The sequence below is a fragment of the Xyrauchen texanus genome, chromosome 6, assembly GCF_025860055.1.
Source record: "Xyrauchen texanus isolate HMW12.3.18 chromosome 6, RBS_HiC_50CHRs, whole genome shotgun sequence".
NCBI classification, from domain to species: domain Eukaryota; kingdom Metazoa; phylum Chordata; class Actinopteri; order Cypriniformes; family Catostomidae; genus Xyrauchen; species Xyrauchen texanus.
In genome coordinates, this window is record NC_068281.1 from 13,458,474 (window position 1) to 13,586,862 (window position 128,389).

Below are 128,389 nucleotides of genomic sequence, written 5' to 3' on the forward strand. Positions count from 1 at the left end.
GACAGATCCATTGTCTGAATTTCAGGAACTTGCAAAGACTAGCGCAAGAGGACCTACCTGTGTTCATCGCCACCCGCATGATGTTATACAAAGAATATAAGTCCATTAGTGTGGCACAGCATTAGTCACATGAGCTTGAGCTGCCTCATAGTATGGATCTTTACAGCCCATTTCCCCTTCAACAGCTATATAATTAGGGTCGTTTTGTGCAAAGTGACTTTTTTGAAGGGCAACAGAAAGTTTCCTTGAAGGGAGATTAGAAAAAGCTTTTTCCTCTCTCCCGCAGGTTGGATATTTATGTTAAAAAGGTAATACATAAAGCATGAAGAGCTAAGAATGGAGAAGAGGGGGATAGAGGACGGCAGAGTACATACTGTAAGTCCTTATAAATAACCATTTCAAAATACCAAAGGATTGTGATCTGCTTCACATGAATATAATTCTCTTTATAGTGAATAGTGAGGGTTCAAAAGGATAATAGTGCTATTAAGATCTTTAAGCATTGAGAATCGATCCCAGAGAGAACTTTAATCATACATAAGAATTTGTAGCTCTGTCAGATAAAGACCTGAACTGTCCATATAATTTGACTTTGAACAAAGTTTTCGTCATTAAATAGCAAAATTAACCTCTTATGATAAAACACAGTGCATGAACAATGGTTTCACGTTACACGTTGACTCATGCAGGCGCCCGTTTTCGCCACTGATGGTCACTGTCACACAATTGGTGGGAACGTTGCTTTTCTGACCTAATGTTTTGCGGAACACAAATAGTGTAGCACAAGGCTAGCGATGTAGCATCTAGCATTTACTTGGAGGAGATCTTTGGATAAGGTAAACACAAAAGCCTCACACGTCTTTATTATGACTTATTTGTTTTATGAACGGAAATAGCCTAAATAAACATGTTTTAAAAACCGTGCTGTCAGTGTCAGTAATCCAAGGGTAAAATGTAACAATGTTTACATGCAACTGTCAAGTTCACCACATCTAGATTACTCAAATATGAGTCATTTTGCTAATTTGTATGTATTGCAATGTTTTTGGAGACATATTCCATGGTAGTAGCATACTATTCTTTGAAGTATCTTGGAGTGCCATGGAAATACCATGGTACATGTGTCATTCAGTCAGTACCATTTCATTTTCTTTAAGGGAATGTACAGCTCTACATTCTTGACTCTCAAGTGTGTCTACAGTGTTATAACTACTAATGATATTTCATCAGTCACAGGGCCAGATTCTTTATATAGACTGCTCGTGCAGCCAATGCCAGTGTACTTAGAAGGCTATTTGTTTTGTCATCTCCTTCTGTTTGATGTGTTACTGTTTGTGTCCATTCACCATACATGTATCCTCTTTGTTTTGTGCCTCTCCTTCACACACACACACACACACACACACTAAAAGTTACATTTAGCCATAAACAAGAGATAAAGAATTCAGGAGAAGATGTGATTGTTGTATATGTCATTAGCTGACCCTGTATTCCACTTAATACCAAGTGTACACAACATGTGACCCTCATTGGATTTCTGTCACCAGTAATGTGCATTCTGAGCAGATTTATGTCCTCAAAAGACCTCTCAGAACTAAAGCTATTAGACTAAATCTGGTCACATTTAAAGATGGAATCTAATGTGTGCAGGGTCTCTAGCATGCTAATGACTTACAGTTAGCGTAATCAAAAATTCTAACACATCAATAAGTCCAACCCCAGCTTGGGGTAGCCTGTTGTAATATTCATTAACACTTAATAAATAGGCTTTTTTAAATAATGAGTCAATAATCATTTAATCAGTCAATTTAACAATTATTCCTATTTTAATAATTGTTATAGAGTGGTTTCTAAAGTGATTTCATCATAAATTAGAGATGCAAAAAATGTGAATATTCACCCATCTCACTGCAAAATGGATCATATTGTAAGTAGGCATATTAGCTGTTGCATTTGTTTCTATAGTTTAGTGCTTTATTTAAGGGATAGTTCAAAGGATAGTTCACAAATAAAAATGTGGTCATGATTTACTTGCCCTAATGTTGTTCCAAACCTGTATGTCTTTCTTTCTTTCATGAAAACAGATTTTAATTCCCATGAAAGTGAATAGTGACTGAGTGATCTTTTGATGAAAATATGTTATATTGTAATATTTATTTATTTTAGTCACTTTTAATCAGACTAAAATGTCATATAATTTAAGGCAATAAAAATACCATATTTTAGTTGAAAATAAAGTGCAAAATGTCAAAAACATGTATGAAACCAAACTTAAACCAAATAGGAACTTTTTAAAATATAAATAAAATACTAAATGTATTTAAATGTATCAAACATGTTAAAGATATATTTACATAAACAGTATTAGAAATTTGTCCTGAAAACCTGAGCTCTTTAAGTAATAAATATTAGCTACTTTTAAGAAGTTACTGTGTTGTGAATTCTTTTGTCTTTTTCTGTAATTCTTTTAAAGGCTGTTACGATATTGCATTACAAGAACAGCATTTTCACAAAGCTGTGCAAGTTGACTAGCGTTTACCTATAGGGGAAAGCCCATATACTATGAGTAGATTTGAGTAGAAATGTAATACATTTTACAGTAAATGTTTTCTTTTAAAAAAACAAAAGCATTGTTAGTGCATTCTTAATCTATTGCCAATCTTGTCAACATTATGTTTTAATTACAATTGTTTGATTGCCATCATAAGGCATCTTTTCATCTCGTCTCGGCTTCGTTATGGTTGACCAAATCAAAAAACTCTTTTGTGGCAGGGCGGAGGGCGGGGCCGGGTCGTGATCCTATGCACCCGGTCCTGTCCTCCGCCCTGCCACATCTTTATCAACAAAAACTTTCCTAATCTCTGCCTAACATCTTTCGTGTTCTATGGAAGAAACAAAGTCCTATAGGTTTATTTTTTTTTATTTTATTTATTTTAAAATTATTTTCATAATTTTCATTTTTGATCAATTATCCCTTTAAGAGTACCTTGGTGTTAGTTGAACACTTCTTGCATCTGTTTAATGTTTCTTTGATTCTCTTAGTTTTGTCCAGTAGATTATAGTGTGATGCAGTGAAATGGCTGGTCGTATTCCTCTGGTTTTGCTGGCCTGTGGCTCCTTTAACCCCATCACCCATCAGCACATGAGGCTGTTCGAGCTGGCCAGGGACCATATGCACCAGACGGGTAAGTGCCACCTGTTCATTAACCACAAATTGGCCATCATCTGTTATCAGGTCAAAACTGTCCTCTTTATTGTGAAGCTATTTTGATGTTTTAAAATGGTATTCTGTTTTATTTTGTGTTTAATTTTAGCCTTAAGTATAAAAAATGTCTAACCTTCTTTTTAAATTGTTGTTTACCTTACATCTTTATTGTGCTGAGGCTTTGCCTTTTATAAGGGGAATGGGGACAAATGTTAAGTGTGAATATTTAAGGCTCTTAGCTGTGCTTTGACATTAGATAAGAAATCAGCTGACCTGTTCTCAGTGAAAATCTGCTTGTGTAAGTGAAGGGTGGCTTAGATCATGAGAGATTTCTGCTCAAACCCAGGCATCACAAGCTCCCCTAAGATATTACTGATCTATTTATGAAAGACTCTTTGTAGCTATTGTAACACTGCATCTGTGCTAAAAGCAAGAGTGGTGGTGGCGTAGTGGGCTAAAACACTGAACTGGTAAACAGAAGGTTGTAGGTTCGAACCCCACACCTACCACCATTGTGTCCTTGAGCAAGGCACTTAACTCCAGGTTGTTCCGGGGGGTTTGCCCCTGTAATAAGTGCACTGTAAGTCGCTTTGGATAAAAGCGTCTGCCAAATGCATAAATGTAAATGTAAATGTAAGTGCGCTTAGTTGGACAGATTTGTTTATTAGCCTATAAAATTTATATTCTAGTTTTGTTGCATTATTTCACTCGCTTGCACTATAAATGTGGTGTAACTCTGTGTGGTTTTGGCCCACTGATATGTTTGATTTAATAATTTGCATTTATTTACTGCACCCAGTATGACACAAAAATAAAATAAAAAGAATTGCCAGCATAGCTTGCATTGCGTATTACCAATAGTATCTAAAGACTTGATTGAGGTGTATTGCTAGTTTTAAGCAATATTAAAATTAACTTTTAAAATCAATTTTATAGACAAATTGTTTTATACTTTTTTGCCTATGCAGGCAGCTAAATAAGTTACTCCAAATAATGACTGCACTAAATTTTGAAGTGATTTCATCTTCACTATGCAAAATTTTAAAAAATTATTTGGCGTAAACATTGAGGATTCAGCAAATCATTACAGTTCTTTTCTGTATGCAATGCTTGTGTTAATTTGTGTGCAGTGACTCAGAAACTTTTTGTAGGACTTTTGTTGCACTCGGAAATGGAATCAGTCAAAGAACCATCCTGTTTAATAAGCCGATAATTATTTGGCTGATTCATTGCTCAAAGGGTTAGTTCACCCAAAAATAAAAATTCTGTCATAATATACCCACGTTCTAAGCTGTTGTTCCAAACATGTAGAACTTTCTTTCTTAATTAAAATAAAAATAAGACTTAATGAATAACTCAAACCATCTATTCAACACAATTGCAGTTGATGGTGACTCATTTTAAAGCTTAAAGGGATAGTTCACCCAAAAATGTTAACTCTCTCAAAAATATCCATAAGTGAATGGTGATTAGACTTTTGCAGCTCCAGAAATCATATAAAGGAAACATAGAAGTAATCCATAAGACTCCAGTGGTTAAATCCATATCTTCAGAAGCAATATAATAGATGTGGGTGAGAAACAGAACAACATTTAAGTTCTTTTTTACTCTAAATCTCCACTTTCACTTTTACATCTGAAAGTCACATGGGCTGCCTGTTTAGTTTCACTTTCACATCTGAAAGTTAAAGTGGAGTTTTGGAGTAAAGAAAAGGACTCACCCACACCTATTGCTTCTGAAAATATGGATTTATACACTGGAGTCATGTGGATTACTTTAACGTTTCTTTTATGTGATCTCTGGAGCTACAAAGGTCTGATCACCATTCATTTGCATTGTATGGACCTACAGATATGAGCTGAGATATGTTTCTAAAAATCTTAATTTGTGTTCTGCTGAAGAAATTAAGTCATACACATCTGGAATGGCACAAGGGTGAGTAAATAAGTGATAATATAATTTTTATTTTTGGGTGAACTATCCCTTTAAAAAAAGCATCCAAAAGTATCATAAAACTAGTCCATGTGACTTTTTTGTCACGTTTTTAACGCATACTACTCTATATGCAATTAAACTAAAATGGAAACAATATCAAGATCGAACAATCCAAAGTAAAAAAAAATACTTGGCAGACCCATGAGGGGTCATAAACCCCCTGTTTAAGACTCCTGTTTTAATCCTTTTAATAAACATACTGTATATCTGACTTTTTCCATCTCACAGGTCTGTATCGTGTGGTGGGTGGCATTGTGTCTCCTGTCAGTGATTGTTATGGTAAACAGGGTCTTGTTGCTTCGAAACACCGGCTCGCTATGGCAAGACTGGCCCTGCAGAGCTCTGACTGGGTTACTGTCAATGACTGGGAGAGCCAGCAGTCTGATTGGACAGAGACTTTGGTGACAATGAGGTGAATATTAAATCTTTCAAGGACAGTTCTTTGGTGACTTCAAGTGACGTCATTGTTCTATGAACATTTCCTGCTTGTCAAAACAGAGACTATTTAGTAGAGACGGGTCACTTCTATTAAAATGTTTGGGAGAAATTGGAATGCCCAACGGCTGCCAACGGTAAATATCACAGGTAAAACAGCCAATTTCACCTTTTAGATACAAAGCTTACCTGTCAGTCAACTTAGATACAGAACTTGCCTGTCAGTCAACTAAAGAACATACATACGCATTAGCTATACAAGACAGTATAATTGCATTTATATAATCTGTGGTAAAGAAACACAATTTATTATATCAGTTGTGACGGAACGACACGCCCTTCCTATGTTACCCTGTTACAGTTCCAAATATGGCCACCGAGTAGACTGACTTACTTGGTAAAAGAGACTATGTTGAAAGGACCCGGAAACACGTCTGGACCATTATAATTCCTTTGTTTTTGATTGCATTCTTGAAATGGTCTATAAAGAAAGCTTTCAGCAAGTATCCGGCTTTGACATCCTGCCATCATTTTATCCAGTCAAAAAGTTTGACAAGACTGGAAACTTTTTGCAGATATTTTTTGTCTTTTAACACAACTGGGACGCTGGCTGTGAAGGAGACATTAAACAGTTTTGACAGATGGGGTGCTAAATACTGATTGCACCTCCATTTTCCAAGGAAGTGCTAAGCAGCTCAAAGATAGAGTTATCTTTGATGATAGAAAAGTAGCCTTTTTTCGTTACTTCAAAAACACATACACACTTGAAATTTTAACCATACTGGCATTATTAATATGAATGACAGGTTTTGGTATGCTGTGCAATTATGTCTGACATCTGCCTTCACATTAATGACACATTTTCACCAAAAGTATGATCTGGTGGTGCCTGCATATCTGGGTTTAAAGAGATAGTTAATTGAATCACCTTCATGTTGTTCCAAACCTGTTCTTTGTGGAATACAAAAGGAGATGTTAGGCAGAATAACAGCCTCAGTCATCATTCACTTTCATTGTAAAGAAAAATGATGTAATGATATAAATGTTACAGAGCCCCTTATTTATGTATTAAGTGTTCCCAATAAGTTTACAATTGTTTTTCTACAATAAACATATTATAACCATGATATTCATAGTGAAACCATATTAAATATAAAGGTAAACAAAATGGTATCCAATAATTGGACTAAAACATAGTAACCACAAGATTAATCTTGGTTAATCTATAGTAAAACCATGGTATATGTATTTAGAGCGATTGCAAAACAAGTAACCAAGTAGTAACCATGTATTTTTTTTTTTTTTTGTGGAAACCATATAGTATTATTGTAGTAAATTTGAAAAGTAACCATGGTTTTAATACACTATACTTTATCTATACCATGGTAAATCTTGTGGTTACTATGATTGTACTCCAAACACCATGGTTAAACTATAGTATTTGTAGTAAAACTGTATTAACCAGAAAATTAGGATTTTTACTACCATTGTTTTCATTTTCCTGTATTATTATGGTACTATGTTTTCACTATCAATGTCATGGTTACAATTTGGTTATTGTTGTAAAACCATGGTAAGGGGCTTTGTAGAATGGTGACTTAGATTAACATATTGGCTTATATTTTTTGGTGTTCCACAGAAGAAAGAAATTCATACAGGTCAGAACAACATGGGGGTGAGTAAATGATGATGAAAATTATTTTTTTTGGGTGAATTATCACTTCCACATTATTGCCTATTAACTGATGGTGACTGCATAATTGGGCTTAAAGTAGGTTTGACCCCACTGAAGAATTTCGGAGAAGTCTAATGTATGTAACACAATATACAGTATCCACCTTATTTTGCAACGCAGAAGTAAGTATCCGGCTGTATTTCCGGAAAGTGTGACAGAATTCCGATGTCATTGACCGCAATGTAAATATTAAGGATAATAAGACCAGAATTTAGTGATATGGGCTTAAAAATGATTACACAACCAGAGGATGTACAGCAGAATAATATGCCAATGTCGGATCATTTTCTAACATCAGCATTTAAAGGAAAAAAGTATGTTGACCATTCTTGCTGTGTGTTGTATTGAAGAGACAATAATAAAATCTGCTTCTTACGTTACAGAAAGCATGATGATGCAATCTTTTAATGTCTCCATGTAAACCTCCATTCATACTAATTATTTATTTCAAAATGCGTTCAGCGCCTGATTTCTCATTCATTCTGCCTGTGCAAAAGTGTGTGATGAAACAATGGCGAAATGTGATAAATGGTAAAACTGTTTGCCCTACAAACAATTGTGTTTATGAAAATAAGAATTCATGATGATAATATGAGGACATATATTGCCATCCTGCAAAATAAAGCAACATAATGTATTTTGTATCACTAAAATAGCTGAAGGCTTATACCGGAAGAGGTCCACATTCAAGGTGGATAATGGCTGTGCCCTGCTCACGCTGAAAAATAAGGTGGATACATAAGAGGAAGCTAAAAGAATGATGCACAATGCCTGAAGGTCTGAGAAGCAGGTATAGAATTAGAGATATTCTTTACTGTAGAAGAAAAGGCCTATTAAACCTGTCTATGTTTCCTTTATATGTGAGAATGCCATTCACCTTGCATTGCCCTCTCTGAAGGTTGATGCTCAAACTCACTCAACTTCGCAAACTCACTGTCATCTTCAAAATATCTGTGCTAAGCTAAAGCCAAAACTTTATAGAAGCAGAATCCTTAAATTTCTTGGGCATGAGACATCAGCCAAATAGCCAAAAGCTGACTTGACTCACTTCAGCCTGCTATCCATCATAGCCTCAGTTTCCATTCTCCTCACATTTTGTCACAGAAAATATGAAATTCCCCATCATCCTTCAGGATTTTGGCTGTTAGTGATGTTCGTCTGCGAGCATGCCAAACTCTTGTCCCCTCTTTCCACCATGATGAACCATTCCTCCTCCTGAATCACTCAAGAGATGGCAAAGTAACAAGAGACTGTTTAAGGACCCCATAGAGCTGGATGCCAATTGCTGGCTATGCCCTTAGGTGGCTAATTAATACTCCGATGCCAGCTTTAAAGGGAGGAGAATGGCTGCTCTTGCTCCAGTGGCCCATGCCAGGGCTTTGTCTTTATAAGTTTGTAATTTACTTTTTGGCAGAAATCACATAATTTCTTATGTGCCCTTGCAAATGCCCAATGTGTTGCATTACTCCCTGGCCAGTGCCCTGACTACTGAACTGGGGGTTGATTGAGATGCACCCATAGTGTGCGGTCAAGGGCGTAGGTTTGTTTTGAAAGTTGGTAGGGACATGTTGTGTGAAGGATAAAATGTATAGGTCTGGTATTAAGAAAATGCAAGAAAGTCAGTTTGGTAAAATAGGCAAAATAACATTATTTCCTCATAACAAGTCCCATTTCCTATTTCTCTGCCCTGCCTGGCACAGCCATTCAAATTCAAAGATGTCTTCCTCAAAAGGATGGTTACCGGCCATAAAAGCAGAATCCTCTTTTGGGTTGCATGAAAAACTCAGGAAGTTTTTTGACTTAAACAGACAACATGTGTACATACTGTAGAAAGTTTGCTTGTTAAAATCTCTTACTTTCAAGAATTGGAAAGGATACAAAAGAAATGTGCCGGTATAATCTCCAGAAAATTATTGGCAATAATCGCACATTAATGTGATTGGTTCAAACAGAATAGTGCAGAAAAATGAGACGATCCATTTATGCACTGCTTTGGAAGATGTTGGAGAATAATTTACATATGAAAAACAATACTGAGGACCTTTAATAGTCATTACATTAATAATAAAAACAAAGTATAAAGTATTTTCTGTGGTAAAATTGCCCAAATAATGGTTGGGACATTTCCGACTTTCTGAAGGTTGGTAGGGACATGTCGCTACCATCCCTACCTAAATCTATGCATAAGTGTGTAGTCAAACCATAGTTCTTTGCTATTGGTTAGTACAGATGTATTGTGTACTTTACCAATTAGTCAAGCAGGATATTACAATTCTTTGATCACTTTTTGTCTCTGTTATAATCCCCTTGTAAGGGGTTCACACTCCAATCTGTCTTTACGCAATACCGAAGCTGCTTATTGCCTCTTGTGAGTGATCAGAGAACTTGAGATGCAGATCTATAGGCTCATGTAACTCTGAATGTAAAGCTTCTCCCACATCCATAAGCTGCTTACCTAAACAGTGTGGCCATTCATGCTGATTCATGTTTCTTATCTTCTGTGTTTGTTTCTTCCTGCCTCACAAAACATCTCACTGTCAGGTACCACTACAGCCACATAGCTGCTCAGCACCAGCAAAAAACAGGAGAGTGCAAGAACCTGTCTACAAATAAGCAGCCAGACTCAAGTAAGCCCAACCCATCTCTCACTATGTCTTTCTAAAGCCAGGTACACACTATAATTTTTTTCATTTTCTTTCCCCAAACTGTGTGACCTTAACAAAACAAAGAAAAACTAAATAGTTGGTGTTTTCATACTGTGCTTCAAATCTTAGCTAAGACTTTGGCCCTGACAGCATTGATTGGCTGTTCTTCTTATAGATTTTTAAATGGATTTTATGCAAATATTGGCATGTTGCATGTCCTGTATGGTCAAGTTACAAACATTATTATCTGAACATACACTGGTCATCAATTGCTGTACTCCCATTGGTTCTTCATTAGATGGCAGTCATATAGGAGCAGTCACACTGTAGGACTGCGACCCAAAATGTCCCTGTCAGAACTTCTTTAGAGGCTCAGCATCAATGCAAAGGCAATTAATCAGCTGTTAGTGAGCATGTCATACTGCAGACTGCCAAGTCTGTCCTACATTGAAAGTCTGAAAATTTAAACTGTGGCCAAAATCGAATGGTGTGCACTAGGTTTAATTTGGCACAGAAACCTCTCATAAAGATTGTTTTCCCTAAGCCTTCTCTCTGAAACAACAGACCCTTTTCTGTCTTTGCTAATCACTTAATATATGTCCAATGCATTTAAAGCAGGTTGTTTTCTTCTATCTGACCAGCATAAGCGCTGTAAGGCCTCTTTTCAAGTGCTTTTATTTGGGGTTGCTGTAGAGTAGCATGCTAATGAAGCCAAAACTCTCCACAGGATGACTGGTTTTAAGAAATGGGTTCACAGACTATTAATGAAGTTGAGATTAATAGCCAGGATCACTTTGAAACAAGACAAGTGCCAAGAAAGATGGAACACAATATAGCACACTCATACAAACATCCACGCTGGGCTCTATGTAAACCCATCGTTCTGCTTGCCTCTTTTGTATTTTCTTTTGTTTGTATTGGGAGATTATGTAAAATAACTAGTACTCATTCTCTTATTGAATTATCACAGAGATTGTTCTTATTTAAAAATATATATATTTTTTTTATATAATTCACACATCATTTTGGGGTATTTGAAGGAATTTGGTGCATATTGAATTGAGCCATTTTATCACTGTCTTTAAATAATATAGTAATGCTGGTATTGAGCATTAATAAAATTGTTTGTTTTTCTATACTGTGTTTTTTCATGAATGTATTTATGATTAGAATAAGCATAAAGGGAGGGGTATTTACTGAGTCCCTCTGTTTAGGGCTATGTTGAGTCACAAAGTGCAGAAATTAAGTTCTGCAGTGGGCCTGCGAGGTTCATTACCTACCCCCTGCAATGCATGTCTGCTCAAACAAAAGCCAGCTTTCATACACACTCATGGCTAGACTATTAGAGTTAAAAGCATGCTATTGATTCCTTCAGATGCTGTTAATGGTGAGGCCGAGCCCTGCTGTAGCTTGCTATGAGAGGGATTCCTGGTGCAGCAATTTTCAGGCAGAAACTCTCAGGAGTGTTTCTGATTTTGTCTGGGATGCTGTTTCAAAGATACCTAACCTGTCAAACCTTAGAGTGCTCCAATCTATTGTGTGCCCAGATATTATACACTTGATGGTCTGTCAGTAGGTTTAAAGGGATAGTTCACCAGAAAATATTTTAGTATACCTCTAGTATCAGGTTTTCCAGCATGTCCTGAAAAACCTGGAATTTTGCAATGCAGTTTTCCAGTCATGGAAAAAATTTTAAATACTTAAATGTCCTGGAAAATAATGATTTTTCAGGACAATGAAGCCCTCAGTCCAGCCTCTCTCAGCCTATTGTGGACAGTCTAAGCACTGATGGAGGGATTGTGCATTCCTGGTGTAACTCTGGTAGTTGTTGTTGCCATCCTGTACCAGTCCTGCAGGTATGATTTTCAGATATACCGATTCTGTGCAGGTGTTGTTACATGTGGTCTGCCACTGTGAGGACAATCAGCTGTCCTTCCTGTCTCCCTGTAGTACTGTATTAGGCGTCTCACAGTATGGACATTGCAATTTATTGCCGTGGCCACATCTGCAGTCCTCATGCCTCCATGCAGCATGCTTAAGGCACGTTCACGCAAATGAGCAGGGACCCTGGGCGTCTTTCTTTTGGTGTTTTTCAGAGTCAGTAGAAAGGTCTCTTTAGTGTCCTAAGTTTTTTTTGTGACTGTGACCTTAATTGCCTACCTTCTGTAAGCTTAATGACTGTTTCACAGGTGTATGTTCATTAATTGTTTATGGTTCATTGAACACGTATACATTGTTTAAACCTTTTACAATAAAGATCTGTAAAGTTATTTGGATTTTTAAAAAATTATCTTTAAAATGCAGTGTCCTGAAAAAGGGATGTTTCTTTTTTTGTTGAGTTTATAATCTGCAAGTGATGCGCACTTTGAATTGAACATGAGAAAACACTTCAAGAGTGTGTGTGAGATGACAGAGCAGAGCATTCTGAAGTGCGCATCATAAACAGACTATGTATTGTCCCATCATTATGGCGCCGCAGATGGCTGCCTCGTGTGGAGCGCTCCTATTCTGTTGTTGTTTTTTTTGTTTGTCCTGTGTTTAGTAATCATCTAGCGAATCTCCACTCTCTTCCTAACAAAACATACAAACTACTTGTCACCCAAAACAAGGACTTTTCAAACTCTGTTGCCTTGTGCTTCACAGAAACCTGGCTGAGTGAAGCCATTCCGGACAGCACATTACATTTGCCGGGCTCTCAGCTGTTCAGAGCGGATTGCATCGCTGATTTAATGGGGAAAACGTGATGCAGTGGAACATGCTTTTACATCAATGAAAGTTGGTGTACAGAGGTATCAACATTAAAGAAGATGTGATGTCCTAATTTGGAAATGCGCTTTATTAACTGTAAGCCGTTCTATGTGCCGCAGGAGTTTTCTTTGTTTATTGTGGTGAGTGTATATCACGGCAAACACGTGCATGAGTGCCATGCTGAGGCTGCAGCCACCAACCTGGATGAGCTCAACAGATACTGTTACATTATATATCAGTTTCTGTGAGGATATATTAATTCCTACTAGGACTTATTTTACGCTCAACAATGACAAACCATGGTTTACAGCAGAACTCTGGCAGCTTCATCAGGCCAAAGTGTATACTTACAGAGGTAGGGATAAAGTCTTGTACAATCAGGCCAGGAACACTGTAAAAAGTGGCTAAAAGAAGCTACTTGCAGAAGCTACACAAGCTTGGACAGGCAGCAGTTTGTGAGACAGGGGGAATTCACTTCCAGCACCTGTACAATCAGCACTGGTGCCCCCCAGGGATGTGTGCTCTCCCCACTACTCTTCTCCCTCTACACCAATTCTGCATCGCCAAGGAACCCTCTGTCAAGCTCCTGAAGTTTGCAGACGACACCACTGTCATCAGCCTCATCCGAGATTACAATAAGTCTGCATACAGAAGGGAGGTTAAACAGCTGGCTGTCTGGTGCAGTTAAAACAACCTGGAGCTGAACACGCTCAAAACGGTGGATTTGATTGTGGACTTTGGGAGGAACAACCCAACACTGTCCCCCCTCACCATTCTAAACAGCACTGTGGCAGCAGTGGAGTCATTCAGGTTCCTGGGCTCTACCATCTCACAGGACCTGAAGTTGGATACCCACATTTACTCCATTGTGAAAAAGGCCCAGCGGAGTTTGTACTTCCATTGAAAGTTGAGGAAGTTCAACCTGCCATAGGCGCTGCTGATCTAGTTCTACTCAGCACTCATTGAGTCTGTCCTCTGCACTTCAATAACTGTCTGGTTTGGGTCAGCTATGAAATCAGACATCAGAAGACTACAAAGGACAGTTCGGATTGCTGAGAGGATTATTAGTTGCCCCCTGCACTATACAAGAACTATACACTTCCAGCGTGAGGAAAAAGGTTGGAAAAATCACTCTGGACCCCACCCTGCCCACTACCTTTTTGAACTGTTGCCTTCTGGCCGACGCTTCAGAGCTCTGAGCACCAGAACCGCCAGGCACAGGAACAGTTTTTTCCCTCAGGCTATCAATCCCATGAACAGTTAAAACTGCCCCATTGTGCAATAATTATGTGCTCAGTCTAGTCTTTTTATATTTATACAAAACATCCAACTTCTTCTGCCATTACATTCCCTTGCACTATATATAACAAATTTGTATTTAGTTTTGTACTACGTTTGTGTATGTGTGAATGTATGTATGTGTGTGTGTGTGTGTGTGTGTGTGTGTGTGTGTGTGTGTGTGTGTGTGTGTGTGTGTGTGTGTGTGTGTATGTATGTATGTATGTATGTACAGTGGATATAAAAAGTCTATTTTGTTATGTAAAAGAATGAGACAAAGATAAATCATGTCAGAACTTTTTCCACTTTTAATGTGAACAATTCAATTGAAAAACAAACTGAAATCTTCGTGGGAGAAAAATTAAAACCCTTACAAAAACCGTGGTTGCCTAAGTGTGCACACCCTCTTATAACTGGGAATGTGTCTGTGTTCAGAATTAACCAATCACATTCAAACTCATGTTAAATAGAAGTCATTACACACCTGCCATCATTTAAAGTGACTCATCACAAATAAAGTTCAGCTGTTCTAGTAGGATGTTCCTGACATTTTCATAGTTGCATCTCAGAGCAAAAGCCATGGTCTGCAGATAGCTTCCAAAGCATCAGAGGGATCTCATTGTTGAAAGATATCAGTCAGGAGACGGGTACAAAAGAATTTCCAAAGCATTAGATATACCATGGAACACAGTGAAGACAGTCATCATCAAGTGGAGAAAATATGGCACAACAGAGACATTACCAAGAACTGGACGTCCCTCCAAAATTGATGAAAAGACGAGAAGAAAACTGGTCAGGGAGGCTTCCAAGAGGCCTACTGGAACATTAAAGGAACTGCAGGAATTTCAGGCAAGTACTGACTGTGTGCTACATGTGACAACAATCTCCTGTATTCTTCATATGAATGGGCTATGGGGTAGGGTGGCAAGACGGAAGCCTTTTCTTACAAAGAAAAACATCCAAGCCCGGCTGAAATTTGCAAAAACAAACATCAAGTCTCCCAAAAGCACGTGGGAAAATGTGTTATGGTCTGATGAAACCAAGGTTGAACTTTTTGGCTATAATTTCAAAAGGTATGTTTGGCACAAAAACAACACTGCACATCACCCAAAGAACAGCATACCCACAGTGAAGCATGGTGGTGGCAGCATCATGCTTTGGGGCTGTTTTTCTTCTGCTGGAACTTAGTCAGGGTGGAGGGAATTCTGAACAGTTCCAAATACCAGGCAATTTTGCACAAAAATGAACCAAAGCACACATCCAAATCCACAAAAGCATGGCTTCACCAGAAGCAGATTAATGTTTTGGAATGGCCCAGCCAGAGCCCAGACCTGAATCTAATTGAACATATCTGTGGTGATCTGAAGAGGGCTGTGCACAAGAGATATCCTCGCAATCTGACAGATTTGGAGCTCTTTTGCAAAGAGGAGTGGGCAAATATTGCCACGTCAAGATGCGCCATGCTAATTGACTCCTACCCAAAAAGACTGAGTGCTGTAATAAAATCAAAAGGTGCTTCAACAAAGTATTAGTTTAAGGGTGTGCACACTTATGCAACCAGGTTATTGTTGTTTTGTATTGTTTTTTCCCCTCAAAGATTTCAGTTTGTTTTTCAATTGAATTGTTCACGTTATAGGTCACATTAAAGGTGGAAATAGTTCTAACATGATTTATCTTTGTCTCATTCTTTTACATCAGAAGAACCTGGCATTTTAACAGGGGTGTGTAGACTTTGTATATCCACTGTGTGTATATATATATATATATATATATATATATATATATATATATATTAACTGTCTTATTGTGTGTTCTATATATATACTTTATTTTATATTCAATGTATTCAATTAAATCTTTAATTATTTTTTATTATTGTCTATGTCTTGTTGCTCCTGTCACCAAGACAAATTCCTTGTATGTATAAGCATACCTGGCAATAAAGCTGATTCTTATACTGAGCTTTACTGGGATTAATAATCACACTGGGCCATGTAGCGAACTGCTTATCTGGAGGTGAGAAACTACCATCAAAAGCATGCAGAAAGGCCAAAATAAAAGCTCAATTTAAATGGATTCACATGTTTTATTTGCTGAAATATTACACTTGGTTGGGCATGTAAAGTGTCCTGGAAAATTGTGCCTTGAATAGAGTAGGAACCATATAATTTTATGGTTGGGAAGATTTTTGGGTTTTAACATTCTTATTCCCTTTGGATGCAAAACAATAAAAAAAAAAGTGAGATCTTTTCACTTTGTGAGGCATTTTCAACAAAAACTTTTTGATTTTTCTTTTTTTAAGAGATGTCCAATATTTTTCCTCTTCTGATTTGTTTATATGTATTTGATGTCTAGTTTGTTAGTTAATATTTGCACTGCAGCTCCCATACAAGATATTATCTTGGCTGTGAGGTTTGTATTTATGGCTGAACTGAAAATTTTAATCTTTAAAATGTGGAAAAAATCCAAAAACAAAATCCTCAAAGTGTCTGGTTAAAGACTGTTTTTGACTCATCAGCTGATCAATATATTTGACTGAAAAGGATCCAACTTATTTCAGATATACTGTATATAATATTGATTCCAATCAGACTTTTGCTTTAAACACACAATAATTCTGACAGCTAAAAGACTCAGTACCATATAAAGGTGAAATAGGTCATTTTATTGGAGCCATGAGTTTATTACTATGATGTATTCTCTTTATTTTTATTTTATTTTTCAGATACAATGTTACAATTATTTCAGATACTCTGTTGCAATTGCTCTCAGTCACTGTAACGGTGCAATTTTAATTCTGACTTATTTTATTAAATATGATTCTGTGATTCAGTCTGTTTAATGGTACAGTCACTTTTAGTACATATACTGTTAATGTTACTCATATATATATATATATATATAAAAAAAGGCAGGTAGATTTAAAGTAGTTTGTGAGCTATGTAAAAAGCTTTTTTGTCCTTTTTGGAGCTTGAAAGACCCTGGTTTCAAAGTCATGGGGATGAGTAGATGATGACAGAATAGTTTTTTTTTTTTTTTTTTTGTCTTAAGCTGACAAAGATTTAAAACTTTGAATAAACAATCACACTGCTATTGTTCAGAAACACTTAGTTAGTATAGACACACATTAATTCATGGTAAATCATGAAAATAATGGAATCGCACCATTGCTTGGTCCTTTCACTAATTTACAGAGATGCTTGAATTATCCATTAGCCTGATCCGTGGTGATTTTTCAAATGTTAAGTAATGGTGTCATTTCCCCCCTAATCCAGGTGGTCCCCAGCTGAAGCTGCTTTGTGGAGCAGATTTCATGAACACATTTAAGGTGCCTGGGCTGTGGAAGGATGATGACATAGAGGAGGTGGTGGGGCGCTTCGGAGTAGTCTGTGTGAGCCGTGGTAGCCTGCAGCCAGACCAGGCTGTACATGAGTCCGACATGCTGTCCAGGCACAGACAGAACATTTTCCTGGTTCGGGAGTGGGTCCACAATGAGATCAGTGCTACAGAGGTCAGACGAGCCTTACGACGGGGCTACAGTGTTAAATACCTCTTACCAGACTTGGTTATTGATTACATAAGAGAGCACAACCTGTACACGCAGGACAGTGAGATAAAGAACAAAGATGCTAAACTGCGACCTCTTACCAAGCAAGCAATACAAGACTGACATATAGGGACTCTTCCTTTTTAAGGTGTGAAAGCAGGTTGCTCTAGAGGCGGTGCATATTTTGTCTAGTGTAAATTAGGCACATCTTCAAGTTAAATTGAGTATTATCCATGACCATCGTTACCTGGCCACCACAGTGTAATGTGTGGAGAGGGATTTAAGAATGTATGCTGTCTCTGCAGGAGATAGATTTGCCAGATCATTACAGAGCTGTATGAATATGTTCTGCAGGTCTGGGATTTGTTGACTTTTGCTGAATGTCACAAGGAAGATAAATAACAGAGACTTTACACTTTGTAGTGCAAACATCACTTCTTGAATTTCCATTTGCACAGAAAGCACCGTTCATAGTGTCAGATCTCACAAGACGTTTCATCAAGCGTTTCTGACATGATAAAATGAAATAATGTATTTTAAGTTGAAGTCTGATTCTGAATCTAGTAGTCTTTTTCATTGCATTACTGACTGTAAAGTTTTGGCTCAAACACTAGTTGCTTTAAGGGTGTTTTCGAAATGTTGGAGCTCAATGCCCACAGCCTTTTGTGTGGAGTTTGTGTTGGTTTAAAAGAATGCCTTTATTCTTGCTGTCTCAAAAGAGAAGCTTGAGAAATTGGCTGATTGAGACTAATTCAAAAGGCACTTTAAGGGTGACAGTTGAAAGGAGTGATGATTCAATCAGAATCGGAGTCAGAATTAGAATGAGCTTACACATACAAGGAGTTTGTCTTCGTGACAGGAGCATCCAGTGCACAACAATACAAAACAGCAACAAGACAGATAATACAAAATGTAATAAAAAAAAAATTGCATAGAAAGTAAAGTATATATAGAATACACAATAAGACAATACCTTCTTCGGTTGTCTATCGAAATCGGATGATGACGTCCACTCATTTAACAGTGAGATCTTTGATGGCTGACCTTGATGTAGCTGGCCATATATCACTCTCTCTCTCTCTCTCTCTCTCTCTCTCTCTCTATATATATATATATATACACACACATACGTAGTGCAAATCTAAATACAAATATGTTATATAGAGTGCAAGGGAATGTAATGGCAGTAAAAGTTGGATATGTTGGATAAATATAAAAAGACTAGGCTGTGAATTGCACATAACTATTGCTCAATGTGGGTCTCCCACTTCAGGTCCTGAAAGACTCCACTGCTGCCACAATGCTGTTCAGAATGGTCAGGGGGGACAGTGTTGGGGTGTTCCTATATCAAGCACAATACATACTTTGAAGAAAACAGTTTTTATATGAAGAATTTTAATGGTATAACATTTTGAACTTCCCTTGTAAATACATGTTTAATCATGTAGCACATGACATACAGAAATATTCCACAGATTACATAGCTCAATGCATGTTATGTAGTCTATTAAACAACATCACCTTGCATCACTGGTGACAGAAACAAGATTCAGTGTTTATATCACCTCAACACTTGGTGCACAGAAAAATTATTGTAACAATTAATAGATATTTATTTTCCGATCATAAATGGTCATAAATAACTTCAGACTTCACAAAAAAAAAAAAAAGAAGTTAAAAAACATAACAAAATCAACCATAAACACAGGGGGTGAGTTTAGAAATGACCCATACTGCTCCTATTACTACTACTGACATGTCTGTCTATGTAGTCTGCTCTAAAAGTAGAATGCCATTCTGAACTCGGCCAGTGTACAAACCGATCAGCCACAACATTAAAACCACCTGCCTAATATTGTGTAGGTCCCCCTCATGTAGCCAAAACAGTGCCAATCCATATCTCAGAATAGCATTCTGAGATGCTAATCTTCTCACCACAATTGTACAGAGTGGTAATTTGAGTTACGTAGACTTTGTCAGTTCGAACCAGTCTGGCAATTCTCTGTTGGCCTCTCTCATCAACAAGGCATTTCCATCCACAGAACTACCACTCACTGGATGATTAGATAACCGCTCTGTATAATTGTGATGAGAAGAATAGCATCTCAGAATGCTATTCTAAGATGCTGGTTAGCGCTGTTTTGGCGACACGATGGGGATCCGCACAATATTATGCAGGTGGTTTTAATGTTGTGGTTGATCGATGTACACTTGCAAACAGTGAAATCATGCAAACTTATTAATTATTCAAGCATGGTGCATACTTGGAACACCATACATGGTGCATACTTAAAATAAGCAGTACTTATTTTATTTTCCTGTGAAGTTTACTCAAATATGAGGTTTTCTTCTTTAGGGTTGATACATGTCAGCACATTGTAATTAAACAGTCATAAGTAATATTTACTTATAAGCAAGAGCATTCATTTTTACATGTTTGCATTTGGTACAAATGTAGAATTTACTTAATATTTTCAAGTTCACATTGTAACATATTAAATGCAGAAAGTACTTTTTTTGGTTGTTGCTATATTTACTTCACCACAACATAATTTTGTTTGTCATAATTTTAGTTTTCACAACATAATTTTAGTTTGGGGTGGGAAGTACTAGCTCTGAATCTAGCAGATGGCAGGGGAAAAGCTTTTCTCAAATCTCAACCACTCTGTGCCCCATGATGATGCACCACAAATAGCACAATGCTGACAAACTGGGTACTTTGGTGCAGTTGAACTTGGTTTAAATAATTAGAATGGGTGTCCAACACCATCATTATGACTTGATAGGATTTTTTGAATGAATTTGATGGGCGCGGCTAATAACAACAGATGTTTGACTTCAGTGATGTGTCTGATCATGCAAATCAAGCAAAACACCCTTCCTGCCTGTGCTGCCTTACCATTACCAATGAACTGGACATCTGAAAGCTGGTTATATGTAATATACATTTTCCTTTTGTGCTTAATTATAATTTTAGGGCCAAAATTCTTTTACAAGCATAAGGTGGTTAGCTAGTCTTCCCGTATTGCCAAGCTGGTCTGTATTTATAGTTCTAGAGGGCACTTTTCAGCTAGGTTGGAGAAGGCTTGGAGAAGTTAGAGCAGCAAAAACCAGCAAACTATCTTAAAGGAGCAATTCACCCAAAAATAAAAATCCTCTCATAATTTACTTACCCTCATGACATCCCAGATGTTTATGACTTTATTTCATCTGCAGAACACAAATTAAGATAATTTAAATAATTAGGAATATTTAAATAATTTAAATGAAGGAATATCTCAGCTCTTTTTGCCCATACAAGGTAAGTGAATGGTGATACAATTTGCAGCTCCAAAAAGCACATAAATTCAGCATTAAAAGTAATCCATAAGACTCCAGTGGTTGAATTCATGTCTCCAGAAGCAATATGATAGGTGTGGGTGAGAGACAGATCAATATTTAAGTCCTTTTTTTACTACAAATCGCCCTGATCAGTAGGTGGTGATATGCACGAAGAATTCAAGCAGTGAAAGAGAAGATTTATTGTAAAAAAGGGTCGTATGGGTTACATTGATGCTGCCTTTATATGCCTTTTGGAGCTTCAAAGTTTTGGCCACCATTCACTTGCATTGTGTGGACCTACAGAGCTGAAATATTCTGCTAAAAAATACTTGTTTCTGTTCTGTAGAAGAAAGAAAGTCATACACATCAGGGAGAAAAGTGTGAGAAAATGAGAGAATTTTCAACCATCTGCAATTGTGGTTTCATATGCCTTTATCTCTGCTACTATGAAATAGACAAACTTGTGATTGTTTGTTGCAATCCATGAGTGTTTGTTCAAAGGCTTCATGAGGAACATCTCCAGTGACTATGCTTCATAGATGTTATTTACATCAGTGAACACCTTGATAAGCTACTATGTAATTAAACCATAAAACAACAGGTGCATCAAGATATTATCATGGACACAACAAGCAAGAGTTTTCACTCAAGACTGGGAGCTTCTGTGTATATAAAAGTAATTAGACTCCAGAGGGGTTGTGCAGAAGGAAAAATGATGTGACGAATGCGAATGCCACCCGGCTGCTGTCGCTCTGATCGAAGAGCCTGACAGTCTCTTGGGTTCTGAGCATGGCAGGGTTTTGCTTTCCCTCCCATCATGCCTCTGAGTGTATCCACAAAAGAATATGTAAATATGTGAAATAAAGAGAAATGAATTGAGTTTTGCTGTTCATATGTGTGTGCATATGTTTTGTTGTACTGTCTATCAAAATATAATGCCATTATCAGCAAGAACTCAGACCAAACATTGCAGCGATATTGCATATGCTTTGAACAATTCAGGGTGCCGTGTTCACTTTTCATTATTGCTATGATATGCTTTAGCGATTCTGAAGTATTACATGAATATTAAAGAGAGAGTTCACCCAAAAATGAAAATTCTCTCATTTACTCAGGGTCACGTTGTTCCAAACCTGTACGAGCATCTTTCTTCTGTGGAACACAAAATCAGACATTAGGCAGAATGACAGCCTCAGTCACCATTCACTTTCAGTGCTTTTATACTTTTATTTTTACTATTATTGTCACACATTATACATTTGCATATATATAGTGAAATTATTTTTTCACATGTCCCAGCTGGGGTCAGAGTGCAGGGTCAGCCATGATACGTCACCCCGAAAGAAGTCATACCGGTTTGGAACAACATAAGTGAGTTAATGATCACAGAAATGTTCTTTTTGGGGTGAACTATCCCTTTAATAAGTTAATCAAGCCACATCCGTACAGGACATTAAAATGAATGGAACATAATTGGAAGTTGTGAATGAACAACTTTATTTTCAATTTTGGTGTTGCCTTTGCTGAAAATAGTGGTCTTTTTGCAATATACCCATGCTCCTCTCACACCCTGCAAAAATACAAAAGTTAACCTACCCACTAAAAAAAGAAAGCATAGCAAGGGAGAAGATCCGAGAGCATTCGGTGCAGCAGACAAACATTTGAACAGGCTTTGAAATGACTAAGCTGTATGTTGAGCTGGCTAGAAAAGGGCACATTGACAGTTAAAAATAGCCCAAAATGACACTGCAATCATTTTGCCGCATCAATAACCTGGTTCATCTTCAGCATTGCTTGTGCAGTCTGTCACCTTCAAACATTTGGCAGACTGTACAAGCAAAACAATCTCTTCTATATCTTTTATACCTGATTTACCATCAATTCACATGAAAAATACAACCCACGTCTATCCATAAATCTGTGATCAAACAAGCTGAAACAGAGCTTGGTTACACCATTAGAGGAAGTGTTTAAAGACTTATTGCTTGATAACACATGTCATTTTATCCTTAAATCTAAGGCGAAGTTCACTTTAGTGTGTAGGGTGCAATTTCTCAGAATCTTGCAAGTATGATGATACATACTCTGTGAACATACTGGCATTCCATTGCAGGAAAACAGCAGCATTGGGCCTCTGGTACCCAAGCAACTTTCACTGGTGTCAAGAAATGTTACACGTTAATTGAAAATGCCAGCTGATAACAATGAGTTTCGAAAAATGATCACAAATGAAAACTGTAATGAGCACCTGAACGCTCTCTGTGAGTCAATTATAGACTTGAAAAAACTGTGAAGCTTTTGAGGTCTTAATTAACATTATCACTGTGCAGCACTATAAGTCACTGTATAATCCCACTAATATTTAACTATGAAGATAATTAAAATGTAACAGATCTCACTTTATCTTTTTACATATACAGCAAACGCAGGCCTATATACACAGTATACACATATTGACATGCACACTGTTCTGATAAACTCAGTGCCATATAAATTACCAATTAGTTTTCAAAGAGTCTTTGAAATGTAAATTCACACCCTTGAAGTAACAGAACATACACATGCACTGTAAGTAATCTCACTTTGGTTTTGGCTCCTGTTCCTGGCAAACATAAATGTTTCTATCAGGAATATTGCCACCTTGATGAAGCCAACAACAACATCACCCAGAATGGAGATAACTTTATCAACAAGACAATCAGCACCTTCAAGAACTATGACATTGATTTTGTTGGGGGTCATAGGATGATGACAGTATGGTGATTATATAATCCTGTATTTTCTTATTCTTTCCGCAATTAATTAATACGCACTTCTGTCTTTAACAGGTTACAATGGTTCCCTTGTTTTCACTCTTTATTGACATGCTGTGTATGTTCCTGCCTTGAAATATAAATTATAATATGACTGAACTGTCCAACTCAGCTCATGTCATTTTCATTTATGAATTTATGCAAGTTAACATGATATACTGTTTATAACCCATTTTTACTTCCTACTTTAATCTGATGTGTTTCCTAGTGAAGCAAGAAATTCAACATAAAAAAGGGTAGGGTGGGACTTTTTCCATTGGAAATGGATTGGATCATGAAAAGTGTCCCATTACCTACATCACACAATAGACCCAGGTGGTTGGAGGGGAGGGGTCGAAAAGTAAGAGATCAGATGAAAAAGAAAGATGTTTCAGGGAAGAGACCAAGTTATTACATTTTCATAAAAGATTACAAAGACTTACTTTTCTTTTCTTGGCATAATGTGCACTGATGAATTATGCACAATGAGACCAGGAATGTGCATTAAGAAACTAAATAGGGTTAATTTTTATGTCAAGTTGACTTTAATGTATATATCCATCAAATTGGCCCAAATGGGATGAAGACAATCCAAATATTCAATGTTGCGTATTACAGTGAATAAAGCAGCATTCAGCACCATCTGACCAAAAATTGGTTGAGAGATTGATTTAAACCATGTTAAAATTGAACATAGTTAAGTTTACATTTACAAGAGCATTCACTCTTTTCCAAAGCAACTTCGAGTGCACAAACCATACACATTAGTATGTGAATTCCATGGGAATCAAAGCCGTGTCCTTGGTATTGCTAGCGCCATTCTCTGCAAGTCGAGCTACTGAAACAATAAGAAGCAATAATCTGCATTGGTACTTTACTTATCCCACTTATTTGATCTGCAATTTGACAATGAAATACGTAGCATTTTACACTTTAACTGTAATTATGGGCTTTAGGCTCCATCATTGTCATCATTAAGCTGAGACGATTAACAAGATGTGTTAAATGATAACAGCAGATGGTTGCCGTAGTCTTGTTTATCTCTTGTTACAGGAATTGAGAGTTTCTAACTTAGTGCGATGCATGTCTTCTAGAAATCTTTATCTTGTTGAGCTCTGAACTGCCAGCCACCACTTAACTTAACAACTGTACCTGTAACACAACTGTCTGTCAATTCATCAAACTCAGTTTTCCCTCATTCCCTTAGTGCTGTATGCCACTTGTTCACCTGAGTCTGCTTATCTATAGTAGGAAAATGATGAAACCATAAAATTATGAATGTACATAATTATGAATGGACTGTGATTTAGGAGTCCTTTCATTTCGTAGACCACATAATGTATGCATAGATATGTGCCTGTTTGGTGTACGACATATTGCATTTAGGGTCTACCATAGCTACAGCTGGAAAGTCATTTAACAAGAAGACAGGGAGATGTGTGCAACAAGAAATGTGGGTTAGATGTATCGGACTCTTCCTTTGACAGGCAAGACGAGAACAGACAGCAAGAAAGATGATGTGATGACTGTAGTGTGGCTCCTGCAGCTTTCATGAAAAAGTGATGGACTCTTGCGTACTCAGTGTGTTGGCTCTATATACAGTATATGCTCCCTTGTGCACTAAAAGGATGGCTACAAAATGAAAATGGAGAAACAATTAAATAAATAAAGATGCAGTGTATGGATGTGATCTGTTTTATGTAGTACTTGGAGACAACAATCTTTTTCTGGCTAAGAACATTTATAAATATTATATATTTATATAAGTTTTTACCAGGATTATGAGGAAATTCAGGTATGACTTTCAAAGGAATAATTGCAAAACAAGCCACTGATCTAAGTCCATTCATGACGAAGTACAGAAAAAAATTAATGTTTATGATTCAGATTTTTCTGATTCTGCAAATTTGTGACACTGACCATTTTGACTCTTGCTATATATTTAATTGCTTTCATTGAAGCACAGAAGAGGCTCTTTGGAACATTCTCAAATCATACTGGGATCCGGATAATTAAAAGGGGAGACAGTACAAAACACCAAGAAATTAATGTACATTTTGTTCAAATTTTAATGCTGAAAATATTATTTGTAATGGAAAACAATATATTACATTAGAAAAATAAAAAAAACAGAAGCAACATTTGGACTCAACATTTGAATCCCAATGTATATTCAAATAGTTATACAGTACTGAGCAAAATTCTCAGGCACATAAGATGCTTCACAAAAGCATTTGTCTTAAGAATGTTATTTATATCTTCAGCTTTAGTGTGTCAATAGGAAATATAAATGTTAGACTCCAAAACATTACTTTTGCAAATAGGAAAGATTAGAATAGAAGAACAGGGAGCCCTGCAATAGATGTCATGGCCCCCAGAAAGCCCCCCACTTAACATTGTGTCAGTCTGAGATTACATAAAGAGACAGAAGCAATTGAGACATCCTAAATAGATAGAAGACTGTGGCGAATTCTCCAAGAAGCTTGGAACATTCTATCTGCCAAAAAACAAGAAAAACTGTGTCCAGGACTACCTAGGAGAAAACCTAGTGGTCACATTGAATATTGATTCAGCTTTTTTAAGTTTATTGGACTTTGAATGACATTAAGTGATAAATGAAAACTATTTATGTCGTAATTTTTTGAAGACATCCTCACTATGCAAAATGTTTCACAAATGCCTAAAAAAAAGTGCACAGTACTGTACATCTAAAAACAACATCTACACATGCAACAACGGTGTAAGGAATATTCCAGGTTCAATAAAAGTTAAGCTCAGTTGACAGCATTTGTGGCATAAAAAAAATTAAAAAATAACTTAAACTCAACCATACTTTTCTTTGAAATAAAAAAAAATAAATAATCAATTTAAAAACACTAAGGTGAGACAATTTTTGAAGGGTTAAATTTTATAATTGAATTCTTCTAACATTTATTCTTCTGTTAAATCTTTGTAATATTTGAGCTGTAAAGTGGTTCAAATCATAATTTTAGGGTAAACAAGAGGGTAAACATCTTCATAGCAACAAAGTTTAAAATTACAATTAACTTTACATTGAAAAGGTTAGAAAGTGATTTTTATCACACTAAAATCATGTTCACATGCATAGCCTATTGTTCACATCTTGGCTATACTTTTAAAAAAATGATTTTAGCATTTACGGATTGGACCCATTCGTGCCTCACAGTAACCCAGATTTCTTGTTTTTATCCTTTCTTTTAAAGAAAAGGAGGGACAAGTTTAAATGATATTTTGTGGTAATTAACGTTATGTCACAAATTGTCGATTGAACTAAATTTGTAGTGAACACAGAATATTTCCTTACAAAAAGCACTTTCAGTTCAAAAGCGCACCTCATCATCAGCATCTGCAGCATCTCATTCGACCTGTTCTGACTGACACTCCAATGTTGTACTGAAAGAAAAGGTTACATCACATACACACAGGGTTGGGAGGGTTAGTTTTGAAATGTATTCCACAACAGATTACAGAATACAGGTAAAATGTAATTTGTAACATGTTCCGTTAGATTACTCAAGGTCAGTAGTGTATTCTAAATAATTTTTTCAATTGGTTTGACTATAAAAACTCGGTAAGACAAAATACACACGTTAAAAATACATTCTCTATATAAATATAAATAAGCCCACGCAGTATCAATTAAAAGTAAGTATAAAATAAAAGAGAGCAGAGTAGTGCAGTGCAGTGTAGAACCAGAGGTGGAGTGTGGAGAGTGTCAGGGTGGGTACCGGGCATTGTTGATAAGGCAAGTGGCGGATGGGAAGAAACTGTTCTTGTGGCATGAGGTTTTTGTCCTGATGGACCTCAGCCTTCTGCCAGAGGGGAGTGACTCAAAGAGATTGTGGCCATGGTGGGAGAGATCAGCCACAATCTTTCCAGCACGCTTCAGGGTCCTGGAGTCGTACAGGTCCTGGAGCGGTGGCAGATTGCAGCCAATCACCTTCTCTGCAGACCGGATGACACACTGCAGTCTGCCCTTGTCCTTGGCAGTAGTAGCAGTGTACCAGATAGTGATGGAGGAAGTGAGGATGGACTCGATGATGGCTGTGTAGAAGTGCACCATCATTGACTTTGGCAGGTTGAATTTCTTCAGCTGCCACAGGAAGTACATCATCTGTTGTGCTTTCTTGATGAGGGTGCTGATGTTCAGCTCCCACTTGAGGTCCTGGGAGATGATAGTTCCCAGGAAGCGGAAAGACTCCACAGTGTCAATTGCAGGTGAGGCTGAGTTCTTCCTGAAGTCCACAACCATCTCCACTGTCTTTAGAGCGTTGAGCTCTAGGTTGTTTTGGTTGCACCAGGTCACCAGGTGGTCGACCTCCCACCTGTAGGCGGACTCGTCACCATCAGAGATGAGTCCGATGAGGGAGGTGTCGTCCGCAAACTTCAGAAGCTTGACGGACTGGTGTTAGTGTACAGGGAGAAGAGCAGGGGAGAAAGAACGCAGCCCTGGGGGGATCCAGTGCTAATGGTCTGTGAGTCGGAGACGTGTTTCCCCAGCCTCACATGCTGCTTCCTGTCAGACAGGAAGTCAGTGATCCACCTGCAGGTGGAGTCAGGCACACTTAGCTGGGAGAGCTTCTCCTGGAGCAGAGCCGGGATGATGGTGTTAATATGATATTCTTGTTAAAAAATATGATCGTGCTGGTACATGAGCATATAAAATGAGTAGAAATATAATTTTAGCTTAGCGTAAATCTGACAATATACACAAGGTTTATTTCTATTTCTTCTGCTCCAAATTTACTTCAAACTTACTTCTCTGTCTGCTCGTATGAATGTTACACATCATAAGAAAGTGTTTCACCGCTGTTCAAATGCACTTTGTTTCACATCATTTATATGTATAAATGTTTTCCATCTGAAAGGACTAAATATTAAATGAAACAAATACAAATAAAATGCAAAGTAATCTCTTCTGTAATCAAAACACTTTTGGATGTAACTGTATTCTAATTACCAATGATCCAGTGGAATACAATTACTTATATTTTGTATTTTAAATACGTAATCCCTTAACATGTATTCTGTTACTCCCCAACCCTGCTTATACAGTACCTGTTACTCAAGCATCATTGAAAAAAAAACCCTGAGATTTCAAGGGCCTACAAGTGGAGGTGTATTACTGGCACACTTGTGTAGCCTTGCACAAAAATACTGTAGACGAGCACTGGCTGGTGTACAGTGCATTCATAAAATATCCAGACCCTTTTTCACATTTTTGTAATGTTGCAGCCTTAAGCTAAAATGCTTTAAATAATTTTTTTATTAAATTATGTATTCATTAAAATCTTTTTTTGTATTCATGACACTTGAAATTTAGCTCAGGTGCTTTCCATTTCTCTGGATAATCTTTGAGGTGTTTCAACACTTTGATTGGAGTACATCTGTGATTTGGAAAGGCACACACCTGTCTATATAAGGTCTCACAGCTGAAAATGCATCTCAGAGCAAAAACCAAGCCATGAGATGGGAGAAACGTGCAGAAGGACAGCCATCACAGCAACACCACTGATCTGGGCTTTATTGCAGAGTGGCCAGATGGAAGCCTCTCCTCAATGCAAGACACCTAAAAAGCACCTAAAGGACTCTCAGAATGTGAGAAACAAGATTCTCTGTTCTGATGAAACGAAGATTGAACTGTTTGGCCTCAATTACAAGTGTCATGTCTAGAGGAAACCATGCACTGCTCATCACGCAATACCATCCCAACGGTGAAGCATGGTGGTAGTAGCATCATACTGTAATGTTACTTTTCACCTGCAGTGACTGGGGACTAGTCAGGGTTGAAGGAAAGCTGAATACAGCGATATCTTTAAATGATAACCTGATCCAGAGTGCTCAGGACCTCAAACTAGTAGTAGTATCCTGTTTTTATTCAAACAATTGAGAACATTTTGTTTGTATACAGATGCACAAAACAAAACAAAAAAATATGTATCTCCATGTCTTCCATTCGAGTCAACTCTTCCTGCACATCTCCAAACGGGATCTGCTTCCTGCACTTTCCCGAATTGCTGATTCAAGTATTAGACCTATTAGCATTATAATGCTTAATATAAAGATAATATAAAAAAGTATTGCAATAATTTAAATAAAGAAAAGTCATAATTATTAAAATGATAATTTTTTAATATTAGGCCATGCATACTATTTTTTACTGTACAATGTTATTCTTACTGTGCACTATTCCACGTGCATTTGTATCACAGTCTTTGTGTTATATTATCCAGGCATTAATCCAGGCATTATTAAAAGAGTAGTTGGCTTCAGGAGTTTGTTTGGAATATACTCATAGCAAAATACATGTGCAAATATAAATAGGATGTATATTTATGCAACAGTGCTCTTTACTCATCTCACTCGCATTAAAAACAGATTATATACTCCTTAGAATGCATCAACACCGTGGAAAGAACATAATGAAACAGTTATGCCAAATTATGTAAATAAATAATTTAACAGCATTTAACATAGTAATCTCTTTAGTGAGAATGCGTGAGAATGGTATAAATGTTTGTAGAACAGCAACAGCTGTTCAGGGGAAAAATTGTTTTTGTTTTTCTTTTTTTTTAATGGACTCTGTGTGTAGACCTTTCTTCTTAATTTTGTCTCGCAAAATCGTCACGGATTTGGTGAGAACAGGCTTCTAGCGCAGGCCTAACATTTGTCTCTCGTGGGCCGGATGTGGCCCGCGGTCCACCTATTGAGGAACCCTGGTTTAGAGTACCTGAGTGCATGTTAGTATGTGAAAGTCTGCAGTGTTTAATGGGTATGTACTTCTAAAACAAATAAACCTTTGGCAAAAATGTGATTTCCAAGATTAGATTGTAAGTCTAACCCTGAAAATGTAATTACCAATTTACAAAACACAGTTTTTGATCTTCTTTATCTTCTTTAAATTGCTTGCTTACTTTTTATAGCTTTTAAAATAATATCAGGTCAAATAGAATTCATTACTGGCCTCTGTGCTAGAAAGAAACCCTTTTTATGCATGCATTAGATGTAAAATTGAATGAAGCCAAGGAATTGGTTAATTAAGATTAATTGGATTGTAAAAGGTCGGATGTGTGCAAAACTAAAGGTCATGGCTGCATTGGTGTGAACAGAAAGCAATTTCTACAACATTAGGCTCTACAACAAATGAACCTAGGCTTCAGCCGTGTTGTTCCTGAATTAAATCACATTAATTTTACACATTTCAGGACGCTCTAAAAATCTCAAAGAGGCTTCATTCTAATTTACATATCAGCTGAGAAATGTCCTTTCAGTTCATTTATTCTAAAGGCTTACTGTATGTAGCAGAACAGTGTAAATCCATGTGAATAGTAACGATTGTCCCCTAACAACGTTAATCCATATGTTCCGAGTTCTTGTACTTTGGGCCTTGAGATTTATGCAGGGATTTGTGTGAGTATGTGGGAGTGATTTTTCCATATATAGTTTAACTGAGCACATGTCGCAGTAATGAAGCTGATCCGATTAATAGGGTAGTGAAGTGAATAAAATGCGGTTTAGATTAGAATACTCACTCCAGCCGCTGGTGATCACAGGTTTCAGGTCTCCATCAACACCTCCTCAGGACACGAAAAAATCAACATAACTTTTCAAAATGACTGCTGATTATAACGGTTACTGGAAAATGATCTCCAATGACAACTTTGAAGAGTATCTCAAAGCTCTCGGTGAGTTTTTTTTTTTTTTTTTTCATTATTGGGGAAATAAGAACATAGTAGGCCTATTGCGTGACATATGCATATTTTTTGATAAAACAGATAATTCGTTCCGGTGTTATGGATCAACTGGGAATTGTGTTAACTGGGGAAGCGTGCGAGCACGTGAATAATTTAACCTGCGTTTTCAGCAAAGAAAATGTGTTTTACACGTCATGCAAAAATGCTGGTATCATTATTAACCCGCTTTGTATGATCAATGTCTGTTCCAATGAATTTGACACAGTTTAAGAGACACAGTTTAACATGATTTCACAGGGCAGCACAGGGCCCATGTCAACGTGGGACATTGGTTTGAATGAGAACTGGTGATGACATTTGTCATAGTAGTACATCCAATGTGGAAGTCTTTTATTTGCAACACTGAAGAATCAACAAAAGGCATATACACTTAAATGAGTTTACCCCTAGACCAACTACTGCTGGTCTAGGGGTAGTGTGTTTGTTAAATATGTATACAGACTTCAGGGTTCAATTCCCAGTCATTATCAACATTTTTATTGAAATTGTTGAAAAAGGTTCTGTGCACTGCCAAAAGATGATCTTTCAGAACAGTACAATATTTTTTGGTGGAGAGCAAGTACAAAAGCCAAATTGACCAATGGGTGAGAATAAATGGTAGGCCTACTCTGAGAAAGCATGAGAAAGTTCTTCAGAAACATTATGATTTGGGTTTTTAGGCAAAATCTTATGATTTTAGAGTATACTGCAATTTCGATTATAATTTGATCTATTAAAATAAATATAATAAATTGTGCCTGTGTATGTAATATACAAAATAGTTTTCAATAGATCTGTTAAAAATACATCATAATCTGCAGCAAAGCATCAAATTTGTCCTGAATGATCAGGACTTGAACCCAGGTCGCTGGGCCACCTATAATTAATCATTCACTTTGTCGGAGATTTACTTAGGTCATCAAGTCATTATTCATTATAAATAAATGCAATTGAAAGTCTGTTATTGACACATAACAGCATATGATTCTTTAGTATTGCAAATAAAAGAATTCCACATGTGATTTGCTGCCCTTGACAAGCGTTATAGCCAGTTCCCATTCAAATCGATGTCCCATTGATGGGCAAACATTTTACCCTCTGAAACTGTTAAATCGCTCTTAAACTGTGTCAAAATCATTTGAATATACATCGATGAAATAATAAAAATGATACCAAAAAGTTGTATAATGTGCTAAACATATTTTCTTTTCTCCTTGACAATTCACTTTAAACGAATCTGCTGAAAATTCAAGTAAAGTTATTCACGTGCACACGCACATCCACTGTTATCACAAATCCGAGTTGATCCACAACACCGACACGGAATTCTGACTGTATAAGGCAAGCAAACTAGTTGATTAACAGCTGTGACCGCAGGAGAATTATGTGTTAGTTGCTACTTTTTATGGCATACTTTGGCCTAGACTAATTTACTAGCCTAAATTTTTTTTTCTAGCGTATCGTTTTTAAGACGACTTGTTACTTTTAGACAGTTTTGCGCAAGAACGTGTTCAATCTGAATGGCCCTTTACCACTTTCAAAATTTAGGGAAACACGTCTCTAGTTACATTCCATTATGTTACTAGAAGGAAGAATGGTTCATACATGAAGTAAATTATGTTTTTATTTAAATAAATAATAAAAAAAATTCTAAAATGTAATTGTCATTTGTTTGTATTTTAAAGGTGCACTCAGAATTTTTTTCCTCATTAAAAATGCATTTACTCCTGAATAAATTAACCGTAGTTATAAAACATATCTATAAAATCAAGACCACACAAGAAATGGAGCCTCTAGTCACATGGAAAGGGTCACCTTATGGGGAATACCATGTTAGGATCACATGACCACCAGAATGCTATTTACTTAATCTTTTTAATTGCCTTGTTATTGCATATATTACCTCATGGGTTAAATTAATCATAGTTAACCCAATTGTTTGATTGATGCTACATCCAGGCCCCTAGGTGTCAATGTCAGTCCAAGATCACATATTAAAAAAAAATACTGAGTGCACCTTTAAAGGAATAGTTCACCTCCAAAATGAAAATTCTCTCATCATTTGCTCACACTTATGCCACCCCAGATGTGTATGACTTTCTTTCATCTGCTGAACTCAAATTATTTTTTTTAGATACAATGCAAGTGAATGGGTGCCAAAATTTTGAAGCTCCAAGAAAATCACAAATGTCAGCATAAAAGTAATCCATAAGACTCCAGTGCGTAAATCAATGTCTTTGGAATTGATATGATAGGTGAGGGTGAGAAACAGCTCACATTCACATTATTCTTGTGTTTTTGGTTTCACATTCCTCATGCACACCACCCTCCTACTGAACAGGGAGAAGTATTTCTAGCAATAAAATTACTTAAATATTGATCTGTTTCTCACCAACACCTATCATTTCACTTCTGAAAATATGGATTTAACTACTGTAGTCATATAGAATAATCTTATGATGGCTTTGTGCCTTTTGAGCATCAACATTTTGGCACCCATCCACTTGCATTGCATGGATATGGACCTACAGAGCTGAAATATGCTTCTAAAAATCACAATTTGTGTACTGCAGAAGAAAGAAAGTCATACACATCTGGGATGGCATGAGGGAGAGTAAATGATGAGAGAATTATAATTGAGGGGTGAACTATCACTTTAATGTTATGTTTGAGTTAAGTATAGTTTACTTTCATTTATATAGATATATATATATAAATTTAAATACAGCAATGGGAATGCAAAGTTGCCATTTGAATCTCTCTAGATACAGTAGCTATGTAAATATGATACTGTGTTAAGAAGACTACTAACTACAATTTCAATTATTTTTTTCCTCCCACAATTCTTGAAGATGTTAATGTTGCTATCAGGAAAATTGCTGTCTTGTTAAAACCTGATAAAGATGTTACCCAGAATGGAGATCATTTTGACATCAAGACTATCAGCACATTCAAGAACTATGACATGAACTTTGTGGTTGGTCAGGAGTTTGAGGAAGACCTCAGTGCAGTTGATGGCAGGAAATGTATGGTAAGTGTGAGACATGGTTTTGAAGAATAATTGTCCTTTCTTTCCATTATAAGTATATTCCAGAAGAATGAATTGCACACTGACGGGAAGAGAGAACTTGACTAGACAGGAATTAGATTGTCTGCTGCTTTACAAAAAAATTTAAGTTTGATTGCCTCGTGGTGATTTGGTCACAGCAATGGTCCGGGATCTGAAAGAAAAATTTGATCCAGGTAAAATTAACCATGATTTCACTATAGTAATATTGTAGAAACCATTTATTTATTTATTTATTTTTGGTGGAACCCATAGTTTTTATGCAGTTAACCATGGTGTTAATACAGTAACCATGTATAATTTTGTGGTTACTATGATTTTATTACAAAACACCATGGTGATACTATGGTTAATGTATGTGATAAATCACTAGCTCTCTACTGAAGGAGGAAGCGGGGGCCAGGTGAGCAGTCCACGTAATTCTTTATGTACACTTTTCAGTCTACAGCAATGCTTTTCAGCCACACACTGAACATGCACGCCGAGTTTTTTGTGTCTCTCTCACCTCCGGTGGTCTGGACTGCCCTCTTATCCCTCTCCAGCTCTCACTGTAACACAGAACATCTGTTAGAAATAATTTCCCACAGGTGTCAATCCTTACTGTTCTTGCTCTCGTGGCCTTGCTCTCCACAGATGTTGCTTGGCCATGCCCACATCACCACAATTTAGTAAAACCATGGTTTATTTTTGTAAGGTAAGGCTAGGGTTAGATTCAGGGGTTTTTGGGTGTAGGGTATCTGTAGGATTCTAAAGAAACACAATAAGCACACTGCTATTTAATTTTGAGTGCAAATACTATCTGCCACTTTTATACCAGGGTGCAAACAGCTTACACTATTTGCACTTATTGAAAAGACGATGATTTTTGTCTATCACACTTAGTGCAAATAGCCTCTAATTTTTGTAAATATTTGGCCAAGAAATAGCTCCAATAGCTTTGCTTTCTCATGTTATTTCTATTCACACGAATGACTTATTTTATTGTAATCCCCTAATATGGAATGCAGATAAGTACAGAAAGCCATTTAAAAAGGCAAGGATTGAAATATTAAGTGAAAGCTGCACAGAGTGCAACACATTTTTTTGTTGGCTTTTATATATATATATGTGTGTGTGTGTGTGTGTGTGTGTGTGTGTGTGTGTGTGTGTGTGTGTGTGTGTGTGTGTGTGTGTGTGTGTGTGTGTGTATGTAAATATTTAATGGTTCAGTCTCATTTAATATGCACAAGGTATTAATTATTTATTCTGAATAAAAGTGCAGATAGATTAAGGCTTGGATAGAGTTAAACATTACTAGTTAAAGGTTTACCACTAGAGATCTCTTGAAGTACATTGGGAATGCATTCATTATAGTTGTACAGGTGCTTTGAGGTGCAACTGATTACCTGAACGCTATAACTCCCATTTTGAAAATAAATGTGATTGAGCTGTAGTTAAAATTAATAAACAAACCACAACTTTCATGATTTGCATAACTGGGCAGGCTCTCACACTGAAACACCTGGTCTACAGGTGTATATATATATATATATATATATATATATATATATATATATATATATATGCATTGCTATTCTTTACTGGTTCATTTCATCTCATAGACCACCATCAGCTGGGATGGAGACAAGCTGGTGTGTGTACAGAAAGGAGAGATTGAAGGCAGGGGCTGGACCCACTGGATTGATGGAGACGAACTTCACTTGGTATGTATATTCCAATAAATTCATCTAAAGAACATCTTTCCATATACAGACACATTTGCCACTGTTTAAAAAAGACTGTGTTCTTGTAAATCTGCTTTTAGAGTTAGTTACTGTAAAACATACGGTAATTGAGGATACAAATGGCATGCACTCACCAATGTTAATTAGGTGCACATTGCAGGGGACACCAGGACTTGATTATCGTTTCAAGGCTATTGTGCTATTGAACTCAAAGCTATTTAAAATGATAACAGCAGATGTTCCAGCACATCTGTGTGTTGTTGTATTTAATTAAATCTAGCAACACCTATAGAGAAAGGGTCTGAAAGTCTGCTGAAGGATCTGAATGTAAGCACAGTGGCACCTGCTGGTGATAAGTGCAATTTTGGTAAACTATGCCTAAAAATTAATTGGATGCTTTGATATTTATTAAGACAGGCAAATCCAGATTTTTTTTTTTCTATTTTTTTATTTTTATTCAACTACAAAGAAGAGGTCTGCTTATATCTCTCTGCTTTTATTTATATATACATAGACATGCATACATATATACATACATATTTATGTATATGTGTATGTATGTATATGTGTATGTATGTGTAATATCAAATAATATATCTTTTTTATTTATTTTATTCTTTTTTGCAGGAGCTGAGAGCAGCTGGTGTTGTGAGCAAGCAGGTCTTCAAGAAGTCTTAAGCCTACACTGTATAGTAGGGCCCCCTTCTGGAGAAGACACTGAAATCACCCTGCCCAAAGCTGTCTATCCATTCACCCATTCTTTCATTCATCAGTCTGCTTGTCCTGTAGTATTCCAACACCCCCAAGTGTGCCTTTCTAGATAGAAATATAAATATCCATCAACAGACAAAGCTTGTTCTAGATTAAGCAATTCATTTTGTTGTTATCTTGGAAGCCTATCAAATTTATGTGAGTTGGAAAGATGATGTGAGAGTTTGTTGCTGGTCTGCTGCATTTCTTAAAGAGTATATTGATACACTCAGACATGGCACAAATGTGTGGGCTCTTGAGTGTGCCCCTGTTGAAACCCAATCAATGACAAATAAAGATAATTGAATTAATCGCTTGCAACTGTTGGTGTGTTTTTATTATTAGTAGTAGTAGTTGTAGTATTTTGGCAGTATGTTTGAGCCAGAACATAACTTAACATAGAAGACCATGATACATGTGGCCAGATGATTTTCTTTATTTGATACTTTTGCCTATATGATATGCTTGAAATAAAATATAATCATTTATGCAATCGCATTCATATATCCACGTTAATGTACTAATTTCTCTATTCGTATCATCATTGTACTCATGTATCTGTACATTCATACTATCAATGTACTCAGTTATGTTCAACGTGTATGCTGGAATATTAGGTTGTTCTCTTTGTATGACATTGTATGAGAGTTCGTGCAAACTCGAATACCTCCAAAGACCGCAGAGTCGGAGTCAGATAGAACTAAGTGTCTGTTTTTATTCTTTATTCTATTGCTTTGCTCATCATGAAGAGTTCAGTCATTTACAATGCAGTACCTAGCTACAACAAACATGCAAGGGGGTCTGTTTTGGACATTTTGACTTAACCACAGCTTTCGCACCTCAGTAAGTCAGAGCGCGCTGACCTGACAACCTGAGTTATTGCAGGACATCACGCAGAACTCTTGCACCTAAAAAGGAAGTGCTTTTGCACTTACACATAGGATATGTAGACTCTAACGAATCTTTGGTTGGCAGACTAATCTCTAACTTTTTGCTCTCCGCAACTGACTCCAGATCTGAAGCTTCAAATCATCTCTGTACTTTGACTTTTTCTCGTTTACTTAATTCCTTAGACGAAGCAATACTTTGTATTATTAGTTTTGTTCCAGGACTTAGTACTTGGCTATATCTTTAGATTTATTTTCTCAACATTTATAACCAAACCTTTTTATTTCTGTATTGTTACATTTCTTCAAAGTTCTTCTTTAGATTGATTTTATTTCATTTATTATTTTTTACAAATTAATGTTATTCTTTCTACAAATCATCTGATTTATTGAATTTATTTCCATTTGCTAGATCTTTCTGCACCAGAACCTATACAATATCAGAGTATTTACTGTTTGTGTCTATGTGTTCCCATTTTATTTTCTTGTAAAAAGCTTAGTCCAAACTTTCTTTTATTGATGTCAATAATTGAAGGAATAAAAAAGACAACATAATTAAAAGATGACAATGTTAAACGCACTAATGACTGTTATTATCAGGCAGACAGCAAATCACGATAAAATACTTGTGGTTGAAGGCACCTCAGTCGAGAACTTGTCTCTTAAAAACTTGCTTACACACCATGCCGCAGGCTTGCATTTCCTGAAAAACAAAATTATTTAAAGCTATTTTTAAGACATACATACATACACATTATTTTAAAATAAAGACATATGTATTAAATTTAAAGAATAATGCACAGCTTATTTTTAAATAATGTCTGGCTGAATGCACTATTGCATTATCTCGCTTGTTACACAGCTATCCACTAAATAATTAAATGGACATGGCATATTTATTTGTTGAAATAATTTTGAACATAATAACATGGTAATAACATGGTGTGATATGACAGACATGAAACCACCACCACTATGTAGGAAATTTAAATGACAAGAGTCATTAATACAGTTTGTGTTCACTGCACAAGAATATTTGACCTGCAGAATGCCACAATTGACTAATCACTATCAATTAGTCTCTAGAGAGCTATGCATTCTCTGAAAAAAAAAAAAGTACTAAACCTTTTAAGGAATACGGACTGTAACTGGCATGGTACCTCTCAATGAGTATTTGTTTTTTAACAATTGTGTACATAATTGTACCCAAAAAATATAGTTCACCCAAAAGTATAAATTATCTCATCATTTACTCACCCTCATGCCATCTGAGATGTTTATGACTTTCATTCTTCTGAAGAACACAAACAACGATTAAAAAAAAAAAAAGAAAAAAAAAAAGCCCTGTAGGTTTATTACAATGCAAGTCATCAGGGTCCAAAACTTTGAAGCTCCAAAAAGCACAAAAATGCAGCTGAAATGTAATCCATATGACAAGAGTGGTTTAATTAATCTCTTCTTAAGCAATAGGATAGGTATCTGAGAGAAACAGATAAATATTTAAAATGTTTTAACTATTAATATTTGCTTCCGGCCAGAAGTCCTATGCGCATCCACAAGAGGGCTGAGTGAGTGCATTGGCATGTTCATGTGAGAACTGATGAGAAAAAGAAACATATACAAATATATATGTATTGCAAACCAATGAAGCTTCTGTACAGCATTCCTCTTCCTCCCTTTTTCTCAGTAAACAACACTGTGCTTCCAAATGTTTCCGCGCACTGCAGAAGAAACAAGGTCATACGCATCTATAATTGCAAGTGGGTGAATAAATAATTAAATAATTTTTGGGTGAACTATTCTTTTATGGAGAACAAAAAAATTTATAAATGCACATTTAAAGGTACATAATTAGCCTTTAGGGTACAATTATGTACCCAAAGCGAAATAAAAAGTCCCTTTGGCTTGAGGGGTACCAACCCAGTGATGTCCCATTTACCTTAGATGGACTTAGACTTACCTTACCTTAGTTCACCCAAAAATGAAAATTCCCTCATCAATTACTCACCCTCATGACATCCCAGATGTGTATGCCTGTCTTTCATCTGCTGAAAGCAAATTAAGATTTTCAGAAGAATTTCTCATCTCGTATGGTCCATTCAATGCAAGTGAATGGGTGGCAAAATTTGGAAGCACCAAATATCAAACAAGTCAGCATAAAAGTAATCCATAGTTAATCCAGTGATTAAATAAATATCTGCAGAAGTTATATGATAGGTGTGGGTGAGAAACAGAACAGAACAGATCTTGTGTTTGTGGTGATTCACAATCTTCATGCATATTGCCACCTAATGGGCAGGGATGACATTTTCAAGCAAAAAAGGACCTAAATACTGATCTGTTTCTCAGCCACACCTATCATATCACTTCTTAAAATATGTTTTAAAGCACTGGAGTCATATGGGATTACTTTTATGATGCCTTTATGTGCTTTTTGGAGCGTCACAATTTTGGCACCCATTCACTTGCATTGTATGGACCAACAGAGCTGAGATAGTCTTCTAAAAATCTTCATTTGTGTTCTGGAGAAGAAAGAAACTTATACACATCTGGGATGTCATGAGGGTGAGTAAATGATTGAGAATTTAAAAATTTAGGTGAACTATCTTTAAAACTATAACTTTAAAAGCTAAAACATAAAATCTGAGAATGATTTTCAGAATATACACACTTAAATACAGTATGTTTGTTATCGCCATAGACTGTGTAGATGTGTGTACTGATGCTCTCTCATTAATTACACAGTTGACTACATTAACAGCAAGAAGCAGTAAAGTGTGACCTTTCATAAGACAACATGCCTTGTCCTCATGTGAACCGTGTCCTCAGTCTTACCACATGTAACTCATCTCCATTCACCCATTGTGTCCAGCCTCTTCCCTCCTTCTCTCCTTTCTGTACACACACCAGTTTGTCTCCCTCCCAGTTTACGGTAGTCTAGGATAAGGACAACAAAAGCATGTGAGAGGGATTGTGCTTTTTACCAAACATAAATCAGTATATTTAACACACGATCTTGTCTATTATTATTAGTATTATTATATACTGTACACCCAAAAATTTGGAGTGCAATTTTGTCGTCATCCACATTCACTGTGTATTGAACACATCCATGCAAAATACTGTAGTGACATTCCTATTCTAGTTGACATGTGTTCCCAGAGCAACAGGTGTTTGAAGCATTAGACAAAACCCCTCATGGATTTAAGCTTCAATAGGTCATTGTATGTAAATCCCATTTACTGACACAGTCATTTATCACTGTGACCTAGGACAAGCAATGCTACTTTACAATATTTATACTCCTTAGTATAAATGCATTAAACCATGTGTAATCTGATATTTCAGTTCAGTAGCACTTTAAGGCGTACCTTTGTAAGGAAGTCACTTACCATGCATTTCCTATCATCTATGCCAACCAAATCCTCCTCAAACTCCTTTCCAACATCAAACTCCATGTGGTAATTCCTAAAGGTGCTGAGAGTCTTGATATTAAAATGATCACCATTCTGAACAATCTCCTTATCAAGGATGAGATAGCTGGCAATTTTTCTGGTGATAATATTTACATCTGTAAGTCGAATAAACATAGAATTGGTCAACCACAGCCATATATGGAACATGAGCCACTTTATTCATTATACTGTATGTATAACACAATACAAACAGGCTTGCCAGAGGTATTAAAACAAATCACTTGAATAACAAAATGTAAGCATGTATTTAATCCCATGCCGAAATAACCAAGGGAACTGCGTGAGTTTCAATGTCTGTCTTCAACAGAATGTATTCTCTAACATTTTTACATACATCTTTCAGAAAAGCACATTAATTGCACAGGAGAATAATGAAGAATTAAAAAAGAAAATGAAGAATTGAGTTTCCCTACCAAGTGCTTCCATATATTCATCAAAGTTTTCATTGCTTATCATTTTCCAATATCCATTCATGTCTGTGGAAGACATCTAGAGTATGTTGCCTTCTACGTTCTCCTCTGTACCGAAGTTTCAACATCAGAGTGCATTGTGGTGTCTCAATACACAAGCCAAATTGTAATCCTAAAGCCAATTAGGGCCTTTGGATTATCTCAAGAGCATGTACATGTGGTGGCACTTCTGTTGTGCATTTGTTCTTTCTTTCATTTTGTTTACAGGAGCTCTGTCATCTGCAGTGTATTCTGATGCTTGATGCATCTCTTGAAATTCAGCTGTTGAATGTGAACAGACAGATGTGTCAGTTTGTAATTGTTGTGATTCTCGACTTGTCATTAACACAAGAATCAATCAAAGCAACGATCACAATGCTGTCAAAAAGGCTTCCATTTCTGCCTCTAGAGAGAGAGGGTTTGTAAAAAGACAAAATTGTTTACCTCACAAATAGGAGTGGATGGCTGTCAGATATAAAGCCAGTCATGTCTTCCTGATTATAAATTGCACTGAAATTTTGACAGTGTAGTTTAGAATAAGGTGCAATAGCTTTCAGGATGAGGTATTCTTAAGATGTTTGTTTTTCTGATCATGCTCTATTAGCCTGTCACCAGCTAAAACTCCTTTGCCAAATTAACCTGCCTTTAGTTTATCTGTGGATAACAGCAGGGGTGGAGCCAAGAGTTTTTCACAGGGGTGGCCGGGCAGGGACCGGCGATCAGTCTGTGGTGGAACAGAAATTTTCAGGCAGTAAACATTAAGTCTTGTGCTCAAAAAAGGCAATTGCGAGTGGTGGCCAATGGGGTTGCCCCCTAGCTCCATGATGTAGTGAGCATTTTACATTTTATGTTTAAATACTTTCTTTTATCCCAGCTTAATATGCAGAGACAACTGCCAACTGTAGGTTGATTGCCCAAAAAGTGCGAACACTATGTCTCTGTAATGCTGTTAAAACATTGTTGTGTTTATTTGAGAATCTCAATCAGCCAGAATAAGAATAAGTGAACAAACCTGCAGCACTTTTACACATCCTAAGTGATTTTTTAATGCATGATATCAAACACTATTAACGAATTTGCATAAAACAAACTATATAAACCATATCTTTACATTAATTGACTATATGATATTTCAGAATTCATTCATTTTAATTCAATCCATACATTGCCAATAAAAGCCAAATAAGGCTTTTGTTGGCAATTAATGCATAGTATATGTATTCCATTTTAAGAGTGTAGTCCATTATTAGACCAAGTAGATGCAGGCAGAGATCAGTGAGGTGCATCGCAGTTCAACTGGCAGGTCATTTCAATGAGGTTCAGTGAGGTCCATCCTAAATCCAAGGTTCAGGCAATGGCACATGAATTATCCCATATCTTACAGTTGGAGTTGGCACCAGTTCATCCTCTATGAAGTCCATCGTAGTAGACTGATGTGATATCTGGATGTCACAGACTGCAGTTAGTTGTCATCATTCAGAAACTCGTGGGGATCCGACACCAAGCAGGAACGTACCTTGATCTGTCTGGCTCTGGTAACCTTGGGATATGTATCCCGAGGTTGAGACAGGGAAACAAATAGAGTAATATTAGAATGGATACTATTCAATTTATTGCAGGGTTATAGATATGAGAAGTGTTTCTAGTTCAAGCAGACCTAACTAAAGCAGCATAACTATGAGTTGATGGACAAAATAGGTCTATGCCAGGCTGAATAGATGAATCTTTAGTGGGGAGCCCTCTCCATGTAGAATAAAACACAGTCTTCATCTCATATGTCTGGTCATTATTTAATTAAGAAATGAATTAAGTATACAGTTAATGAATTATAACATTACTATTCATTTCTTAAAGAGTAAAACTTTTTAATGAAGAAAAATCACTGAGTGCATCTTAAAGCCATGGTGCTCATATGGGCAATGTGAGTTCGATTATTACTTGAAGAATTCCCCAATCCCATTCCCCATCATTTTATGTCCTTTTTAAAAAATGTTCTGTCAATAAAATGACAAAAGGCCCAAAATGTTCTCCCCTTGTACTCTCATAATCCTCCTACTCTCAGACAGGCCTGTTTGATGACACACTGGAGAGAGCATTTAAGATTAAGCTGACTCATAAAAATCTGCTATGTGCATGCAACAGTGGTGACAGAATAAAGTGTAGCCTTTGGGCATGCTGATCTTCTGTACATCAAACACTGGGAACAGCCCTTGTTCTTCCTGACACATTTCTTTGGTACTTATCTTGTCTTCCATGCTTAATGATAGAGTCCAATAGAGAATTTGTCTGATCACATGAATGAAGATCAACCAGCAAACCCCCATCCCTCCCGAATTCTGCACCCACTCACCCCATTCTCTTGCAGCTGCATCTCACTGGGTGTTCTGTGGATGCTGTTTATACACTGTGCTCATTTTAACTTCAATTAGATTTTTAAGAAGTCATAAACAAACAGAGAGGAACAATTCCAAACCACTTTCTTTTTCTGGTTGGGCTATACGTTTAAATTTTGGATTAAATAAACAGTGACTCTTGCACTCACAATGCAGCTTCAAAGCATATTTGCATTGGAAAAACCAAGTAAACACACATCGACAACCAGATTCCTCTGAAACAATGTCGTACAAATCAAATATGCTGCTTCTGTTTTCTTTTTGAGTGGGCATAGTGTATGAGTGATTATGTAAAAGTGTTTTGCATGCCTCACATAGTTGATCTAGTCTCTCCTTTTTTACATACTGGGTAGAGAGCTGATTCACACTTTTCCATAAGTGGGGCTGTCTCCCATTCGATCAGAGTGTTAGCTTATCATTACTCTGCCCTCTACCCTCAATGTGACAGGCCAGTAGAGTATAAAAGCCCAGACGCACCCTCCTCTCTTGACCTGGCAACACTACACAAAGTCCAGAGGACATTGCATAACCATGCCTGCCGATTTTAATGGAAAATGGGAGCTGGAGTCATGCGAAAACCTTGAGAATTACCTTAAAGCACTGGGTAAGCCTGATCAGCTGTCCATTATTAACTGGTAGAGAATGCAATTTGCATTGCAAGGTCAGGGGTTTCCATTGAACACACAAACTGATTAAATTTATACCTTAAATGCACTGTAAGTTTGGATACAAGCATCTGCCTAATGCATATTTGTAAATGCATACAGAGTAGAGGAATAAGAGGAAGATACTGTGGGTATTTTTTAATGCAAACAGATATTAGATAAAGCCATTTACAAGGTAACACTGCATATGAAATTACAGTATTGGTGTTCGGGTTAGGGTTATACAGTACTGGATTATGAAAATGACCATGCCAAGTCAAAATATTCTCTCCTTCAGGGGTGGATTTGCCATCCGTAAGATTGCTCCCCACCTCACGATAAAACAAAGATCTTAATACAGGATGGAGACATCTTTGTGATTACAACACAGAGCACCTTTAAGATCTTTGAACTGAGCTTCACTTTTGGAGTTGAGAAGGAATAATTTATTAAAGAACTTTAATCCTTAACAGGAAAATAAGTGTGAGCAATTATTTATTATTTACTAGCAAACAGGTTCAATTGGATTTAACCTGTTTTCCATGATCTCAGTATATTTGTTCAGTGATGGACCTACAGTCAAACAAATAGAGAACAGAACTTTTACCCAGAGGGACAAAATAAATTAAGGGTATTTTTTCTGGGGACAGCTGAACACAGCTTGGGTTCCTTAATTTACAGTACTGTCAATCTATAAACTGTACACGTGGACAAGCCAGTTAATTGGGTTAAAGATTATTTTATATACTCACAGACACTAGTGAACTGGGAAGGGGTCATTCTGGTGGCCATACAGAAGGGTGAAAAGGCCAACAATGGATGGAAATTTAGATAGGAGACAAACTTTATCTGGTGAGCATATGCAGTTAACTGTTTGACCTATGAATTTCCATTACTTTTGTTTATGATTACTGAATAAGGATTTTGAAAGATTATTTGATAAGAGATTGCACTCAAAAAGAGCAATCTAATTAAATATTTTACACCTGAGCATAAATATAAAAGATTATATGAACTATAGAAATTTGTGTTCACAACCTTTTAATATTTAATACATTTCCATGAAATAAAAAAATACAATTTAGAAATTACAGTTTTAAAATTCCCTGATATTTCAACGCAATAAACATGGGAACCTTGAATTATACACAGATCAGTGTTAGAATCAACATCATTGCATAATTATGTATGAATACATAGGTTAATTATGCAATTATTTTTCATTATTAGTAGTAGTAGTAGTAATATTATTTTCATTATTTTGAAAAATGTATGTCATCTATTGGATTTTGTTGATGCTTCAAATAGTACATAATTCAAAAAGATCTGTTTTGCACACATAAGGGATGAACTTTGACCTTATAATCATTTTAATTGTATGAGCTGACAAATGAAGACATTGCTTGCCATCAAGTGTTCAAAAGAAAAGACAAGCGGGCACAAGAAATTGCCATGTATTTTGTTGTCACTTTTATTTTGCTGTACTTGAAAAGTCTATTAAAGTCCAAGGCCAGCAAGCTGTGTTAACTTCCAGGAGAAGAAGTTAACTCACATTATGACACTTTCAACAATTCTGTATGACTTTTTTTCCCCCGTGTGTATCAATAAAGTACTGTATTTTTGAATAGGGCAGAATGGAACAACAGAATGGGCTTCATTTGTCTTGTGTCTGTTACCATCACCACCACACACACACACGCACCAACATATAAGCCTGAAACATTATATCACTGTCAAAGATCATGTGAAATATTTCTGTAAACCTATGACTCCAATGTCATATACAAACTTACATACACATACAAGTAAAAACTAAATTTTAAAGCAAAATGTATAATGTACTGTTTTTTAATGTCCTTCATTTCATTCTCTTATCTCAGTCTTTAAATCGTGTTACTTGAATAATATATTGAATAATAATTTGGTCATTTTTTACATTTTATATTTTCTTTGTTTAATAAAAATAATTTCCTTTAGACTTGGAGACTGTTCCTCCATTTGCAATCTCGAACTTAAAAAAGAAATACAAATAATAATTATTCAATGTCTAAATGTTCAGAAAAAAAAAAAAAAAAACAAACAAAAAAAAACAACACCTTTGGCATTCATGGTCAAAATTGAACCGACCATTGAAAATGAATGGGAAAGACCAAAAAAACAGCAATTTTTCCTCAGTGTGAAAGACACACGCGCACACGCACACCCAAAAATACAAAAATGTACACAATGTTAAACACACACACTCAGAAATAAAGGGGTGAGATGATAACACTCTCACAATGCAGAACACACACACACATACAGAGAGAGAGAGAGAGAGAGAGAGAGAGAGAGAGAGAGAGAGAGAGAGACCAGGGCATCTACAGCCATCTTTTGGTCATTGTTGGCATTCCAATTCATCTGTTGTTTTCCAGCTGATGACAGCTATCTGACACATATAAACAAAATGTACTATAGAATGTTTGACATTGCAAAATGTTTACTCAGATTATGCTATTTTATACTCTAATTGAATTTTCAGAATTTTGCAGTTCATTTCTGTCTTTTGATGTTGATTTTCTTGACATTATTATGCATTTATTTTGAGTAATTAAATTGTTATGTTTGAATTATATTATTATTATAAAAATGCTTATTCTGTGTCTTCTCTTTGTAACACCATGGTCAGGTCTGATTGCAAGCATAATGCTATTAACTGCAAAAACTGAAACTTCAAATCAAATTTAAAATGCTAAACTTAATAATAGTTTGATAATGTCTAAATATCAGTGGTGGCTCATGCATTTTAATTCTAGGCCTTCAGTGCGATTCATGCCATTAAGAAAACACCATTTCACAAATAACAAGACACCCTATGGACATCATACATTACGTCACAGCCACCTATATATCACCAATTGACATTTTAAAAATATGTCCATGCACAAAATCAAAACGTTTAAAAGATGTTGAATGCTCAAGCCAGCCTAATTTCAACTGCAGCATGACTGCATTGTGAAATTAAATACTCTATTAAATAAGAGTTGGATACATCTCCCTAACTGACATTCAAAAGGGTTACCAAGGAGCTCTACAATACCTGGAAAAAGCTACCTAATAATATTTGTCATGTAAATGTCTCTAGCACTAAATTTTGTTTCGTCAGATCAGGGTACTCAGTAACTTTTCAAAACTTAAAAAGACAGAATGCTCAAGAAGACTAATTTACACTTTGAAAACTCAAAATGTTGCTATAATAATTCAAAAAGCACTTACCAATTTTAAGTGAAAATCATCCCTCCTTTCCTTTTTAATAAATTAATTAATCTCACTATCATGCAGATGATTTTGAGTTTTAAAATCCTTAAGGATCTCTTTCTCAATAGTGATTGCGACAATAATGACATCCGTCTTGCTTTCGAATTACGCCAATGCTTGATTATTACTCAAGGCCAGCTAGAAGGCCTTGACTGGGACATATCTAAAAGACCACACCCACCAAGAACACATTAATAATCTGATTGGCTGATCAATTTGACAATCTGACATAAAATGCCTATTCGTTTGCACTGCTGAGGGATTCAGTGGAAATTCTGAAGGCTTAAGGAGTGGAGCTCAAACTCACGCGCTGCTTCGGCCAAGAACTTCGGCTTCAGCATGTGATATGATACAGCTATTCTAGCTTCTGCTATGATAAGCATCTAGGAATAAATTCTGATTGGATAAACTTTTAGTTTTTTGCTATTCGTTTATAGATGAATTTGGAGTTGAAAGCGAAAATATATATAGGCAAAAAGGTTTTTTTTTAATAGGCATGTTAGGCCAGCAGGGAAGGCTTTGCTGGCCCTGAGAATTTGCCACTGCTAAATATATATCTAAATGCATATCTTGTGATAAAATATACATATATTATAATATAATATAATATATTTACTGTACTAAAGCATAAAATTAACATTATAAGTTATCAGAGATTTAGGAAACATGGTAAGTTGAAATACTGGCTTCTCCGAAAACAATGCTACAGCCAGAATATTCTACTTTGAAATGTTTGTTCCAGGCCAGAACATCTGTTTGTGTTTTGGCCTGTGTGATCCCACCCACTGCCTATTTCCCAATAGTATTTCCACATCCCAGGTTGCCAGATGTGAAACAAGTTAGCGGGCAAACACAGCACGTTGCAGCCATGGAAGCCAGCAATACCTCTAGCTAACATTGACAGAGTTATAAAAAATCCACATGAGCTGGTTTATAATTTTCAAACAATAAAAGTATTGCAAACGTATACATTAATTAATCAACTTACAGTGTAAGGCAGGTCGCTTGCTCGTTCCTGTTGCGTGTCCTCAGCCTGGCAACCCACGTGTGGAGGAGGGGGCGGGGGAGATTACTCTCTACAATTTTGAATTTGGACTGCAGTACCCATTTTAAATGCTTGATGTCAATGTTACATATTGCTCATTTAAGTTACAAACAAGGCAAGCCATCAGACTACATAGTACTGTAGGTGGCTACATCTATCTACTTGGCTGTCACTGGCATAACATGTTTTTCAAGTCATGTTATATATCTTTTATTCACCATGGCAGCAATCTGCCACCAATTTTGTTCAGATTGTCATAATTTCTTCATGTTTCAACTAATAGAAGTGTGGGTTTTATTTTTTTTTCTTCAAAACTTGCTTTTTTGTTTATGCAAATTAAATGTACATGTAAATAAGATGATAAAATGCAATCAAAATAGCATAAAATACCAAAAGATGCATAATTTTATTGTTCTTACTTCAGAGAATAATTTTTTTTATAAATACTTTCATCCAAAAAAAAAAAAAAGGGTTACAGATCGAACTTCAGTTCAAAAATGACTGCGCATACCAAAGGGAGGTGTCATTTTTCAATACCATAGGAGGGTTAAATATGCAGTTCAAGTTTCACTCAGGTCGTAAACCATTACAGTACGAAAAGAAAGAAAAAACACTGATAAACCATTGTTCATTATTAGTATTCATTAGAATTGTATTAATATAATTACTATTTTCATAAATACACTGGCAGCCAAAAGTTTGAAAAAATGTACATATTTTGCTCTTATGGAAAGAAATTGGTACTTTTATTCACCAAAGTGGCATTCAACTGATCACAATGTATAAGGACATTAATAGAGTGAACATTTTTAGAACTTCTTAAACTACTTTAAAGAGTTCTCTTCAAAAAATCCTCCAATTGCAGCAATGACAGCTTTGCAGATCTTTGGTATTCTAGCTGTCAGTTTGTCCAGATACTCAGGTGACATTTCACCCCACGCTTCCTGTAGCACTTGCCATAGATGTGGCTGTCTTGTTGGGCACTTTTCACACACCTTACATTCTAGCTGATCCCACAAAAGCTCAATGGAGTTAAGATCCATAATACTCTTTTCCAGTTATCTTTTGTTTCTTTGCCCACTCTAACCATTTCTTTTTGTTTTTCTGTTTCAAAAGTGGCTTTTTCTTTGCAATTCTTCCCATAAGGCCTGCACCCCTGAGTCTTCTCTTTACTGTTGTACATGAGACTGGTGTTGAGCGGGTAGAATTCAACAAAGCTGTCAGCTGAAGACATGGGAGGCGTCTATTTCTCAAACTAGAGACTCTGATGTACTTGATGATCCTCTTGTGTAGTTGTATCTGGGCCTTCCACATCTCTTTCTGTCCTTGTTAGACACATTTTTTTACCTAATAATTCTGCGTACTGTGGCAACTCAAAAATAAACACAAAGACCATTTTAAGCTTAATTTAACAAACCAAATAGCTTTAAACTGTGTTAGATATAATGGCAAGTCATTTTCTAGTGCTGTTTTTTTTTTTTTTACATCAGTAATGTCATGGCGATACTTTGTGATCAGTTGAATGCCACTTTGGTGAATTAATTATATATATATAATTGTTATGTTTTACAATGATTTCTACATACGCTCTGCAAAGCAATGTAGGTGAAATATTTTTAAAGATTACAAATCATTATGCACCGTGCCTCAAACGGCGATGTTATCCGAAATCATACGAAGATTTCCGAAGCCATCCTAATGTCACGTCAACGCTTCCTACGTCAAACGCACGGGCTTTGAGGAAGTTCCACGTCACATTTGCCTGCCGTGCTATGAACTCAGGCGAATAACACATCAGACTCTCAGTGGATGATTTAAATATTTGCCACTGAAGGCGACCAAAAGCAGCGAACGCAAACATGGTAAGTGCCGCATCAATATCTACATCATGTTTAATTTAACACTGGATCACAGATTTTAAGAAAAACTGCGCTTTCTGGAACGTTAGCTAGCACTATTAGCTTAGAAGGCCTTAATAATGGCCACATAGGCAGTTCTCTCTATGTGTACTTGTGTGTTATTCCTTGTTTTTTTCTCGATATACAATTTTCATACAAAGCTTTAACATTAAGCAAAATACAGCTAACCCTCATTGAATGGTGTTGCAGGTCACTTGGTAGCTATATATTGTCCTCTTTCTTGCTAACAGCTGATTGTATGAATGTGGCTGTGTACTTTAAATTATTCACATGTTGAAAATAGACACTTTTGAAAATGTAATTTTATTATCATAACATATTGTCATTGTCTTGTGACTTGTGTTGTTATTGCTATTCTGTTGCTTTTATTAGCTGCTGTTACTCTTTCAGGCTGTTTTAACAGAGTGACAACTTTTAGTACTTATCTAATGAAGTTGTATTACAAAATGTAACTTCTTTCTTGTCTTGAAAGATTGTTAGCTTTTGTATTTTTAACTTGTGTAATTGTTGTGTTCTTGGTCCAGTTGATTTATAGTAGCAGGAGCTGATGGTGGATGTAAGCTGTCATCTAACTGTAATTTTGAATCTTCTTATGTAGCCTCTTAGGCTGGACATCAAGCGTAAGCTCACGGCTCGATCTGACCGTGTTAAAAGCGTAGACCTTCATCCAACCGAGCCATGGATGCTGGCCAGTTTGTACAACGGCAGCGTTTGTGTCTGGAACCACGAAACACAAGTGAGTAGAAGGGATTTGCCGTTGGTTTCAGAAGCTTCAATACATGGACAGACATGGCAACTAGACACAGGCAAGGTCACAAAATAATGCATGCACAGTGAATTACAATGTACATCTTTGTCCAAGAAGGTTTGGGAATGTTCTGATAGTATGTATAATGTTTACGTATTGCTCATATAAAATAGTACATTGATGGGATATTTACTTTTTATAATGATTGACATTGACTGTCCATATATTGATAATGGTGTTTCACTTACCCTGCTGATATTTACTAATTACATGATGGATACTGCAGAGCATTATGTATGTTGTATGTTCATATATTAATGAGTTGTATGGCTCTTTATAGACTCTGGTTAAGACGTTTGAAGTCTGTGATCTGCCTGTAAGAGCCGCCAAGTTTGTGGCCAGGAAAAATTGGGTCATAACCGGTGCAGTAAGTATATTCTAAAACTATTATTCATACATATATTTTGTGGAGCATGAAGCACTATAGATTTCATACTGGTAACCTGTTTGATTTAATGTCTTTCCCTTTTTTGTAGGATGACATGCAGATTCGCGTCTTCAACTATAACACACTAGAGCGAGTGCACATGTTTGAGGCTCACTCAGATTACATTCGCTGCATTGCTGTGCACCCTACCCAGCCCTATATCCTCACGAGCAGTGGTACGTACAGATAGAATAATGCATAACACAAGCTCATCATTTCTAATGAATGCATTTTGAGTTTTCTCTCTTTTCAATACATTTTAATCTACATTTATTTTATCTATTTATTTAGATGACATGCTGATAAAGCTGTGGGACTGGGAGAAGAAATGGTCCTGCAGTCAGGTATTCGAGGGCCACACACACTACGTCATGCAGATTGTCATCAACCCTAAAGACAACAACCAATTCGCAAGTGCATCGTTGGACAGAACCATCAAGGTAAGTTTGAAAACATATTTATGTTATGCATGCATTAGCCTTCCACCAAATGTCACATTGAAACATTAATAGATGTTGGACATATTGAGGCTTTTTTTATATTGAGCAGTGGTGCTCATTTGAGGCTAACATTAATCCGGATACATTTAAAAATGGTGTTTTCGTTTCAAAATGCTCTCCGTCCACACTAGCGTTTTCCAAAAGTTGCTCGTCCACACTGAAATGTATTAAAATGCTTAAATCATGTTATTGCACATGAGGAAAATCCCTGTTGCATGTATGGTCTGAAACACAATTGTACACGTGTTCCATCACCATACACCAATTCCAAGTAAAGTACCTTCGCATTTGAAGGAACGCAATGTGATCGTTGTACAAAGTATCATTTATTTTTTAACAACGTTATCAAAATGAGTATCAAGTACAATGGCGGCGCTATAATACGGGCAGCCATCTTGATTGTTTTGGTTGGATAGATCACATGACTGCGTCACATGACAACAAATACATCATCATTTTCAGATATATCCATTTTCACAGGCCACACTACAACGCAAAAACTCAGTTTACAAATTTATACACTTTGGAGTGCGTTTTCAAAAAGCTCAATTTCTCGGAAAACAATTCTGTCTCTGGATGGAAGGCCAAAACGAAGAGAAAAAGATGCACTTTCAAATGAAAACTTATTAGTGTAGACAAGGCCTGAGTTATGCAAGTTTGAATCTAGCTTGCAGAATTTCCAGATACCATTTATCTTTTTCAGTTTCTCTCTAAAATACTGGCAAAATGGGCAAAAATGATAAAAAGCAATTACATCATACTTAGATTACATGTGTTGTGTTTCAGGTTTGGCAGCTGGGCTCCTCCTCTCCTAACTTCACTCTTGAGGGCCACGATAAGGGAGTGAACTGCATTGATTATTACAGTGGAGGAGATAAACCCTACCTTATATCAGGAGCTGATGACAGACTGGTCAAGATTTGGGACTATCAGGTATAAATGTCTATTATTGGTTTCTGCTTCCTTGATACTTATGCAGCTGTGAGTCATTCTTGGTGGTCTTATTTATCATGTTGTGTGTACCTTTCTCTCCTTAGAATAAAACATGTGTACAGACTCTTGAGGGTCATGCCCAGAATGTGTCCTGTGTAAACTTCCACCCGGAGCTACCAATCATTATCACTGGATCAGAGGATGGTGAGTTACAGTGCATACGACTGTCATCTTAAAGTAGATCTTTAAATGATCGCCAATTTACAGAATCTCAGTGGCTGAAATGTAGATTAACCCAACAGAGCGTCGTGCTGATCTAATACAGAATTGTAATTGTTTTGGGATTCAGGCACAGTTCGGATCTGGCATTCTAGCACCTATCGTTTAGAAAGTACCCTGAACTATGGTATGGAGCGAGTGTGGTGTGTGTCCGGCCTGCGGGGCTCCAACAGTGTGGCACTGGGCTATGATGAAGGCAGCATCATTATTAAGGTAATAAAATCATTTCAAAAGGAGCATTGTGCGAAACAATGTGTGCCTGTTAGTTGTGTGGCATGCTGGTTGAAGCTCCTGGCTGGTAATCAGAAGTTTACCATTGTGCCTTTGAGCAAAGCACTTAACCCAAGGTTACCCCAAAGGGATTGTCTCTGTAATTTTGTGTCACTGAGATGCTCATTGTGGATAACATTTTTGTTTTTTGTTGTAGCTTGGTCGTGAGGAGCCAGCCATGTCAATGGATACCAGTGGAAAGATCATCTGGGCCAAGCATTCAGAGATTCAGCAGGCTAACCTCAAAGCCATGGGTGATGCTGAGATCAAGGATGGAGAGAGGCTGCCACTGGCAGTAAAGGACATGGGCAGCTGTGAGATCTACCCTCAAACTATCCAGCACAATCCTAATGGCAGGTAAGACCCTCACACTCATGTACTCGCAACAGTCACATTTACATGCAACCTGACCAATATTTAATATATCTTTGATATTATTTAATAAAAACTTGTTGAAAAGCTTGTTATCCAAAGACTCCATTCAACCCTAATCTTGTGCTCAGGTTTGTTGTGGTGTGTGGAGATGGAGAGTACATCATATATACTGCAATGGCTCTAAGAAACAAGAGCTTTGGATCAGCACAGGAGTTTGTGTGGGCCCATGACTCATCGGAGTAAGTGCTATACTTGCATATCAAAGACATATTTGTACTGTACTGGATCAAAGACGATCCATGGCAAGACTGTGTTGAAGTATACTTATGGCTTTTTTTAAATCAAAGGTACGCAATTCGGGAAAGCAGCAGTGTAGTAAAGATCTTCAAAAACTTCAAGGAGAAAAAGTCTTTCAAGCCAGACTTTGGAGCAGAAGGTAAATGATTTTGCATTGTAGGTAATAGTAGTCAAACTTGGCTCTGGTTTTAGACTGAATCCTTTAATGCAATCTTTGATGCCAGGGACCCCCAATATGATGATCCCTGTGCGAGGGCCAGTTTGAAAACGCCTCTATAAGGTCATCCAGATATTAAATGGCCACTACACCGAGTAAATCACTCACATATATGATTAAATTTCACACTATAGGAATAAAATATGTCTGTTATTAGCCACTGGCTAGTAAATATTAAGATTTTACTCACCATTGATTGAGTCATGTAGTGGTGAAGCACCAAGATCCTTTTACAGAATAAGAAGCTGGATTTAGCCTCGTCTTTAACTGTGGGTTGTGTCTCGTGAGCACGCATTCCGTTTTTTGGCTGCACTTTTCCACTGACTGTTTTCACAACATGCTCTGTTGTAACATGACTGGACATCTGTTAAAAGGCAAAAGTGTTGCAAGAGAGCTTGTAGATTTGAATTTGAGAATAATATGTAAGTAAATGTTTCCTTTTGGTTCAGTCTGTATTTGTCCAAAGACAAGATCCCCGCACCCCATTTTCAGGTCTTTTTTTTTATTTTATATCCTTTCTGTTATTTACAGGCAGTTGGTGATCAAAAGGTAAAAATAAGCATTAATTCCAATAACAAATTGCCCAGATGAGGTAAAAACAACTGCAACTTCTCTCTTGTTAATGTACGATGCACTTACAAACAGTTGTTTGTGGATCAAGGATATTTTGGATAGTAGTTTTGATATAGTATCACTTTATTATTTTTAAAATATGATTTTAAAACATTTGTTTTATCTGTAATTCTATGCTATTCTATGGGCGGCTGTGGCTCAGGTGGTCGAGCGGGTTGGCCACTAATCTCAGGGTTGGCAGTTCGATTCCAAGCCCACTTGTCTCCACATGCCGAAGTGTCCTTGGGCAAGACACTGAACCCCAAGTTGCTCCCAATGTCAGAGTAGCGCCTAGTGTGGCAGCTCTGCCGTCATTGGTGTGTGAATGGGGGAATGAGTCACAGTGTAAATCCTTTGAAATCCGCTAAGGTTAAAAAAGCAATATATAAGTGCAGACCATTTACCATGCTTATTATTAGGTTCCAACCTTGTGAATATTTTGTTGAAAAATGTTAATGAAATTTCAAATAGAGGCAACAGCTTCTATCATTATTTAAAAAAAGTTCATGACATCATATGTATTGATAGAATGTGAAATTTGGAACATTTTTAAATGGCTAAAATGTGATTAAAATAATGAAAAGTGGAATCTAAAATAAAATGTGCAATCCCTCATACTATATTGTGAGAAGTCATATACTGTATATGAATACTGTAGATATGAAAAAAAAAAAAACACCCCTTCTCGATTTGCTTAATATCTTTTTCTTTTTTTGTCTTCAGTTTCATTTCGATTACATGTCATCAAAAGTCTAGCGATTAAATAAAAATGTACTTGCCAGTGGCAATTCTTTCTCCAAAATGGCTGTAGAGGGTTGTAAATGCACACTGAAAATCAAATGTGCATATATTATGCACTGCATGTACTGTAAATTGCATGGAAAATATTTATTTCCATTTCATACTGGTTCTAATAGAAGTAGCATGGTAACCTGCTATTTTGAACAGTACTTTCAAACTGTGCACAGCTCTCGTGGTTTATGAAAACATCAAAAGCACGGTTTTGTGTTTGCAGGTATCTATGGTGGTTTCTTACTGGGTGTCCGATCAGTGAACGGCTTGGCTTTCTATGACTGGGATAATACAGAGCTGATTCGTCGCATTGAGATCCAGCCCAAACATGTGAGTTCTGCTGTCCGCTGCTCTAGTTCACTTCACCATCATACTTTGTATATACTCGCTACTTAAAATATTACTGCAATTGCTTATCACATCTGATCTGATTATTTTCCTTCAGATTTTCTGGTCAGACTCTGGAGAGCTGGTGTGTATTGCCACAGAGGAGTCTTTTTTTATACTGCGCTATATGTCGGAGAAAGTTGCCACATCACAGGAGTCAAATGAGGGAGTTACTGAAGATGGCATTGAAGATGCTTTTGAGGTGAGCATACAGTATATTGGAGTCAAAGGCAACACTTGAGTATTCAATCCAGTTCTTTTCAACATGTGTTTGGAAACCAATGGTTGAAGAAAGGTCTAAGCTCCCTGTGGTCTGTGTTTGCATGTGCAGGTCCTGGGAGAGATTCAGGAGGTGGTTAAGACCGGTCTGTGGGTGGGAGATTGTTTCATCTACACCAGTTCAGTCAACCGACTCAACTACTTTGTTGGAGGGGAGATTGTCACCATTGCTCACCTTGACAGGTCCATTCAATGTTCATCTAACCTTCATTTAAAACCGTTTCAAGCATTTTTGGGATATCTATATCACATGTAAAGATGGAAAGAGCGGCTTCTCAAATTTCATTTATGAAGAATATTGTCTAAAAGTGACTTGTTGCCCTCAGAACCATGTACCTGCTGGGATACATTCCTAAAGACGACCGTCTTTACCTGGGTGATAAGGAGCTGAATATTGTCAGTTACTCTCTTCTGGTGTCTGTGCTGGAGTACCAGACAGCTGTCATGCGCAGGGACTTCGGCATGGCAGACAAAGTGTTGCCCACCATCACAAAAGAACAGCGAACCAGGGTTGCCCACTTCCTGGAAAAACAGGTTAGATTTCCAACTAGTGCTGCACGATTAATCATATCGCAATCGCGATGCTAGCCTGTGCGATTTATATGACGGCAAATGCTGGGATTTTATTAAATAAATAAGGGCATGTGTGGACGTGACAGCCCATGAGAGCTGTTTGCCCATTTTCTACACCGCTAATAAAAAGATGACCAGTCAGTCTCGGTTTAGGGAGTGGCATGTGTGGTCATGTCATGTGAGTTTCCGGTGTTCAGCGTGGAAATCAGGTGAAGATGGATGCCGAGCAGACCGATACTGGCGGCTAGAAAAAATAACACAGATCACAGCTTGGCGATATGTCTGTATTTCATAAAAAATTAAAGTTAATATAATACAGGAGCGTGGCATGTAAATAAGCTCAGACTCCAAAACTGTCATTCTCGGTGCAATCAGTGCTGCTTCAACCAGTCGCGGAAGAGACCCAATCTGAGCGGGAGTCGAAACCAGGAGAGATTTAAAGTTCTGCCGGCTGATGCGCACTCTAACACAGAGATGCTCGTCTCTCACCCCCGCTGTCTGCAGCTCGAGTGTCTGATAGAAACACAGATCACAGCTTTGTGATATATCTTTATTTTATCTTTAAAGTTCATATAATATGGGAGCGTGCCATGTAAATAAAAACAAACTCCAAAACTGTCATTCTCGGTGCGGTCAGAGCCGCTTCAACCAGTCGCGGAAGAGACCCAATCTGACCGGGAGTCGAGACCGTGAGAGATTTAAAGTTCCGCCGGCTGATGCGCACTCTAACACAGAGACGCTCGTCTCTCACCCCCGCTGTCTGCAACTTGCAACGTGTTCCATCATTGATGAGATCATCATAAGATCAATCTTATGTGAAAAATAACATTAAAATTACAAAAACAATAAAATGTGTGTGTGTGTGTATGTGTATGTATATGTATGCATGTGTGTGTAATATATATATATATATATATATACACACACACATATATACACAACAACAGTTTTAGTGGTTTGAGTGAACCACACTTTTATATCCAGTTTCCTTTTCAAAAGAGTTTAAACAAAGTACGTTACATCCTGCTTAAATGTCCCTGTTTGTTTGGACAATGTTATTTTCCTGAAAATTCCTATATTCTTATTTATTCTATTATATTTAGGTGTAATATTGAGAAAATAACAAGTTTGCAGTAATGCAAAGATATTATTTAATTTTGTAAAAATATTTTAATTTGAAAACACTGTGCATTTATAGTTGTTGTTGTTAATAAAAAAAAATACACATTTCAGCATTATCAGTAATCTATTTGTGCATTTTCCTTGATAACCAAGCAAGTTGACTCATGATACCATTTGTTTATTATATCGCAATCGCATATCGCAATATTAACCTCAATAATCGCAATATGACTTTTTTCCCAAATCGTGCAGCCCTATTTCCAATGTTAGCTGGCAAACCATGATCAATCCTTTTAGAAGTACTGCCAATATTGTTGAGTTCTTGAGTATGAAAACACTACATATTTGGTAATACATTATATCCTTACACTTAGCAAACTGACCAGCAAAACAGCTTCACCCATAATAAATTAAACTAGAAGTCCAATGCTACAAACATGTGTCAAGAAAACCTTGTTAAATTAATATTTTACCCCAAAATTAAAAGTTTCATAATTTTCTCACCTTCATGTCATCCTAGATGTGTATGACTTTCTTTCTGATGCAGAAAACAAAGATTTTTAGATTAATATCTCACCTCTGTAGGTCCATACAATGCAAGTGAATGGTGACCAAAATGTAAAGCACATAAAGGCATCATAAAACTAATCCATGCGACTGGGTGAGAACCGATCAAAATGTAACTCCTTTTTTACTATAAATCTTGTAATCAGCAGTCACCTCAGCAATCATGATTTCAAGCTTGATTACACTTTCTTGTACCGTCTAATGCTCTGCGCATGTGCCAAGCACTAGGAAGTGTAATTAAGATTGAAATCATGATCATGCCTAGAGACTGTTGTGGCAAGACTTACAGTGAAAAAGGAGTTGCCTGTTCTCATCGAATACCGATTGGATCAGAAACCACTGAAGTCGTATGGATTACTTTAATGCTGCCTTTGTGGTTTTTTTGAGCTTCAAAGCTTGTCACCATGCACTTGCAATGTATGGACCTACAAAGCTGAGATATTCTTCCAGAAATCTTTGTTTGTGTTCTGCAGATGAGAGAAAGTCATACACATGGCATGAGCGTGAGTGAATGATGGGAGAACTTTAATTTTTGAGCTGATCGACTACCAAAAGCATGTGAAGTATTTTGATATGAAACTCAATACATTCTCTGATGTCCCAACTATCTACATCTATGTGTCTACAGGGGTTCAAGCAACAGGCTTTGGCTGTCTCCACAGATCCAGAGCACAGGTTTGAGCTGGCGCTACAGTTAGGAGAGCTCAAGATTGCATACCAGCTTGCAGTAGAAGCTGAGGTTTGTTATAAACGAATGATACAGGACAATAAATATTATTGGTTGTCACATCAGCTCCCCCTAGTGGTGACCAGACACATTCAACTACTTGAGACTTACTAGCAGGGGTGGAAAGAGTTCTGAAAAATAATACTCAAGTAAAAGTACTGTTCTTAAAAAATGTAGTTTGAGTAGTTTTTTAGGACAGATACTTTACTCAAGTAAGAGCAAAAGAGTAGCTAATTTAAAAGTACTCATGAGTAGTGAGTATTGAGTACTGAGTTGTGAAAGTTATGCCCCTTTATAATAAAAATGTGATGCTGCAATTTAAAAATGTAGCACGCATACTGTAATTTACATTCCCTTTTAATAAAAAATTTAGGTATTTTATTGTCAACTTTTAAAAAAAGTAACTTATGATACTATAAACACTACATGAATCTAATTTAAAAATTAAATAAAAGGGTGACATGATTACAGAAATGAAAAGATAAAAAAAAAGTTATTTTCAATATCATAATGTATGAAACAGTTCCATTAAAATCAGTTTATGTGCCGGGTCTAAATTTCCCTTAATGCCGACTGAGTTAGTTACTGTTGTTCATAAAACTTTACACCCCTGCTCACTAGTCAACGCCAACGCTATGTCACATGACTGGCTCATTGATTCAATTATTCTTACAATTTATGTCAGAGAAAAAGCATTATAGAAGTGTCTTTTTAGTAAAAGTAGTGTACAAGATTCTGCATGGCAGCTCTAAGTTACTTTTAATGAAATTTCATTGTATTACTATTCTTCTGTAGTCGGAACAGAAATGGAAGCAGTTGGCAGAGTTGGCCATCAGCAAGTGCCAATTTGGCTTGGCACAGGAGTGCCTCCATCATGCGCAGGACTATGGAGGACTGCTGCTGCTGGCAACTGCATCTGGCAACGCTTCTATGGTTGCCAAGCTTGCTGAGGGGGCGGAGCGTGATGGCAAAAACAATGTTGCCTTCATGACCTACTTCCTGCAGGGAAAGTGAGTAAATAGAGAAAAGACCTCCATCAACTGAAATGCATATTGAAATATGTTGACTGCACAATTTTTTTTTTTACATGTATTATGATACATTTGTAAAGTCTTGATATTTTGTACACCATTAATAAGGGTTGTCAGACAAAGTCACCTCTATTTTGGAATATAATATTTTTGATTTAGTTGATTTTTATTATTTGTTTTTCTCACTAGACTGGACAACTGTTTGGAACTTCTAATAAGGACCAATCGTCTACCAGAAGCAGCATTTCTTGCTCGCACATATCTGCCTAGCCAAGTGTCCAGGTCTGTGTTCCTATTTGTGTTGCCACAATTATAATGATAGCTTTTGTTAAGGAACAACTTGCTGTAGAGTCAAGGGAAGGAAAGTCACAATGCATGTACAGTATATAGGAAAATATTATGCAGTATGTATTAGTTCGTAGTAATAATTGTGTTCTGCCCAGTAAGCTGTGCAGTAGTATTCCATTCTGATCATAGCCAAGGTGTTTGTTGTTTGACATTGTGCCAAACTAGGCATTTGAAACATCAAGCTTAAAGTGATAGTTCACTGAAAAGTTAAAAATGATCATTTACTCACCCTCATGCCATTGCAGATGTGACTGACTTCTGCAAAACACAAATAAAGATTTTTAGAAAAATATCTCTGCTCTATTGGTCCATTCACTGTAAGTAAATGAGTACCAAAACTTTTAATCTCCAAAAATCACATAAAAGTTATCCATAAGGCTCCAGAGGTTAAATCCATATTTCCTGTGATTATAAGTGTGGGTGAGAAACGGACTAGAAATTTTTATTTTCACTTGTGTGTGTGTATATATATATATATATATATATATGTTTTTTATATATATATATATATATATATATATATATATATATATATATATATATATATATATTACAACAATTAAAAAATATTTTTGGTATTTCACATTCTTTGTATATATCGCCACCTAGAGGTCAGGCCTGGTCATAGGTAGAGATTTATTGTTAAAAAGGACTTTGATCTGATATTGACCTGTTTTTCACCCACACCTATAATTTCTGAAGTCATGCATTTAATCACTGGAGTCACGTGGATTAGGCTACTTTTATGCTGATTTATGTGATTTTTGGAGCTTAAAGATTTTGGCACCCATTCACTTACATTGTATGGACCCACAGAGCTGACATACTCTTCTAAAAATCTTTGTTTGTGTTCGGCAGAGGAAAGAAAGTCATACATTTCTGGGATGGTATGAGGGTGAGTAAAAAAGTGAATTTTAATTAGTGAACTATCCCTTTAATGTCTGAATGAAATCTTGTCTACAATAATTCTGTGACTGTGTGATTGAAAACAGGGTGGTTAAGCTGTGGAGAGAGAGCTTGTCTAAAGTAAATCAGAAAGCAGCAGAGTCTCTGGCAGACCCCACAGAGTATGAGAACTTGTTCCCTGGGCTGAGAGAGGCCTTTGTGGCAGAGCAGTACCTAAGGGAGACCTGTCTCGGACAAACTAGACCTGCCACTGACTACCCATTGATCACGGTAGGAAAGCAGCTTTTTTTTATGTTTTCCTGTTTACTTCCAAGCTCCCCTTATGAGGAAACCAGTCAGCATTTTTGCAGACATAAGCAAACAAATTAGACAAACCTATATCTTCTAAATGCAGTGTCAAAACTAAATAAAGATGAGTGGTATTTACTGCCACATTTAATTTTTTATTTTATTTATTCAAAGTAGTTTGGTAATTGCAAGCAATAATTTGTTCTTTTCTAATCCATTTAATTTCAGATGCCTATTGAAAGCAGTTAAAATCAGTGTTGTGAAATTACCCTTGTATCCTCATCATGTATTTTCTCTCTCTGCAGCCCAATGAAGAAAGGAACGTGCTGGAGGAAGCCAGTGGTTATGAACCCAAAGGCATCTTCCCCACTCCCACACAGGTAAGTGTGCCTTACATACATTTATTTTACCACAAACAGAATTAATACACAAGCACACTACAACTCTGATCATTAGAGCTCATATATATATATATATATATATATCTCTTTTATAAATAAGCTAACTAAAGCACTTGGGTTTATACAGCAGGTGAAGGACACAGAAGAAGAAGCCCCATCAGTGGGTGTTTTAGCTTCAGTGATGGCAGCTGTCTCAGCTCCAGTAGTTGCAGCAGTCTCTTCCTTGAGTTCTGCTGAATCCCAGCCTGCTCAGAAGGTTGAGGAGAAGACAGAAGAAGAGACTCTCAAGATTTCAGCCGCAGAACAGAAGGTATTCAGACTGATGCCTAAAGAAACCATGTTAATGTCTGACTTGAAGTGATTATTTACATTTATAGCAATCTAGCCATTATGTAAAAATGTGTTGTATATGCCAGACAATCGCCTATTTTAAAAATAGTTATTACGATTTATGATAGTGGATTTAGGATGGCCACCACAGTGTGGAGCTCTCCAGTTATTTTGCTGTTTTTTTTTGTTTGCCCTGAAAATTTCTTTTCAATCAGTTTCACCAGAGATGAACTGTTAAATATTCAGCAGCAAACACCAGATACATTTTTACTGGTATTTGGACATTTTGTTGGACATTTTAGTTGGAAGAGCTGCGGTGTTGTTCAAGCGCGCTAAAAGACGCAAACGAGGGAAGCGAGCTGGCCCAAGGGACAAACTGTGTCAACGCGGCTTCCGAACTTCTATCCCATACAAATAAGGACTTTGCTAACTCTGCTGCTCTGTGCTTCACGGAAACCTGGCTAAGTGAAATTACTCTGGACAGTGCTTTACATCTGCTGTGCTTTCAGCTGTTCAGAGCGGATTTATCAAGGAAAAAGAGGCAGTGGAGCATGCTTTTACATCAATGCAAGCGTTGAGCACTCTTCCTCAACTGTAAGTCTTTTACTTGCCACGGAAGTTTTCCTTGTTTATTCTGGTTAGTGTTTACCTTTCTCCACAAGCATGCTTGAATGCTGCGCTGCAACAGCTGGCTGATCAGATCACAGACATGGAACAACAATACCTGGACTCACTTATTATTATTATTATTCTTGGGTATTTTAACAAAGCAAACCTCCCATGTGAATTGCCCAAATACAAACAGCACATGCCCAACCAGAGACAGAAATATGATGGATCACTGTTACACTACATTAAAGAATGCATATTGGTCTGTCCCTAGAACAGCTTTGGGACTCTCTGATCACTGTCTGGTTCATCATCTTCCAACCAACAGGCAGAAACTAATATCAGCTAAACCTGTAGTTAAGAATGTAAAGAGTGGGCCAATGAAGCAGAGCTGGAACTACAAGTCTGTTTTGACTGCACTGATTGGAGTGTTTTTAAAGTTGGAGCTAATGACCTGGACAAGCTCACAGATACTGTGACATCGTGTATCAGTTTCTGTGAGGATTTGTGCATTCCTACTAGGACTTATTTAACAAACAGCAATGACAAACCATGGTTTACAGCAAAACTAAGGCAGCTTCGTCAGGTCAAAGAGGATGCTTACAGAAGTGGGGATAAAATAACAAACACACTGACAAAGGAGTTTACTGCAGCTAAAAGAAGCTACTCTGAAAATCTGGAAAACAAGTTTTCAGCTAACAATCCTGCATCAATGTGGAGTGGCCTGAAAGCCATTACCAACTACAAGACACCATCCCCCAACACTGTAGGGAATCAACTACTGGCTGACAACCTGAATGTGTTTTACTGTAACAATTCACACCAACACTTCCTGCAACCCCCCCCCCACCCCCGCTACTCAAACTGCACTTAACATCTGTGAAAAGGATGTGTGCCGGGTCTTGCGGAAACAGAAGACAAGGAAAGTACAAGGCCCAGATGGTTTTTCCTCCACTTGTCTAAAAGCCTGTGCTAACCAACTACCCCTCATCTTTAGACAGATCTTCAACACATCACTAGAGCATTGTGAAGTTCCCAGCTGCTTCAAATGCTCCAACATCAACCTGTCCCAAAGAAACCTAAGATTGCAGGACTTGATGTATACGGACCTGTCGCCCTGAAGTCTTTGGTCATGAATGAAGTGGTTTGAGGGACTGGTGTTGGCCCACCTAAAGGACATCACCTGACCCTTTCTGGATCCCCTTCAGTTTGCCTGTCCAGCTAACAGGTCGGTGGATGATGCAGTAAATGTGGGACTGCATTACATACTGGAAAATATAGACAGATCAGGGACTTATGTAAGGACCCTATTTGTGGACTTCGGTTCGGCTTTCAACACAATCATCCGTGCTCTCTATGGAATAAATTAACCCAGCTTGCATTTCCCACCTCTATCTGCCAGTGGATCACCAGCTTTTTGACAGATAGGCAGCAATTAGTGAGACTTGGGACATTAACTTCCAGCACATGTACAATCCCAGCAGAGGCCCAGCAGATCTACTTCCTTTGCCAGTTGAGGAAGTTCAACCTGCCACAGGTGCTGATGATACAGTTCTATTCAGCAGTCATTGAGTCTGTCCTTTTGCTCTTCAATAACTTTGTCTTTTTCAGTTCATCTACCTAGTCAGACATCATAATAATTTAAAGGATAGTCCAGACTGCTGAACGGATTATTGGTACTCACCTTCCCACCCTCCAAGAACTGTACACCTCCAGAGTGAGGAAAATGGCTGGAAAAATCGCTTTGGACCCCATTCACCCAGCGTTGAATAAGATTTGCTGCCCTAATTTAGCCTTTTATTTGCCACGGGAGTTTTCCTTGTTTATTCTGGTTAGTGTTTACATTTCTCCACAAGCATGCTTGAATGCTGCGCTGCAACAGCTGGCTGATCAGATCACAGACATGGAACAACAATACCTGGACTCACTTATTATTCTTGGGGATTTTAACTAATTCTATTTAATTCTATCCCTGTGCAATAATTTTTAATTAACAATTCGCAATTATTTATGAAACATTATTGTCATAGACACATTTTAAAATCGTGACAGCCCTAGCTGCAATGGGGTCTGAGTCCTTGTGGAGCTGTGGTGTGAACAACAAGGGGTCTGAGACCACATTAATGTGAAGAGGACCAAAAAAGGAACTGGGTCCTCTTAAGTCCACTTACATTGTGAACACCAAAAGCACTGAGGTAATTTGCGGCTGGTTCACTTTGTGAAACCACCCAATATCTATTTGACATATCCTACCTCTTCTTCACAATACATGAATCACCTTGCACGTAACTGTATCTGTATATAATTGATTTTAACAACATTATTGCCCTATTGTAGTTTCCTCCTGTATATTTATCTGTTGTATCATATTTTTTATTCTTATTTCACTGTTTATGTATATACTGTATGTTTATATGTATATTTCAAATGTTTGTATGTATATGTTGTATGAATATTTTTTTGTATTCTCTTTGTGCTGGAAGCTTCTGTCACTTTGACAAATTCCTTGTGTAAGCATACTTGGCAATAAAGCTAATTCTGATTCTAATTAAAAGTAATTTTCCTCTTAAAACATTTAAGGCATAAACTACGCACTTTATCTTAATTTCATGGAATTTCTACAATGACATTGAAAAACTTTGCATACTGCTGCATCCATACCAAAAGGTGTCGGTATGAAGTCCAAGATGACTGTCGTATCGGTCACTGAAACATTTACAAAAACAAATTTGTAAAATAATTTGAATCAGACATATTGACAAATTTCACATGGGTATTTCTAAATGGTTGGGGTGTATTTAAAAAGAATCCTGGAATAAACACACTTCTGTGGTAACAAGCCAAGGGATTACACCCTTGCAGGATCACTAAAGAAATTTATTTAAACCACTAAGTATGTAGTTAACATTTATCTGCAGACTAACAATGCCAGATAATATTTAGGTTTTATACCATTTGGAACAGTCTGATCATTTTGATAATATATTTTCAGGTTATTGATGAACTGGAGGACGATTTGGATAACTTGGATCTGGATGACATTGACGCCACAGACGTTAATCTGGATGATGACTTCTTAGATGACTAAACCACCAGCCCTGAAGCATTGAGTTTATTTAAGTGACCAAACACCCCCCCCTTCCCACCCCCTCTTTTTTTTTTTTTTTTTTTTTTCCCCTTCCTACAGAGCAAGGCAAGTGTGGACTGGGCTGAATATGAATGTGTTTTGAGACGTAGCACAAATGGAAAAAGAAGAAATAAGTGTTATTGATTCTGAATTTTTTCTGGACCTACAATTTACATTTTACCCCTACACCAACTTATACATTGATTCTCGTGTGTTCTGTCATGATAAATCATGGTGTCTTTATTCATAATAAAGACTACTATGCTTACAATAACTGGTCCTGTCATAATACTAAATTGTTCTCTGTACTGCAGGTGTTCTGCATTGATTCTACCATCAGAAATTGTTTTATTTTACATTTTTAGACATTGTTATATATACAGTATCTTCTAGGAACCTGCCATTAGCTTCCTCCCATTTTCCAACAGAGGATGTGCGCACACAAAAAAGGGTGATTTACAGTGGCAAAAAAAATATGAGAACCCTTTGGAATTACTTGCATTTCTGTGTTAATTATTCACAAAATTTAGTCTGATCTCTAATACTTTAAACTAATGAACACAATCTGCTTAAAGGGATAGTTCACTCAAAAATGAAAATTCTCTCATCATTTAACTTCATGCCATCCCAGATGTGTATGACTTTCTTCTGCTGAACACAAAGATTTTTAGAAGAATAGCTCACCTCTGTAGGTCCATACAATGAAAGTGAATGGTGGCCAGAACTCTGAAAGTCCAAATATCACATAAAGGCATCATAAAAGTATCCAAAAGACTAGTGGTTTAATCAATGTCTTCTGAAGCGATCCAAATGGTTTTGGGTGAGAACAGACAAAAATGTACTCTTTTTCACTATAAATATTCCCAATGCAGTCTCTAGGCACGATCATGATTTCAAGCTCTATTACACTTCCTAAATTGTCATCCAGCACTCTGCGCATGCGTCAAGGACTAGGAAGTGTAATCGAGCATAAAAATCTAGAGACTGCGTTGGGAAGATGTACAGTAAAAAATTTGTTATATTTTGAGTTGTTCTCACCCAAAGCTGATTGGATCACTTCAGAAGACATTGATTAAACCACTGGAGCCATATGGATTACTTTTGCGAAGCCTTTGTGTTATTTGTACCTTCAGAGTTCTGGACACTTATTTTTTGATTGTGCTAACCAACAGAGCTGAGATGTTCTTTTAACAATCTTAATTTGTGTTCTGCAGAAGAAGAAAAAAGTCATACACATCTGGGATGGCATTAAGGTGAGAAATAATTGTAGTTTTCATATCTTTATTGGACATGTTTAATTTTTCTCTGTCAATTCTGGAAAAAAGTATGTGAACCTTGTATCAAATAACTGGTAGAAGCAACTTTTGCAGCATAACCTCCACCAGACATTTCCTGTAGCTCTTGATCAGCCTTGTATATCACTGAGGAATTTTACACCATTCTTCTCTTCAAATATATTTTGGTTTATTCATATTTTTTGGAATTTCTTGCATGAACAGCACTATTCAGATCATGCCACAACATGCCATTTGGACTCTTGACTTGGCCATTCCAAAACATGAATTCCTTCCTCTTTAAACATTCTGTTGTTGATTTGTCTCCATAAAGTCAGTAAAATATAAAACGATCTAAACTTTTAATGAAAAAAATAAAAATAAACATGGTATCTATTACATTTCTCAATGCTGGCTAGGATGGGCCAATCACAATCGTTTATTATTACTGGATGAGGATTTTATTTTATTTTTTTTTATTTTTTTGTAGTTTTATAAATTGGGGCGGATTTCCATTCATAGGCATGAATCCTTGCAATTATCAGTTTTAGTAAAATGAACTATCCAGTGTAAAATGTCTGCAATAAAATATAAATGTGCTGTGATTTAAATGCTGATGCATGGAGGATTTATTTTTCAGAACGTAATGCATTCCCTGCAGGAATAACATGTGTCTTGTAAGACAGTTAGTGACAATATGTGCAATTTCGATCTGTTGGTCAGTTCCCCACTCAAAACTACCATATGAATTTTGAAAACATGGGATATATCATATGAGTCATATGTGGATTTGTTAAAGGCATCCATAGAAATTATCAGTTGTTGCTTTCTGGGTGAGGAAATCAGCAGACAGGTATTTCAGATGAGCAGGCAAGAATTGTAATTTTTTTGAAAGGGTTAATGTTTCTGAATGAAACCTTATTGTAAATAAATGATACACAAAGGATATATTTAAGAGTATGCAATGAAAATAACTTTCAATTTATCTGTGCACTAATTTGAATTGTTATTATGTATTTGTTGTAATGAAACAATATTTTGATCATAAATGCATGGGGACAGTAAAAGGATGTGCTGATGACTGACAGGATATTTTTCTGTACTATAAATGTTAATGATGCACATCTGTCATAATTACAGAATAAGGATATGATTGCATTATTTCTCAATGTCAGTACTAACTCAAATAAATAGATAGATGATAGAATGATAGATGGATGGATGGTTGGTTGATTAGTTGGTTCATAATTCATACCATGTTGTAATTGAGAAAAGGAACCATTAATCGCTTTCCTCAGTTGTTATCTACAGGTATGTTGATAAAATTTGCTTTCGTTATTGTGGCACAATGACTTGCAGTTTTTTCAAGCATTTTTGTCTACTGAAGTGAAATTAATCTGCAAGCATCATTGTGATCTTGAGCATTATTTTCCAAATAGCGTTTGGAACATTTGTTAGCCTGTAGCTTAACTTTACATAGCCTATCCCAAAATATCCTTTCTGTTAAAGTATTTTTGGTGAGAATATCAGCTATAAATGCTACATGGCCTTTAAGAGCCTTAATGCCATGATTCTCAATATGGAAAAACAACAATTAAGCATGATAATTGTGCTAAATTTAGTTCAGGCTGCCTTTTTTGGATTGCTGTGGTGTGCCATGACGGATGTAGACATCATCCTGTCCATTAGATGGAGCCAGTGCTCCTAGTGATAAATCAGAAACTACTGCCAAATGCATAAATGTAAATAAATGTAAAGGTTATCAGTTCCTGGGAGATCACAGAAAAGGATAGAAATGGCATGGTCATTTGTGTCAAACAAACCTTACCAACTTATTGATAAATCATAGCATGTTTATAGGAAAAATTCATGACTGAAGCAAATATGATTGTCTATCTTTTTTCCACATCAATCATGTAATTGTTCATCCCATTGAGAGCTGTGACAATATGGCTGACACTTCGCCCTTTTCAATGGCAGATAGTGTCTGCTATCTCTGCACTTTCTCTTTAAAGACTCTACGGTGTTGCCACAGTTTGTGCAAAAGCTGCCTGCAAAGCTACTGGGAGGTCAACAAGTCCCTAGAGTGTCCTGTTTGTTTGAGACGAAGTGTTCTGTGCTTCTACATCTTATAAGTGTATCTAGCTTTGCTTCTAAGGGTGAATCTTCAGAAGGCAGCAACTTTATTTCTTTCTCAGATGGCAAATCAATCTGTGTAGAGAATGCAGAAAGTAAAATGGCAAGGGAACCACATTTGTACATTCTCTGAAGTTCAGTAAGAAGTTTTTGCATGATCTTAAAAATATAACTGAGGCTAAGGGATCTGCTCTAGTCCAGGTATGAATTTTAGAGACTATTATTTTATATTTTTTAACAAAACAACTTGTGGTCTTTTTATGGTCAAATATTATAAAGTAAAGGAAAATTGCAATCAGTACCTTTGCTGGTCTTAACTGGTTTAGACTAGTCTCAGTGGGTTTAACCTGTTCTTTCATCTTGGCCAAGCTGGTGTTCATATGGTTTAGTTGGGAGGCCAGCTGGTCTCCCAGCCTGACCAGCTGAAAAGTGCCCAAAACCACTCGAAAAACAAGCAAACACACCAGACTGGGAGGCTCATTTTTTTTTCCTTTTAGCAGGGTCATTGTAGTACTAGTGAGTGTACCAACTTAATACTGTATGGGGTCATCTTCAAGACCGATTTGTTCAGCAATCAATACCAAAGGTTTGTTTAGTGCAGTGTTTAAAGCATCAATCATGATCAAATCAATAGTTACAAATGTCAATGTAACAGGACTTATCAACCAAAAGGTAATAACCACGCTGTCCACCATCGTCCAGATGGTTATGGAGCTCAAAGATGAATCAGTGGAAAAACACATCACCAGATAGAGAAGACATCAAACATAGGGAGGATATCATCTGTCTGAAGGTGAGATGTGTCACAATTTATACTAATAACATCATTTAGGCTGTTCAAACCTATTAGTATAGTTTATTCTAACAGAGAGCACCTATTCTAAACAGGTTTTTTTTTTTTTTGTGGGGTTGGCTTTAAGAGAGAGACGTCCTGTGAAACTTGGTAGGTACCATTTTCATGTGGAATCACATCTTTCCTTTGTATGTAACACTGAAATAAGACATATGAAATCAGCAACAATAAGCCAAATCTGTTATGCTGGCTAAGTTTAGCTGTCATTGTCACTGCTGCATCCTCTCAAAGCTCTTGTTTTATACATGATTTATTGTCTCTTGGGACGAGAAGGTAGATACAGACATGATGCTGCTTGACAGTTCCTGCTCCCAGTTCCATGTTAATGGAGTCCAGTGAATCTGAGAAAACTCCAACAACACCCACATCTACATTGAGATCATTAAGGTCCAACTAGAGTTGGCAAAATGTGGCAAAAGCTTCAAAAGAAAGTCTGACCTCAAAGCCCATAAAAAGACGTACTCCTTAAAGAAGCTGCACCAGTGCTCCACCTGTAGAAAGAGTTATGTTGGTAAGCATGAACTGTCCTTGCACATACGACTACACAGATGAGAGGCTGTTCAACTTTCTTTATTGCAAGAGAAAGTTCAGCAGGGAGAGTGGTTCAAAGTGTCACACAGGGGAAAAGCCGTTCTCTTGCTCTCAATGTGGGAAAAGCTTTTCTCAAAGGAACCCCACCAGTGTGGTGCTTTTCAACACTGCGGTAGATATGAGAGTCCACAGGGCGACCCATGCCGGAGAAAGGCCCTTTCCGTGCCCACAGTGTGATAAGAAGTTCATCAGTAAGTGTCAGCTGGATGTTCACCTGTATAGCCATGCAGGGAACAAGCTGTTCAGCTGCTCTGTGTGTGGGCAGGGTTTCTTGAAGAAGCAAGAACTTAAACGTCAGCTCATTCAGCCAAGAGAACCCATCCATTTCATTGCCCACACTGCGAGAGCAGCTTCAAACGGGTCAGCCACCTAACATCACACATAAAGATCCATTGCTCTGACACCCCTTACAAATGCACGCAATGCAGCAAGTCCTTCAAGCATTCCCATAGCCTTAAACCTTAAACCCAAAGCCTTCACACTGTAGAAAAGTACTTCAGCTGCGAGCTCTGTGGGAAAAAGTTTCCTTTATCAGGAGATCGTACCAGACACATGGCGGTACATTCTAAGGAAAAACCCTACTAGTGGTCCATGTGTGATAAGAATTTTCACTTCAGGAGCAGTATGAGGTCCCACTTTCAAAGCTTTTGATCTGCTGTTGAATATACTCCCAGCACGTTTGAGTGACCAAGTTTAAGGAGCTTCTGCACCCTCTTGAGTTTGTTTAACTGACACTTTGTACTGGTTTTAGCTCCACTAGATGGCAGTCTGTGCTTTTAGACAGAATTCAAGAATGTGAATTATAGGAGGTTGCCAAAAAGGTGCCTAAAACCCACTGTTGCATAGCTTCTGTAAAATAATGAAAATTAAAGGCATTTCATTATGATAAAAGTAAAAAAAAGAGATGCATTTTTTTATTTTTGTTTGTTGTAATGTCACAAGAGAATGTTGTTTTGTCATTAATAGTACTTAAGGCCTTTTATTTAAAAGAAAAAAAAAACTTTTATATCTACACATTTACAGTGCACCGCTTGAACAATTCCTCATGGGTTTTAGACACATTTATGCTTTTCAAAATACATTAGATGAAAACGTAATGGCAGCCTAACATGCCTACGAGTAAAATTAGATTTTGATGCAAATGTCACCATTTCAGCTGTAGCACCCAGAGGCAAGGGCCAGCATGGAAATTCAAATATGCTCACACTTTATTTGAAGCTGTGATGTTTTCGTATTAACCTGCTGTTGTACCAGAAGGGTACAATAATTCTACGCACTATGAAGGGAAGTCATATGGACTCCCATTGAATTGTGACTAGTGGGTCCCACTGTTCAAAAAACAATGAGTAATACATTTTCTCTGATTGTATATTTTCTTAACTGGGCTAAAATATTATGCCTTTTCCCATAATGCATAGTTTATATAAAGAGCACAGTGCTGCATAATATCCATTCTTAATTCTACATCTCAGCTGTCATCTCTTAAAGAGGTCACAGGGGAAAATTACTTGGCATGTGATTCTAAGCAGCATAGGTAGCAAGTGCTGAAAAAAACAAAAACACTATTAAAATGTACTGCTCAACAAATAGTCTGACATTACATATGCTCATGATAATGACAGTTCACTCTTCATCTTCCAGAAATACGACTCTTATGAGTTCATCACCCAGGAACTCAATCTGATCTCAGTCTGATCTCAATGCTCACCATTTCTCTCCCCATCCCTATTTTTTTTAACAATCATATGTTTGCATGTGTATTCCCATTTGTTCTTGTACATTAGCAGATTCTGATGCTACTCCAGCAATTTCATTCCTTGTCGAACATATAAACAGTAAGAAATTCTAAGTCTGGTCAGAGTAGTCACACTCTGTCTCCCTGACAACTGTCGCTAGGCAACTAACATTTGTCATCCCTTTTCTTCCTTACCTTGTGTCCCATTTCCAACCATCTGCCTTTTAGAGTGAAGCCATCAAACCCTTTTAAATACAAATACAGTTCACCTCATTGCGCCTCACTACAGGTAATGGCAATGTTCTTTTGGTCATGTAGCTGGTTTATTTGCATGTATCATTAGATGTAATCACAATTGCAGGGACAAGTTTCAGACGAGCCAAAGTTATTGTAACACATTGTCTTTATTCTCTCATTTTCAAAGACAGAGTGGAGAACATTCATCAATACTGAGGAACAAGTGAATGGTGCTGCCTTGTTTGACCTCTGAACGTTTCCAGAACGTTGCATTTTTATAGTTGATGCATAAGCCTGTGTGGCCAGCCCCCACAGAAATGGTTGGTCCTATATGGCATATACAGTGAATTCCATGAGTTCATGTGGTGATGGGTTTAAAATGTGAGCAGCTGAAATTACAAAACCAACCTGATCGGCTCTGTGTCTCCTTATATGGCTCATTTTGTACATTTGTTTCAAAATATGCTCACATGTCATCATTTTACTCTCAACACTATCAATATTTCTGAATGGATGTAATTTGAGGTAACCCATGGCTGTGAATTTGCCAAGACAGACATATACCTGGATCAACATTTTTGTCGAAAAACAAACCAAACACTATTCCTATCTCAATCCCCAACATCTGTCATATGTTAAAGTTTTATTTGTTGGGACATTTGAGTGTGTACACACACACACACACACACACACACACACACACACACACACACACACACACACACACACAATCCAATTTAATGGACAAATTTAGACAAGCATAGGCTAGTTTTATGAACAGTCTTCAAGGCTGATTTTTTATATAGTTAAATTAATCTACAGTAGAATATTCTGAAAAATATCAAATGTTATATATAAACAATCAAATCATATATATTGGGCCACCTTTTGATCCCCACATATTTAATAACTGGATAACTTTCAGTGGCATTTTAGAGCCCTGAGTCCTGGTTATTTTCTGAATTTGAACCCTACCAGTAACTTCAAAGATCAGAGGGAAATGATAGTTTTGTATGCATGTTGTTCAAGACCCTACCTGTAAAATTTTATTGGTTGATGGGAATATGGTTCCGGGACCAACAAGGATGTTGATCATGATACACATTAAACTTGGCAAAATCACAGTTCAGCCTCTTTATATTTGAGAAAAGACATTACATGCTTTAAGACTAGATGAAAAAGTGGGCCGTCTTCAGTATTGCTTTTCCAAACATCTGTTCTTTATTTGGTGACAAGGAATTTAGGAAAGTGAGGTGAAAGTACATTTCTAACATGAACCCAGGGCATGTTATATTTAGATTTCTGAGACTTGCATATAGCCACTGCATTCAGCTAAATCAAATACTATATATATTATAATATTATAGTGGTTTTTATTTACTTGTCAGTGTTGTGTGAACATGACTTGCTTTCATTAGACTGAGGTGTCGAATGAGCTAAACGGCAATTTGGCACAACTCAAAATTTAAGTTAATCTCTAGAGTTGTCTCTGTCTGACTCAAGGGACTCTATCAAAGCTCTCTCTACAGACCAATCTGCTTTCCCTGCCAGCACTGATTGCCTAATATTGTCTTTTTTCTTGTTTTATGCTCATTAAATAGCAGCTCCACTTCTTTGGTGGAGTTTAATTAGGAGTGTGAGTAATTAAGAGTTTAAATTGATGTTAATATCAGCAAGAGTAAGAACTACTAGATTTTACCAATGTATTGCAATTTATCATTATAAGTGCTGTAGCACCAGCAACAAATGGCCCATTACAACTTAAAACAATCCATTAGTAATGGGATTTTGCTCTTTGTGAGTAAAAGCTAGATTACTAAAGCAATTACGATTGTCAAAATTCAGATAATCAAATAATTAAAAAAGGAATCAGGGAGAAATGTATCTGTATCACAATGTAATGTATCACAAATACTGCTTGTTTTCTTCAAATATTGTTCTCAATTAATTCCAACATAAACCTGGAGCTTTTGTTTGTTGAATGTGTTTTCTGAAGCACGCCAAATCAGCCATATGCCACTTTTTTCACTACAGTAATTATCACACTGCGGAACTGAACATGCAAACTATTTTAGCAAGTGCTAATTCCTCTTGTAAATAAGGCCCTTGAAGGTACAATTCGCAATTACAGCAACTAGCCAGCTGTTTATCCAAGAACAATTAAAAAAAACTGCTTTGAATACCTTTACCTCCACATTTCTGTTGATTCAGACCATATGTTCCACAAATCTTTACTATTAGTCTGAAGGAAAATTCCTAGTGTGACATATGTCTTCGCAATAACAGCTTGCATAAAGAATGATCTCCTCCTGGAGGTCAACACATGCTGATCACATCAATCTTTTGGACAAATTGAGTCAATAAATTAAACTGATTGAACATACTCCTTTAGACTATTTTAAGTTCAATTTTAATATAAATAATAAATTAAATGCATGTTTCTTTCAAGTGTTCTTTCAAGGGCCATACTGAAATCTGTTTTATTTTTTCTTTATAATTTTTCCAAAATTCCATGTTTTAAAGTTTAATTTAATTTTATCAATAAATTGGTGTCTAATCAAATTAGTTCTTGAACCTTTTAACAAGTAAAAAAATAGAACAAGTACTTTTCAACATGCTATGGCATTTAGAATAACAGCACTCTTGCTTGTGATATAATGCTTAATTTTATTATTATTTATTAATCATTATTTAATATTATTATGAATATTACTACATTGAATATTACATTTTACTATACAGTTGAAATACACTGTATTTCTGTAGCAGTTCCTTCAATTCCAGTCGCCTAGCTTTTATTTTGAATCATGCTTTTATTTTGATGTGTGGTTTTGACGGAAGCTACACTTTCTCTGATGTATGAACAGTTTGCTACATGGCCCAGTGTGATTGTTAAAGTGCAAATGCTGTTATTTAATCATATAAAATATATTATACATGTAATACGCACATCACAGTGGATTAGTGCTCTGCTCTATCATCTAACAACGCCATTGATTCTCAATGTCTGTGGAGTTTCCAGTGTATAAGCGGTCGGATTTATATATTCATATAAAGCGCGCAGCTCATCCACACTAAGATTGCAGCCTTTCGCGGTTTAATAATCACACTAGATACCACATTTGTAATTTGATTAATTGTTCATTTCAGTTTAAAAGGAGTAACAGAGCACACTCAAATAAGCATGTGAGCATTTGAAAGAAGTCGTGTGTTAGTCAGACTGCATACGGGTACCAAATTAAAGGGTTAGTTCACTCAAAAATGTTGTGCTTAGTGATGTCATATAATGGCAGTTTACGGTGAACACCTCTTCAAGCTTCAAAGGGACACAAAAGTATAATTCAAAAGTCAAATAAATTATTCTTTGAGACTCGTGATTGTAATGAAAGCATCCGATAAGGTTTAATGAGAAACAAACCAAAATCTAATGTATTTAGTGAAACTGTTCGGTGACTGTAACTCTCCTCTGCACATTACGGAGACTGCACGAGACCAGTCGTTTTACGCAGCCCACTGGTGAAAAGGCAAAAATGCGTTTAGTTTATCTAAAAACAGTACCTTGTAACTTTTCTGCTTCAAATCAAAGTTTGTAGAATGATTGTTGCTATTCACCTCGGAGTTGGATGGTTTGGTTAATGGCTTAGAAGTCTTATATGAAGTGCTTTATGAAATCCTTATTATGGAAAAAAATTGTGAGAAAAATACTTCCAAAATCAAAACAGCGGAAAAAGTGGGTAGACAGTACTGTGGTCTGTTTAACATCAAATATGTTCTTATTGACTGTGATTTTGACATTTTTCTAATTAGCATGGACAGACAAAAATGGTAAAAGACTCCATGAAATGACTTTACAAGCTCAGATTTCTTTTCTGAGTGGACATACTTTCAATTGAAACAGGACGTTTGAGTGGAACACATCAAAACACTTGGCCCCCTTTTTTTCAATAGCCAAGGCTTTGGTTTATGCCACAGACATGAACCATGATTTGCTTCTTGCTATTGCTAATAGTTAACAGATAGTATTAGAAGAAGGGGACCTTCTACTACTAGAGAACATTTAATTGGACATCAATTTATATACGTCCCTGTATGCAAGAGGAATTATCAATATTTTTGGTCTGAGTAAGACTTTCACCTAATTGTATCTTTTGTCAACTTAGGAGTACAGTAGCATATAAATGGCATCAAAGATAATTGACATTGACTAAAAGTCACACAACACTGGTTATGAAACTGTGTTAGTTCCAACAGTTTTCTCTGTGATAGAGAAAGATTTTTAATGGGAACAAGGTGAAAAAAGCTAAACGAAAATCTATGCAATAACTACATTATCTTGTTTAGTGCCTGTGGTCCTGTTTTTTACAGCAGAACTTTTACTACAGTTCTGTATCCTTGCAGTGTCAGCATGCTTCTCAACAGGCACTACTACGGGAGCTACTCTATCAACACTAACAGCCTGCCACAGGCAGCATGATCTACTCATTATACTGAGATTCAGTGCTTTATTTGTGTGTGTTTGTCTGTGTTTAGAGGACTCTTGCAACCTTAAAAGGTCATGTTTTGGTCAGCATAGTTTTTACACTGCTTGGTTTCTCTGCACCACGGTCACATTCGATGACTGGGAGACTGGTATAAACAACTAATTTCACACATATTAGTTTAGGTAATATGATCGGAAGATTATCGCTTTTGTGATGTGGTGCGGAAACACTGTCTCTTATCTCAGCACCTTTAAATCTATACATGCAGTTATTCTCTTTTATCTCCCCCCCTCCTCATTTAGTATTTTTCAAACTCTATTTCCAGCATGCTCTCAGCAGTCTCTTTCTCTCGTCCATTTAAGTGTTCACACTGACAGCGATTTGGAGGCATTCATTTTTAAGAAGAGCTGTTAATTTTCTGCAACAAGTGTGACTGTGACCATTCACAATTCGATGTGGGTGTGTCCAGCGACTCAAAGTTGATAAAAGTGTGTAAAAACCCTATGCAAATGGTCAGCGATACAATAGAATGATGACTAATGGAAATGAGGACAGTGGAGCTCATGAGCTCATCCGTCTCCTGTGAGATGATGTAGCTGATTATTTGCAAGGCAGGGGAGAAGTAAATTTTACTGTGAATTACACTGCCTGGCCAAAAAAAGTCACCAATTGGATTTAAATAAGCAGATACTTAAGAGCCTATGATTGGATCATTATTGCAATTATTAATATGTTTCTGCTGGCAACAATTATTTTAACCCTAACAGATACAGTGTAGCTTCTCATTTCTTAAACAGCCATGTTGGAAGACGTATCCCGTGGTCATGGAAAAGATGTTACTGTGTTTCAGAAGGGGCAAATTATTGGCCTACATCAAGCAAAGAAAACAACTAAGTAGATTGTGGTGCAAATTCATGTGTGAAATTTCAGCATGAGTCCTGACCTTAACCCCATTGAAAGTCTTTGGGATGTGCTGGAGAAGACTTTACGGAGTGGTTCGACTCTCCCGTCCTCAATACAAGATCTTGGGCAAACATTAATGCAACTCTGGATGAAAATAAATGTTGTGGCATTGCACAAGTTTGTCGAAACAATGCCACAACGAATGCGTGCCATAATCAAAGCTAAAGATCCAATTAAATATTAGCGTATGTGACTTTTTTTTTTTTTTGGCCAGGCAGTGTATTTAAAAAAAAAAAGGTTCTAGGGTCATTCTATGTCAACCAAACCACTTTCATTTTAATTCTTATTTTTTATTTTTTTACTAATGAAAGAAATAAACAATTTATTATCAAAGCCAATATATAAAATGCCATGGATTAATATTTACAGAGTAATCCATTATTTTGTAGAGGGGGGTCAAAATGAAAATATTTCACTTCTGATTTGAAGCAAAAAAAAAAAAGTTCTAATAAACACATTAAATCAACTCTAGCACCCCTTGTTGCATTGTACAGTATGTCTAAGGTCAACGTTAGAAAACGAAAAAACAAATTTGTCTTGACATATAATCAAAAAGGTGTGCTGAAGTCAACTGCTTTAGGAATAGACAAACATGTCTCGGTGCACAAATAAATGAATGACTCTGCCACCTTTCTAAGGTTAGTTTTGACTTTCAGTTTTGCTCCAATATCATAGGCGCAAATTGTCATTTTGACCCTACAAAATAATTATAAATTATTCTCTACAAAATAATGGATTACTCTGTAAATGTTAATTCATAGCATTTAATATTTTTACTTTCATCAACATTTAAGTTTACTTTTCATCAGAAAAATAAAAAAGGATTAACTAAATAACAAATTTCAGCCAGGTAAGTTTTTAAAATTTGACATTGAATAACCCTAAATGATTTTCTGCTGCTCACATACAGAGGCATCATAAAAATAAAAAAAGAGAGAGATGCACGGAAAACCGAAAATGTCTGTGTTCCAAGTAATTTTAATATTACTTGTAATAATAATATGATGTATTATGCACTGATCCAATTAATATACAAACACTTATGCCTCCAGAATGTACATTTTTGGCATCAAGAAAACTGGTTCCTTGTCAAAATATTATGACATCTCATTTTTACTGGTAATACATCACATTTCTGATCCCCAAACATTTTCAAAAGCTATACCCAGTTGCACAGCCCACCATTATGTATGGGCATCCAGCAGCGATAACGTCTGCTAGCAACCAACAGTACAGCTATCTCCAACAATAAAATCGCTGTCAGTGTGAACGGGGAATCAGTCATGTTACATTAGAGCGCTGAGATCATGACAGGAACGTGATTTCTGCCTGAGCATTCTACTTCCTCTGTGTCTACTGAGGTCTCTGTCTCTTCCTCCATCCCGGTCTCGGTCTCGGCCGAGATGGGAGCGAGGAACCAGCCCGGACAGAAAGCGTTTGGCTCTGCTGGTCAGGCTCTCTCTTCGGGCAGCTGCTGGGGACCCCTCAGTCCAGCCAGGCCCCAGGCTGTGGCCCCGGGCCGCTCTCACAGCCGCCTCCAGTAGATCATTAGTGTGGTGGTCCAGAGAGACGGAGAGTTCCAGATACAAGCAGCCAAACATCATTGCGCTGGAGTGAGCCTCTGAGACACACAGAGAGAGAGAGCAAGAGAGAGATTGAGTGATACCGGCACAGATGGAATTTGACAATGTCTTGTCATATCAACACAGATTAGCTTTTGGTAACTGAATGAATTGAGTCTGACTTAATGGAACGTTGAGTGGGAGGAGGAGGAGAATTAAAGATTAAATGCATGTGTGTGTGCGTGTTTTAAGGTGTATTGACAGGGTGGAATTATATCAAAACAAGACAACACTGGCATGAATGAGTGGAATGACCTGAGAAGGAACAAACCTATGAGATGAGAACAGATAGACAAACAAGGAAAACAGAAAACACTTATCATGCAGACTGAAAAGTGAGGTGTAGTTTTAAAGGGGTTATATAAGGAAAAACAGACTTTTGCTTGATCTTTTGAAACACAAGTTAGATGTACTATTTAGAAATACTGTAACTTTCAATTCAAAACATTCCCAATCCATCTAGACCATTTACTGTAACAGTGAGTGAGTTTGGTTCATGGTTTAGAACACTTTTCTGAAGGATTTCATGAAATACCTTTGGGAGATAAAACAATAATGAGAAATATACCACCAGAACCAAGACAGTTGACACTCTGACAAATTTGCACTCTAAAGTGTAGAGCAACTTGGCCCGTCCATTAATTGTGAGGTATGAGGAATTCAAAAATATATTGTTATTCCTAAACACCAGAAGATACTATTATTGCAGTTGGTACATAACCAACAATAAGCCCACCAAATATTGTTCTGTTCCCGGCTCTGGGGTATACATGTTGCTCTGCATAGCCTTCAGAGTGACCACAGCGTTAGAAAAAAGTGCCTGAAGTTTACTGTTGATTAACCGTTACAATGTCATATAGTCTTCTTCTATGTTCTATAATCTTGCTTTGTTATTGATAGATGAGTTAGCTTATTTCCATTTTATTGAACATAAGCAAATCATTGGCCTACAGTCCACAGCAATCCATTTTGCGATTGAATTCCGAGATAGATTTATTATAAGGGTTTCTCTAAAGACGCATCAAAAATTTGACACATGCTTGTGACGGACGCTTTTGGAGTGTCTCACTTCAGTTGCATCGTGTCATAAACACAGAGTTTTTAAGTTGCTGTGTCAAGTTAAAGGGTCAATCGTTTAATGTCTTCTGAAGCAAATCAATAGGTTTGTGTAAGAAACAAACTAATAATTAAAACTTTATGAACTATTCAAAAATCGCTTCCTGCCAGCAGTCGACACATCACGTTACAGTCACGTGAAGTATGCGCAATAGTGTTTTCACGCAGGAAGTCGGAAGCGTGCGCTTTGTTTACAACAGAGGAACGAACGTCACGCAAGAGTTGGGTCATTTCAAACAGCAATCCTGCACTGGTCGGAAGCAACGATTTAAAGTTAAACACATTTTAATTATCAATTTGTTTCTTACACAAACCTATCGATTTGCTTCAGAAGACTTTAAATGATTGACTGGAATGGATTACTTTTATGCTGCCTAAATATGCCTTTTGGACCATCAAACAGCCAGCAGTCTGATGGCACCCATTTACTGGCAATATTATGGACAAACAGAGCTTAAATAGGCTTATAAAATTCCTCATTTTGGTTCTGCTGAAAAAGTCATACACATTTGGGATGGCTTCAAGGTAAGTAAATCATGAGAATTTTCATTTTTGGGTGCACTAACCCTTTAAGCATCGTTAAAACGTAGAAAAACACATTCCTGCATGTTTGAAAACAAGAACGCATTCACATCTTTTGCTGTCACTAGTGTCAAGCAAGCCGGAGTGTGCTTCTCAATCGGAAGGCTGCAGTCTAGTTAAGAATTAACAAAATTAACACATTAAATTGACAGCCCTAGTTGTTACTCATTTCACATACAAAGAGGATAGCCAATCATAAAAGAGCTCATTTATTCAGAGGTTTTTAAAGGTGCAGTATCTAAAGCAGCCTGTTTAATACAAAAGGGCTGAGAGAGGGCAGAAAATGGTAACAGAAAACTTTTATTTTGTGAAAGGAAAACAAACTAAATGATGCTTGATATGACCCCTTAAAAATGGTGTGCTCCGTTATTATAAAAATGAAGTGGAACTCATTCGCTCTGCCACAAGCAGATCTGAGATTTATTGCATGTGTGTAGCACCGCAGTCTCGGTCTCATCAACGCTATAAATTCTGTGTATGGTTATAGACTCATCTTCACCCAGCATAAGACTGGCCATCTCTATTTCACGGAGTTACTTCATATGACCTCAAAGCATTAATGCATTCAGTGCATTTGTGTGTGCCTCTTTATCCAAGGCTTGAACGTCAGTATCAAATAGCTGACCTACAAATACTGAAATGTAAATAAAACCCATCTATGCCAAGCTGAGTACACAGTGAGTGTGAATTTGTGTGTTTTTGTGTCTTGGCATAGAGTGAGAGATACAGACAGAATATTTCCATATCAATGAACACACTAACTGCAGCACCCTGGAGGTAAAATATGCTGTACACAGCTGTGCCCGGATAACCCCCCACTGCCCTTCCTACACAAGTTCCTTGCTTCCTCATTCTTTCCTTTTCTCTCTCTATATCCATCTGCCTTTCTCTTGATCACACCAAGGTGGTCTAAAATACCTGAAGAAAGGTATCCATTAGCATGTTAGCATTACCATTCATCTTAAAAGCAATTGCTTGCCTGGTGCATCCATCCCCAGAAATACACAATCCGAATGCCAGGACTGAGTATCACCAATCTTTATTATGATGCGTATCACAATACCTATATGTCACAATTCATTATATTGCAAGGCAACACTATCTCAGAATTTAATTGTGATTGAAACCCCATTCAGTCTCTGGATTTGCGCTTATTTTAATGACCTTCTTCATTTAAAAAAAAAAAAGAAAAAAAAAAAAAAGATTCAAACAAATATTGTTACAGGGAACTAAAGTATCAATACAAAATTGTGAGAAAAAGTACTGTCAATAAGCCATGTGACAGATCACATTATATTAGTGTTCTATATCCAGTCCGGCGGAGACTGCATCGGCCGTCTCCGCCGGACGATCGGCTGTAAATCGCGGAATTTTCTGACCCACCTGCCTCTTCTTCTAACTACCATTGGCCTGCCACGGAAGAGTTGCATAGACTCAAGCTCTGTGCTCGGACGGTCTTGCTGTGGATTGGATGCCTTTTGGCTGGAGGATCGGATAGCTGCGGGTATCGCCCAAACTTCTCGCCGGCCATCTATTACAACAGCGGCTTCACAGACGTGTGGTAGGACACTGCAGGTGATGGTGGCGCCACAGAGGATGCTGTTCGTCCTGCTCACTGCTTTGGCTTGTCATAGCTGTTTTAATACACTTTGTTACGCTGTTGTTTCAAATCTTGGTTACCATATCTGTACAAGAATGGCAATCTTCTACTCATCCCTGGATTTGCATAAACTGAACTCAACATATCGTCTTTCTGGGGTCATATATAATTACTGTGCGCACTCGAAAATCGCGCGCCGTCCTAGATAGGCCTATGTCCACCGAGGATCCCGGCGCAGCTTCAATAAAGATGCACATTTCACTTCTCTGCTCAATGACGTCATTCCAGTAATTTCATCTCGTCGGTCATTCTCCAAGTCCGCTGCAGAGTTACGGTCAGTAAACCCGCTAAATATCTGTTCTATCAATATTACATCTTCAAATGATGAAAAAACTGAGTCTCAGACACTAAGGATGGCCATAATAAACGCAAGGTCATTATCCAATAAATCGTTCATTTTAAATGACTTTCACTACAAACTCACTGGACTTCCTATTTGTGACTGAAACCTGGTTGAAACAGGGTGATCTCTCATCTCTTGGTGAACTCTCTCCCCCGGATTGCGCCTTCTTTACCACTCCAAGACTTTCTGGTCAGGGTGGGGGTGTTGCTACTGTTTTTAAAAATCATTTAAAAAATAATCAACTGCAAACGGATGTGTATTCAAGCTTTGAAGTACAGTTAATGAGAATTAACTTAGGGAGTCCTGTATTATGTGCATTGATTTACAGGCCTCCGAAGTTTAACAAAGATTTCATCCAACAATTCTCTGAGTTTCTCTCTAATATTGTATCCCGATGTGATAGGCTGCTGATTTTAGGAGATTTTAACATTCATATTTGCTGTCCATCCAAACCTTTGGTGAAAGAGTTTTCTTGTCTTATTGAATCCTTCAACCTGTCACAATCGGTTTCTAGTCCTACTCATAATCGGGGCACATTTTAGACCTGGTGCTATCACATGGTTTTTCCGTAACAAATCTGAGAGTAGTTGATGCTGCTATTTCAGACCATCTGCCAATTGTGTTTGATTCTGTCTGTGATTCTTCCACCTTGTCTCACTCAAAGTTGTTGAATTACTCTCGTTTTATCCAGCCTTCTATGGCCAGCTTATTTTCTGAGCACTATCAGGCCAACTTTGCAGATTTTATCCCATGCAACAAATTAAACACTGAAGAGATGGTGGAGGTTTTTACTAAAGCCTGCTCCATTTCTTTAGATGCTGTTGCTCCCCTTAAGCCCAGGAAAGCTAAGGGAAAGCACCCCACACAGCCTTGGTTAAATGACTCTACTCGCTCTCTTAGACAAGATTGTCGTAAGGCTGAGCGAAAGTGGAAAAGAGATAAACTTCAAATTTCTTATGAATGTTTAACTGCATGTTTAATCAATTACCAAAAATCAGTAAGAGAGGCAAAGTTCAAATTCCTCTCTAAATTAATCTCAGAAAATGCAAATCGGCCGAGAATGCTGTTTAAGACAATTGATTCTGTGCTAAAACCTTTATCAGCCCCTACTCTAATTCCTTCTCGAGAAACATGCGAGAATTTTGCAGTCTTTTCATGAAAAAGTCTTGACGATCAAGGGTTCAATAAAGCCAGCAATATATAATCCACTTTTGACCTGCTCACCGATGAATTCTTTAACTTGTTTTCATCCTATCTCCTCTTATCAGCTGGCTGATATTGTTTCTAAGGCAAAATGTTCCAGTTGGGAGTCTGATATCGTCCCTACTCGTCTCTTTAAGGAAGCTTTTGAAACCTTGAGTCCAACTGTAACAGATATCTTTAACAGTTCTCTACCAACTGGAATTGTTCCCGCTAGTTTTAAACATGCTGTAGTTCACCCTCTTCTTAAGAAACCTCATTTAGATCCATCTCTCCTCAATAATTTTAGACCTATATCAAAGTTGCCTTTTATTTCTAAACTTCTAGAGAGAGTCGTGCATGACCAGTTGAATACTTATCTCGGCACATCTAACATTTCAGATACTTTTCAGTCTGGTTTTAGATCTATGCACAGTACAGAAACTGCCTTGTTGAAGGTCAATAATGACCTTTTGCAAATCCTTGACACCGGATCGCATGCAGTGCTTGTCCTACTAGATTTAAGCGCCGCTTTTGATACTATCGACCATAGTATCCTGTTGCATCGGTTGGAAAAAGTGGTGGGGATTCAGGGTGCGGCCTTACAGTGGTTGGCCTTGTATCTCAAAGACAGAACCTTCACAGTAAATATGGGTAAATTTACTTCTATATCTGTTCCCCTAGTCTGTGGTGTGCCCCAAGGGTCCATTTTAAGCCCGCTTCTCTTCTCACTATATATGCTGCCACTGGGGGCCATATTTGAGAAACATAGAATATCCTACCACTGTTACGCTGACGATACACAGTTTTATCTACCGGCAAAAAACTATATGTCTTATCCCCTGGAAGCCTTGTGTGACTGTTTTGATGAGATCAAATGCTAGATGGCAAACAATTTCTTACAATTAAACGAAAGTAAGAGCGAAATTTTGATACCTCAGCTACTTTTAATTTTCGGTTCCTTCCCTGTTAGTGTTCGACCTCATGTAAGGAATCTTGGATTTACATTAGATTCGGTACTTTACTTTGAAAAACAAGTCAGCTCAGTGGTAAAAGGCAGTTTCTTTCAATTGAGATCAAAAGTAAAACAGTTCTTGTCCCCAAAAGATTTAGAGACTGTCATGCCTTCATTACATCACGACTGGACTACTGTAATTCCCTGTACTGTGGTCTGCCTCAATCTACAATCACTCGTCTGCAAGTTGTTCAAAATGCTGCAGCGAGACTTCTGACTGGTACAAAAAAGAGAGATCACATCTCTCCTGTCTTAGAAATTTTACACTGGCTCCCAGTTAAGTTCAGAATTGATTTTAAAATTGCAGTTTTGGTGTACAAAGCGCTATCCGGTGCTGCACCAACATACATATGTGATTTACTGACTATGTACACTCCCCAAAGAAATCTTAGATCGTGTAATCAGCTTCTTTTAACTGTTCCACGCTTTCGCTGCAAAACCAAGGGTGGTCGGGCCTTCTCTGCCGCTGCTCCTAAGCTCTGGAACAGTCTGCCCTTCGCTGTGAGGTCTGCTTGATTGATTGTATATGAATCTTTTGAATGAATTATTTCAGGTGCTATATGTATAAACCTGTCTTTTGCCTTGTCTATTTCAATGCTTTTAAATTGCATATTGTAATATTGTACAGCACTTTGGCGCAGCTCTGTTGTTTTTAAATGTGCTATAGAAATAAAATTTGACTTGACTTGACTTCTAGCAGAAAAACACGGACATACTTTCCACAAGTACGCAAATGCAGACACAAATGCTTAGTCAGTACACTGTATACACACACTCCTATTGAACATGCACAATAGAGTTAACAAATTTCAGCACCCAAGTGGGTGATAGAGTAACCTTCAAATGTCCGTCCGTGTGCCATTAAACCAGATATGTTATCCAGTTAGCTTTGCATAAACATTCAATGGCTGTTTGTCAATGTCCGTTCTTTTTAAGATTAAGATTCAACTTTATTGTCATTGTTCAGAGTACAGGTACAGAGCCAATGAAATGCAGTTTTTCGCATATCCCAACTAAGCTGGGGTCAGAGCGCAGGGTCAGCCATGAAACAGCACCCCTGGAGCAGATAGGGTCAAGGGCCTTGCTCAAGGGCCAAACAGTGACAGTGCTGGCGCTTGAACCCCCAACCTTTCGGTCAGTAACCCAGAGCCTTAACCGCTGAGCTACCACTGGAAGAATGCCGCTGAGCTACCACTGGAAGAATGCATTCTTGCATTCTTACGATTCTCGTCAGTTCTCTGGACTAGTTTGACGTCATCCCCCACATCCAAAAAAAGACAATGTTTAAGAGGTTGTTGAATCTCAAAACTCACATAGATGTGTTTCATGCATATCTTCCACATTCGCTCTTTCAAGGTAGTTAGTCAAGAAAGACTCACAAGAATGAGAATACATTCTTTAGAAATGAGAAACACCAATTGATTTTAATTGATATTCTAGTTAGTTAATGAGTTAGTTAGCAAGAAGCAAGTAAGTAGTTTGCAAGATTCTCTTAGTTCAAACTGTTTCTCCGCCATGATCATAGTTGACCTGAAACAAAGCCCCTCCCCCAGGGGGAGCCTTCAATCATAACACAGTGGTACACTGGTAAGAAGACCAGAGGTAGTTCCTTTTAAATGGATGTCAATAGAGGAGATGCTTCAGGATGCTGAATAAACTGCTTTTGACTGCCTGTCCACTACATATCAACATATTGTAAAATAAACAATCCTTTTGGAGTGTACCATGTGTTGAGTTTACTACAGTAAAATTGCTGTTTTATACGAGAAGTCCCAGACAATTTTGGGCCGGGTAAGTGTCAGTTTATGGCTCTCACAATTCATTTGTATGGTGTCCGCAATCAGTGATTTACTGTCATAACACTGAACCCGGTTCAGGGCCATTATATGATTTGCTTCGAAGACTCCCATGATCCAAGTTGACCTTTATGCTCTCTCCTATGGTAGAGAAGCAGCTGGTATCTCCTTAAATGAAAAATTATCTGAAAACTGACTGTAGAAGATGACAGTTTATGCTTACAGTATATTTGCTGTAGTGCCCCTTGTGGCAATGCAAAGAATGCAATTCTGGCATTGATTTATGATTTGCGGTCTGACACATTTCAGAATATCGTATGATATTCTGTTGCTAAGCGTTTATGTTCACATACTCTACTATAGTGTTTTGGGCCTATTTTACACTTATAAGAGCCCTAAAAATCCTTCCCACATAATGGTGTGCCATACCCCGTGTGCCATACCATCTCTTACGCTGTTGTTCTATAAAGGTGAAGTGTGTACTTTCTGTAACACTAGCATCACCAAAAGAAATTGTTTTTAAAATGTTTGTTACTTCACAAGTTTCCCCTAACACTCCCCCATCTTCCATTGGTCAGAAAAACAGACAGTTCTACCCAAAACTCACTCCATTAGCTAAGCCAATGTTGCTCCGTCAGGCTGGTCGGGATGCTCAAACAAACAGCACAAGAAACAGCACCACAAAGACAGTATTTACTTTTAAAGGAAATCAACCTACTAATAGCTTATTAGCAACGTTTTGTTAATGATTGCAAGACACTAAGCTTACTGCCCCTCTCTTTATCCTCCTTATCACTATCCTCCCTTCGCTTCACAACAGAGGCAAAGGAGCGTATTAGAGAAAGAAAGGTGTCAGGGAGAGAATACGATTGCGTGTACCATCATTGGCATACACGTACAAAACACACACTCTTAAAGATAGTAACACCAGTACATTGTAGGTGAGAGATAATAGAGAGCAAACATTAAAAATGCCCTAAACATGCCAAGCAAACAGATGCGAGAGAGGCAGATGCAGCATGACTGAGGATGCAACTAATGGCCAGTTCTAGCATTTTATATATAAGATATACTAGGGTCAGTGGACATTTTCCAGCATGTTGCCATGTTACTTTTAGGTATAAGCTTTTATGCCAAGTTGATTGAGTATTAGCATAAACCCAATTTTCGATATATTTCTCAGAAATTCAGAGAACCCCCCAAATATCAGTATTCCCCAGGATACAAAACCCATTTAAGGGCTAATTTGCCTTTCAAATCTAAATTAATCTCCTAAATGAGAGTTACTGAGACAAAATTGTGGCCGCACTGCTGAGAAAACACCAATCAGGCGAATCCATATTCCATTCTCGTACCATCCTCTAAATGGACTACAGTACATATCTACTTACGGATGCATGTCTCCTAGCAGCACCCGTTTGTGCTGATAAGCAGAGTGATTTTTCTAGCAAAGAATTTATGGAGCCCCTTATATAAAAAAAGCCAGATGGAGATGAAGACATACACTGAATCACAGTAGCAAAGGTTTAATATCGATGACTCACTAGTGTGAGAGACAGAGGTAGACCAAAGGGACATTGTGTGAATAAGATACCTGTTGATTTATGGGATTTGTACTTTAAGTGTTTGTTACAGTGTTTACAAACCAGCACTGTATCGAAATACCTCATTTTGTTTCATATTTTTCTTCTCCACAATTTTCTGCAACAAATCTCAAAGCTCCAAACAAAAGATAATTTCAACATTATGTGTGCTATATTATATATATATATATATATATATATATATATATATATATATATATATATGAGTGAATTTTTGTCTGTTTTTAGTTTAATTTTGAAGAATATTAAGATTCTAGTTTGAAAATCTTCCTTTCACTGACACAGTTAGAATATTCAGCATTCAAAATTTGTATCAACACTGGACATGACAAAACTAGACACTCCCATTATTATCAGTCGAGTTGTCTTCACTGGGAGTGCCTGATGCAGTGCATCGTGACGCACGTTTAGTTGACGGAGACCACATTTCTATTTTTAACAAGCAGAAAAGCTCCCTCCGTTTTATTCACCCTGTCCATCTGAAATAAACGTTTTATTTGCAAATACAATTAATAGGATTAAAATAACACATTTAATAGGGTTGTCGATTAATATTTGTAATCAAATTAATCATGATATGTTGATTAATCAAATAATCGCATGTATCAATATTTGCATAGACAGGCGCCCAAATAAAAAATACAAATCAACATATGACATAATTAAAAATATATTCAAAATGTTTTCAAAAAATTCAAATTATTAAAATATATAATATTATTGTGCAGAAGATTACAGAATTTCTTATATAATTTATATAATTGCACTGAATTAACATGCTGGGCCCTATTTTAAGAGCGATACCGTTAAGCACGGCGCCATGCCATAAGTCATATGAGCGAAGTCAGTGGGCATGGCCATGCAATGTTGGTATTTTCATGCAAGCATGCGCTATGTCTAGGCATAATTAATTCCCTCATGCACCAGTGATATAAACCAAGACAACACATTCATAAGAAGTGTAAATGGACTGTATGAAATTATTTAGATGATTAAATTACATTACGCATTAACTGCTTTGCACGCTCACAAAATAAGAGCCTGTTAAATTGACACTCCTAATATTTAAAATCACAGTTCCACCAAAATCAGCTGATGACATTTCAGTACTTCCAGTGTAGACATGGCATAACCAACAGTGATGTCATTTTAGTATTTGCATGCTAAATTGCTATTGGTCTTTTTCCTTAAAACACTTGGCATACTGAATTGTGCATTGGTTCTTTTTATCTATATTTATGTATCTATTCATTCTGCATGCGTCTATCTGTATTTGAGTTTACAACTTTTCCTGTCAGTTTCCCTAAAACTTTTCCACTCCTTTTTGCTCTCCTGTAAGTAGTGGTATTCCCTTGAGGCAAATGCAATTCTAGTTGAATAAGGATATACAGTATAGAAAAAGGCCTACCCTCCGTACTGATCTCACGGGACCTCACAAGGTCACTCTTGTTGCCCACTAGGATGATGGGGGTGTGGGGCAGCGACTCCCTCATCAGCAGGCGGAGCTGGGCAATTCGGTGGAAACTATGCCTGTCAGTCAATGAGAACACCAGGATGCACACCTCGCATTGCAGGGTGGACATGTCCTGTAAATCAAATTGCATACAGACCAATTACAGCAGAGATCAAGGTCATGAAAAGTCACGCAGTAATATAGTGGTTTCTGTATGTGCTGTTTGTGAAAGCATTAAGCCACAAGAGGCCATGCTTTACAGTGATTTTGCGAAAAGTAAGGTGCGTTCCTAGGCACGACACAAAGCAGATTGCATATAACCCCCTTTGCCATGGTAAAATCACTGTAATGCACATTCTTCTGTGAATTATTGCTTTTATAAAAGTATAATAGTGGAGGCAGTGTTTTTCTGTATAAAAAGGAGATTTGACTACAGTCTATACAATATTGTTGAATTATACTCAATTGACTTCTGAAACAAATTGTTCACAAATATAGCGGAAACAGCAATAAGATAAAAGACACCAGTATTCAATAAATAGTTTAACTTATTATTAATAATTATCCTTACCAACAATTCTTCCACCAAGTATTATAGTTCATAATTCTAACTATAGGCTGCTGGCAGATCATGTGCATTTCTGGTCATTTTACAATAGCTTCGAACATGGCTCATCCTATAAAAAGTCAGCACTATCCATATTATAATGAGTATTAGAGGATTATGTGCATGAAAAAGAGGATCAGCAGGATTTATGGAGATGACCTTAAATCTATGATGGCTTTGTTGTTGTTCCAGCTCTTAGTTGTTTTTGTTGCTGCTGCCACGGAGCTCAGGTGTATTTAAATCACCCCTTTGGAGCAGATGCCTCACTCAGGCACAACCGTTTACCCCTGAGAATGTCATTGAACATCACCTCAAACACTTGAAAGCTGTGAGCTAAAAGTACGTGAGTAAAAGTACGGCCACACAGGTGTCGGCCCTTCACTCTATGACAGATAAGGGGCCTTGTCACTCCAACATTAAAGTGTTAGTTCACCCAAAAATGAAAATGATCCCATAATTTACTCTCCCTCAATTCATCCTAGGTGTATATTACTTTTTTCTTTCAGCCAAACACAATCAGAGTTATATTAAAAATATCCTGGCTTTTCCAAGCTTTATAATGGAAATAAATGGTACCTTAGATTTTGAAGCCCCAAAAGTGCATCCATCCATCCATCCAAAAAGTTATCCATACGGCTCCAGGGGGTTAATAAAGGCCTTCTGAAGCAAAGCGATGCATTTTTGTAAGAAAAATATCGACATTTTCTTACAAAAACACATTGCTTTACTTCATAAGGCCTTTATTAACCCCTGGAGCTGAATGGATTACTTCTATGATGGATGGATGGATGGATGGATGGATGCGCTTTTTTGGGCTTCAAAATCTAAGGTACCATTCACACCAATTATAAAGCTTGGAAGAGCCAGGATATTTTTTTTATATAAATCCAATTGGGTTTGGCTGAAAGAAGAATGTCATGGCTTGAGGGTGAGTAAATTATGGGATAATTTAAATGTTTGGGTCAACTAACCCTTAATGAACAGAGAAGAAATACAATGCTTCTATCCCCTTTGTTTGTTTTGTTTTTGCATCTCCTAAAGGAGAAAGAGGAACCGATAAACAGATAGAACAAGAGAGAGAGAAAGCTTGTGTTCTACATCCCAATCCCTGAAGGTGAATTTCAGCCCTCTGGAGAGCTGTGTTAAAAATTCACATTGCAGCCCCAGATTCACACAAGCCCAGAAACATAGAAAGGCAAATTCACTAAACAGTTGCAGCACTTTCTGGATGTAGTTCTGTGCAAAAACCTGCATTTTACTCACCAACCACCTGCAGTCCAGTTCAACCAAGTGCTAAATGCACTGCAGTAGCGCTGTAGCATGAGTATTTACATTATGTCACGGTCATCCTTTTTACGTAAATTTGGCTCATTATAAAGCTCATTGCTCCTTATACGCAAAACTCAGCACTAATTATCATTGTCCTATTACTACGTACTTTGAGGTTGGTAATAATTAATTAATTAGCGCTGAGTTTTTAGTTTGTCATAAAAAACTAGGTGTTATACAATTAATGGCAGTAGTAATTAATCAAATGATGCATCATAACCAGGCATATATCTATATGTGCAGTGCAGTCCAGCACACTTTTGTATCAGCACACCGCTTCCAATTATTGTTTTGTTTACATGTCCAATGTGCAGATCTGATATTTAATAATTATGTTTTCTTTTATTTACTAATTGTTTTTGCACAATGGTAAATAAAATATCATTAGCCTTAAATAATAAAAACACACATAAATGTATACAGTACACATATTTTAAAACGCAAAACAACTTAACATAAATATAATGGTCCATATCAGTCAACGCGGCTTAAGGACTCCGCTGTTGGTTATTGATCATGGCGAATGTCCGCTCCCTCGCCAACAAAACGGACGAACTGCTTCTGCTCACTCAAACAAATCATGACTTTTCCATCTCTGCTGCTCTGTGTTTCACAGAAACCTGGCTGAAAGAAACCATCCTGGACAGTGAGTTACATCTGCCGGGCTTCCAGCTGTTCTGAGTGTTGCAGAATCGTCTGGGAAAATTAGAGGCGGCGGGACATGCCTTTACATCAACTAAAGTTGCTGTACATATGTAACCATGTTGAAGAAGATGTGCTATCCTAATTTAGAAGTGTGGAGAGGCCTGAAGGACGTCACAAAGCACAAGACACCATCCCTTTGCTCTGTAGAGAATCAACAACTGGCTGATCAGCTGAATGTGTTTTACTGCAGGTTTGAAAAGACAATGTTTTTGCTCATTGATAAAGTTTTACTCTAATAGAAATTAATTGTAATTTTGAAACATATGATTATATACATAACAACTCACATGAGATGAAGACCTCAGTAATATCAGTAACCTTATAAAAGCTGTTTTATTCTACATGGAGAGGGTCCCCTCATGGGGGGCTTTCATGTTGAGATCACATGACCAGCCGGATGTTACTTGCTTAATCTCAGCAACCACACGGTTATCGGACACTTTCACTCAGGGATTAAATTAGTCATGGCCAACTCTGATAAGTAAATTTCTCCAGTAGCATAGATCACTGAAAACTACTAAATTTGAATTATATTGCTTCCACACCCTTTGGTGTCAATGTTTGGTCTAGATGGCATAAATAGAAATTACTGAGAGCACCTTTAAAATACTCTTATGTATTAAAAGGTTAAAGTTGTTATATAAGACTGTCTAATAGCCCACTACTTCACTGGAATAAATTCCAGTCATATATCCTAAGAAAAGTAATAAATAAATTCATAAATAAAAATATATTGCTGCACTCACAACTGTTATCTGTTAATATCATAGAACTATTACCAATGTTTTTCCTCAGACAAACAAATACTGACAAAACACAATTTTTATGGTGAGCAACATGTCTGCAGCCAATCTGGCAGCACAATTGAACTGTGATACACAGATGTAATTATGTGGATGATGATTTATGTGAAAATGTTAAATGTTATAGTATATGTAACATATGTTCTGTCATATGTCTGTGTTGTTACCAGATTTATTGCGTAATTCCTAAAGTGAATTAGTTGCTAAAACAATGCAGACAGTGCGTGAAAATAAACAGCGATATTAGATGGCACAATTGATTCTTAGTTAATTCTTCCCCAGAGTCTTTGGAGGGAACAGAGTCTACTGGGGTGGAAGTGAGAAGGCAGAGGGGGCCATCTGTCACCACACCACACAGGAAGGGCAACTGGGCTGTACACAGAGGAAGACCTCTTCTTCCCAGAGCGGACACATGTCTTAGCTGCACAGCGATGAGACAGCACAACATGGTCGATAGTGCTCTACATGATGGAAGGGTCTCTGGGGCCAGACTGACAGTGTAAAAGGTCTTTTCATCAGATAAATGAGAACAGCATGTACATCAGTATCTGACCAACAGCATCAAGACCTCCCACTGCGGTTAAGGCCATCTGTCACCGTCCGCCCAATCATGCACACAGAAAAGTATTCCTCTAATGGCCCTGCATACACACAAGCAGGTATCCACGTTCAAATTTATACTCTCAAGTGTTAATGTAGTATGAACTAGTACCTGCACGCATAAATATCACACAAACTCCGTTGATTATTGTCACGAAATGCACACACTCACTTAACACACACAAATCCCAGCAAATATGCCTGCCAGCTTTTTGGTCACCTCTGTGCAGATTTAGACTTCTAAATCAAACACTCATTAAATAAAATTTTCTATACATTATATGTAATTATATACAGTATTTAAGCTATTATAGTAGGTTAATATTAATATTGGTGATAAAAGCTAGCTAATCCAACTAAAATGTTCATTCACATGGCCTGGTGCTTTTTACAAGCAGGCACATTTAACATTATTAAATGCTTGTCAGAGATAATTTGTGTTCACACAATTTGGTTTTAAAGACTAATTAAAATGTACAAAATATAAATGTTAATTATAAGAACTGTTAATTTTGACCATTCCTTCACCAGAATCTCACAATGCCAACAAAATGATAGCCTACACAAATATTCTGCTTGTACTTTTCCTCTATTCCTGCTTAATGTGCAGAGACAAATATAAGTAGGTCATTCTTTGGTTGTTTTCTTCGAAAAGCCAATCCTCTTTGGGTGGCCCAACACAGCAACATTGGCCAGTCCAGTCCATTGTCCAGCAATTTAATTTAGGGACAGTTTTTGGTAAACCTGTTTTAAAACATTATTATTGCAACTCCATTTGGTGCCACTAGAGTTGCAGAAGCTACACACTACATCTTTAAATCCATGAAATGATCCCTTGCTGTGCTTCTTGTTGTTGCTTATAAGCCTTTGGTTCAGAATAAAATGAGTTCATTGGAGGTCATAACAAAACAGATTGCAGTCTGGGCACAACATGTCATTAAAATAAAAATCCCCCAAATCATCTTCTACTCTGAGCTCACTCTCCAGTGCCTGTTCCTCTCTCTCCACTGGGTCATTTAACACAAACACACCTTCTTCCCGCTCAATCAACCAGCCTAGCACAGGAAGACAGATTGCACAGAAATCAGGCCAGGGCTGACCGTGAGCCAATACAGGAGAAAGAAAAATGAAATAATGGCTTGACATAAGAGGGAGTCAAGGGTGAAGAGGAGCTTGCATAGCAGATAAGAGATTTTAATTTGTTGCAGTGTTGGGGGGGGACTTAACTGTGTTTCCGAATTTATTTTTTGCACCGAGTGAGGTTCCATACCCCTGCAGTTCATCAGCATAGACCATCTGTCCACACATGCCCTCCTTCCAAATACAATGAATATACACACTCTGTCCGAAAGCCCGCACCCAAACACGTGGCATTTTTCATGAATACAACACACTTTGGTGTCCCCTGACCATGTACAAAATAAAAAAAGAAAGATGATAAACATGAAGCATTTTTCTTTAATTTTTATGCTGACCATGAGCTAATCCAGGAGAAAGCAAAATTAATGAATAAATAAATAAAAGGCTGGACATAAGAGGGAGTCAAGGGCGAAATTGGGGCTTGCATATTAACAATTAATTTGTTGTCCGACAGCCAACACCCGAACATGTGCATTTTTCATGAATACACTTTTTTGTCCCCTGAATATTAAAATAATTAAAAATAAAAATAAGAAACATTTTTCTTTCATTTATAAGTTTGCCAAAAAATATTTTGCCCCAACCCTGTACTGATAGTTTCATTTAGCCATAATTTGCAGTTATTTTTATTTATTTGTTTTTATTTTTGCAATTCATCCTTTTTATTTCATGCATGTTTAATGTTTATTGCTAGAAAATTACAAAAACACAAATAATGGATTTTAAAAGGGGTTTAAATGTTGGTAACTCATGAAATTAATTGAAAATAGCATAAAATATTTATAAATGGACCTCCTGAGGTTGACAATGGACATTTTCTGAATGTTAAGCACCTCCACAGCCAGTCCATTTGTTGAAAATGGAAAAAGAAAGAAAAAAAGTTCCAGGCCCTTTTTGTACACTATTCATGAAAAGTACCACAACCCATCCAATCCAAAACTGCTTTCTCAGCCACTACACAGCCATTTCTGCTGCTACAAACATAAAGCACATGCCTCCACAGAAATAAAAGTTTGCCTAATGAACATGGCACAAAGCTTACAATCCATAATGACATTGAGTCATTCCACACTTAACCATACCGCTCGCAGCAGTACTCAACAAACTGTGTCAGACTGAGATAATTAAATGTATACGTCATTCATCTACAGAAAAAAAAAAAAAGAAAAAAAGAAACACCTCATCAGATTTCACACACAATGTCCCATTTCCACACCTCATCTCCACAGAGTGCTGGAACCTTAGAAACGCAGGAGCCACTTAGCATCATCAATATTTCAACCTCAAAGTAATCTATTAATTATAGACAAGCTGAATAGCCCCAGTCTATTGGTTCAAGAAAACCAGACATTAACAGTAACTGATAGAATGTTCCTCCGTGTTAATGGCTGGTCTAGGCTATGGCCACGTCCACACCAAAACATTTTTGTTTGAAAATGCATTGAACCCTATCTGAGGGTTGTCCCCCCTAAAATATAATAAAAATATGTGTATTGTAAATAATATAATGATATATTCTTAAAATAATTGTTTAAGAAATAAAATAATACAAATGCAAACGGGGCAACAAAAAAAAAACCTTGGTGTCCCCTTCAAAAATTGCTCTTGAGAATTGTTATGTTTATTGTCCCCCCCAACATTTTGATGAAATTTTCGCCCCTGGATATGACCCATGTTTGTAATGCAATAAAAAAATACAGATTACTGCATACTGCACACTGTTTGCTCTATAATGCCTTGTATTTAAAATAATATTATATTTAGTATGTGACTATGCAATATGCAACGACAAACTTTCCAAAACCCAATATGCTACATTGCACTCATTGCCTTGCATGTTTAATCAATTTATATCTGAAATAAATATGATTATATTGCAATCAGTCTCCAAGTCACCAAAATTCAATTAGCTAATGGACAAATTAAATAAATTTCCTGGGGTCAGTTCACACCTTAATAAGGCTGAATTGATTTTAAGGTGTTCATAACAGTGCAGCTCTCTGCTCATATAGTGGACCTAAGCAGAGGTGCGTTAGAAAGGACTGATGTCCCTTGTGCTTCTAATTTCCTCGTTTAAGCATGAAAAGGAGAGCAGCAAGCCGTGACGTAGTTCTAAGAGCTGAATAATGGCAGGACGGAAGAGAGGATGCGTCCCAAGCGTGTGTAAGGATGTGGCTGACCATGTGTCAGCTATTTTAGGAAAAAGAATGACTTATTAAAAGCATTGTTCCCCCTGCTGTCAAAAAGAATTTTCAAGTCTCCCAGCTAACAGAGGCATTCTAGACTTAAGGGATGGTGTGCGTGTTTATACGTTTGCACAAAGCGGGCTTATGCGTTAGTTTGGGTCAATACTATAATAAACATGTATACTCTACAGCTACTGCGATGGACTGGCGACCTGTCCAGGGTGTCCCCCGCCTTTCGCCCAATGTTAGCTGGGATAGGCTCCAGCCCCCCGCGACCCTGTACACAGGATAAGCGGTTGACGATGGATGGATGGATGGATGGATGGATGGACTCTACAGCTACTACTGATGCAGCATTGTGTTAGAATGAGTTCATTCCCTCTACAATTTTATGTTTTGAGATGATAGAGCTTTGTAAACAAAAATGTGTTAATTGTGTGCCACTAGTGCCAACAAATGGAAATGCAAATACGAACATTGTTTTCAAACACCTTGTCCAAATACTCCACAAGTAGGGATGGGCGATATTACGATATATATCGTGGCAACGATATAAAGTGTCATCCAATAGATATTTTGCTATATTTTGTATATCGCGATATGTAAATATCCATGTGCGCAGTGCTTCACGAGACTGAAAACAGGCTTGAGCAGGGAATGAGTTGCAGCAGGTAGAATCTGCGTGCTCTGGACTAATGGCAGATTCACCAAAGGAATTATGCAGATCAGACAATGGCGCAAACGTGGCCACAAACTCGTTGCTGATTCTTTACCATTCTGATTTTGCGGGTCGATTGTGAGTGCTCTATAGCGGAGGATGCAGCGATACACTGTGATCCGACACACTATGCTGGGACAGCGTCACTTGATCCAGACACCCGAATCATCTCTTTAACATGCCGAGGTTTGCTTGACTATACCACACATCTGTACTTCTCCAACGTTTGATGAATAATTGCAGACATGATTAAAAGAAGGGTCAAGAAAATTAAGGGGAACTTGTTGTAAATACAGGTACAACATCTGTGGTGTAGGTTCACAAAAACTGACACAGATTAGAAAAAAATGTAATCTGCAAACTGTGTCGCGTGACGATAATCTATTGTGGTAATACAAACAAATCTGTTTTACCACCACAAAATGAAGCACGCTAAAGAATATTATGAAAGTCAAAAGATGTGCTATGCAATGATCATTTTTCAAGATGTGTTATTTTCGTGGTGTAATTATGACTAAAATTGTGTAATATTTTCTTTGTTGCTTTGCTATGAAAATATTTTGAGTTTCTTTCTTTATAATACTGTTGGTCAACAACATATACTAAAATGTGGCATAATGTGAAATTGAGTAATATGGTAAGTTTGACTTAAAACCCAGTGTTTATTTAATTTTTTAACTTTGTCAAGTTCTAAACGAGAAAATGATATAAAGACAAAGTTGTTCCCTATCCTTCACTCACTCGACATTGTGTCTATGTAGTGACACTAGGGGTTACTCTTGCGAGCCCCAAACACCTCTGATCTTTGAGAAATGGCCAATGGGAATTGATGAGTGGAATTTGCATGCTACTCCCCCAGACATACGGGTATAAAAGGAGCTGGCTCGCAACCACTCATTCAGTTTTTCTCTTCGGAGCAAGCGGTGTTGAGTCAGCGTGTTCCACTGCCGTTCAATTCACCATTCCATTCAGTGCATGTTGTTGGATATATACACATGTTGGATATGTTTCTCCCTCTTGTGCACGTTTAGTGCAGAGTAAGCCCCTGGGTGCTTCGACAGCTAAAAGAGTATACATTCTGATAAGGAGTATATTTTCTTGTAAAGAGTGCATCTTTTTAAAGATGCCTTTCCATCTGTGTGTAGTTCCTGGATGCGGTCGCTACCTCTCCAACTCTGACGGCCATGATCGCTGCCTCACGTGTCTGCGCCGTAGTCACACTGAGACAGCATTCGTGGATGGTTCATGTCCGCACTGTGAGAGTATGACCATAGCAACATTGCAGTCACAGCTTTCCTTCTTCTGGGGAAAAGACACTCCAGCCGCTCCCCACCCTTTCTGCCTACAAGCACATGGCCGCGATGGTTAGCGCTGGGGCCGATTTGGGGACTCCAAAGGGAGTGGTTCCTTTGGGTGATCCCCCATGGACCTCCCATTCCCCTGTACGCTCATTTGCCCCGGTTGAGTTCTGGGATGAGACAGGCAGCTCGCTCCAGGGTGAGTTTAATGTCTCATTCGGGGCTCAAGAGCAGGACGAGCTCTCGATCGCCACAACGGAAAGGGTGTTGGCTCAGTCAGATGCGGAAGACTTGACTGGGTTCCCTCCTTCGTGTGTGGTCGCCCCATCTGAGGCTGTTGCGGGCTGTCGTGAGTGTTGGCTGGAGTGGAAACGTCCACCCTGCCCTGATCCCTCGCGGCTTTATGACTGGTTCCTGGGTTCAGAGCACCACACACGGCAGCACCCTGCCCTGGTTCCATTATTGCCGGAGGTGTAGGAGGAACTCAAAGTAGTGGCGGGCACCTTTTACTGCCTGGACCAGACTTCTGGGTTCCTCCGCTCTCATTACCCTCGACGGTGGGATGGCCAGTGGGTACACAGAGATTCCTTCGGTGGATAAGGTGGTTGCAGTGCACTTGCAACTGGAATCGTCCAAGATTCCCGTCCAGGGCCTTTAAGTCTATGTCGTCTCTGATGGCCAAGGCTTACAATGCCACTGGACAGGCCACCTAAACCTTGCATGCCATGGCCCTCCTGCAAGTACACCAGGCCAATGCAATGGCAGTACCTGCTCCTCCCTGCCGCGAGGCCCCACCCGCAGGTATGTCAAAAGAGATCATCCCCTTGAACCCCTTCGCGCTGGTTGGCCAGGATGATCCGACTCGGCTATGCGATTCAGTTCGACAGGTGAGGGGCAAGAACGCCGCAGCCCTGCATGGATTTTCTCATTTCTTCTGGCAAGTGTTTACATTCCGCCATAACCATGTGTGAGCGCAGATTACAGACACGGAACAGCAATGCCCAGACTCACTTTTTATCATTCTCTGCAATTTTAACAGAGCCAACCTCAACTGTGAACTGCCAAAATACAGAAAACACATTAGATGCCCCACTAGAGACAGAAATATCCTTGATCACTGCTACACAACATTAAAAGGTGCACATCGCTCTGTCCCAAGAACAGCTTTGGGACTCTCTGGTTACTGTCTGGCTCATCTTCTTCTGACCTACTGAATGAAACTTGAATCAGCTTAACCTGTAGTAAAGACTGTAAAAAGATGGACCAATAAAGCAGAGCTGGAACTATAAGCCTTCCTTCGGCAGGGCACCCCCTGCCACCGGTCACCGTGCTGTAGAGTTCCTCCCCTCCGGGTAGGAGGATTCTTCCACATGTGGCTGGTAAGCCCGTGTGACATATTAAATCCGTTCCCTGATGGAGGGAATGAGACATAAGTGTCCCTCTTGCCACAATGCTATTCTACCCGCTGAAATGGCCAGGACCATGTCTCGGCTCCTCAGCAAAAAACCAGAATGAGTGGTTGCGAGCCAGCTCCTTTTATACCCGCATGTCCAAAGGAGTGTTATGCAAATTCCACTCGCCAATTCCCATTGTTTTGGGCTCCCAAGAGTGACACCTAGTGTCACTACATTGACACAACATCTTGTTCCCTCCATCAGGGAATGGAGGTTGCAACAGTAACCAAGATGTTTTCACTTAAAAATTATTTCAATGACTGGATTTTCAACAAAAAAAATAGGCATTACAATAAGGTTATTTATTATGTTAACGGATTTTTATTGATTTTCCAGAAAACATTATCACGATATATACCATTATAATGATATTAATGTACTCATATCATAATATACGATTTTGGTCATATCACCCAGTATGCTGATAACCAAACAAACAGAGCAAAATTTTCATATCACCACAAAGACTCACTAAATTCAGAATTCACTAAACAGTTGAACCACTTTTGCGCATGCTATTTCAATGCAAAAACCTGCATCTTATTCACTTAGCACTCTTAATCTAGTTTAAGCTTAATCAGGGCTGAAACAGCATTTTGTCTTAAGTATTTAAATTAGGTCACTGTCATTCTTGTACCTGACTCCTTTCTATGCAAGTTAGGCTCATTATAGATTGTGCTTTTATTAACTAAACTCAGTAATATTTGCCGGATGCATTAAACATTGCACTATTGCTGCCCAAAAAAAGCAGACAGTAAACTGAATTTTGTATAAGAGATATTTCATCAAAATGTTCTGCTGGGGGAATTCACTAAGAATTAAGTTGATTAATAAAAACCTGGATAAGACCGGTATTTGTGCTGAAGTACCACGCACAAAATTGGTACAACGGTTTAGTGAATTCGTCCCTCAGTTTACAGTTTTCAAGGCAATCAACTGTATACACATGGTTTTTCTTAGTTCTATCTGCATATTACACTCAAAACATTTTTTTTTTTAGATTTACACATTTAAATTTCATAAAATTCCATCAAATTGAAGAGTAATCTTTTAACTAAATACATTTTATTAATTTACACAATTCAGTTTAATGAAATTTTGTTATGAAATTGAAATGCATAAATCTTAAAAATAGGCTTAAATACTTTTTGTAAGCTGGGAAAGCAGGAAGAATTATACTATTAAATAAGAGACTTCAGCTTTAATGCAGTTTCTTTGTTTGGTTATTTTTCCTACCTTAAATACTTTAAACATTTAAAGGGCTGTATACAATGTGATTTACAAATACAGTATTTAGTTGGCCTTCTTCAGTATTTATTGTTAATTAGAGAAGACCTTTACCATCATTCGGTTTCTCCATTTCTCCATGGTTCAGTGAATGCAATAAGTTGACAGCAAGACTGCAGTCTGCAAGCACAGACTGCAGTCCTACATTAAACTTACCGCATCCTCCAAGCAGATATGCTGACCTAGATTCCCAGAAAGTGCTGACATTCACTGAGACTAAAGCCTTGTACATTTATTGGTAATGATAACATTTGGTCTTAAGATAAACAAAAGCAACACATGCTTATAGCACTTAAAAAAAATATGATTATATTGCAGTTATTTTGTGATTGCCACTTAAACTGCAAAATAATAAATATTCAACATCTCATTTTGTTGCTACTTGGATATCAAGGCAAAAAATAAATAACAAAAAGGCATAAAATCACATCTAATCAGCAGCTCTTATGTTCAGTAGGGTGTGTGAGAACTTCAAACAGGCAAGCAATCACTCAATTTGGAGCAATTCCTCATGTGTTTGAATCATGTAGTGCACCTACACACTAGAGTTTATGCGGTGTCAGAGAATGCATGAATCCATTTATTTCAATGAGAATGGTGCGTGGAAAGGACGTACAGGACAAAATGCAATAGACACTCCATCATGCAATTTCTCATTTTGCTGAAACCCTGGGGTAGATCTTCATTGATAAATGAGACTTTCAGACAGGTGGTTCCAGGTTTTGGAAATCCATTTATCTGTATTCCTTGATTTCAAATTGACACAACGTTTTCAGCACCCTCCACTTATCGTACACATTCCCACCCATCAAACTGAGCTTTCTCTAGTGTGTAGGCACCCTTATTCACACTCTACTGCCAATGGAAAATAGTCAATCTTAAGTAAAACACACCACAGACTGGAAAATGCTGCAAGGCATTTCAGCCATTTTACCAACTTCCTCTTAACTCCTCTAAGGCCTGGTCTTAAAAGAACGGTTCATGCAAAAATGAAAATTCCTCAAAAACATAAATTACAAGACTTTTCACTTCAACACCATTACTAACATTTATCTCAGTAATCTATAACAGAATTTCTCATTACAACTGATGTTAAAGCAAAGAAAAAAACACGGATAGGACATACTCTCCTGTTGTGGATATAGACGTATTTTGGATTGAAACACTTGCATGACTGTTGTAGAGATGACAAATTGTCACTGTAGTGTTTCTCTCATTCCACAAGGCATTGAGCTGTTATCAAACGATTGATGATCACATGTATGATTTTATTTTCTATATTATTTATTTTTCTGTATTATCTTTTGTTGTGGATGTCCCAGTGTGAATACTGGATTAGCACTTATCAGAGCGCTCAATAAAATATTCAAAATGTATTGGTTGCATTTGTGAGATAAATGTAACTGATTGCGTAAAATAGGCATATAATATTGTAATATCAATCATGGGACACTGAATCTAATCAAAATGGCACTGTGGCAGACTTTAAGGCATCTGCAAACATCGGAACGCTGGCTAAGAGAATCAATGATCGTATCATGATAAAACTTGCACTTGACATTAAACATCAATGAAAGTTGGTTTACAGGTGTAACAGCATTAAAGATGATGTGCTGTTCTAATTTGGAAGAGCTCCTTATAAACTGTACGCCCTTCTACTCGCCACAGGAGTTTTTCTTGTTTCTTCTGGTGAGTGTTTATTTTCCTCCACGAGCATGTGTGAGCGCAGATCACAGACACGCAACAGCAATACCAGGACTCTATTATTATTCTAGGTGATTTTAACAGAGCCAACCTAAACTGTGAACTGCCAAAATACAGACAGCACATTAGATGCCCCACCAGAGACAGAAATATACTAGATCACTGCAACAACATTAAAGGTGCATATCGTTCTGTCCCAAGAGCAGCTTTGGGACTCTCTGATCACTGTCTGGCTCAACCTCTTCTGACTTACAGGATGAAACTTAAAATCAGCTAAACCTGTTCGAAAGACTGTAAAAAGGGACTAATGAAGTAGAGCTGGAACAACAAGCCTGCTCTGGCTTTTTTTAAGCTGCAGACACCAATCTGGACGAGCTCACAGATACAGTAACATCATATATCGGTTTCTGTGAGGATATGTGCATTCCTACCAGGACTTATTTAATGTTGAACAATGACATACCATGGTTTACAGCAAATCTCAGAAAAAACAATGACAACGGAGATTAAAGTGGCTAACAGAAGGTATTCTGAGAAGCTGAAAAACAAGTTTTAGCTAACAACCTTGCATCAGTGTGGAGAGGACTGAAAAGGCATTACTAACTACAAGACACCATCCCCAACACTGTAAGGAATCAACATCTGGCTGATGACATGAATGTGTTTTATTTTAGATTTGAAAAGCCCAGTCTCACACCCCCCCGCTACTCAACCTGCACTTAAGATCGGTCTTCCTTGTCTTCTGGAAACAAAAGACAAGGAAAGCACAAGGTCCAGATGGTGTTACACCCACTTGTCTAAAAGCCTGTGCTAACCAGTTGGCCCCAATCTTCACACATATATTCAACACATCGCTGGAGCACTGTGTAGTTCCCAGCTGCTTCAAACCCACAAACATCTTTCCAGTCTCAAAGAAACCACAAGTTTGCAGGACTTAATGACTACAGACCCATCGCTCTAACGTCTGTGGTCAAGAAGCCAATTGAGAGACTGGTGTTGGCCTACCTGAAGGACATCACTGGACCCTTTCTGGATCCCCTTCATTTAGCTTAATCGAGCAAACAGGTCTGTGCATGATGAAGTCAACATGGGATTGCATCATATCCTGCAACATCTGGGATCAAGGATCCGTTTTGTGGACTTCAGTTCGGCATTCAAAACCATCATCCCAGATTTTCTCCGGACTAAATTAACCAAACTCTCTGTTCCCACCTCTATCAGTCAGTAGATCACCAGCTTTCTGACGGACAGGCAGCAGCTAGGGAGACTACGGAAATTCACTTCCAGCACCTGTACGATCAGCACTGGTGCCCCCCAGGGATATGTGCTCTCCCCACTACTCTTCGCCCTGTACACAAATTACTGCACTGCCAAGGACCCTCTGTCAATATCCTGAAGTTTGTAGACAACACCACTGTCATCACCCTTATCCAAGATGATGATGATGATGAGTCATCGTCGTCGGCATACAGAAGAGAGGTATGCAGAAGAGAGCACAGCTGGCTGTCTGGTGCAGCCAAAACAACCTGGAGCTGAACACGCAGAAAACCGTGCAGATGACTGAGGACTTAAGGATGAACACACCAACATTGACCCCGCTCACCATTCTGAACAGCACTGTGGCAGCAGTGGAGTCATTGAGGTTCCTGGGATCTACCATCTCACAGGAAGTGAAGTGGGAGACCCATATTGACTACATTGTGAAAAAGGCCTAGCAGAGGTTGTAGTTCCTTTGCCGGTTGAGAAAGCTCAACTTGCCACAGGTGCTGCTAATCCAGTTCTACTCAGCAGTCATTGAGTCTGTCCTCTGCACTTCAATAACTGTCTGGTTTGGTTCAGCTATGAAATCGGACATCAGAAGGCTACAAAAGGACAATTAAGACTGCTGAGTGGATTATTGGTTGCCCCAAGCCCTCCCTTCGAGAACTGTACACTTCCAGAGTGAACAAAAGGGCTTGAAATATCTCTCTGGACCCCACTCATCCAGCCCACTACTTTTTTAAACTGTTGTCTTCTGGCCAGCGCAACACAGCATGCACAATATTTTTTTTTTTCCATCAGGCTATCCATCTCATGAACAGTTAAAACTGCCCCATTGAGAAATCATTATGTGCCATACACAACTTGGTCTATTTATATTTATCTAACATATCCTACCATTACATTCCCTTGCACCATCTGTATATAACGGATTTGTATTTGTACACACTGTATGTATTTTTTGTCTTATTGTGTATTTCTATATATACACTTATACATTCTATTCGCTTTTAATTTTTATTGTTGTATTGTTTGTGCACTGCTTCTGTCACAAAGACAAATTCCTCGTATGTGTAAGCATACTTTGCAATAAAGCTCATTCTGATTCGGACATCCTAGACTTAAGATGTGTGTTGGCTGAACAATTTGAAACGGGACCACACTAAAAACAGGATCCAAACGTTTCGAGATCTGTCCACATCAACCACATTTGGAGGTGGTCAAAAATGCACATTGAGCTTGATTTGCAATGTGATACAAAATGTATCCATTCGAACAGTAGTGAAGCACCTCCCACTCATTTGATGCACTAAAACAAGAGTTTGAAACTTTGCCAGTTACATGTAGTTTTAAAATAAAAAATGCCTGATTGGAAGATAAAAAAAAAAAAAGAAATGCATACTAATAGTTTGAAAGTATAAGTGTAAAAACAGCTATAGTAGTACTATATAGTAGACTACAAACTAAACAAAGCACCACTAATTCACTTTGAAGTACTCAGTTGCAACTATACACTCACCTAAAGGATTATTAGGAACACCATACTAATACTGTGTTTGACCCCCTTTCACCTTCAGAACTGCCTTAATTCTACATGGCATTGATTCAACAAGGTGCTGAAAGCATTCTTTAGAAATGTTGGCCCATATTGATAGGATAGCATCTTGCAGTTGATGGAGATTTGTGGGATGCACATCCAGGGCACGAAGCTCCCGTTCCACCACATCCCAAAGATGCTCTATTGGGTTGAGATCTGGTGACTGTGGGGGCCTTTTTAGTACAGTGAACTCACTGTCATGTTCAAGAAACCAATTTGAAATGATTCGAGCTTTGTGACATGGTGCATTATCCTGCTGGAAGTAGCCATCAGAGGATGGGTACATGGTGGCCATAAAGGAATGGACATGGTCAGAAACAGTGCTCAGGTAGGCCGTGGCATTTAAACGATGCCCAATTGGCACTAAGGGGCCTAAAGTGTGCCAAGAAAACATCACCCACACCATTACACCACCACCATCAGCCTGCACAGTGGTAACAAGGCATGATGGATCCATGTTCTCATTTCTCCATGTTCTCACGCCAAATTCTGACTCTACCATCTGAATGTCTCAACAGAAATCGAGACTCATCAGACCAGACAACATTTTTCCCGTCTTCAACTGTCCAATTTTGGTGAGCTCTTGCAAATTGTAGTCTCTTTTTCCTATTTGTAGTGGAGATGAGTGGTACCCGGTGGGGTCTTCAGCTGTTGTATCCCATAACCCTCAAGGTTGTGCGTGTTGTGGCTTCATAAATGCTTTGCTGCATACCTCGGTTGTAACAAGCGGTTATTTCAGGCAAAGTTGCTCTTCTATCAGCTTGAACCAGTCGGCCCATTCTCCTCTGACCTCTAGCATCAACAAGGCATTTTCGCCCACAGGACTGCTGCATACTGGATGTTTTTCCCTTCTCACACCATTCTTTATAAACCCTAGAAATGGTTGTGCGTGAAAATCCCAGTAACTGAGCAGATTGTGAAATACTCAGACCGGCCCGTCTGGCACCAACAACCATGCCACGATCAAAATTGCTTAAATCACCTTTCTTTCCCATTCTGACATTCAGTTTGGAGTTCAGGAGATTGTCTTGACCAGGACCACACCCCTAAATGCATTGAAGCAACTGCCATGTGATTGGTTGATTAGATAATTGCATTAATGAGAAATTGAACAGGTGTTCCTAATAATCCTTTAGGTGAGTGTATATTCATTTAAGTAAATCACAGTCTTTTGCATTTTGGTAATTGTGCCATATAGATTTGATTCAATCAATTGCACAGTCCTTAACCACTACTCAAACAAAACCCTTGGAATTAATTATAAATAACTGCATCAGACACAGACCTCTGCTTAGCATTCTTTATGATTTTTTGTTCTATTATTTATAGGATTCAATCTACAGATTAAAATAAGCGATCCATGCAAATAGAAGGGCAGCTCTGTATCTGTAAAATGAAAGTTAATCATCGCACAGTTTATCTGGGATTATTTTGTTTGTAGTAAGCACTGGAAGCCATGGCAACATGGAATGGGCAAGGTGGGTAGGGAATGTACCACAGTTGCTGAGGTCAGAAGTCAAGTGATAAGATGTGCCACTATGGCAGAGGGCCGGATTGTTGTACAAGGAGGAAGATCTTATCTTGGAGAGAAACAGCAAAATGGAAAGGGAGAGAGAGAGATGATGACGATGACGATCCACAATTTTCCTGAGCAATAACTGTGCGGCATCATGATGACTCTTAATGCCGGTTTTCTGTTTCTGGTCTCGAGACACGCTTTAAAAACTTTCAAAATGAGCGATCCAGATGGAGAACAACAACCATTTAAGTTTTTGTGGAGTAAAAATAAATTTGTTCTGTTGTTGGCTGTCATAACAACTCAAAGAAATCAATGTGCATAACTAACATCGGACCATCGCTTCATGACATCTACACACTCAGATGAGGCACTATAATAATTAAAAATGGTCATATCGACTGTAAAATATCAGCACTATACAGCCACATGTTTTTTGACCACTTTTACAAATGTAATACCTTAAACATTTCAGTTTAGAATATACGCTGATGCGAGTGATAACACTGGAGACCAGAAAGTTAAAACAGTCAAATCGTGGACACTTCAATGTTCAGGAAAAAGGTGGATGGGGGAGTCTGGTGTATTTCCAGTCAGTGCTCTCTCTCTTCGCCCTGGAATTAGTCCAAAACTCAGTCATTCTGTGATAGCAGTATCACTATTGACATTCATGCTTGCACACACAAAGAGAGAATGAGAGGGAGTGAATCAACCAGCATCTGATTTAGCAAAGATCTGATGAGACAAACATCATTTGCAGCAGAACATCCAATAATACAGTGCAAATTGTATTCTTGTCAGTATCTTTGTCATGTTTTCCAGTAACAGTATCGAAGCATCCTTTAAATAATATAAATTTAATTGAGAAGAAACATTACATAGGAAATTAAGACTTGTTTTCAGACAATCTGTTTTATATAAATGATACAAGACATGAATATAAATGTATGCTGTCTTATTGCACTGGCAGATTTGGTTCACAATAAGGTTGCTGTTAACTACTGTGAAAACTATAACATATACAACCAAATTATGTGTCACCTTGTCACTTACATTTAGTGAGGCATTTACTTCAAAAAAAGTTATTTTTATTTTTAATTTTTTTTATTTGCTGCTGAAACAATATAAAATTTGTCATCGGTTAAATGTTTCTTGTTTTGAGGATGATTATATATTTTCAAATGGAAAACAAGACAAAGATACCGATTAACAACTGGATTTAGAAGCAAACCAAATACATTGGAATATTCAACATGGCTACAAATCTACATAACCATGTGGTATTTTATAGGAATAGTTCTCACACAAATTCTAGTATAATTTCTTCACCTTAATGCCATTCCAGAGGTGTATGTCTTTTCTTTTTCTGCTGAACACAAAATAATTTTAGAGGAATATTTCAGCTCTGTTGTTCCACACAACGCAAGTGAATAAGTGGCCAGAACTCTGAATGTACAAATATCACATAAAGGCATTGTAAAATAATCCAGATGAATCCAGTGGTATAATCAATGTCTTCTGAAGCAATCCAATCATTTTTGGCTGAGAACAAACCATAATATAACACATTTATACTGTACATCTTGCCAATGCAGTCTTTAGGCATGATCAATGTTTCAAGCGCAATTACATTTACATTTATACATTTGGCAGACGCTTTTATCCAAAACGACTTACAGTGCAATTATTACAGGGACAATCCCCCCGGAACAACCTGGAGTTAAGTGCCTTGCTCAAGGGCACAATGGTGGTGGCCGTGGGGTTCGAACCAGCGACCTTCTGATTAACAGCCCTGTGCTTTAGCCACTACGCCACCACCACTCCACAACAATTACATTTCTGGATCAGAAGACACGGATTAAACCACTGGTGTCTTATGTATTTCTTTTATGCTTATGTGATATTTGGACCTTCAGAGTTCTGGCCACCATTCACTTAGATTTCTTGTGAACAGTGACAAAATAAGACACACTGTGAACTGTGTACTGCATGTATGATTCATACAAAATCTCAACCATGCGCCCGTGTGATCACTGTGATATGTATCAGTGTGTTCCAGGCAGAAATTATAATCACATTTCACAGTATTAACAGAACATTGAGTGAATGATACACCCACACGAAACACTTTGGTCTGTCAGGCTAGAGGGTGTGAATGAAATAAATGTATTGAACGTAACATTAAATGACGTAAGGAGCCATCTATCAAGGATTTAGTCTCCTCTGAAAGTCATGAATCATGTAACGGAAGGACAAACAGGTCGAATCAAAAGTGAAAGAGGAAAAGATGGTCGATAAATGAAGAGAGAAGTGAGGTCAGAACTAGCGGAAAGACATCAAATGCGATTTCCCATCCCAGATGAAGATGGACATAAATAATTTAATCACACAGATGCTTGGGATGAGAGGACACTGCTCACAAGGGTCAAAATCAAAGAAGAAATGCTTTACCCGAATTAGAACACAGCATATTTTCTAACCAACTTAAGGGGGTGAGACAAGTAGTCACAAGGGAAGTAATCACAAAGGCTACATCTCAGTAACTATAAGGTTTTACGTCATCGTCCAATTGCACAAATGTTTTCCCTAGCAGTGGTTTTGAATGTTGGTTTCAAACAATTGTAATTTAAAACTGTTGTACATTACAAAAATGTAGTGAACTCTAAACTTGAATTCCATATACTATGATACTATATTTTTGTAATAGCTCTTGGCTAAATAAGTGAATGCAATAAAACCAAACTGGCATAAATTAAGGAAAGGAACAACTATATAATAAAAGGTAGATTTTAACTGAATGTTTGAACCGTGTTCTCAGGAGGGCAGATTGTCAAATGTGTCTTAAAGGGATAGTTCACCCAAAAATGAAAATTCTCTCATCATTTACTCACCCTCATGATATCCCAGGTGTGTATGACTTTTTCTTCACCAGAACACATTTGAAGAAAAATAGATAGCTTAAAAATACAAGTGGATGATGATCTGACTTTTGAAGCACCAAAAATCACAGACAGTCAGCAATGTCATCAATACGACTCTATTGGGGCGGCTGTGGTTGGTAGAGCGGGTCGGCAGGGTTGTTGGTTCGAATCCGGCCCACACGACTCCACATGCCGAAGTGTCATTGGGCAAGACACTGAACCCCAAGTTGCTCCCAATGGCAGGCTAGCACCTTACATAGCAGCTCTGCTGCCATTGGTGTGTGCATGGGTGAATGAGTCACAGTGTAAAGCGCTTTGAATACCGTTAAGGTTAAAAAGGCGCTATTATAAGTGCAGACCATTTACCATTTAAGCTTTGAGAGAGGGTGGAGTCTCTCATGTGACGTATTCGTGTTGCCATGTTACGGACATAATCTCACGTTTCGGTTGAGACATCCAGGATAAGCACACAAACGCACCATTGGGAGTAAGGAAACAGATACAAATACAGATTTAAACCAAAACCAATGAAGCTTCTGTACAGCGTTCCTCCTTCTCAGTTGTAAACAGCGCTGCTCTTCAGACTGTTTCGCACGCGAGCCAGTTCTTGCGTTTGACTGGCCAACATGATTACGTCACGTGTGCAAACGTCACACTGCTGACCTGAAGCAATGGTTTAGAGTTAAAAAGTAATTAAATATTTATCTTTTTCGCACCAAAAGTGATCTAGTCACTTTAGAAGACTATTAGTACAGCTGGAGTCATATGGATAACGTTTGCTGACTGTCTGTGATTTTTTGTAGCTTAAAAAGTCAGATCATCATCCACTTGCATTTTAAGGAACTACTGAGGTTAGATACTTTCTATTTTTCTTCAAATGTGTTCTGGTGAAGAAAGTCATACACACCTGGGATATCATATAGGTGAGCAAATGAGAGAATTTTCATTTTGGGGATGAACTAACCCTTTAAAAGTTTATTAATTACTAAATCTGTTGGTCAAATCTATAGTTTAATATGCATGTTATTTCTGACATTTTTGCTGCTCCATGTATCATTTTGTACTTCATTAATTGTTTTGCTGTTTAAATGTAGCTAAAAAGAAATCTGGTAAACAGCCTATAATGAGTCCCAATTGTTTCTTAATATAGTGCGACAACCACATTACTGAGGCATGTAATCACAAAAGGTCACCGTGCGTTCAATTAACTTTCTTTTTTCCTGGGCAATTACAGTGGAGATGATTAATAGCTTTTAAGTGTGCCAATACAGACGTGCTTAAATTGACTTTCAAAAATAAACCTAAAATGAGAAACATTAACTGAAGTAAAAAAAGTGTGACAAATAGCCCATTTTCTTCAACTTGACTAGATATCTAGACTTTCCATCTTGCTGACATTACAAACAACTCAAATCCAACAATATATTGTACTGTCATTGTAAATAAAAAAGCATAATGATACATTCCACAATGTATTGATCCATATGGTCTCAGATTACTCTAAAATGTCCAGCACGGTGTAAAAATAGAAGCCATAACTCACTGGGAAATAACAAGGAAAGGCTGGACCAGGCTGATTTTATAGAGGAGATATATAAAATGCTTGTAAAAGGTTTTTAATCTCTGTGAGATGCGCTCAGCAGAAAATGGAACAAATTACAGGAAACTGAAAACAATTTCCCAAAAGTAAAAGAATTACAAACAGACAAACTGTAGGATCAAGAGCAGAACATAAACTCTCTTTCTCCACATCCCCACTTTTCTGTCTCTGTTAACCTCGATCACTGCCTTAACCACTCACATTATGATATGTGACTGTGACTACCCATATACCAGAACTTTACATGAATCATCTACATTTTATGCTGGCAGTAAAGAAATTAGACATTGTAAATATATACTCCAAAGCCACAAAGTACAAGACAAAATAATGAAAGCCTCGTTTAACCTTCAGAGATCAAAGCATTGATGATGGTTCATCTCAAGAGCAGCCCTCTGATGAGTAAAGTTTTAGAATATTTCTACACCCCAGTGACAAAAAGCACCTGAAAATGCATATTCACAATTGAATTGACCTGTATAAAAGCCTTCTCTGCCCAGTGCCCACCCAAATTCACTAATAATTTACTCACACTCATGCCATCATAGGAGTGTATGACTTACTTTCTTCTACAGAACACGGACAAATGTTTAGAAGAATTATCTCTGTTGGTCCTTACAATGCAAGTGAATGGTAACCAGACTTTTAAAGCTTCAAAAACCACACAAATTCATCATAAAAGTAATCCATAGAACTCCAGTGGTTAAATCCATGTCTTCAGAAGCGATATGATAGGTGTGGGTGAGAAAAATAAAATATTTTAAGTTATTTTTTAACTTTCACATTCTGAAAGTGAAAGCAGAGATTTATAGTAAAAAGGAATTTAACATTGATCGGTTTCTCTCCCACACCAATCACTCTGAAGAGAAGGATTAAACCACTGGAGTTTTATGGTTTACTTTTATGCTGCCTTTATGTAATTTTTAGAGCTTCAAAATTTTGGTCACCATTTACTTGCCTACAAAGCTGAGAAATTCTTCCAAAAACATTGTGTTCTGCAGAAGAAAAAAGCAATAGACATCTAGGATGGCATTAGGATGAGTAAATGAGAGAATTTTCATTTCAGAACCACTCTTTAAAGTTGAATTATGTAATATCAAAAACCATTTGGAATAGGTTATTGATGATTAATTGAATGGGCACTGACGTGTAAATAATATAAAACAATAATTTTACCATTTCTGTAAAACTGTATCATAAGAATGTTGCCATTTTACTCACTAAACAAGTAGGGAATTGTGGAGAAAAAAAGAAGAAAAAAAATCACAAAAAAAAAAATCACAAGTCAAACACTTACAGGAAGATTGCTAAATTTGATCCAAAATAGACAACAAAAATGTCAGTAGGCAATGAACATGTTGTAACTTTGGCATGCAGAGAAATGCAAATTGTAAATATTCTCATGCCAATCTAGTTGCTAAGATACATTTCAGAGTGAGAGCTACTATATGTGGCTTTAACCCATATTTGGTGAAAAATAGGTATTACTTGTGCTAGTAAAAAATTAAGTAATTTACTCATGTTGTTCCAAATCCATTTTGACAAATTTCCTTCAGTGGAACACAAGGGGAAATATTTTTTTAAATGTTGACGTTGCTCTTTCCCATAAAATGAAAGTGAATGGGGATGGAGTCTGTCAGTCCTTAACATTCTGCTTAATATCTTGTGCTTCACAGAAGTCAAGGGTTTGGAAAGACAGGAGCGTGAGTAAATATTTACTGAATTGTCATTTTTGATTAACTATCCAGTTATACTTTTTAGGGCTAAATCTCAGTTTGCTTTTATGCATGTAGGTCTGTGTTTCACCCACCTGTTTCCAACTGTCAAACACTAAAATTGTGCTGTCCTCATCATCCACGGTCACTCGTCTCTGGTAACCCTCATCTACAAAACACATAAATACATTTTAAAAGTGACCCTGATGCATTTACAAAAAAATGAAATCATCTACATTCAATAAACTTCTAATTTTATTTCTGCAGTTGAGCAGAAATTGGCAATTTCACAGAACGCACGCACGCACACGCGCACGCACACGCGCACGCACACACACTTTGGAAACAATACAAAGGTTTTGAAAGGCAAGTTCAAAATTGGACTTTAGTTGAGATCATGGTGCAGATTCGATGTGCAAGGACACTTGACTCAGGTAAGAAGAAAAAAAAAAAAGTCTGTCTGATTGTCTCTTTATCCCCTAGTAAATGACATACTCTGTTTGTGCAGACATGCTCACAGTCTCTGCACTGAGAGAAGGAGGTGATTCTCTCCCTCCTCGTTAAGACACACGATGATGAAAGACCTGAAATAAGATACCTTTGCGGCACCCACTCTGCTTTTCCCAATCAAATCCTGAGAGCCTTACACTAGTTATCTTGGGTGTCTGCGAGGTGATAAGTGTGTTGCATCCCAAGCAATTCTAAAAATAGTACAGTCCTTGGCATCCAACTGAAGCTTAATTCGGAGCACATACACACAAAAAGAAGCTATACAAATATCTTTACCAATTGCTTGGGTTTCTGAGTCTAGAGACAGTGATCTGTCAGAGAGGCCGGCGAGACAAAGTGCCAAAGAGGATTTCCCAACTCCGTTTTGGCCCAGTAGCACTATACGAAGGGGTCCATGGTACTTTTGCTGTGGAGGTTTTAGGGTGGGCGAATCTTGGGTATTGCTGATGCTGATTTGTGGAGTCACAGGCTCGTCAAGCCCAGGCGTCCAATCGTAATTCTCGGACACAGCCTCTTCTCGTCTTAGCTGGTGCTTGATTGGCAAGGGGGTGCTGCCTCTGCGAAAGGGGGGTGCAGCCGAGAGAGTTAAGCCATAACCCTGTGGAAAAGTAATAACATATGATAAGAACAGAGGCAAAGATGTTTACCCAATAAGACTGACACTCAAAACCAATGACAGTCTGTAGGATGTCTGGATTAATAATGTATAGGATTGTGATCCTTTGGGAATTCAGGGGTTATGTACTGAACTGTACTTTAAATGAAAGTAGGTCAAAACAGTGAACACGGTGCATTTTTGTCCACTATGTGAACCATTTCACACAAACAAGCTCTCACTACAGATGTGTAGGCACCCTACAAAATGTGCCTAAACAGCTCAGCATACAGAGTTGTTGCAGTTTCAAGGCTGTTGGGCTTCATCCATCTAGCTCTTTTCAAACAAAATCACCAAGAGACCTCTTAAAATGTTTACTGTGCTTGCGCTCAAGGGTAACTGCCATCAATATTAATATAGCAATTAATCTCCCCGCATCACTGCAGGTGTGCTTGAGACCTTGTTACCCTGATCTGGTGTCATGACAAGCAGGACACATATATACAGCCAATTATACTAATTGAAAGACGCTAATTAATTAATCATAGACTTTATTGTGGGACAGACAGTGAAACAATATGAACAATAAAATACAGTATGATAGCAAGGGTGAGGTAAGTGTATCCCAGGTCCAGCTCTTAAATAACATTTACTTTGGATAATAACATACTGGTAATCAAAATGTAAACTTTAATATTAAAGTACCACTGTATGCAATAATTATAACTATGAATAATTACCATTAATCAAATACAAAACAAGAACTAGCCTTATTTAAATTTGTATAAGTTATTTATTACTTTAAATGATCACTACTTCTATTTTTCTGTTTATCATTATAATGCAAATTTATAAAAATAGAAGGAACTTATATTAGCTATTATTTCAACTCATCATTCCTAAACAAAGTGACATATGCAATAAAAAGGCTACTCTATGCAGTAGGCCTACTTATAATTATAAATAATAACCATTAAATCAATCAACAAAATGAAAATATGTTTAATTATTAAGTATTATGAGGTATCAATTACTATAAATAATCACTACTGCTATTTTTCTATGTTTAGCACTTCAAGAGAAATACATCTAAAATAAATATCTTCTCTGTATAGGAATGTTTTTAAAACACACGATCATTCATAAAGTGACAAAGGATGCAGGAGAAGAGGGCGTGTACACCGGCGTACATTCCAAACCTCTCAAGTGAAAAGGACACAAACAAACACGCATGCGATGGTGATGTATCCCGCTCTTACCTGGTCCGACATTGTTCCTCAGTTCATCTGTTATCAGTGAGACACTCCTCGGTCCATGTCATGTCAATGAGCTTCAAACGTGGCACACAAGCGTTGGTGGGGATTGATACATTAAACTCGACTTATATGCATCACATGGCTGTACTCTGAAAAGAAAACACGCTCCCGATGTGAACGTGACCGTAATGGCGCAAAATCTTCCTTTTCTCACGCTGATTCAATTGTAAACATTTAATCTAGTATTTGTGAACGGCTGCGTGACTGGTGAGTAACTGTACACCTGTGCGTCGCTTTAAGTCTCTGAAGTGAGCGGCTTTTCATAGAAAATAGTGTAGCCATGCCTCCTCATTGTAGCCACGCCCATTCATTCCAGTCCGTTACCTGAATGCTCTCAATCTGTCTGGACCCCACCCCCACCACACACACGCACACACTTCGTCCTTGATAAGTGCTTTGCTTTAGCCCATAATGAATCGCAACTCTCTATCCCTCCAAGCCGTGTAAAGCGTTTCCTTCAAGCATTGTTTTTATTTTAATACATTTTTCTTTTCTCCAGTAACCCTGAAGTTTTCAAACGCTGAATGAATTGTTAAGTAGTCGTTTAGGATTATAGGGAACCATATCAAATAACATGTATTTCTTAGGAAGAAGGAAAAACGTTTCCTGGAGGGCTCTTTTAATACTTTCTGCAAAGGCTAATTGATCTTGTCTCTTTCTCTGATCTCAGTTTAAATTATTAATGGCCTTTTTTTATTTTTGTTTTAATTTTATCTCTCTTCTTATTTGTTATTTGTTTTTTTTTTATTATTCATTTAGTCACTCATTTTGTCTATTTTGTGCTGTTCATTGTCCACTGCATTGTCCATTGCTTGACAATGGCAATACACAATATCAGTAAATACTCTTGAATAAGTATATTATTAAAGTCAACATGCAAAGTTGATGCTGCTCATGCTACTCTCTGTGATCCATACACAATTTACCACATGCCTCAATTGCGACCACAAGGAGGTTACCCCATGTGACTCTACCCTCTCTAGCAACAGGGCCAATTTGGTTGCTTAGGAGACCTGGTTGGAGTCACTCAGCATGCCCTGGATTCAAACTTGCAACTCCAGGGGTGGAAGTCAGCATCAATACTCGCTGAGCTACCAGGATGTTACTTGATTTTTCCCGTTGGGAATTGATTGGGTCTGAGAAGAAGGGAGGGGTGGCATCATCTGAAAAGGAAAGTAATTTCAGAAACGGAGCAAAGTAATACATTTTGATGACAAATTGCAACAATTAAATGTTTTCTTTCGCATGTGTTACCAATCCTACTCGAGCCACTCTGAGCGGGCTCCAAAACGCCGTCAGCCGGCATGGGAGGCCTTACAAGGAAGCTAAAGGCTACAGCCTCTGGTGTCAGTCCCTAGTGTATCTCTTGAGGCCAGAAGAGTGAGGTTTACACATACTGCACAGCTATCACATATCAGCTGGCTCCCGTTACACTCACCCCCCTAAAACTCACTCCCGCTGGGTCATGGCACCACTGTTACCGGTCCTACTCGATCCAAGTGGAATTCAAACCAGCGTCAGCCGGCATGGGAGGCGGGCATGCTAACGAGGAGGCTTATGGCTGCATCCATAAATTTATGAAGTTATGATTTCATATCGGAGCTCGTGATCCGTCTCTTGAAGTTGGGCACATTTATATTTACATCAGCGATTAAGCTAATTATATGGTTAAGACTTTATTCTGAATAAAGTTAAAATGCTCCTTAAAGGTTTAAATGCTCCATATAGTATTAATCTATTCCTCCTTATGTAACTCTTGTCTTTTTCTTCTTTTTTAAATTGTGCTAAATTTGAAAATGTTATGTGTTCTTGAACTCTGGTAAGATGCTATATAAATGTAACATTATTGTTATTATTATTATCGTTATCATTATTTATCTAAATAATGGTGTCCTATCGTAAAAATTCCTGATAGACTTATGGGACTTTCACCTGTTTGCAGGCTATATTGATTTGATTTTAATTCATTTTAATGTTTATATTTTTATTTATTATTCACCACAATATATGTGCTTGACAGTTCACATTTCTCTTGACACCTCTTGCCTACAGAATAATGTTGTTATACATGAATAGATGGACAAAAATTATGTTTCATGCAGACTTTAATATCTGAAATACCAGGAGAAACCATAACATATTCCACAGTTAATGTAGCCTAAAAAAATCAGCTTCATCTGGTAAGAAAATTAAAGAATATATTAATATGTTTGAATATATTGTATTATTTGTATAATAATAATAATAATAATAATAATACTTATTATTATTATTATTATTATTAAGGCTATTACTATGAAAAGGCATATACAAGGCAAATTATATTCATTTAAACTCTAAAAGTAAGATTAACACTTAAAAATGGGCGTTTCATTTAGTTTTGACACACTTCCGGCTTAAGCCCCGCCCACACTCTGTTCTAGCCGAATACAGAGACAGTTACAGATAATTTTGTCATATGAACAGATACAGATACAAATACAGATAATGGCTTTGCTGCACACCTCTGGTCACTAGTGAGCCTCTTGAGGCCAGGGGAGTGAGGTTTTATACATACCGCACAGCTATCATTGTACTAGCTGGCTCCTGTTACACATGCACCAATGAATTGTTTACAATAAGACCATACATTTCTATTAAGAAAGTAAATAGAGTCAATTTTCCTTCCATGTTGGTTTTAATCTGCTGGCTTAAATTTTGTGCTGCTTTAAATAATTACTTTTGTCACTCAATGTATATTCTGTACTGTCCACAGCTGCAACTGCTTGGCAATGTACAATTATGTCAGTATATACTCTTAAATGTGTATTCTTAAAGTCAAAATGCAATTTTTTAGCAACCTATTTTCCAAGTGAAACTGGATGGGGAAATTTGTAGGGTGGGACTTTTCTGAAGTTGGAGGGGAGGGGTTGGTGGCATCATCAGAATTGAAAGACGCAGACTGCCACACCTGGAGTCAAGTTCAATCAAGTTCAAATCCAGGGTGTGCTGACTGACTCCAGTCAGGCTTCCTAAGCAACAAATTGGCCCAGTTGCTAGGGTGAATAGAGTCATGTTGTGTGAACCTCCTCGTGGTCACCAAAATGTGGTTCTCGCTCGTCGGGAACATGGTGTGTTGTGCATGGATGCCACGTAGAATAGTGTGAAGCCTCTACATGCGCTAGGACTCTGTCGTAACCTGCTCAACAAGCCACGTGATAAAATGTGCGGATTGAAATTCTCAGTTGTGGAGGCAACTGAGATTCATCCTCCACCCAGATTGAGGCGAGTCACTATGCCACCATGAGGACCTAGAGCATATATATATATATATATATATATATATATATATATATCAAGAACATGTGACAAATCACATGTCACATTTCCAGCTCAATGCAGCTCCACGGCAGGCAGAAGCTTTAGCTGGGGATTTCTGCCAACCACTCAGAGCAAGACTCTTAGTCTGTGGTGGGCTGAGGCATTGCGTGATGACAGAACGGGTCGAGAGGGACCAGTGGAGCATGCTGAGATAATGTCGCAGATGAGCTTGTTAATCTGCAGGGTTAATTGTGTTTCATCAGACCCCAGCAGCTCTGTGAGAGTCTGAAAAGAGTTTGATGGGAGCGCTGACAACCCTAATTATTCAGAAAACCCCCCAAAATTTAGTTATAATTATAGTGGATAACATATGAGTTTAAGTGGGTATGGCTTTTGAGTGCATAATTATGGGACAGCCCACTCCCATTTTCGGTGTTATTCTACTCAGCCTGTCTGACTTCAAAAGCGATCTCTTTGAACCATTGTTATCTCTGAGAGGTTTGCAGGGACATTGCGCCAGATTAATGAAAAAGATTTAAATGGTCACTTATCTGGCTGGTGTTTTGTTGGTTTATATAAGACGGAATACAACAAACCAAACCAATTTTCTAGTCGGGTTAGAACCCTGTGTAAAAGAACACATTGGATGGTTTTGTTATTGTTGAATGACAGGTATCTGCAAAATAGTTTGACATCAGCCAACCTCTTGACATTTTCAAAAAGAAAATCATCCACCCACTCCAGAGATGATTTCCAACCTTGTTGTTACTTGATGAAATGGTCTGCCTTGAATGCATTATAAATGTCCCCATGTAGCCAAGACCACAATATCCCATCGGACCATTTACAATGAGAAAATTACTAGCTCACCATGAATCCCACTCTGTAATGCATTTCAGTCCATACCAGAAAGACATGGATGGAAAAGGTTGTTCTATAGAGATGAAAGGTTGTCCAAGAGGGATAAGAATCCACTATGTTGCTTTCTTGGATTTGGAAACTGGACTAATTTCAAAGTAATTATAAGTAAAAATCACAAATGAGACATCTTTAAAGGTATAATTCATCCTAAAATCAACATTCTGGCATAATTCACCTTAATTCTGTTACAAACCCTTCCAAGGAAAAAAGATATACTAGGCAGAATGTTAGGAACTGACAGACTCTTTAGTTTCACTTTTACATCTGATAGTGAAAGATAAAGTGGAGATTTAGAGAAAAAAAGGACTTAAATATTGTTCTGTTTCTCACCCACACATATACTATTGCTTTTGGAGACCGTGATTTAAACACTGGAGTCATATGGATTACTTTTTGTGTGTAATTAGCCCATCTTGTTGGCAAATACTATTTACACTAACTCTGCCTACTAAATGTTTAGTAGGTCAAGAGAACGGAGAGATATTTGCACTCCAATGATCTGGTGGAAATAAACGAGTTTACAACGAGTTGCACTCCAACATGTTGCTGTAGTAGTTCAAAATGTTGAGATGGTTTGATGATGCATTTTCATGCTGGCGATCCTGGTTTGAATCCTGCCTTTTTTCATACTTTTTTCCATGTCTCCACTCTTAATATTTCCTGTAATACTACTTACATTATTCATCACAGTGATTTGGTCACAATGAAGGTTGGGGAGTTGAGAGAAGGATTTGATATGGGTCAAATTAAGCATGACATTACTGTAGTGACATTGTAGTAACGATGTTTTTTGGTGGAAACTATAGTTTTGTTGCAATGAACCATGGTGTTACACCAGTAATATGTTGTTAATATAGTAGCCATGTTTGATTTTGTACTACATTAAAATACATACAATACAACATACTTATGAGTAACTACATGTTGTTCTGCAAAACTCTCAAAATATTCACATTTGCTGCAGTTGAGGTTGAGGTTCAGGTACAGGTAGGTTTAGGGTTGGTTAGGATGAGGGGTAAGGTTAAAAGTGTAACTACAGAAGTAATTAAATGCAGGTACTTTAATTCCAATGCAACAACACCTATATAAATAATCAGTACATTATATCAAAAGCTTAGGTACAGTTAAAGACACCTAATATGAAATGGGTCCTCATTTGCGTCTTCTTCACAGCAACTTTAGGAAAAACATCTAAGACGATGTTGATACTTGAATAAAACATAACTGAGAACCTTCATAAAGTCTCCAGAGCTATGAAAGAGCAACTTCTGAGAAATGAAAATTATCTGCAGGCTGTATCCTTTACTCTTTGTATCCCTCCTCTCAGTTCTGTCAGGAAAAAGAGTGAAATAGAAAGCTGTAGGATCAATTCAGATCCAAATTTTATTACACTGGCTACAATATTAGCAGAGAATGAAAAATCTTGTGAAATACGATGACTCATACTAAGGTGACGAAGTTCTGAGTGCTGCTTATTGGAGATCTCAGCCATTCGACTGTGATGCGCCATTCGGTCATTAATGAGAAATCTATATACTTCTCCATTACAAGTCACAGTGCAGTAAATTTCACATACAACTGATAATTACTCTCAGAAAGCTTTTTACAGAACAAATTAATGAGTCATATCACCAATGCTAGTGAGCGAGCATCAAACACACTACATTCAGTCTCTATAGATGACATATCTGATATACAGTACCAGCCACTGGCAACCCACGCAAATCTATTACTCACCATTGCGATCAGAAACACAACATACAATTACAAGCGAATTAAAATGAATACTTATTTTGTTTAGAACAAACTAATGTGTGTGTGTAAGAAATACAAATGCTGTGGTACAAGGATAAGAAGTGTTTTTTGTGTTTATGTGTGACAGAGAGAGATAAAGAGAGAGAGAGAGAGAGAGAGAGAGAGAGAGAGAGAGAGAGAGAGAGAGAGAGAGAGATTTTGAGGGACCAGAGAGAGATATTGTAGAGAGAGCAGCTGGCGTGCTGGAACATTGTAAATGTGATGCTGAGCCATAAATGCAGAGGTCCTTGGTCTTATGTTTCTATTCCTCTCAGTAGTGTTACTAAGCAACTCACAATCTCAGCCAGCATGAGAGGGACGAGGATGCTCTTGCAGAAAACACCTGTCGTTGTGTGTGTGTGTGTGTGTGTGTGTGTGTGTGTATTTGAACATGTGTGTGGGTGTGTTTGTGGTTTATATTCGAAGTCTTGATGGTGGAAAGTATGTGTTAGAGTAGCTATACCATGTCTGTGCTTTTTCTAACTTTTTAAATTTAGTTTGTAAACCGAGACTAATAGAGACCTGCACAGCTTCTTTCCCAATACTGTATCCCTGCTCATCTAGGACCTCAATAGAAAAAGTAGCATCCAGCAAATTCACACACATCTGGATAGTTACTACCGTTATGTCCTATATTTCATACATAGTCATAAATTGATTGTATATTGTAATATGTAGATTGTATTGTAATGTACAGTTATTGTAATGTGTATGTAATATTGTAATGTTCACATCTCACTGTATTTATTTAACTGTATCTGTTGCATGTAGAGTAGATTTCCAATGTAACCCAAGAAACATTCCGGTACCTCACATGTAGTAGCAATTATAAAATGGATTGTTCCAGTTTTAGGTACTGATTGGTCAATTTAGCATTCTAATCATTCTGAAATACACAACAGTGCACAACAGGTTGGATCCAGTAAAATTCAAATTTATTTTCTGGAGACTGGGTTGGATTTTTGACTATAAACCTTTATGACAACCTTCATGACAGACCTACCATGAGCTCTGAGGTGGTTTATCGATGGTGTATGTGTCTATTGAAGCCATTATTCCACATTATTTCTTTAAAAAAAAAATCTGATTAATATTGGAATTTATGGTGAATAACTACACTACCCATGATCCTAAAAAGAAACAATCCACCAATCAGAGAATCTCTGTGAACAAAGCATGCCGAACAAGCTCTGTAGCGACCACCTACTCGACTGTGATGCAATCGAGTCGGTCTCCTAAACTCTCAAACCACTTATATATTTGTATATATCTGAATATTTTGCAAAAAAAATATAGGCTATACATAACAGCTATGACCTCTTTACCATGTTACTGCACAGCACCCAGAGATTTTTATAATTTTTGTTGCATAGCAACGTTCTATTATGTCAGAGATTTTATACTGTATTATAGCGGATGGATGGCACTTAATGAATTTGCTTAATAAAATAAAGTTTTAAAAGGTTTTAAAGAATGTATTATTTATTTACACTGATTCTTGAGATTAGGGGATTTTTTTTTTTTTATACTGTTAATTCAAGTTAATTTTAAATGGATATATTTGCAGACAACTCTCCGCTAATGAACTTTGTAAGGGAACATGTATTCCTAAAAATGCTTGACATTTATTCACTTCATAACTTTCTTTAATCCTTTTAGCATTAATTATTAATTTGTTCCATCCAACAACAGAGTAAAGTCTTTAATTATCTAATAATGGTGTTCAGTAAAGGATCTATGTGATAAAATTAATTCAATACATTTTATTTTTCTGTTTTTACACTATTCTGAAAAACTTAATGTGTTTTACACTGGAGCCAGTTAGATTTTTTTCCTCAGTTCAAGCTGCCTCTATAACCTTGTGATGAGGAAGAGGGCAGGGCCGGGCTGTTACTATGCATGCCCAGCCCCCAATCAGGCTAATCAGCCGAGCAGAGGGATAAAGGCAGCCGGATGCAGCAGTTCGGAGAGAGAGAGATACACACGGCAGCTGCGTCTGGCTTATTATATATATATATATATATATATATATATATATATATATATATATATATATGTGTGTGTGTGTGTGTGTGTGTGTGTGTGTATATTAAAGTATATGTAATGAATGCCTGAGTATACAGCAATACCTAAGATTTAACTTTTTCAGTATTTTTATTATTATGAATTTCTTGATATTTAACATAAAGATGACTTTTGTATGTAGGACATGCTTTGTCCCTTATCTCAAGAATAAAATATCTTTATATGTAGGAACCATTTTACAATAGCTAAAAAGCACTCAAGGCCATATTGTGAATATTACCATCTTTAGCCATGACTATAATATAAAATATAGCACAACCACCCTTACCTAATTGCTAAAAATTAAGAGATTATGGATTCTGATTCTATACTGAGTGTGTGTATATATATATGTGTGTATATGAGATATTCTCATTGTGGTTGTGTTGCTGGTAGTATGTGAAGAGTGTGTTGAGACCCTGTGAGTGGGGTTGTGTGGGAGCGTGTTTTGGCACTATGTGCTGTAGGAGAGTAACAGCTCTCCGGCGTTTGTGCATGATTGGAAACAGCGCTCTCAGTTACCGGAGTGCTGGCTTAGACAGCAGGAAGTAGAGTGGTGGGTTCCAGCAAGGTGCCAGACAAATCAGCAAAATAGCAGACAGTAAGGTCACCTCCCACAGCAGCGACACCTCCGTACTTGATGCTGATGGTGCGGGGGAACTAGGTGCAAGGCTTACGGGCCAACTGACAGGTGAACTTACAGAATTAAGGGATGACGATAAGGCATTGCCAAACTCCAGAATGTAATAAGGTAGCCAGCTGATGACAAACACCAGTGTTGAGCCGATGAGAAGGGCAGTGGCTTTTTTATTGCAGTGGTCAGTGGCCAGAGTGCCAAGGCAGCGGTACAGGTGGGTGATGATGATCCCACAGTGAACCACGATGCAGAGTAGAGGAGCCACATAGTACACCAAAAAATGCCGGAACAAGAAACCCCAGCCACTGACCATGCCCAACCGACCAAGTGCAACCACTGTCAAACTGGATGCACATGACCTTAGGGAGGGCCATGGCAATGACAACCATGTCAGATCTGTGTGCCAATGAGAGACACAATCAGAGAGACAGAGAATGAGAATGATAATAGACATTTTTGTGGCTGTCTACATCCGTATATATTGGTGACTTGATAATATCAGATGGTTATACCATGCTGCTGTATAATTATGATACAGTGGTATTGTATAAATACCATATTCATATGGGCACTACCAAAATGATCAAATGGCACTCCAAAATGCTTCCAGTAATTATTGGTACAATGTATAAAGTGGATATCTGCAATTATTACCTTAAGAAGCTGTTTCTTCCTGATTTAACACTCAACAAAAATGTGTTTTGTTTGTGTAACCAGGGATTTAGTGGTTGATTCAGTGATGCTAAAACAATATTTACTTATTAAGCAAAAGTGTATAAGATATTAAAGGCTTGTTTTCAGACTGTCTATTGAAAAAAAAAAGTGTATTTTGTCTTGTGGCACTGGCAGTTTATTTTTTTT

The 128,389-nt window shown here is 37.5% G+C and overlaps 5 protein-coding genes across 7 annotated transcripts; 3 read left to right on the forward strand and 2 right to left on the reverse strand.

The window, feature by feature from the left end:
- The first annotated feature begins 783 nt into the window (after positions 1–783).
- Positions 784–19,445, forward strand: nmnat3 (nicotinamide nucleotide adenylyltransferase 3). 2 transcript variants are annotated; one of them, XM_052128906.1, is made up of 5 exons: positions 784–836; positions 3,043–3,185; positions 5,429–5,612; positions 9,912–9,997; positions 17,317–19,445. In XM_052128906.1, the coding sequence occupies exons 2-5, from the start codon at positions 3,077–3,079 to the stop codon at positions 17,709–17,711; spliced, it is 774 nt and encodes a 257-aa protein (XP_051984866.1). In that variant the 5' UTR covers positions 784–836; positions 3,043–3,076; the 3' UTR covers positions 17,712–19,445. The 2 variants fall into 2 exon arrangements, with proteins under 2 accessions (XP_051984866.1, XP_051984868.1); XM_052128908.1 differs by lacking the exon at positions 17,317–19,445 and adding an exon at positions 12,659–13,611.
- An 11,816-nt stretch (positions 19,446–31,261) lies between these two features.
- On the forward strand, positions 31,262–37,306 carry rbp1.1 (retinol binding protein 1, cellular, tandem duplicate 1). The gene is made up of 4 exons (XM_052128911.1): positions 31,262–31,407; positions 34,308–34,486; positions 36,124–36,225; positions 36,874–37,306. The coding sequence occupies exons 1-4, from the start codon at positions 31,335–31,337 to the stop codon at positions 36,922–36,924; spliced, it is 405 nt and encodes a 134-aa protein (XP_051984871.1). The 5' UTR covers positions 31,262–31,334; the 3' UTR covers positions 36,925–37,306.
- Positions 34,524–41,877, reverse strand: rbp1.2 (retinol binding protein 1, cellular, tandem duplicate 2). 2 transcript variants are annotated; one of them, XM_052128910.1, is made up of 6 exons: positions 41,773–41,877; positions 41,276–41,454; positions 40,719–40,820; positions 38,526–38,586; positions 35,028–35,070; positions 34,524–34,676 (listed from the first exon to the last, which is right to left on the reverse strand). In XM_052128910.1, exons 1-4 carry the CDS (start codon positions 41,846–41,848, stop codon positions 38,527–38,529), a joined length of 417 nt encoding a protein of 138 aa, XP_051984870.1. In that variant the 5' UTR covers positions 41,849–41,877; the 3' UTR covers positions 34,524–34,676; positions 35,028–35,070; position 38,526. The 2 variants fall into 2 exon arrangements, with proteins under 2 accessions (XP_051984870.1, XP_051984869.1); XM_052128909.1 differs by lacking the exons at positions 34,524–34,676; positions 35,028–35,070 and having other exon boundaries at positions 37,453–38,586.
- A 9,043-nt stretch (positions 41,878–50,920) lies between these two features.
- On the forward strand, positions 50,921–69,638 carry copb2 (COPI coat complex subunit beta 2). The gene is made up of 22 exons (XM_052129022.1): positions 50,921–51,049; positions 51,705–51,842; positions 52,195–52,281; positions 52,391–52,517; positions 52,633–52,781; positions 53,628–53,774; positions 53,879–53,978; positions 54,124–54,266; positions 54,481–54,680; positions 54,827–54,937; positions 55,046–55,134; positions 56,840–56,946; positions 57,062–57,205; positions 57,335–57,465; positions 57,609–57,816; positions 60,173–60,283; positions 61,067–61,281; positions 61,492–61,584; positions 62,643–62,826; positions 63,150–63,224; positions 63,373–63,555; positions 67,177–69,638. Exons 1-22 carry the CDS (start codon positions 51,047–51,049, stop codon positions 67,270–67,272), a joined length of 2,841 nt encoding a protein of 946 aa, XP_051984982.1. The 5' UTR covers positions 50,921–51,046; the 3' UTR covers positions 67,273–69,638.
- A 5,183-nt stretch (positions 69,639–74,821) lies between these two features.
- On the reverse strand, positions 74,822–119,022 carry rem2 (RAS (RAD and GEM)-like GTP binding 2). The gene is made up of 5 exons (XM_052127981.1): positions 118,756–119,022; positions 117,178–117,499; positions 116,487–116,560; positions 91,907–92,084; positions 74,822–81,202 (listed from the first exon to the last, which is right to left on the reverse strand). Exons 1-5 carry the CDS (start codon positions 118,765–118,767, stop codon positions 80,868–80,870), a joined length of 921 nt encoding a protein of 306 aa, XP_051983941.1. The 5' UTR covers positions 118,768–119,022; the 3' UTR covers positions 74,822–80,867.
- Between the last annotated feature and the right edge of the window lie 9,367 nt (positions 119,023–128,389).

Bases quoted from the DNA above. Each gene is read 5' to 3' on its own strand.
- nmnat3 (XM_052128906.1), top strand. From the start codon at position 3,077: ATGGCTGGTCGTATTCCTCTGGTTTTGCTGGCCTGTGGCTCCTTTAAC. The intron at 3,186-5,428 runs GTAAGTGCCACC...TCCATCTCACAG, and splicing joins GGACCATATGCACCAGACGG to GTCTGTATCGTGTGGTGGGT. The intron at 5,613-9,911 runs GTGAATATTAAA...TCTCACTGTCAG, and splicing joins GAGACTTTGGTGACAATGAG to GTACCACTACAGCCACATAG.
- rbp1.1 (XM_052128911.1), top strand. From the start codon at position 31,335: ATGACTGCTGATTATAACGGTTACTGGAAAATGATCTCCAATGACAAC. The intron at 34,487-36,123 runs GTAAGTGTGAGA...TTCATCTCATAG, and splicing joins TTGATGGCAGGAAATGTATG to ACCACCATCAGCTGGGATGG. The intron at 36,226-36,873 runs GTATGTATATTC...TCTTTTTTGCAG, and splicing joins ATGGAGACGAACTTCACTTG to GAGCTGAGAGCAGCTGGTGT.
- rbp1.2 (XM_052128910.1), bottom strand. From the start codon at position 41,848: ATGTCTTCCACAGACATGAATGGATATTGGAAAATGATAAGCAATGAA. The intron at 40,821-41,275 runs GTAAGTGACTTC...TCCTTATCCTAG, and splicing joins TAGATGATAGGAAATGCATG to ACTACCGTAAACTGGGAGGG. The intron at 38,587-40,718 runs GTAAGACTGAGG...TTTGTTTTTCAG, and splicing joins ATGGAGATGAGTTACATGTG to GAAATGCAAGCCTGCGGCAT.
- copb2 (XM_052129022.1), top strand. The intron at 51,843-52,194 runs GTGAGTAGAAGG...GGCTCTTTATAG, and splicing joins TCTGGAACCACGAAACACAA to ACTCTGGTTAAGACGTTTGA. The intron at 57,817-60,172 runs GTTAGATTTCCA...ATGTGTCTACAG, and splicing joins CCCACTTCCTGGAAAAACAG to GGGTTCAAGCAACAGGCTTT.
- rem2 (XM_052127981.1), bottom strand. The intron at 116,561-117,177 runs GTAAAGATATTT...TGTGTTTTGTAG, and splicing joins CTCAGAAACCCAAGCAATTG to ATGAGGGTTACCAGAGACGA. The intron at 92,085-116,486 runs GTGGGTGAAACA...TTTGATTTACAG, and splicing joins TGTTTGACAGTTGGAAACAG to GACATGTCCACCCTGCAATG.